General features: G+C 39.9%; 3 protein-coding genes across 6 annotated transcripts in view; all 3 read left to right on the top strand.

Annotated features, from left to right (window-relative positions):
* SPMIP4 (sperm microtubule inner protein 4) overlaps positions 1 to 5,914 on the top strand; it is a 7,403-nt gene extending 1,489 nt beyond the window's left edge. Inside the window, 5 exon segments of the mRNA XM_058019364.1 lie at positions 23 to 207; positions 317 to 324; positions 2,775 to 2,796; positions 2,799 to 2,894; positions 5,514 to 5,914. Of these exon segments, the coding sequence (XP_057875347.1) occupies positions 23 to 207; positions 317 to 324; positions 2,775 to 2,796; positions 2,799 to 2,894; positions 5,514 to 5,914 (712 nt within the window).
* Positions 5,915 to 15,511: 9,597 nt separating this feature from the next.
* On the top strand, positions 15,512 to 17,136 carry LOC131092334 (cytochrome c). Its single transcript, XM_058038993.1, has 3 exons — positions 15,512 to 15,633; positions 16,417 to 16,593; positions 16,743 to 17,136. The coding sequence occupies exons 2-3, from the start codon at positions 16,425 to 16,427 to the stop codon at positions 16,889 to 16,891; spliced, it is 318 nt and encodes a 105-aa protein (XP_057894976.1). The 5' UTR covers positions 15,512 to 15,633; positions 16,417 to 16,424; the 3' UTR covers positions 16,892 to 17,136.
* Positions 17,137 to 57,235: 40,099 nt separating this feature from the next.
* OSBPL3 (oxysterol binding protein like 3) lies at positions 57,236 to 143,781 on the top strand. 4 transcript variants are annotated; one of them, XM_058032144.1, is made up of 24 exons: positions 57,236 to 57,407; positions 76,725 to 76,844; positions 97,542 to 97,784; positions 104,120 to 104,236; positions 104,438 to 104,491; positions 104,700 to 104,813; positions 105,558 to 105,728; positions 109,523 to 109,649; positions 110,445 to 110,548; positions 110,693 to 110,785; positions 111,389 to 111,545; positions 113,942 to 114,072; positions 116,548 to 116,655; positions 119,437 to 119,571; positions 120,319 to 120,412; positions 123,437 to 123,687; positions 125,492 to 125,629; positions 128,387 to 128,450; positions 131,482 to 131,560; positions 133,667 to 133,811; positions 135,119 to 135,263; positions 135,929 to 136,055; positions 136,598 to 136,720; positions 138,278 to 143,781. In XM_058032144.1, the coding sequence occupies exons 3-24, from the start codon at positions 97,692 to 97,694 to the stop codon at positions 138,372 to 138,374; spliced, it is 2,667 nt and encodes an 888-aa protein (XP_057888127.1). In that variant the 5' UTR covers positions 57,236 to 57,407; positions 76,725 to 76,844; positions 97,542 to 97,691; the 3' UTR covers positions 138,375 to 143,781. The 4 variants fall into 4 exon arrangements, with proteins under 4 accessions (XP_057888127.1, XP_057888118.1, XP_057888148.1 ...); XM_058032135.1 differs by having other exon boundaries at positions 104,117 to 104,236; XM_058032165.1 differs by lacking the exon at positions 116,548 to 116,655.
* Positions 143,782 to 144,179: the final 398 nt, after the last annotated feature.

Raw genomic sequence — 144,179 nt, 5'->3', positions numbered from 1 at the left:
TGACAACTTAAACTAACCCAAGATCATTGTGCCTGCCATTTTCCCCCTCTTACCCCTACCCTACACACATTTCTAGGTACACCATGTTCCCAAACTTCAGATCACTTGAGGGTTGAGACACTGGGGTCAATTCAAGCAGTCATCAATCTTTCTATCCCAGTATCTCTAGCAAGACTTTTGACCTGGTTGTTCTGAGGAAGACCAGAGGCAAGAGAGAACTCCACTGGTTTACCCTTTATTCTTGAAACTTACCTAAAACCACTATGGCAGCTGGGACTCATTTCTGCTGAAGTTTAATAGAATCTGACTACACCAGTGGTCAAGGTAAGCAGTTTGGCCTAAAATAAAGCTGTATGTGCTGATAGTTGCAGTCTCAATGGAGGATGTCTCAGCACTGAGAATAAAAGCAATTTGTGGCCCCCTTGTAGCCACAGAAGCCAACAGAGCTATCAGCACAGCTCCCATTCCGCACAAAAGCTGATGGATCTCTTAGTGTGTCTGATATCTTCTGTCAGACAACTAACTCTCCACAGTTCAAAACAGGGAAAGAAAAATGAAAGAAAAAAATCATCAGTGGGACCCAAAAGTAGCATTTTTTGAGCCAAAGTCATGCCTGCCACCTGCATTGGGGTCAACAGAAATACCCATGGAACAAGAGCTAAATGATTTAAAACATTTTATCACTACACAAAGAGTAGAACAAGATCCAGAGAGAAAAAACAATTCTTCCTATCCCTTATGAAGCCTGAGATGAAACCCTGGACATTCACCATTTGCAGAACACTATGAAAGCCATCATGAGGTGCTTGTTTTTAACCCCAGCAGCATCTTACCCTGAGAGTGTTTTACATCAAATATTAGAGGAAAAGGGCATGAAATTATTGTTCTTAACTGACAGGTACTATGTTTCAGAAGACTTCAAAGATCATCTTTGTGAACTGATGAGGAGCACTTGGCAGCTACTGACTGCACAGGGTTAGCGGGAATTTGGGACAGGAAAAAGCCAGCACCTCTGTGTGCCATGGCAGTGCTTGTCAGGAAAGGTTTGACAGCAACGGTTTGAAACACAAGAAGCACATGCTGGCATGGATAAGAAGCTTTTCAGGAAAGTAAAAGCTGATAATGTTAAGTGGGAGGTCAATTCGCATTAATTAGCTGCCATTCCCAGTCAGTACAATGCTGTACTGTTATTTATATAATTAGGTATATGAGTGATTTTTAGTGAAGTATTTGTCCATCCAAAACCAAAATCCTTCCATAGAATATGTAATGCTAGTAGTAGTAATTTTTAGTCAGTTTTCACTGATCACTGGTCAATTTAAGAAACACTAATCATGTGTGGAGGTGGATTTACAAAGCCTATTTTTGCACAACAGGAGGATCATCAGAGACCAAAATCTATTTCCAGCAACGTTTAACAGGTTCAGAATTATCAGCTAAGGGGACAGTTACCATGGGCACTAAGGAAATACTTTAATTTCATTTGCTGTTCCCTCCCTATGTTTTGACTTTCTCAGAGACTGGGACACTCCAGTTCTCATGGCTGAAGGAGAAATCCCTGGTTAAATACAGATAACCCAGACAACAGCCTGGTGACTTTTACGAACAGTTGATTGTGCTTAAAAGCTTTGGGTCTTTTCCACATCTCTCCTTTAAACTCATAATATCTATTATGTAATTAATGCTGGCAGCATCACTGTGAGGTAAATAAGGGAACAAGAGGCAGAAGGACTGGAGAAAGAAAAAACAGTGACAGAAACAGAGTTGGAACTAATTCCACTTCAGTTTCATTTTTAAAAGACGTCTAGAAAAACTTAGTTATTCCTGATGGTGACATTAGGAGTTCAGAATGAGCTTCACAATTCAATAAGTTTTAGAATCTGCTGTTCCTGTTTGTAAAATCATGCACAGAAAATGAAATAAGAACCTTCCCTGCTGGTGGGTGAATCAACCCAGAGATCCTGCAGTTGGCAATGGCAAGGTGGCCTTCTGCAAGGCAGCTTTTTTCTGGTATAAGATCGAGCTCTCAGCTGCCTGAGACAATTGGATTGTCCAGATCTAGTGCTGCAGATGATCATGTAGAGTACTTCCACTAAGACTTCATCACACATCACTGGGTTAACTGATGCTGATAAAATAGCTGATCTGGTCTAATCTTGCTGATTTTGTACCAAAAGAGTGAGTTCTGTTTGCACATCCATCAGCCCATTTTCCAAAGGCAAAAGAGACATCAGCAGCAGCTCACAGAAAGCACCTCTCCCACCATCACAGCTGTCTTTATAGTGAGCATTCATCTACAGCTAAAAATGCAGATCCATCTGTCATTCTGCTCCATGCACACACTGTTTACAGATGTGAAAATGGAAACAATAGCAGGCAGTTCATTTTAAGGCAGTTTATAACTGTGACTACGACAAAAAAAGCTTACAAAGCTTTCCCTGCCTAGCATATGTGGCTACCATGAGAACTTGGATTCCAAGTTATTTGACCCAAGTTCAGCACAAGTACATACCTGTTGAAACTTCCAGTTGAGTACTAATACTGCAGCAAATATATTTTCCTCCCACCAGATTTAAATTTTATTAGCATTTGCTAAACAGATAACTGAGGGAGAGGAGGGTTACCACACGTTATTTCAAGTCTTTAAAATAGTCTTCCCCATACAGCACACATATTTATTTTACACCTTAGCTGTTTCTTCTTATCCTTTGGCTTTGCAAGTTTGAAGAAGAAAATGGTCAAATATATTATCCAAATCTAAACATTATCCAAAGATAGTGGCCCCTAACCCCATTTTAAAGAGCTCAAATATAACTTTTCTCCAATTATAACCAATATGGTACAAAACACTGAAAGGGCTCTGAAGATCACAACATACAGTCAGGTCTTCACAGGTAAGCAATTTTTATTAAATTAATTTAGTTGGGATAGCAATGTGAGACCACAAACTTTTAGGCCCTAAATTACTCAAAGACACTGATTTTTTGTCATTTAGTAACAAAGGACACATAAACTGTAAATTATCTGAGGCTTTTCAGGGGGATTGTGCATTAGTCCTGATTTTCCTAACCCATAAAAATGTGTGACAATAAAACATGTCTCTGTTTAGGAAGAGTTCCAATATATTTCCTTATATAAAAGCAGTTTGCAGATTGGCTGAACAACTAGGTGGAGAACTAATAAATACTAAATTTGCTAAGAATCTCACACTTCCACCACAAGTAATACTGGCAGAGTATTATCAGAATCAGCTGGCAGAACTAAGCCTTCTCTTTGACAATACTTAAGCACATGGCAAAGCTCACTCCAAAGCAGAGGCAAAAGTTCAGAATACTAAATCAGTCCTGACACAGCAGGTTGACAGAATGGATTAATGGCTTCTTTGGGGTTTGCAGAAGGGGAAGTTACTGTGATTATCTGCTTACTTTTTATCTTACTCTTTTAAGTCGGCACCAACACACAACAGAAATTCAAAAGACCTTTAGCCTTGAGCAGTATGTGTAACAGTGTCCATAAAATGAGCTGGCAGCTGTCATGTGAATGGGGACAATCAGGACAGCCTGACTGAACTCACCAATTTACTATCCTTATTGCATTATGTGTTTGATAAGTGACTTATTACCATTGCATACTATTGCTTCCTTACTAACCACACCAGTTCAAGTTTGGCAGAGTTTCTATGATTCCATTTCCATGAGTGATTTGCCTTTCTTCCTCCAGGGTGCATCAATAACACTGGCAAATTCTATTTTAATGCCAAGATTTACTCTTAAGGATGTATAAAACGGTATTGAAAAACTGTGTTTGTTGTCTTCAACACTTTTTATATTCTCTGTGACCTGCATAAAAGTGAAAAGATATTATCTGCATTAAATGCTACTCATGCAAGCAGGGCATAATGTGGTATATAAGCAGAGCAAATCAAGTTGAGAGTTGTGTTTTGCTAACGCCTCATTACTTGTGATGGCTTTATAGACACAGTTCTGATTGATTGCAGCTCTAAGCAATTGTAACTGACTAAGCAATTCTGCAGGTAAAACAGAAGGAGCACATTCCTGCTCTGCTGGCTTTATAGCACCTTGTCCTAGGGTGAACTACACCAGAACACACTTCCAGATTCAAACTGCATGGACTTACATAAAGCAGGGCAACTAAGTAAGATGCTGTCATTTTCTTAGTTATAGTCCCAAATGGCCCTGGATAAGAAGTTCCCAGATTGTCCTGCTTTTCTTCTATTGGATTAAAACAAATCCAAGTAAGGAAATCCCTTCTGATTTACATTTTACATTTTCTGATGCATTTACAAATTTCTGATAATTGAATCTCTGTATCTGAAATGGAAAAGCTGTCTAACTTTTTTTTCAGTGTGATGAAGGAAAAAAAAATGGCTTGCTTTATGACTTCAAAGAACACTTTCAACAGTTTGTCTCTGGAAATGAAAATCCAGACCAGCACCTTACATAATTCAAAACTGAGCAGTTTTATTGCCCTCTGGCTTCCAAAGTGTGATTGGCAGAGGCCTGTCCTGGGCCATGGTGATTTACCTGAACAACACTCATCTACCTAAAGCATACATATGTTGAATATCAAACACTGAGATTGTTCAGCACAGTAACTGCTGAAGTTCATTCTTTGGCCATGGGACTCAAATGTACTTTATGTTTGAACAGTTCCTTTGGCTCTGCACCAGCATCTAAAGCCTCAACAATGTAAAGGATTGATAAAGGTTAACAGTATGTGAGCAGTGGATCAAATTGTGGCTGAGAAAGCTAAAAAGTCACATGCAAGTGAGCATCCTAAAAACCACCTGCAGCTGTTCCTAAAAGAACTTAAAAACACACTAATTCAAGTCACCATTTACACTATCACTCATTTGAGAAGACAGATGCTTATAGAAGAAAGAAAAAAGCACAAGACATTTATACCCATTTATATCTTATGCACCAGGGTGGAAAAGAATATTTAGTTCTCCAAAGCATAAAGAGTGACTCTGAACTCCCTATAAGACAGAGCAGTAGTGAAGGTCTGGGCTGTTTCTCTTTACTGAGTGACCTCTAACTGTGCCTTTTCAGGGCAGTCAGGGTCAATGGTCTGCTAAAATAAGCAGTCCCTGCTAAGAGACATAGATGGCAGTATAAATCCTGCTACGTTCTTCATACAGAAACACTTCTGCTGGTCTGTCACAAGGGACACCTCCTGAGGGGTGAACTGCATGCTTACTTCAAGGTGAACATCCCCATTAATCAATTCTGCAAAAACAACACTCCTTCAGAAGCCTTCACCTGTACTCAGCATTCCCACTGTTGTCACCAGCTACTAAGGCACAACGCTGAGTGAAATAAAAAGAGCAGCCAGCCTAGGTCAGCAGTGCAAAGTGCAGAAAGCACAGACCAGAAATGGGATGTCAGCCAAGAGCAGGACACTCTGTCTCAGAGATGCTACCAGAAAGTTTCTTATCTTGATTCAAGCCCCACAATAAACCACCTTCTGAAAATCACTGATGTTGCAAAAAGAGGCATTGTAGAGGTGGCAGCTTTCAGGAAGGCCCAAATTTGAAGCCCTTCCAAAATCTGCATGTTCACTTTCCTATGAAGACTTTAAGCCCAGATATTTGGATCAACATACAATATTGAAAAACCCAGTTAGCCTAAGTAAGCCAAGCTTGCCTCTGGCTGTAAAACATGAAGAAAGTGGAATTTTGTTGCACAGACTTTGCCATCAAGAAACATGTCTGCCTGCATGGAGACCAGAGGATGGGCCAAGAGAGATAACACTGCCTGAATGGATCCCCAGCTGTGAAGTTCCCCAGCTCCAGACAGGGCTGATGGAGCTGCAGCATTCCCTCTCTATGACAGCAGCACAAAAACATGTACATGATTCTGTAAAAGGAGAGAGAGAAAATCCTCACAGATAACACTACTGAAAAAGACACAAGAACTATGGTTTCAATAATTTTTTTATTTCTTTAATTGACAATTTTTTTTTAAAAATGGAGTAACAAATAAAAAGAACTTCAATACAAATTGTCTGGCCTTTCCCAGGGAACCACAATAAATTCAAACAGTAAAGAGAAGAGCAATTAGAGTAGCCCAGGACATGTGCAGACCATTTTAGAACACTAGAAAAGCTTGAGCTAGAGGCCATGAAAATATGACTACTCTAGAGAAACACATTAGTGGGAAAAACACTGGTTTGGAAAGAGTTGGTTCATTAAAGGCCAAATGGATTAATAAATGAGCATTACAGTCGGACTGGGAATAAACTTAGGGTGGGTATGACAAGATGATTTTTAATGTTCACAGCATGGAGCTTCAGGAATAGCTGAGGATCAGAAGAGGCTGAAAGAGGAGGATCAGAATAGAGGCTGCTTCCATTTTTGAAAGGAGCCAGGACACAGCTGCCAACAACAGCTGGGGACCAGCATCACTGCCCCAGTAAGGCCCTTTGCAGGCCCTCCCAAACAGCAAACTTCCACCTGAAAAGGATCCTCTGCTACTCTGCAGAGGGTCAAATGCCAACAAAGACAGCACTGCTGCACACACACACATGGGGACAAACATGATTCTTATGAGCCATGGTGTCTCTGTGCACAGAACATTCCCAAAGTCTCCAGCTCTAAGGCTGACGGGCCTCTCCAAACACACATTCCTATATCAGACTATTGTGGCCTGTGTTTCACACTCTGCTCTCTCCTTTTTCACTCATTGTCTGAGGCAGGAATGTTTTAGAGAACTGGAAAGGCCACAGAGACTATTAAAACTGAAGGGAAGTCTGGTAGAGGGAGAATGAGAATTAATAGTCTCACCAGGGATTTGAAGAACCTTTAGGATGAAGCAGGAAAGCTACTAAAAACATGCAATCTGTTATTAGGAGTCAGGCCTAAGTGGCTGAAAGTGATAAATATAGTAGCCAGAGATTAACAACGAGCATTAACTTGGGGGTTATAAAAAAATTAATAGAGATAAGAGATAAGGAAAGAATAGTCCTGCTGCCATGTTGTGGTCACAGAGCTGTTTTCAGTTCCTGAGAAGTGTGAACAAAAATCAACTAAACAAAACAGTCCCCAAATACAATATATTTAAATATTTTAAGTAATTTTGTAAAGATTTTTGAAAATAAGGAAGCAGCAAAGGAAATTTTGTGGAACACTATCTCATAATAGAATGCAAAGAATACACTTAAATTGCTATTTTCTGTGTGCTGACAGATTTATGATGCCGCTACACAGATTTCAGGAACATAATATTGGAGCAGCTTTTTCAGGAACAGCTCATATTGGTTCAATGCATATCTTCAGAAGCTGCAGCCAAGTGGGATTAGAGAAACAGAAACAGCATACAGACATTCATTAGGGGCTTTTAAAACTCTTAAATAAATGAGAAATTATTCAGTCATTTCCTAGAGTGAACCTGAAGAGGGAGCAAAATACCATTGTGCTTTTCATTGAGAATTTTTTCATTGCATTCTTTCAAGCTGTCCCATCAAGGAATCAGATATATTTTCCTCTCCCTTCAAGCAAATCACCAGAGTTCAGGAGACTGGCAGGATCATACCCTGAATACAAGGCTCAAACAGAACCTTGCTTCCAGCTAATCCTTATCAACTGAACTTGCCCTTACAAAAAAGAGATACCAGCAAAGAATCATGGCACAAATCACTTATGACTTTATTCATGTGTGAGGTCCTCAGGAGGTTAGCCAGGACACAGTGCCCCAGCAGTGCACTATTTTCTGGGCAAGTAATAAGAGTACAAAGGGCTCCAAGGCTACCAAAAGGATACAACTAAAATGACATTACAGGAGTCAGAGACCTTATTTTCCACTAGGAGAGGATACTCACTTTCTATTCCACCTTCACACATTTCAGAAACAAGGAGACTTTTAGTTGTTAAAACAGAGGTGATTTATGCATTTATTAGGACACAAGGAGAGTACAGGAGAGCATCTAGAGGACTTTGCACAAAAATAACCACGCAGCATAATAACAGCTGAAATTTAAAAGCGAAGTATTAAGAAACTTACTGCAAAGATCTGCTCATGACAACTCAGCCATAAATGGGTTTTTAGATGGTTGCTACCTCATGGAGCAAATATTTTAAAATAAATGCAGACCTCTGCCTTTTGCTCTGCCTAGTACAGAAAATTTTGTTACTTGGACATCTTGCATTTAGTTTTGTTCAGCACACTTCCTAAGTAACAAAAAGCAAAAAAGTTTGGGAATATGATAAAGGCAAAAGGATTGACATAATTTTTTTTAAAAGCCTTAGAGATATGTCCTAACATCCTAAGAAAAACATCATCCACCCTAGCAGTTTGGATTAAGTGTTCTCAGAACTCTGAAGCTCCATGCCTTAGGATCATAAACTCATCCTGAGTAGTTTATTGTGTCTGCAAAACATCCAGCATTCATCACTGTCAGAAACAGCACTAAACCTCTAATCTGGTCTGATAGAAAACCTGACACATACCTGAAGTCTGATGTAAAAAGAAGGAATGAAGCTGGGCTATTAAACTCTGGTTCTAAAACTACCAGCCAGGTGATTGCTTGGTGACCAAACTCATGAAAACTTGACACAACAGGCAGCAAAGATCCTTACAGGGAGGAAACCCACCTGTCCACTGACAGGAACACCCCATGTGTTCCACCACCTGCAGGAGTGACTTCCTCTCTAGGAAGAAGACAATCCATGAATGTGTTGTCTTGGGACTTGGTCAGGCTTCACATTCAACAGAGGCCTCACAGCTCTGCAGAGAGCTGGGTTTACATTACAAGAATTAAGCCTGCCAAAGCACACCAATTCCCTTTCTGTCAGAGAGCGGATAGAAATTCACCAGTTTATGGCCTTATCTCTATTTATGTTATAAAAGGTTTCTCCTTTGAAAATTCTAAGGTGAGCAAAGCTTTTCTTTTTAAGATTCTCATGTGATTCTTGGGACCATACTAGTGCTCATATTTCAGGCAAGGTTTTCCTGTCTGGCCTATACCTTAAGACACAAGAACTGCATAGGCTCTGGTAGATTACATAAATTAGCATCATTACATAAGGAGACCAACCATACAAATCTCCTTACAAAAGGACTCAAAATTAAGCTTTTCTTGGGGCTAAGTTGATGCTTTGGAGACTAATCTCAGAATGTGTGAATTTAGGCTGTTGCAGAGGTACTTCTCACTCGACAGCTTGGATTATTCAGAAGACTATATCCTAGCTGATCATGTAAGTGAGAGGACAATAATCCTTGGCTCCCACAGATAAACAAAGCAAATGTGTTATCAATGTAACTAATTATCATCCCCTCCAAAGAGGATATTCCAGAAACTTTTTCCAACAGTTTGATTCATTACAAAGAAAAAAAATATGGAAAATGGAGTAGTTTTGACCAACTACTTGCCATCCAAAAGCTGATATTGAGGCCAGTAAAAATTACTGTTATCGTAGCATGATTTTTGTCAGATGCAATCAGACAATGTTCAAGGACATTTATTATACCTCTATTATTTTAAGCTTTCCAGTAAACTGTGGCAGGTTCCATAATAGCATGAGACTAACTCTAAAGTTAAAAACATAACGGACTGGATAAAAGAATATCCTTTCATTTGCCCTTCTGTTACTGAAGCCCTAAAGTTGATTTTGAAGCTCTTTTCCAAAAGAAAAAGTTATGTCCTTAAGAAAAGCAGAATCTTTCAAATGTGAATGTCCTTCTTGGTTAACTTAATTAACTCTGTCCTTGAAATAAAGAAGTTGTTTTTTTTTTTAACCTACTTTCACTATGTGAACTGGATTATAATGATTCAAAATTATTTTCCTGATAGTAAACCAGAAGTTGATGCAGTTCCATCCTAGGACAAGTCTTGCATTCAGTCCTTTTTTGCTATTCTGTGCTTCAGAGCAAATTACCCCAACTTAATGCACTTATGTTTCATACTCACTACTCCTCTGTACTCCTTCAAACAAGATGCCTCTGTTGTGTCACTTTAATCAAACCATCATCTTATGACAGAGAAGTTGTATCCCACACATCGTATTTTAAGGCCCAAGGATATTTTTCTGTGAGCCCACAGATAAGAAGGCATCTATCAGTAGATGCAAGCAGCTACTGGGGCAAGTGCTTCAGCAGGGCAACCCCATATCTCCACACAGTGAAGGCAGGTATTGAGTCAATGTGCTCAGTTTGGGGTCTGTGTTTGTTTTAAGTGACAAAGTGTGACTCTGAACCCTGGATCTCCTTATCTGCCACGCCAGATGAATGACAGAGACTTCTACCTACCCCAGTCCTGGGGACACTTTATCATACAATAAATGGCTGCTGGATAAATCTTCATGCCTGAGGCTTAGAACCACAGCATCACAGAATGGTCAAAGTGCTTTGCAATTTTCACACCTGTTAAACTCATCAGTAAATTTATCACTCAGTAAGCCATGGCATTATAATGGTTGTGCAATTGATTCAGCTAGGAAAACTTGGCAATCTCCCAGCTTCCCACTCTGGCTGGATTGGCTGCTGTCTCTCCCTGTGCCTCCTGTAGTTGGTTTTTTTTACAGCTCGCTGTGATGCTGAGCAGCATTGCTTCACCCTCTGCCTAAGTGGAACCTACAACATCCTGGCCAGCCAATTCTCATTACTTGGAACTTAAGAGACTTTCTGACGTCCCTTAGTGCCAAGTAGTTGCTTTCACAGTTTAACAAAACTCACTCTCCAAAAACTTAGGAACAGAAGCAAGAATTCCAAGTTCTGCTTTCCTCTGTCAAGACAATTCTTTCAACTGCCACTCTATGCATTGGCTGTGGAAGATATTTTTATGTCCCACTTCCAAATAATTTGTCTTTATAATATAGGAATGGGAAAATACATCAGCAGTTCTTTTAAATGTGGGAATAGTTTTTTCCTTTTCAATTATGGCAATTAAGCATTGAATGCAATCTAGATACTCAAGTCAATGTTATATTTGTCATTAAAAAAAACCCACAATATTGTCAGAGACGACTGCACAAAGAATAAATACATTGCCACAAGAAATTACTAAAAGCAGTCCTTAAAATAAAACCAAGAATTGTTTGGTAAAATATTACACAAAAGCTTTGTCTTAAGAAGGAATACAATCGCCCTTAGGAACTGCAGCATCTCAGAAACTGCCCCTGCAACTATTTAAAGCAGTAGCAAAACTGGCTTCCCTGTCTTAGACTGTATAAAACACAATAAGCAGTAGAGATTAGAGGCACACCATTCATCAGGCATTTTTATTTCCTTTTGAGTCTCTAATGCTTTTCAACTTTGTTCCCTTTCTGTTTGGGTATACATGTTCCTGTCTTCCCCCAGAATAGCCTGTAAAAGACATAATAAACATAAGGCCAGCTGTATATTCCAAGTGACAGGACTTGTCCCATAAAAGTGTTGGAAAGTAACCCTAAACCCATACATTTGCCACTGTGGAATATTCCTTTCTGAAGGATACTAGCATAAAAAACTTTTCAAGCCCAGCCCAGAATAACTCTCATCTTTTTAAACTGGCCTATGCAAAACCCAGGAAGAGATATACCTTTCTCCCAAACACTTCCAAAAGCAAAAATCAGAAGAAAGAAGAAAAAACAAAACCCTTCAGGTTTTCTGAACTGCTTCAATACAATTTAGAAATCATAATGGTGCAAATCAGTCAGTACTGCTTTGTGATGGGGTAAGATTTATGACTCAGGTCATAACTCCAACTCTTTCTTAAAACCAGCTCACATCACAATGCATCCAGCACAAATCACACACTCCCCAGTGCTGGCACAGTGTGCTGATAACCAGCAACAGCTCAGGGCTGTCCCACTTCCACATGGTAAGGGGATGAAAACGAGGTAGTCAAGCTGCTCAGGGATGAGGTGATGATTTCCATAAGAAATGTGTTCTAAGTTATTCGTCAAAGACCAAACCAGAGGTTTAGCACAGAGTGGAGAAAAAAAAAATCACACTTTCTCCTGAGTTCCAGTGTAGGTCTATAATTCAGGGCAACATTTTTTCTTTCATTTGCAGTGTCCCTCTTAAGGAGATCTGGATGCCTCTTTTGACATACTTTATTTGTTATTGGACTTGACACATTTGGTTTATTTTTCCTTCCTTTGGAACAGAATTACATAGAGTTACACATGGAATTCTGACTGCAAAATAACTGTAGTTCCAGTGTGTAATGGCCTGAGCTAGGAAAGAGTATTCCAGTGTAACAAGAGTGAATAACTGAAAGACTAAACTATGAGCCTTCTAGGCAAACCACACCAAGGCAAACAGTCTAATGAATGTTAATGTGTGTAAAGTATAAAGCACTGAAATTGCACCCCAAGTCATTTTCATTTACTCCAGCAATTCAAACCCACAAAACCAGAAAACTCCTGCCTTTGTCTTCAGTGCTGCCTCTCGAAGTCCCACACCACACTCTGCCCTACACAGAAAGCCAGATGCAGGATTTCACATATATTTCATACATAACTGCAACGGATGTTGCAGATGCCACATTTAGCAGAGAAGGCAAAAATGTCACTATTAGTTTGTCCTATCACAGAACATTTCAAAAAGCAAACACTGGGCACCTTGAACAACATCCTTTCCTGCACCTTCTACGTTACTTGCAGGTCAGTTCTTACCGCAGTGTTGCCCCAGATCCACCCTTGGTAATGCCCAAGTGGCCTCAAACAGATATGAAAAATCCTTTCCAATTGAGATACCTCTTTTTACTGGTGAAAACACAGCCCCTAAGCTACTATCTTGTTATATCAGAACCTCTTCTTCCAGTATTAATACAGTAAGGGAACCCACTAATACTCTGTTTGTATCATTTACACCTTCAGGAAAGAATATTATATCATGAGTGCATCCAGTTGTCTTGAATTAAGCTGCAGTTCTCAAAAAAAGCTTCCTTTTTCTTGGAAAAAAACTGAAAAAAAATATTGCTACAGTGTCCCTCCACATCAGAAAGGTTAACTGTGAAACACAACATGCAATTCTCAGCATGGAGCATACATATTTAAAAGGCAAAATGCAACAGAAATTAAGAGAGCTACAGATGCCTGAAGTTTGTGTTCTGTGAAGAAAGGGAGAACCTCAGAATAGATGTCAGCACAAATCAGTCCACAACAAGTGCTTAAAGAGGCTTAAGAATTTACACTGGGGCAAATGCTTAGAGCAGCTTAAAAGGTGCTTTCATCTCCCTTCTTCTTTACAAATAGAAGAGACATGATTTTATCACGAGTCTTGTGATTTTAAGCTACATCTGGCCCTTGGAATCATCTAAGAAACAGAAGCCTTACTAAATGAAATTCAGCCCCTACAATCATGATAACAAGTCTAAAAACAAGAGTGAAAGGCACGATGAAGGTTCAAAACCAAAAACAAATAAAAGAAAGAGAGGATGCCTTTAGTTTTTAAAATAATATTTTTTCCAGTCAACCTCATTATGGGAGTCTGACATGATTTGAGGTCTGAGTTGGGCAACAAGAATTCAAGATCCTGATTTAAAGTGGTTTCATTGCACATATTTTCTCACTCTTCATGAAGTACGTGAATTTATCTGTATATTGTAAGCAAAACAGTTTTACTGTGGCCAGTGAGCTGTCAATAAGATTACAGCATAAATTGTTAAAAGTTTAAGAATACATATTTTGTATGTACCTTGTGATGAAGTGTTAAAACATGCACAAAACCTGTGTCTTGTCTAAACACCATGAGCTTTGGAAGGCAATGCACTGTCTGAACTAGGAAGTGATGATGAATGGTCTTGTGTATTATATACAAAATTCTGCCACCAGAGGAACCCCTGATGTATTTTTACAGTCCTCACTCCTTTCTGCTTCATGTTGACACTTCACATGAGCCCTGCCCCATAGGCAATTACAGGGGCACACCCATACCAGTTCCAGGACAACATAAAAGCACACACAGAAAATAAATGTTTTTCCAGTGCCAGACAATAGAAAATTCTGACAGTTTTGATGTCCATAGTTAAATCAAACAGTTCAACTCTTTTGAATACTGGACATTATTACATTGGGCTTTTCCAACAGCTCTCCCTCCTCCTGGCCAAGCAGAGTGAGATGGCAGTCATGTCTGGAATTCACCATTCAAATTCTGCTTGGAAGGCCACAATGAATATTGGCATGTCCTCTTTGAGCTTGCACCTGTGGCCCACCAGGCTGAGCCTGGGCCATGGCATTTCCAGCACCAGAGGGACTGAGCTGAGCTGCAACCTGGGGAGCGGACTTTCTGTGTTTGTCATCTCTTTTATGGCAGCAGAGTTTTATTGTTTAATATTGTTTAAGTTTTATTGTTCATTAAACAGGTTTTTTCCCACTTTTCTCCAAAGAAGTATTTTTCTGCCGGATCAGTTGGGGGGAGGTACCAATTGAATCTGCTTTCCTTGAAGAGCCCCTTTGAGGGGTTCTCTCCAAAATTTGCCCTGAAGCAGGACAAATACATCTAGTGGACTGGCGTTTGGGATGTTTCCATCCCTCTCAGTGGCAGTCCCTTCAATCACCCTTTCTTTTTTGTCACAGCAGTGTGGCTTTGGTGTCCCCCGCAGATGGAGGATCCAGCCACATGCCTGCTCCTCTCCAGCCCCTAGTGGGGCCATGGTGGTGGGCATGGGGATTCTCCAGGGGGATTTCCCCTCACTTTGGCTACTACAACACTTCCACATCATTACTCCCTTGGCTCCCCTGGAGAAGCTTTTAAAATTCATGGACAAGCTGGAGCAGGGTCTGGAGCACATGCCCTGTGAGGAAAAGCAAAAGGAGCTGTGGGTCTTTATCCTGGAGAAAAGGAGGCTCAGGGAACACCTTATCCTCTGTGCAAGTGTCTGAAAGGAGGCTGTAGCCACGAGGGTCAGCCTCTTCTCCCGGGCAGCCAGCGACAGGAGAGGATCCAGTCTTAAATTACCCCAGGGAAGGTTCAGGTTGGACATCAGGAAGAATTTCTTCACAGAAAGAGTGATTAGACATTGGAATGGGCTGCGTAGGGAGGGGGTGGAGTCGCTGTCCTTGGCGATATTTAAGACAGGGCACTGCGCTTAGCGCTGTGGTATAAATGACAGGGCGGTGTTCATTCCATAGAACGGACTCGGCGACAGAAGCTTTTCCCGCCGTCACCGCGCCCTTCGCTCCCGCCCTCATGGCCCGGCCCCCACAGGCCGCCCCCGCCACCCGGCCGCCACTCCCGCCGCGTCACTGCCCAGGCCCCGCCCACCGCCTCGTGCTGAGGGCACCGCGCGACCCTTGCTTCCACTTGCGCTGTGCGCATGCGCCCGCAACACGAGCACCTGGCTGCTGCGCGCCCCCTCGGCAGCAGAGGGACGTCTGACGTCGCTCCGCCACGATTGGAGGGAAGAGGGGCAGGAAGGAAGGAAGTCCGGGGGCCCGCCGGTCGCAACCTACCCCGCTAGCTGCCGGCGGCGTGACGTCATTGACTGTAACCAATCAGCACTCCAGAAGCCGGCGCTTGATTGGCTGTCAGGCGGGGAGGCGGGCGGCGGGCGCGCGCAGGGGTTGGTTGCGGCGGTGCCGGGTTACATAGGGCGGAGTACAGCGTGTCCTTGGGCGCAGACGGAGCGCGAGGTGCTGGGTGTGCGGTCACCGTGTCTGAGGGCGCAGCGGGCCAGCCGGTCAGGCAGGTGCGGCCGGGCCCCGCGGGGTGGTGACGGCTGGTAGGGACGTGAGGCGGGCGGGCGGGCGTTGCTCTCGGCCTTTCTGAGGGCCGTTCTCCCCTGCCGGGGCCGCGGCCTGAGGCGGCGGCCGGGCTGCGGCGGAAGGTCACCGTGGGGCCGGGCGGCCGCGCCGCGGGCGGGGGTCTGAGGGGAGGCTCGGGGCCAGGCTGGGCGCGGGTAGAGCCGGAGCCGGGCGGTGCGGGCGCCCTTGGGCCCTCCCGCTTCCTCACGCGTGGCTGCCGGCGGGACCGCTGGGGTCATCCCGGGTCACGGTGACCGCCGGGTGCCCGCCAGCCCTCCCCGGGCAAAAAAAAAAAAAAAAAAAAAAAAAAGTAAATGTGTCTGGTGCGCTTTTTCAGCTCCAAAGGAAAAGCCTGCCAAAAGTCCTGTGCTTTTACACGAGGTCGTTCACGACTAGGAAGCTCCTGTACAGTTGTACAAGTTATGTTCAATTTGTTCTTCAGAAATTGTCGCCGTACCCTTTAAACAATTAGTTTGTCCGAGGGAAGGTTTTTCCTGCCCTTCAAGCATGTTTAATCACCTTGATACCTTTTGGGTAGTCTCGTGGTTTCATAATAACCTTCAAGCCCAGGAGCTGTGGCTTGAGGTTAGACAGTGTGCTGGAGAATTGCCAGGTTCACCTGCTGCGTTTGGTGGTTCAGTAAACCTGCATGACACTTTTTAAGGTTTCAGCTCAGTTGGTGACCTTGAGGTTGCAATACTGACCTCGTGTGTGTGTTCTTGGTCTAGTATTGACAATGGGAGACGTCGAGAAAGGCAAGAAGATCTTTGTCCAGAAATGCTCCCAGTGCCACACGGTTGAAAAGGGAGGCAAGCACAAGACTGGACCCAACTTGAACGGCCTGTTTGGGCGCAAGACTGGGCAAGCCGAAGGTTTCTCTTACACGGATGCTAATAAGAACAAAGGTAAACTTAAAGCTGTCCTTAGGGGACAGAAATACTCAGTTCTTGGGGATAATTTTAAAAATCTGCCAAAAATTGAGCAGAGGACAAGAATATTAGTGTTTATTATTTTGAATTTATTAACTGTTTGGATTTTTTTTACCTTCTTTTAGGTATCACCTGGGGTGAGGATACTCTGATGGAGTATTTGGAAAATCCAAAGAAGTATATTCCTGGAACAAAGATGATTTTTGCCGGTATTAAGAAGAAGAACGAGAGAGCAGACTTAATAGCATACCTCAAAGTTGCCACTGCAAAGTAAAAGTTATCTGCTGCCTTATTTATTTCACAAAGGAGATGGCAATGGAAATGTATGTGATGAGATTGGTTTTTAAACTTTCTATTTTTACATGTACTATGTCTAACCTGAAAATCACCCATCAGATAACTTTGCTCAAGGTGGGTCACTGGAGTACACACTTGTTTGGCAGCCACTAACTTAACAAAGACTATGTAATTGGGTTTAGTCATCCTTGATGATAAATATTAAAAAAAAATACATAAACATTTCCTGCCTCTTCATTGTTTAAAAAAATATGTAAATAAACAAATGAGTAATCATCAGCAGCATAATAGCTTTGACAGCTCAGCTCTTTAACATCAAAAAGCAGGGTCCTTTTGGCATCTTCTGCCATACATCTTCTGTTACATTAACAACAAAACAACAAAGGCTATTAAAAAGAAAAACAGTCCCAGTATAATATTTTTCTAAATTTAATCAGTGCTAGGTGTTGCAATATGTATTAATCTGTCTAAAGCTTGTGATAAAAACGTATTTCATCTGATTTAAGTACAATTTGTGAACTGCCAGTTGTGCCCAGCCACTTGTCTTTAATCTAGGGGAAGCATGTTACCTAATTCATCCAGACTCTGACAGCTGCATGCTCCTATAGAGTACAACTCCCCTTCAGAAACATCTCCGGTTTTGATGTGTTATTGGTGCCCTTTGCTCAGTAAATCTGATAACAGCCATTCTTAGTGTGAGAGAAAGCATCCTGTTCTGGGAATACGAGTGCTAGTGGCCAAGATGAGTTACCTAATCTTCTTAATTCAGCACAAACTCACCTAGAATCCATTGTTACAGGAAGTTTCAGATGAAGGGATGCAGGAGTGAATGTGCTGGTAGACTAAAAGACAAAATCAATCAGTCTTCCTCTGTGCCTGGCTGTAGCCACCACCATTACTTCTGAAGGTTCTGTTTCACACATTGTAAAGCAGTATTTTTGATGTTTTATCTGCGTTTTTTCATACTAAGTTGTTCAGAAGAATGTATTTACTGTGTACCAACAGTAAGGCATAATTTGGAGCAATCAATACTGTAAATTAAAAAAAAAAAATTAAAAGTCTTGCTTGCTGTATGTCTATGAAATTAAGTGAAAAACAGTGGGAATGCAGAGCAAAGTTGTGTGCCCAGATTTACGTCATTAGGAAATGAGACCAAAAAAAGCTCCACATGGAAAAAGGTAAGTTCTAATTGAGTTTGTGGGGGAAGTATAAATGTGGCTAAGTTAGTATTTTGGACCAGAGCCATCAAAGCTCTTTCAGGGATGTGCTGTTCAGTAGCATTTTCTGCTGTGCTTCCAGAGTGAGATGGCAGCAAATTCAAGGTAACTGAGAAGTTGTAGGATGGGCTGCATTTGATTTATATGGAGTAGTGTACCTAATGATGGAATGGCAAAGTGCTTTACTCAGAGTAAATGAGTGAAAGGAACTAAGATTGCTAACAGTAGTCTCGGTGATTGCTGTTACATGTGTTGTGATGATTTTTTTTTTCCAGACCAACCTGCAAACAGCATTTCTTGCAGTTATGGATCCACTATTAATAGCAATTTTTTTACTAAAAAACCATTTTTACTTTGTTCGCAGAAAACATCAAATTGTAGTAGTTTATTGCTGTTCCAATTTCTGTAAGGAATGTTTGTCAGGGCACTTTTATGGCTATGCAGAACTGAGGCTTTTTCCATGCCAAAATCCTGATAGAGCAGTTGTAGATACAGAATGTAACTGTACCCAGCTCTGCAGTCTTCCAGGATGATGATGGTGATGACACTAGTGACACTTTGTTCTGTTAGCACCTTTGTGAAAGAAGACACTGACCTCCAAGCTGCTCTTCTTTACAACGTGTTTCTTCTCTAGATCAATTAGGGAAGAGGATTTTTCAGTAAAGTGTGGTAATTTCTGCACAGATTACAATTTGCAACAAGTAAGTTACCCATCCTCAGAAAAGCTTGAGGAAGCAGTTATCCTTTGCCCAAAGGAAGCAGAGGACACAATTTAGCTTGGCTCTTCTATCTGTGTATGCAAAGATAAATGTTGCTTCTACATAACACTGAAAACTGAGACAATTTAAATGTATACTCTGCATTCATTCTTGATAACGTGTTAGGGAAAAGACTGTTCAAGCCTTTAAAATTTCATCTTTCTATGTATATAGCCCTGGACTGCAATGGCTTAAAAGTTTTGTGGTAGGTAATAAGCAGCCATTTGCCACTGGAGAAATGCAATACTAGGGTCTTTTACTAATGGATAAGCAAAGAATCTTGCAAGGAGGTTAGATTATCACTTGAGTAAGTGTTAATGCAAGGGCTTGCTTGGGTGGGAAGGAGACATCATGATCAGTTACATAATCAAGCTTTAGTTCTTCATTTCTTAGTTTATATTACAGAGTAAAGGGATGGGGTTTTGCCTATGAAGTATCAAGTTTAGTGGTTTTCATTCTGAGGGTTATACCAGTCTAGACACTTGGTATTTCAGTAGTTCCTTTACAGTTGCCAATTAGAGAATCAAAGCACCACTGCCAAACATTGCACCATCCTGGAAAAATTCTGCTTGGCTACTAGTTCACAACTTTGCTTGGGCATGCCTTTGAAACTGATCTTGTGATATTTTCATGTGTAGTTATGCAAATGAAGGAAGATAGTTAATGACTGGAAAAAAGGTGAAATCCAAAAGCACACCTTTTCATAGTGTGACTTCCAAATAAGTAGGATACTTGCAAAGCTACAAAACTTATTAGTTGTACAATTGAAATATAGTGATACAGAAGCTGCCTTGTTTATTTAGAGTCTTAACAATTCAAGTGTAACCACTCTAAAACCAGCTTGAGAAAGTTCCATTTGTTGCTGCCTGTACAATTGTAAATAATTTCTTCAGATAAAGATCTTCATTTTGATAGATTTAGTTTTGTATGGGATTATGTAATGCTTTCCTTTTTTTGTTATAAAATATAGCATCAATTTCTAAAAGGAATGTGGTACACTATCCTCCTGTTTACGAGGGAGAACAAAACCAGCCAATAGGTAATAATTAGATATTCTAGTCTGTCACATATATCAAAGCCCATTGATGTGCACACATTTACCTTTATAGTAAGCCTTGTCATTGGCCTTTATCCAGAACACATCCTGAAATCTCATTTAGGGCTAAAGGCAGCAGAAATCTGTTTTACTACATACAGGATGAGTTGCACCCTTTCAAGCTGACGTCCTGAAAACCAAGTGGTTGTGGGAGGTGAGCAGCCCAGAGCTAGCAGTAGGACATGCTAACCCTGGGAAGGAGTAGGAAATCCTGCCTCTTCCCAGTGCTGCATTTGCTGAGTCGGGACTCCAGGTAGATGTCCCTCTGCTCATGATTTAGAGCTTGCATATGAGTACTTGCATGCTTTTTTCCAGGATTGTTCTTGTGATCTGAAATACAGTAAGTGTGATGGTCACATTTTGAATGATTGCTTTCAGCTTAGAGGTCAATGTCACAGGATGTGAAAGAAGTGGGTGGTGTTTGCTTCTGTAACATCATTGAGATTCACATCCTCAGTTTCCAGAAAGCTGCAATAACCAACAAACTGAACCTGTGTTCTGGGAAGAAGATGCTCTATGCCTCTGTTGAAGCTGTCATTATGAAAAAGGAAAGCCAAAAAAAAATTAGCAAAAGAGGAACTAACTATAGCACAGTGTTCAAAATACATACCTGGGAGCAGGGGAGGTGTGTTCTCTCCAGGTTATTTATGCATTTAATTAATTAATTTTAAACAGCCTTGGATAAAAATAAACCTGTCAGTGGAGATCAGAAGTCATTACTCTGCTGGTTTTACATCTCGTTAAAGCTGTTCAATGCAGCTTGCTTATGCAATGTGAGCCACTGCTTTTTTCCTTTCAGAATCACCCACTCTCCAGATTCCCTTTCCTCTATGTGTTAAAGCATATTTTTGTGTGGAAGGCTGTGCTGTCCCTGTCTTACCCCACCACCAGTCTTCTGGTCATAAGCACTCAAATGAAAAGCTGTTAGCAGAAATACCAAGCTGTATTCTCACCCTTACAAAACTCACAGAAACTGACTTTTGATGACCCCATTCAGTTGTGTGTGTCTGGTGACAATTTCTTTTTAAGATATCTCATGGTTCTTAAGATATGGGACATTGCCTTTTATTGGTGTTTTTTAATTCTAAATTTTTAAGAGCTAAGTAAAGCAGGTGGTTTTATGTGGCTTTTACCTGCACTATGCCTCAGGTGTTTTTTTTAGTATGAGATATAACATGATTATATGAGCATTCCCTGATGTCTAGTCCTTTCAGATAAGAAAGATGCACACACACTGCATTTTAAAAACATCGTGGTTGTCACCCATGTGGCACCAGTGCCCTCAATGATCTGGTGCTCTTACCCGCCCAGGTTTTGTTGCAGGAGTTTTCCTACATTGACTGTAACCAGCCTTTCCTTGGAAGTGTCTCATATTTCTACTTCCACTGTTGATTTTTTGGTTTGGAGAACAGAGAGGAAAGGAAGTCAGACTTCTCCCTACCTTGCCTTGTTTCCTATAACACTGACATCTTATTTCCAGTTATTTAATCAGTTTGTTTGCTATCGATCACAGAATCACTGAATCATTTCAGTTGAAAAAGGCCTCCAAGATCAAGTCCAACCTGTGACTGACCACCGCCTTGCCAGCTGGACCATGGCACTAAGTGCAAACAATGTCCACTTGTTCTCGAACACCTCCAGGAACGGTGACCACCACCTCCCTGAGCAGTCCATTCCAATGCTTAACAACCCTTTCCATGAAGAAATTCATCCTGATGTGCAACCTGAAACTCCCCTGGAACAGCTTGAGGCTGTGTCCTCCTGTTGCAGGTTGTGTGGGAGAAGAGGCTGATCCTCACTTGGCTACAACCTCCTTTCAGGCTGAGTAGAGAGTGGTAAGGTGAGAGTGATAAGGTCTCTAGAGAGACTTGTAGAGAGTGATAAGGTCTCTCCTGAGCCTTCTTTTCTACAGGGTGAACACTCTCAACCCCAGGTCCCTCAGATTTCCTTGCATGACATGTTCTCCAGACCCTTCAATAGCTTTGTTGTCCTTCTCTGGACTCACTCCAGCACCTCAATGTTTTTTCCTGTAGTGAGGGGCCCAGAAGTGGACACAGGACTTGTGGTGCATCTTCACCAGTGCCAAGTAGGGGGACAATAATTTATCTGAGTATTAGATATTAGGTCTGTATTCCTTCCAGTGGTATTTTTACAGGAAAGATATGACATTTTTGATTCCACAGATTTTTTGCCATAGTGAGTAATTTTAGTTCTAATTCTCATGTAGAAATTGTCGCTTGTTAGCTTGCCCTTCTGGTCTTACTTTTCTTCATTTCACATATTACTGTTACAATATATACTTTTCATTTCTGAACTGCATGCAGCATCTTGTAGTTTACTATTCAAATGTAGTCTTTATTTATACATCTCTTAACTCTGCAGTGGACTCTAAAATGTACATTTCTAACTCTAATGTGGACTCTAAAGGTAAAGACTTTACTTGAAGAATCCTTCTACATTGTTTCAATTTTTATTTTTTTTCGCTTTAAATTCACTGAAAGAGGTTCCTTTTCAACTGGATACCTAAGAAAATCCTTGCTTGTGATCCTCAGAAACACAAATAACGATGGAAGTGCTGAGAAATGTCATTAACTGGCTGCACCTGATCAGTTTCTTGCTTGCGCTCAATGAACAGGAGAGGGAGCCAATGTACAAAAAAAGCTGCAGAGGAGTTGTATCATGCTCTTGAAGGTAATTTTAAAAAAACTTCAGTTTGAAAGACAAATTTCATTTGTACCCAAAGCAGTTTGAATGCAAGTGCTCAGCAAAAAATGCTGGAGGTGATTATCCAGCTGAATATAGTGATATGTCTGCAATAAGTTTGTGGAATTCTGAAGTCCTAAACCAATTCATGTTTTATATTTCATCAGGCATGCTCAAGTTTGAAATAATCTGTATTAAATTTCAGCTATTCAAATGGCAAAAGATTCAGCTAGGAAGCAAAATGTTTCTTTCTAACTTCTCAAAGGAATCTTAAATCAAAAGTGGCAATCTCTAATGTGTATTCTGGCTTTGTTCCTACTCTGGAGCTCACTTTGATGTCACCAGTTGAAGTATTAAGTGTGAAATGGATATACAGGTAATATAGTTTCTCCACTAGCTGTTAGGCAGGAACATTGTGACTTTTGTTAGCAAAAAATGCACTTTTAAGTCTGTTTTTAATACTGCTGTATAGGTGGTGTTTGGTGACAGTCTCAAATTGCCCTGAAAACCATGATGCTTTACAATACATGTGTATCTAAATACTTGCATTGATTCTATATAAGATCCTAGGAAAACTAAGATTTCTAACATTTAGTTAGAATTTTACTTAGCAGAGATATTTCTTATGAGGATGTCAATGTTAATTTAACTATCAGTATGGATTTTCTGGCACATAGGCATGTGCTAGATCATGAAGCCTTTGCAACTCTTCAAAAGACCATGCTGCCTTTTGTCCTGTCAGTTCATGGTCAGTGTTTATGTTTCAAGTTAAGCTTGTTTTGCACTGTCTAACTCTACCAAGAGCAGTCTGATCAGACATTAAAAATTTAACTCATATATGTGTTTGCTGTCACTCTGAATTCTCAGAAAGATGACATCTCTCTCTGTACCAGCATCCAGTGACACATCAGAAAAAACTCCTCAAAGAGAGATGCAATCAAAGACAGAGCTTTGCAGATAAAAGATACTTCCACATCAGAAAATCTATCAAAAACATAGGGTAGTCTTCTACAAATGAACTGGATCATAGGATGGAAATCAAGATGACACAAATGAAGCAAAGAAAGGGGAAGCAAAGTGGAAATTAAACAAGGTTAGTTCAGGTTGACATGTTATATGTTCAACAGGGACAAAGAATGCACCTGTGATTTCACCTATTGCAGAACGAAGAGAAAAGCAGTGGAAACCCAGAAGCAACAAAACCCAAACTTGTGTATCTTCAGTTTAAGTTTTAGAGGGAGTGGGTGTGTGTGTTCAGTGAGTATCTCTTTGGTTGGATGCATTTAATTTTGCCTCAGCTAACTGAGGTCATCCAGTTGAGGCCACCTGGCTCCAGCAGTCTGCACTTCACTTCCACTGGTTTTACTGATATATGTCCCACGTTAGCAAATCAGCCAGCTGAGAAATGGTGTGATGTTTACTCAGTGCACACATCAGATGATGTTTTGTGGGGCTGTCAGCTCTGATTCTTCAGGAACACCAAAGCCTAATGTCCCTACTCACACAATATGCTTGAGTTACACTGCAGTTGGTGGCATAGCTTTAAATTTTGCTCCAGCTTCAGATCTTACCTGAAAAATACAGGTCAGTAATCTTTAGTAGATGCAGTGAACATTTTGTAGATGAAAAGGTAACAAGATGGGCTCTAGCAGAGGAGAGAGTTGTACAGTAGAATCAGCATGAAAAAGAGCCTTTGTTCCTTAGCCAGAATATATAAAAGGTATTGATGGGGAGCTTGGCTTAAATTACATTTACATTGCTGATATATTTTATTTTAAATATAAAGATGATAGTTCTCTGAGCTGCTCTGTGCCAATCCAGAATGCAGTTGAAAGTTAAGTCATCATGAAAGTCTCCAGAAGTGAAGATGAAAAGACCAGTGAATCCACATCTACTGCAGTGCCATCTGTCTGGCTCTTTGCCTGTCTGGCTCTTTAAAAGCAGTTTTCAGTTTCTAGGTAGTGCAGGCTGATTCTCTGACTGATCAGGTTGGCCAAATTTATATTTTTCTCTTAGAAAATGGTTTTCAATAATCTTTTTATATCATCTTAAGATTTCAAGTAAACTATTCCTTTGCTAAAGCAGTTGGTTTTATTTTTTTCTCATACAATCAAATCAGTGCTGTGCATACAAGTGGTGCTATTGCCAGGAAAGCAGGAGAGGGAAATGTCCCCATGAAGGCTTCCCCTGCTGCCTGAGTGAGCTGGATAATCCCCTCCCAGGGCTTCACACCATGACCCAAGGACAGCACTGTCCCAAATTCTGCACCTGTGACATTTTGGTGTCTGGCAGCTGGAGGGTTTTTGCCACAGCTCTAGAAAGCCTTTCTGGGTGCCATGCCCTCTGCTACCGTGGTTAAAAGGGTGAGGGATGGAGGGAGAGATGGAAACTGTTGTCAGTCTCTACACTGTGGTTGCAGTTTGGGATGGTGTGCCAAGAAATGCTTTTCCACCCAGATTTATCTTAAATCTTGATTTTCCCACTGCCCGTTTCCAATAATGTCTGCTGCCTCTCACATCCTCTCAGTGCTGCTTCTCTTCCTGCATGGCTGCAGCAGGAACTTGCAGTAACCAGGTCACAGACACTGGTTTGACTCCTTCAAAAAGGGGAGCAGTCTCCAATTGTCTTACTGGTGTGGGAAATTTTCTTTCTACTGTGTTAAAATTTCCAAACATCCTTTCTTTTTCATTTTAGGGTTACAGATTTTGGTTCTTACTTTAAAGAACAGCACAGGATCTCAGGATCACTAAGAACAGAAATCTTTACATTTCTCCATGCCTTTGGAGCATTCCAGTCACTCATCTGCTTTAAATGAAAGTGTTGGGATCCTCACTTTCTGTAAGGTCTTCCAAGATTCGGGGAGTGTTTTTAATTTCTTTTTCCTGGGTGGATTGTTTGTTTCTTTGTTGTTTGCTTGTTCATTTGTTTTGCAAGAGCTACTAATAGGTTTTAATTAAGAGAGTCTTTGAAAGGCCCAGCCAGTCCCTTCCACATGGGAGAAGAATATAATACCATAAACAGGAAGGCTTTTCTTTTATTTTTCTATGTGCTTGAATTTGACCCTGAGGGACTTCAAATACAGGGTAATTATTGGGTGAGTATTTCTTACTACTTCATCTGCATATATTCACTTTTTTGGTGCACATCCTGTGCTCAATTTCTCTTTATTTATGGACCTAATGTAACACAAGAGCTTGTAACTTTACTGAAAGTAATAGTAAATATAAAATGTACATTTTATGACAGCACTCGACATGAAAATGTTTCAGAGACAGATTCCTTAACTTTCAGTAGTACAGGTGCTTAATTCTAAGCAAAAGTTTTCTGGTAGCACAATGAGAATCTTTAACTTGGATTTTCATATAAAAACAAGAAAATATTAATGAAATTCTGAAATGTTTGATCCTCTGGTGACCCATCCTGTTTTCTTTTGCTGTCTACAGCTATTACAGCTACATTTTTCCAGGAAATCAAATATATGTTTGTAGTGATTGCTAAAACCTTCAGCTAGCAAATGCTTGGTGTGAGCTGTTTTTAGGAGACATTCTGCATAAACACAATAATTGTTCATTTTTCTTTTATTTTTATTTAATTGAAGGCCTTGGCTCTCTCTCACACGCATGGAGGGTAGAAGAGGAAAGAGGGGCTCATGAGCTCTGACTGCTGTATAGAGCTTTTTCCCATAGCTGTGGATGCAATCCATATGGGTGAGACTTTCTTTTTGTCCTGTGACTTGTTCATGCCTGCAGTTTCTTTCCAATCACAGAGAAGGAGACCTTCTCCTTCTTCATGAAGCCACCTTTTAAAGCAAAGCATGGTGTTTTGTTACCTAAGCCCATCTTTTCCAGTAAATATAGGTACATGCAGTCTGGAGTTTGCACAGTCTTGTGACTTTCTCTGTTTCTGTTGCAAGTTTTAAGTGGTGCAGGGGGTTTATTTTATAAATGGAAGAGTATTCACTCTTCTCAGGAGTGGTATCCACTTACAATTGTAAAATTATATGCTTTGAACTTTCTAGCTGAGGGAAAATATACATTTGTCTAAATTTTGCAAGTAGGTGGAATTTTTCTGTCTTGCCAAGCTTTGAAGGAATTACATAGCACTATAAGCATTTTCTAAGTATTTAATAGACTTTGGTGAGTTCAGAAATGCTGGGGCATTTTTCTTGTGCTTTAATGCATATATGAGACTGGGAACCTGCCAATAACTAACTAATTCCAGAAAATGCAAGTGCCAGGAAGTCTACACAGCATGTATAAAGCATGCCAGACATATGAACTTGACTTTTATTTCTTGTCAGTCGCAGGGAACCCAAGGTCTTAAAACATTGCAGGTGTTGACTATATATCAGTGTGGATGTGTGTCCCACGTCTGCCTAAAATTTGGCTCCTACACCCAGACTTCATTGGATAGGATTTACTCTCCATATCTGCCTTGGTTTTATTTCCCTGCCACCATAACGAAAATTAAAGCCTCAGATGGGGTAATTTCACATGTAAACACCACTTATTAAGGCATCTCAATAGGGTCTTGCAAGGCTAGTGTTCATGTATATTTATTTGTTTGTTTATAGGTTTGGGCTTCTGTCTTTCAGCATTGATTGCTTCTGTGATTCTGTGTCTTTTCCTGAATTGTTTCTCTGTAGCTTCAAAGTCTGTCTCAGAAAGGCTTAGAGGCCAATAGCTGTATTTTTTGCTTAAATTCCATATTATGGAAGACATAGAGGAGGCAGCCCAATAATTACACAGAAGTGAATATTTTGCTGCTCTTGCATTGAATGTCATATAGCAAGAAAATCTAATTTAATGACTGAAGCAAAAAAAAAAAATGGTTAAAAAGACTTCCTATATGTGGAATCCTGGATTTATGTCCTTTATATCCCTAGAGGGATCAACTCTTCATCCTTCATTTATTCAGCATTAAATAGTCTATTCAGGATGAGCTTGTCTACCATGAATGGATGCTGAACTTTCCACCATCCCCAGCCCAGATCCTTCTGAAAAAGTTGTGGTTTCTCCATTCTCTTTGAATGAAGTCTTGTTTTTGTTTTGCTCTACTGTTTGCTCATTGATTACTATCTCAAATATATATATATATATGAATATATATATATGAGTGTGTGTGTGTATTCTGTAGTCTCTTGCTGCTTCACAGTTAATGGAAGATAAAGATATAGAAGATAATTTTTAGATAATAAGACATTTAATGTCTGCAGCATATAAATTATTTCACTAATGATTACATTAGTGCATCAGATTGGATGCAGTGATGGATTTTTTTTTTAAGTAATGATCCCTAGTAATTCAGAACTCACAAATAGGATGTGGGATAAAGATATGTAGCCCAGGACAATGTTTTCAGCAATTCTGTTTTTGCAGCTCCTTTCCTCCTATTCAGATGCATTTTCTTGATTTTTGTCTGAAGCTCAGGAGAAAAATAATCAGCTTTTGTGGGATTTAGGCATTACAGTGCATCTCTGTTTCTAAGCACTCAAGTAATAAAGGCTTTGTGAATTATCTCCTGCATACAATATTACTATCTTCCAAAATTGTCATTGCAGTTGAGTTTAATGGCTACTCTACAACTTAGAAGTAGCTATAAAAATCAAAAAGGATGGCACAACAGCTACAGACTGAAGTGCAGAAAGCTCTAGTTCTCACTCCAAGAAAAATATCAAATGCATTAGCAGAACATGACTTCATTAGCAGCATTAAAAATTATCATTTACGGGAAGGCAAGCTCTACTTTGGCAAGTATTTCAGTGAATGACAACAGCGTCTTCATTATTTCAAATAAAATGCATTGACAGCTGGTTTAGGGCAGCAGGTCTAAAAGCATTTAAAATTACAGGAGTGTTCCTTAGTATAAAGAATTGTCACTGCACTAATTTTTTTCATTCTAAAAATACATTTTCTCAAGTGTTAGTGTATACTAATATTCATAAGTAAGTAAAGGCACAGATGTGTCTCCTAGCTAATTATTTTGCCCAGTATGTTCTAAAATATAGTTTTTGAGTGGGGAGGGCGGGGGCTGGGGGAGTGTTTTGGTTTGGAGTTTTTTTGTTGGTTTGTGGGGTTTTGGATGGGGGGGGGTGAGTTATTTGTGTCACCATAGAAAAGGAAACATATTCTACATTTTGCTACTTTGTGACTTAAAGTTTTTCTTACAGTTGACTCAATTTGGGGACTGTGGAGAGTTGTATTTTTTCCTTCTGCTTCTTCTCCATCTTCACCTCTATACATGAAACCTAAAAATGCTCATAATTCCTTCCTTCAGCTCTGGCAGGATTTGTTTATGATCTCATGTTTCTGTGTAGCCTGCAGTGAGTCCTGCCCTAGGCTGCTGCCACTGCCACACTGAGGTTTAGCTTTTGTGACATTATCCTTCTGGGAACACTAGGATAGATTTCTTGGATTGCTGCAAGCCACCTATCTGAATAAGAATATACCACTCTGCAGTTCAAAGACTGGTATTGTTTCCTGAGCCAGCAAACCAATACTGATAATATTTCTTAGCTGTTTTGACAGTTATTTTCTTTCTCTTCAATCTCATGATTGTTAAAAAGATAGCTGCTATAATTTTGATTTAGGGCAGCATCATTCAATGTTTCAGAAAATCAAGATCAATTTTAATTAGGCTTTTTAAATTATCTTTTACTTACAAGAAAAGAAAATTAAAGTGGGTAGAAATGCTATTGTGTCTTTGAGGATTTCTTGTTTACACATGTAAGGCTTGATTCTCTTCTGTTTTATAGTGACACAAATGAGGCATAAATGTTAGGCACAATGTAAATGTAGACTGGTGCAAAGCAGGGGGGAGGAGAAATAATTTGGGCTTAAGATGGGCAAAACAGAGAATATTTAGATGCAAGTGGAGTGCATGATCTTCAAAGAAGAGAAGGCAAAGACAGAAAGTCCATGAATCTGAAGTGGACAGGAATCTGAACTCAAATCCTGCAGGGAAGTACAGGGGGTAGCTGGTTTGATGCCCCTTCCCGGTCCTGCAGTAATTATTTGTTTCCAAATAGGGCTCTTCAGACAGCAAGATGTGCAGACAAGACATTTGACACACAGAAGGGGAACATAACCATATCATGCAAGCCTTCCCTGCAGCTCCAGGGGCTGGGACAGGAGAGGAAAGGCAGACACGCTGTTCCCATGTCCCGTTGGGTTCTGCCTGGCTGCAGAGACCAAATGCACTTTGCCATACCCAAGAGTGCCCAGGGGATTTCTGGAAAACAGGAGAGCCCTGAGGTGCTGCAGAGCCACCAGTACCTGCCTTTGCTGGGACCAGGCCTGGGAGCAACTGGCATAAAGGAAATTCCTCTCCCAGGCAGTCAGAGGAGTCATGCAAGCCTCGTTTGCTGTCACCTCATCTCAACAGAGCCACGAGCCTTTTCTGTAGTGGAGCTGGACACTCTTGCTGTCATATGAAAGGGCATAAAAGATGAAGTTTAAAGAAATTTGAGGAGAAAGAAAGAAAGTAAGCAAAGTCAAGGTAAAATCAAGCGTGCTCCTCAGTGCATTACAGAGAGAAGAGTGGGGACAAGAAATCAGCAGGTTCTGGAGGGAATGCAGAGGGCACTATGCCAGTTAACAGTGGAACTGCAAGTGCATGGAATATTCACTTGTTTGCTCACATCTAAATTTCTACTAATATTTTCAGGAAAAATGGCCATTAAGCAGCAACACACACAATACACAAAAGCTGCATTGTGGAAATGGTCACTACAGACCACCCTGTGGCACTAAAGAACTGCCTGAGCAATACAAGGAGCTGCTTCCTCTGGCCCCCTGCTGGCACTGGATGTTGTGTCTGTCCTGGCTGCCACTTACTAACAGGAGCTTTGGCATCCCTGACCCAGCTGCAATGTCACCAAAACAAGAAAAGTTTCCTTGAGTCACTGAAAAATTGACTACATAATTCTCATTTGGCAAGTGTGTGGAGAGGAAAGAACAACTCATGCAAGTGTTTTTGGTGTGCTCCATATCCAGCACCTAGATGGAGAAATGCATGGGCACTTGTATAGGGACATGAAAATGCAGTTGCAGAAGGGGGTAAGGGAAATGTGGAAGGGGCTGAGGAGATGGTGAAGAGGCTTTGTGGTAGGAAGAAATCCCCCAGGGTTCCCATTCTTTGGGAAGAAGGGAACAAAATACTGTAGATAATCAAGGGAAAGGAAAGCTGGTGAAGTGCTCCCACAAAAATTAGGGAGGCAGTCATGATTACCTACATCAGGGAGACAGCACTGAAGGGAGGACAGTCATAGGAAAAGCAGGCAGCTTTTAGAAGGAGCAAAGCAAATACCATTTAAAAGAATGAAAGAATTTCCATGGAAAGAGTGAGACATGAAGAAGACTACAGAAAGCTTATCCAGACATAAAAGGATGGTGGTGGAGAAAAAGAAGGTAAGAATCAGAGCAGGACTAGGATGTTATTGACTCTGTTTTATTGAGTGCTTGGCCCATCAAGCATTCTGCCCTGTAAATGACTAATAGCTTGCTTCCCTCCCTAGATTCTACATTCAATACAGCCTACACCATCCTCTTTTTGCTTCCTTCTGAAAAGCTGCCTGATCTTGCACTCATACAGCTGAAAGTCCATAAAAATTCAGAAAAGTAATCTTACAGCAAAAAGCAATATTACAATAGCGAATCACTGTGCCTCCACAGGCAGCAGCTGCAGGAATGGGATCTAATTTTCACTCTGATCAGCTCTTCAGCTGAGCATTTTCATATGCCTATGGTCTCATTCTGTGCAATAACTGAGAGGTAACAACTGAAAACTGAGGAGAAGCTTCATGTTATTAATTATGTAGTTACTTCATTAGTAAGTAGAATATACATAACAGGAGTACATATACACTGAAACAATTATAAATTATTCAGTTGAAACCATACTTACCAAAATGCCTAGGAAAGCTGTGTTCTATTTCATATGGTTTTAAACTTTGTATCTTATTTGTCCATAAAGATATGAATCCTCTAATTTCTTTAATTTGTTCTTATACAGAAGAAAAAGAACACCCATGATTCCCCTTTCTTTGAAGGAATTTCAGAGCATAGAATAGCACTGGTAGCACTAAATAGCTCATTTAGCTAAGACTTATTTTCAAACTGATAAAATAATAGTAATTTGTGGAAGCATCTTTCATTGCTGAAATTGATAGTCCTGAAGTGTGATCTTCTGGTTAAAGTTGTTTTGGAAATAAAGAGTAGAGAAAAATACTACCCAAGTTCTGTTGGTGCTCCTTTTAATGATATTGGCCTACAGTTCAGTATTAACCAAAATATTGATTATATGTAGATATATAGAAAGTTTCTATCCTCTGATAATAAATAAAAGTCTTGGACCATCTGAAGGTTTAATTTCAACTGAAAATGAAGTTTTAAAATGGTTTTTGTGCCTGACAGACCAGGAACATTATTGGATCTTTGACTAAAGTATTTTCATTTCTGATCAGCTTCCTCTCTTCTTCTTAAATGTGTGCTTAGGAAATGGCCCGGTTAAAAGGATGTTTAGCAGTCAAGTAAAAGCTCCTTTAGGAAGCAACATTTCTGTACTCCCAGGTGGCAGCAGAAATGGGGGCTTCTGCAATTCTCTTCCATTCTAAGCCTGCTCATCTTTTCACTCTCAGAGGTAGGTGCACCTGTGCTGTACAATGCAGCACAGTGTACAGATTTCCAGGCTAATTTTAACAGAGCTATCATTGGCAGCAAAAAGAGAAGAGCTGCATTAGCAGAGCACTGCACCAGAGCCAAGTCCTCCAGCTGAGAAACAACCCTGGCTGCCTCCACTCGTTTAGCACTGAGCATCACAGGCAGGCACTGTGTGCAGGCATGGAAACACAGGCAGTGTTTCTGAGGGGGAGAGCATTGACCGCTTCCCCCAGTGATTCACCAGCTCAGCCTGCTTCTTAACAATCCATGCTTGGAGTCCTGTGGCCTTCCAAAGGACCTGTTCAGTCATGGGTGACACACACAGGCCAAGAGACCTTTGCATCTTTGGCCCCTGACCAACTCCTCCAAGGGAGAAGAGGCAGCGGCTGCCTGGGAGCATCGATCTGGCTATTGGCTGCTTTCTTTCCCTATTGACTGGTTTCTTTCTCTAGCCTGAGCAGAGCAGGATCCCTCCTTTCTAAGGGAACTGGCTGTGCGAGGTCCTGAGGCAGCAGCATGTGTGAAGTGCCCCTGGGAATGCCTGGGGAGGCTCTGAAGTCATTACAGGCAGTGTTTCATCCAGCACCAGGAACAGTGCTATTGATTTTGCTCTGTTCTCTTGTCTTCAAGCTGAGTCAAGGTTCTGTTCTTCTGAAAGCTGCATCAGAAAAGTGTCAGCAGAGGATCTGCTGCACCTCCACATACTGTTCAGGGAGCTCAGGGGTTTAGCTAGGCCTGGTGTGGTGGGACAGTATATCATCTTTTTGATTGATTGCTGGAAATCTGTTGTTATGCCAGGCTCTGTCTGTCCTGAGAAAGAAGGACTATCGTGCCAAGTTTCATACTGAGTGAGTGCAATTCTATAAATCAGCTTTAGTGCTTGGCTTATTAGAACCAGAGGCAAATGAGAGGCTAAATGAGCAATGCTGGTATTTAACTATGCATGAGATATGATTCAAGCAGCACAAGGCCTGCTTGTTGGATGCACTGTCAGTGGACTCAGTAATGAAGCTCTTTACTGGGGAACACTCACTTTCCTTTAGCCAAATGACAAGAAATGCTTTTTGGCATCATATGACTGTGATACTGCAAAACTTGCAGTGCAGAAAAAACCTCGAGAATCTAATTTAACACTGAGCTGATGACTTGCTGATCACAGGCTGTTACATTTATCTTTAGGTAAATTACCTTCCTCCGGACAACAGCAATTGATGTTTAGACATAGTGGTATAACGGGCAGTTCAAAAAGAAGAGTAATGTCTTCATCCCCATGTCTCCTAAACTCATTGTCCAAAATACATGTAGCTCTACTTAACCTTCACCAATGTCCTCTGCAGGACTTACTGCAAGTGTTCCAGGCATTTACTGCTTAAAGAATGATCAAAAATATGAGATAAAAATGGTTGTGATTTATTCTTGAAGCTGTTTGTTGCAAGATTTGGACCCAGATTCAGCCCTCCTTGGGGCAGTTTTGTGCTGAACCCTGGGCAGAGTGCCCTTGAAAAGGGCAGAGCTAGCGTTGTGTTTATGGACTACACTCCAAGGTGTACTAAGCAGCAAAGGTCAAATTCTGCTTGCTCTGTGAACTTTTTTTAAAAAGTCAGAAAAAGCTAAAGGCAAAAAAAGAAAAGTACTTAGTCTGTAACGAATATGCTGTCTAAAACCTGTGTTGAGATCATATTTGGGAAACAGTGCATTAACAAGAAATCAGTGTAATTCCTCCAGTAAATCTGAAATCAGACCTTATTGTTGAAAAAAAAAAAAAAAAAACAAAACAAAAAAAAAAATAAACCAAACAAAAGAGGCAATAAACCATTCAAGCAATGTTTGCACTTCGGTACTGATGCCAGAAGTGCCAAGCTGTCACTCAGAGTCCAGCTTTACAAGCATAACTCTACCTTTTACCTTTTACTGAAGTGCTCTGTTACATAATAGCATTCTCTTCTTTTTTTTTTTTCCTGAGATGAAATTTTGTCATCCTAGTTCTGCTAAGAAAAAGAAGGACTCATAGGAAACACCATTTTGTCCACTGGCTTTATCTCATACCTGAAATTCATTTTTCTTCTGCCAGTCTGTCCTGTCTGCATTCTCCTTCCTCCCATCCCATTCTCATTTGTCTTCTTCACCCTTCTCTGTCTCCTTGAGCAGGTATGACCAGACACCTCCATGACAGCTGGATTAGAAAGCTGTGCTTTAAAGAGGCTGAATGCTAATGCCAGCTCACCAGATTCCACAGGCTGTGGGTTTAACCTAGCTGCAAGGGTGCAAGGAGTGCTGCAGCAGCACAAGCCCCATCTGTATCCCCTGCATTTTCACATTGCTGTGTCTACATTATTTTGTTTATGCAGAAGCACAGCTAATTTCTCAATGACTCTCTCTTGGTCAGTTCTTCTTTTCTAGAGACTCTTTCCAGACATGCTTCAGCCCCTGAGATGATCAGCTAAGGGCATCAGTAAGGATTTCTGTCTCACTGCTGCTAGACCAGACAAATTCACCTTGATACATAGCAAACAAAATTTCCTTTCCTTTCCTTTCCTTTCCTTTCCTTTCCTTTCCTTTCCTTTCCTTTCCTTTCCTTTCCTTTCCTTTCCTTTCCTTTCCTTTCCTTTCCTTTCCTTTCCTTTCCTTTCCTTTCCTTTCCTTTCCTTTCCTTTCCTTTCCTTTCCTTTCCTTTCCTTTCCTTTCCTTTCCTTTCCTTTCCTTTCCTTTCCACACACAGACATTAATACATGTATAGCCTCCTACCTCATGTTTCTCATCCCTTTGGTCTTGATTGTCACACCAGCAGGCTATATAGAATGATGGAATGAAGTCTCCATTCCCATATGATTACATTGGCCCAGTGACATCCCACCCCATGAAAAACAGACAAGAACCAGAGCAGCCCTCATAATCTGGAGTTTGTGGCTGAGGAACACCACTGTGCATTGGGACTGCCAGCAAATATTTTAATCCTCTGTCTGTAAAGAACCTGTACATCACTGTTTTGCCTGAATTGTCTCACTATCCATCTTAAGGACTGAGAGGACTGCAGTTGTTGAACTCAGCACTCCAAACTGTGTGTAACTGTTACTGTCATTCAGAGATATGAATATGCTAGATCTGCTCATTCACCTGGCCTCTTTTACCACGAAAGTTTGCCCAGCACTTTCCACACAAATAGCTTTTACTTAGAAATCATTATATAGTTACATAAGAGCACTGATAGGACACTTTTGCATGTCTAATAGAGGAGGCCAGCACAGCTGATCTGCAGAGCCTGGGGCCTAATTCTTCAACATGAATGAAGCTGAGATGGAAATATCTTCCCACACTTCAGCTCATGCAGAAGTCAGAATGCAGAAAACCTTTGCTGTGACTGATAGCACAAGTAGACCGTAGACAATCCCAAGCTGCAGGAAATGCACGCTACAAGATTAGGTAAGCATGTCAAAAGAGTCAAACACTGAGGCAATCTGTATGGTTTCTATCAGTGTCAGAGTTTCTGTTTTCCTCATTGGAAAATAAATGCTTTTGTGTTTTCTTCAATGGAAGATTTTAAAACAAGAGTGAAGCAGGTGTGCACGTGTCAGGAATAATCCCCATGTTCTCCTTGCTGCCAGTGTCCTTGGAAGCTGAGATTGGATTGAGATTTTCCTCCCTTAATTATGTCAATTTTAACTTGCTGGGTGCTCATAAGAAGCTGCTTGCCTGGAGCAGCTGCTGGGGCTGTGTAAAATTAACCTGAGCCATGTCCAGGGTCTAGCAGATGGGTGCTGCTCTGCACAAGATGACGCATTTGGTGCTGACATCCCATCCTATCTTGAAGCTGAATGCAGAAGGCTGAAAGCTGGATATGCCCTGGAGATCAGCATGTCCTGCCTTCCTCTGGCTTTATCTTCTTAGGCCTTGCAGAGATGGATTTGCAGGGGGAAGTCAGGAGGAATGTAATTCTCCTCATCTCTAAGTACTGCAGTGTGTTTTGTGTCAGATGGGGAAGTGCCCATGGCAGGGACTGCTTTCTCCCTCAAAGTGTCATCATGCCTCTCTTACAACTAACTCTGAGTGGTGCAATACCTTTGGGAAACACTAACTCCCTCCTTTCCACCCTGAAGGACACGACGAAGTTTCTTGAACTAAGGCAAACCTGCCCTGGCTGGCTTCCTGCAGCTACAACACAAGGTGGTTCCTAGGGGGTAAGGGTGGTTTACCCTGGCATCAGTGTCTTGTGTGCTGCTGGCCCAGAGTGGCTACCACTGGGCTTTTGCCTAGAAATTTTTATCTTATGGCAAGTCAGGTTAGTGTTTTGCCCTGGTTTTACCTGTTCTCTGAATTACATTTTTCAGCCTCCAGTGCTCCCAATAGAATCCTTGGCTGCAGTTTTCCCAAAACTAGTTCTGTCCTGTCACTCTAAATGTTCATGTTTCAAATTCAGCTTGTGTTTCATGGGGAAAATCAGCAACATCATGGTGAGTCAAGGAGAAGTATGAAGTCAGTTGACATGACTAGAAAAGGGAGAAACCTGCACATTGAGATTCTATTCTACAAAATGCCTTTGAATCAATTCAGAGCACTCTTTCATCAAGGACTAAATCCCCAAGGACTGAGGACCACTTTAGTCACATTAGGACCACTTTAATCCTAAAGGAGGACAGCCATTTGGGGCTTAGTGCATGCTGATTTTCCACGGACAGATAAATTGGCTTAACTTGTTAAAGTGTGTCTCTTTGCTTACAAACCCAGATCTCCTTTGTTTTGCACTTGTGCCGTGTCCTACAGGAAAGGAGTGCTGCATCACGCCCGCTGCCCCACGTGTGCACAATCCTCTTTCCTTCTCTAAGTCACTGACTCATCCCTTCCGGCAACTCCTGACTCTCTTTGCAGAGTTTTGTATGCTGCAAGCTATATAAAGAAACAAATTTTATTCAACTGTATTAGCAAGTAGCCTGGAGGAGTTTTTATTTTGGGAGGGGTGAGGGGGGCTCTGTACAGAAACCAATTTTCCTAAATCTCCAAACTTTCTGATAGACTTGACTCATATTCCTGAGTTGTCAGGACTACTTTGTGGTTGTGTCTTACTTCTTCATTCACTGTGTTCTTTATTCAGAGCTGATATTTTTTCCAAAATTATTCAAATGATGCTACAATTACCATATTTCACATAAAAATAACAAGTCCATCTATTCTCTCACTGTAATTAGAGATAACATAATGCATTTGAAAATAAATAGCCCAGGCATGAGGTGGTTTTATGGAACAATGCAGAACAAGTGGGTGAACAGGAATGTGGAAATAAAGCCAGGATTTGAGCGGTAAAAATTGGCTCATCTCCCTTAGCTTTCCAGAGCTACAATAGCTTGAACTCTTGCATTTGGCAATGAGTGGTAAAATTATAAAAATATGTAGTATCAGGAGAAACATGTCCTTTTAAGCTTTCTTTCAGTGAATTTCTGCTGGCAGCAGCACAGCTTCAGAACAAATGATCTAAAGTTAGATTTCTGTAGTTGCACTCTTGGCTATAACTCATGGAATTACAGCAGAGATGCTGTATAGAATGGGGGGGTGTCTCTGTTATAGTTGGAATGACTGATAATATAAGGTTACTCCATATTGTAGTGAACTGAATGACTAGGAAATACAACAGCACAGACCAACATTTTATGATTTGTAATTTTATGTCACTGAACAATGGAGAGTAAGGAACATTGAAAAATTTCTTTGATTTTCCCCTCTTCTTGCTAGCATAGCGGCTTCTTTTCCACTGGAGGGCTGTTTTTGAACAAAATACATAAAAGGCTATATACCTTTAATAAAAATCAGGATACAGGTTTCAAATCTAAGGTGCTGCTGGATGTTGTATTCCCACCCTGCCAGTCATCCCTAACTTCATATCACGAGTCTCCTACACCACAGCTTCTTTTATAGTTCCTTACAGGCAGATTTCTGGTTTGTGTAGATTGGTTGGTCTCCCTTGGCATCTTTCAGAAGATCATAGCCAGTGCTCAAAAAAGAATGAAGCACCTAAAATCTGCTTCAGCCATCATTTTGTTAGCATTAGGAGGAGAAAATTAGATCTTTGTGGCCCAGCTTTCTGGTGCAGAATGTATGGATAGAAAAGTGCATTGAAATAAGACCTTATCTACTTGTTTGTTGCTGCTTAAGGAAGTCAGGTTCATTAAATCCAGTTATTCATATCAATCTTTACTTGAGAATTTTGTCTGTTCTATTTTTTCTGTAAGTCAAAATATGACAGCTTAGAAACATCTGATCATAGCTGTGCTATATTTATTAGTTAGGAGTCTTGATAAGATGTGGCCTTATGACTCTCCAAATATATTCTTTCACTTTTTTCAAATAGCACATAAATATCATGAATTTGCAAAATATGGAGCATCAAAGGGAAGACTTACATCATACTCTGTCCTCCTTTATTTCTCAGGCTAATATAAAATGTCATATGCTTGTGTTATTGAACAGGAAACAAGTTGTTGCTTTTCTTAAAATTTAAGTTATGGTAAGAGGCTAAACTCCTACACACTTCCATGGGAAATATCATATATATGAATAAACATCACTGCATTTTCGTCCTCCCTGATGCTAGCTGTAGGGTTTCTGATCTCTCCCAGCAATGAGATTGTGTTTGCTGTCCCATGCCTGGTAGAATGGCTGAGGTTGTGACCTGTATGTGGCTTTCACAGTTGTTGGCTGAGTTTCACACTTACACTGCTCCTATCCTGAAATTAGCAAATGTATTTACGCAGAGCTCTAGTGAGCTGTTACATTGTTTTGTGTGGCTATCTCAAGTTCCCTACAATGACTGATCCAACACTCCTCTGTATTACCACCCATCATGCTGGAGTATTGGAGGACCTAAATTAGCTTAGAATTGTTAATACTGATAACAGTTGAGATATCTGTGACCTTTTAGATGACATCTGCAGCTCTGGGAAGGCTCTGGGTAGGGAGAAGTCAGAATTGAGGACTTGCTCGGTGCCTCCCTTGTCAGACGATAGCTGCCAGGGCCTGCCATCATCACTTATGTGCAGACAGAAGGACATGAGTAATGCTTTGGATGTCACCCACACCTCGCCTGCTGCAGAGCAGTGCTCCTGCTGCTGCTGCAGAGCCACAATCGCCCCCTGGAATCCAGGTGGCAGCAGGAATGCAGTCCCACTCCTATTTTATACCACTGGGCATAAATGACACTTTGGCCTTGGCTAGGAAGAAATACAGAGCTGATTCTGAGTTTTCTTCCCTAGATTTTTGGTAGTTCTTCCCTTACTTGGAGCAGCACACACCTCCTATCCTTCACCAGGTTCTCACTTCTGTAGGTTCCATTGAATAAGGATGCTAAGTGTGCACATCCTTTGTGGGTTGTTTTTCTTAGAGAGAGAAAGAAAGAAAGAGCAAGTTGATTTGTATTTTTCACTGACACATCTTAAGAAAATAAAGTGTATGTCAAAGAGGGATGGCTGAGCAGCCATCTCTGAGATGTGAAGGTCTGACAGATGACTGGATGGGAGCAGGACAGAGGGAGCAGCAGGGGGAACTCAGATGAGATTTCTCTCTGATAGCAGCTGGTTAACCAGTGACTGAGGTCTTCATGTGCTCTTCATACCATGTGTTCATTTGTGTTCATTTGTGCTCAGCAGAAAACCCAAAGGCTGTAAATAAGGGACAAAAGTAGATCTTTGGATGCTGCATGAATGGGACAAGGGACTGTAAGAGGAGTTTGAGGTGAGGAGAATTTACAAGAGACAGAGACTGGGGACATGGTAATGGCAGTACTGCATGAAACATGGTGAGGGATGGATTACTAATACATGTTAGGGCTCAGGACACGCAACACATATTTGTAGCTTGGTAGACTTAGTTTGCTTTCCTGCTAGTGGAATAAGTTATTTCCCTCTTTAGTCCCAATCACCATAGCTTTGTCATTGTATCAGCTCCCCCATCAACAATGACTAGGAAGGCAGACACAAACTTCCACAGCAGCTTGAAAATTTTGTGTGGCAAAAAAGAGTGTTTCCCAGCCAGGGAACATCTCCTGAATAACCACAGTTAGCAGATGGAAGAGCCACAGCTCTGAAGTGTGTGTGTGTGCTTGTGTCAGCACTGGTTCTCTCTTTTGGTGCAGCAATCTCTACAAATTAGAGGCAGAAGTCACTACAGAGCCAGCTCATGAAAGCAGAGCTTACCCAAAGTGTAGTGTTCAGCACCTTTTCCCACTCTTGGATTTCTGATGTGTTTAGTGTGGGTGTTCTGCAAACATGGATAGGACTTATCAAGCTGTGACCTTGAAAGAGCTGCTGCTGTGCAAGAAACCAGATTCTGTGGTACAATGCCTGTGGAAAAGTCACTAGCAGTCTACAATAGAGTAATCTGCCACTTCCTTGGTGACTGGAGTTTTTTCACCTGGCAGCATGCCTAGTTCAGAGTTAGTACCAAATAGAGACTGTGTCTTGATCTGTTACCTACTTCCAAGAATATCACTTGCAGTAGATCTTACCACTGTTCCCTTTGTCAAGGTATGGTATCACCCTTTTGCAGTTCACTATTATGTTCTCATATGACTTGTGTTTTATGGAAGTCCTAAGGCAAAACACAACAGCAATAATATTTTTGTAAGCCTCCAAGGAAGTAGTGGGATACAAAAAAGTGAAAAGACTTAGGGTAATTACTGCCAGATTTCCAGGATCTGTGTTACTCCTCACGTATGTGATTTGATGTAAAGCATTGTGGAATTTTGCAGGACCTGTTAAAAAAAGTGTTGTGCCTTGTGAGGAAACCAATGGCCACTGGAAAGCCTGGTGTCAGAGAGTAAATCAGAGGCTTTGCATGGTATTTTTTTCACCAGGCTGAAAGATGCTGCAACAGTATTCTTTGTAGACAGACAATGGGTCCAGTCTGCCAAAAAAAAGGTCAAAAAGAGATCACAAGTTTGCTCTTCAAAAAATAAGACAGCCAACATTTTTTATTTTCCTAATCTAGGCCTGTGAAGATTTAGCAGTAAAAGTGAAATGGAAATTGCATGCCAAACTGATGACACCATCTTTTTCCTTCCAAGAGTTCTATCACAGACAGAGTTCTCACTACTTTTTCTTGCTGCCCTTATTAGTAAGTTTCAGAAACTCTCTAAGAAGATAATTGTTTGCAGCTTTTATGATTGCATCACTGGAATGCTGTCAGAAGAAAATGCCTGCCCTGAGCAAGGTATTGAGCTGCCAAAGAAGGTGGCTCTTTGTAATCAAGGAACTAGAGATCTCTGACTTTTCTCAGCTCTGCTTACAAGACTTGGTTGAAAACAATGAAATAAACTGCTACATCCACATGGACAGCTTAACATGCCCTTAAAGCAAGTATCTGACCTTCAGAAAGGGTTGTCAAGACTTTGTGTGGAGACAGAGGAGAGAAGAGAAGCAGATTGCTAATACAAGGCTAGTTCTTATTATCTAGATGGGCTTTAAACACAGGGAGACAGAGGATGTCATTGCAAATCTCCAGTGCTTCACTTCACGCCACAAAAAGGACTTGGGCTTAGTCACTCAAGAATATTCACTGTTAGATGTGGGTAATTCCTTTGAAAAATAAATATTGCTATGACTCAGCCATACACCAGTCAATTTTATTGCATTGTAAATCAATCATATTCCTGATAATTTAATTTTTCTTGCACACATTTTAACAGTTTACAGACTTCTTAATATTGATGAGTTTCCATATTAAATTTTTCAAATTGCATCCAGAAAAGGCCTTTCCCATACACATACTTAAAATACCAGCTTTTTTTTTAAATCAGACCAGTGTCTACTTTTCATGCTGCATTACTTTGGTTCAGGTACCTCCTTTCAAGGTTAAAAGTGTCAGTGTTCCTTTCCCACTGAGAGGTGTGCTTTGGAGTGCTTTTGTACCAGCTGAGAAATCTTTGGAGGAAAACAGTAATTATATGACAATGTTCTTTTTTTGTCTTTTGTATTACAATAGCAAAGAAATGCACAAAAGTCACAAGATCTGACATCATCACTAGCCCTGGAAATTCAGACTGCTTTAAATAAGGCAATGTCATGGATGAGACAGAGCAAATGACAACCCACCATTGATCCAGGAACTGAGCATTACTTAAAAACCAACAAGACTATAACTTTTACCCTTTTTAATTATTTCATCTACTCAGTCCTACTGTCGGTGTTATGACCTCTAAGTCTCCACTTCCCAGCAGGATCATCACTATTCAACCAGCAAGGCCATCCCCTGGCAGTCACCTACACACAGCACCCAGGTCTCCAGGATCTTCCTCCACATTCAGGAGCATCCCTCCAGCTCAGACCTCCACCTTTCTTTTTGCAGACCACCTTCTTTTTACTGAGACCACTTCTTATTGAGAACCTGTCATTTTATCACCAGCTCTTCTTTACAGAATTCAAGGACCCCATTTTCTCTGGTCTCAGTAGTCTGAAGCACAATGAATATGATCAACCTTGTGACTGATGGCTCTGTCTTATGCTCTTCATTAATTGTATTAATTGATTCAGGATGTACCACTTCTGTTTACTCCAGGTGTTACAAAAATTTGCTATTAGCCTGGACCAGTTGCAGTTAATAACTGGCTTCTAGGCTGAACTTGATGGTGGAGAAGTTCAGCTTTAGACATTCTCCCCCATACACATACACCTAAATATCTCTCCCCTATAGCTTTCTCAATTTAAGTCTTTTTTATATAGTGCAGACAGGACAGAGACTTTCTACCTTCCTCACCCAGTGTTAGCCTGGACCAGGATTAAATTCTTGGGGCAAATGCTTGAGGACAAACAGACACTGAAGAGTATTCTGGCTGGGGAAACACTGCTGAATCCTGCCTGGGTTCTGCTGGAAGAGACTAGTTGGGAATAACTTGTACATTTCTATCATCTCTGGCAGTCTGTAAAGGTCACCCTCAGGTTGCCAAACCAGATTCAGCAGCACAATCCTGCAAAGTTAGTCAGCATAATCCTGCAAATTTAGTCATGAGGGAGGTGTTAGGATGAGTTAGACTAGACAATCCCAGAGTTAATAAAAACACTGGTAAAAATTGACATCAGCACACACAAAGAGTAGGCAACTCAGTAGGCAACTCTGCATTACAAGGCTTTTCAAACTAGCATAAACTCAGTGCAATAAGTCCTCGAGTGCATCCTCATGAGACCATGGCTGTATTGCCTCCAGATTCAACCCAGCTCACATGGAGCCTCTGGGGACAGACATCTCCACACTGAGCAGAGTTACCATGCCACCTAGTTAGTTCTCTCCCAGCTGACTAGGAGGAGACTGTCATTATTTTGGGTTTTAGAAACTCAAGCCCACTTGGCTGTATTTCATACAAGCTATAAAGGACAAGAATTAATCTGGTGGCCAAAATGATATTATTTTACTGCAAATCTCCTCCACATTTGCAGTACTTTCAAGGCAGATTTTATTAGAGACACTTCTGCCTTTTTCTTCTTCTGCATTTCCAGGAGCTAATTTCCATTTGCAAAGTTATTTCAGCTGGATCAGATAGCTAAGCTTCACTTCCTTTAAAATGGCTGAAAATTATTTAAGTCTGTTCATTGTGAAAAGAGTCCCCAGAGTGTTGGGCATTCACCACAGAAAACTATTTTTAGACTGTTTTCTTAAGGAAGCAGTGCCTGTTCAGCCAAGTTGTTTGTTCACCCATCTATCAATTTAGCTCTAATAACTATGAACATCAGACTGATTTCAGGCAGATTTGGCAAATTTGCAACATTCCTGCAAATGGTATTAAAACCCTGTAGTTAGGTAGGAAAAGCCTATTATTTCCTTCATGATGCAGGAAAAGGAGGCACTCAGGCACTGATCTTTGGGTGAGAGCAGGCTGACCTGTTCATCTTGTTACTGATTGACCAGGTGCTGAGCTTGAATTCAGCTGCAGCACATCTGGCCTCTTCCCTGCCTGGTAATTAGAAGACCTGGAGTGAGGTGAGAGTGAGGTGAAGCTATTGTAGGAGAGCTGCGGGACATGTAGGTGAACTTCGCAAGATGAAGGGAAATCCATGGCTATTGAATTGAGCTTCGTGAGAAGCATGCAAAGAAACAAATCTGTAAGACAGCAAACTTCTTTCATTCTGCTGCCCATTTCATACTGTCTTCTCTTTCCCTCTGAAGTTTCTTACTCTGATTTTTTTTCTTCCATTTACGTTCAGCAATCTCACCTGAGTGATTCAGATCTTTTCAGCTGCCAGTTTGAAGATGTCTGTCATTGCCATTGAGCCTACATTTGCTGAATAAAAAGACAGTCAGTCACCTTTCTGGGCACCTCCTCCCTGAGCTGCTCAGGCTGACAGAAGCTCGAGCAGCACATCCATTCTTTGCCAAACATTTTGTGTCACTTGCCTTCCTTTTATTTTTTGGGCGGTGGATACTGAATATACAACTCACATTGACACTGGGGACCTTTTATGGTGGCAGTTATGATTTGTCATGCTGGTTATGTGTGGATAATTTTCTTTCAGGTGGGAGATTTCAAGAATTGAAAGCATAGAGATTTTTAGCAAAAAGGGCTTTTCAAATTCAGCGTCAAATATAGAAGTGATAGGATGGCCACCTGAGGAAGTGAGAGGGGGAAGAAAGGAAAAATAGCAGAAGAATTGTTTGGGTGTGCACTTAACGCATTTGTGAGTCTGGTGAAGGAGCAAAAGAGAAAAGAGGGTGATGAAATGAGGGAGTGGAAATGCAAAATCTACCCAAAAAAGCAATGTGGGATGTCTTTGAAAAATGCCTTTAAGTTTCAAGGGCTCTGATGCAGCCTGTTGTTAACTGGCAAAGTGAAGACCAAAGGAAGGCTGCATGGTATCATATTGTTTTGTCTATTACTTTTCATTTTCTTCTTAAAAATGTTAATACTTCACTCACTTCTTGACAATTGCTGAGCACTCAGCAGATGTCTTCAATGAACTGACAGCATGCATTTGCATCCTGAGCACCACAAATTGATTTGACAGCTAAACTGGACAATTTAAACAAAAAAATGGTTACAATCAAGACTACAGTTTATCTTCTTGTCAAAAGACACCCTGGAAAACACTGGTTCATTTGATGCAAATATTCCATTCAGCCTCCAAGAAATACTTTGCTCAGAAGAAAAATAGAAGAAAATTTAGTCTAACCCTCCAATTTTATTGTTCCTGCTCCTTCAGTGAGTAAGCTTGTAGTGGGAACCCTAACCTCCTGTCTAAAGCATTTTCTGAGAATCAAGCATTTCCTCACAGGAATCAAGTTTTTTTTTTTTTTTTTGTGAGGGAATACCACTAATTAAACACACTGGATTGGCAGAGGCATTAAAGCACTGCATCTTCTTAGGAATAGCTTAATCACTGCCAAGGTCAGGAATTCATTATTTTCCTTTTTATTCTGCAAGGAAATGAAACAATTCAATCTGCACCCTCTGGCACAGCTTATGCTGTGGTAGCCCTGTGGCATTCCCCCATGACATGGGGACTTCCCTTACAGGAAGGAAGGGGAACTGGCTCTCATGCATCTTTTCCAAGTGTTCCAGTTACTACTTCACTTTTCTGAACCTCGCCCTTGACATTTTTTGGGTCTTTTCTTGCTGAAACTCTTTGGCTAGTCAGTTCATATTTGCAAACAGTCTCGAGATGACAGCAACTGCACACTGGCAGTTCTACTGGTGCTTTTTTAATGGTCTTCTTGCCACTTGTGCTCAGGGCTGTCCTTGGAGGTTGCAGTTCAACCAGAGCCCACTGCACACCAGTATGCTAAAACTTAACATTCCTTCCAACAAGCCTTATCTTGAGCTTGCTTTCTTGGTGTCCTGATTTTGGCTGAGTCAGGGTTAATTTTCTTCCTAGTAGTTGGTGCAAGGCTGTGTTTTGGATTAAGGGTGAGCATGATGTTGACAACACACTGGTGTTTAGTTGTTGCTAAGTAGTGCTTTCTCCAAACCAAGGACTTTGCAGTTTTCCATGCTTTGCCAGTGAGGAGGCACAAACAAGCTGTGAGGGAGCAGCACAGCCAGGGCAGCTGATCCAAAGTGACCAAAGGGATATTCCACACCTCAGAACATCATGTTCAGTACATAAACTGGGGGGAGTTGGCTGGGAGGTGCAATCTCTGGTCAGGGATGGGCTGGGCATCATTCAGTGGATGGTGAGTGACTGTAGTAGTGTGCATCACTGGGATTTTTTCCCTTGAGTTTTATTTCTCCCTCTCTCTTTGTTACCTCTCTTTTCATTACTATTATTAGTAGTAGTATTAGTATTATACTTGACTTTATTTCAATTATGAAACTGTTACTATTTCAAACCACAAGTTTTACCCCTTCTCAATTCTCCTGCCTGTCCCACTGGGGTTGAGGAGAGTGAGAGGCAGTGTGGTACTTAGATTTCTTGCTAGGGTTAAACCATGACAGTTGGTATTTAATTTACAATTATATTGCTTCCAAACGTTTACAGTAGCTTTATTAGATCCATCTGGCATTCTTCATGATCCTCCCAAACTGTGCCAAACCCAAATAATCTGTATCAGGAACAAATTTTACTAGCAGGCCATTCATCCTGTCAGACTCCGAACACTGCACAGAACAGTGGCTCCAGACAGGGTCCTTGGGGCCTCCTGCTATTAACCTTTCTCCACTTTAAGAGGCAGTAATTTACTCTAGCTCTTTATAGTCTCTCAGATAGTTTTTAACTCATGATGTGACTTTACCTTTCCTGTCTGATTCTCAAGTTCCTTTACAGCTTCCTGGAAAAATACCTTATTGACAGTGTTTCAAGGCTCTCAATTAATTTCATCTCTTCATCCTTCACTAGCCAGTATTTTAATACTGAAATAATGTTTACATCTTAGAAAATAAATGCTCTTCCTGACATTTGTAAGTGACCTGATTTTGGCTTATCCAAACCGGTGCATGGGAGGCATATTTACTAGTTTTTCTCCCCCTATTGTTATGACTGTTTGCTTCCAGTCTATAATAGTCCCCCCCAGCTGCCACAGAAATAGACCTTAAATTCTTTACCTCAACACTGATTAAAAGTCTATAACCTGTGTGATTCCTAAAATCAACACGAGTTCCATTTTAGAGAGTGAATATTGTGTTTTTTCATTTTCTCTTTTCTCCTTGCAAAGTAAATGTTTGCCACAACACATTGTCTTAGCTTTTTGAGGTCAGTTTAACAGCCCATTTAATTCAAAGGGCATTTTTCATTTTGTGGGATGGATTTTTTGAATTCAGATGCTTCTTATTTTAGTTCTTTCTAGACATTCTTATGTCACCTGCTCCCAGTTATGTAATATGATTTAATTCACCTTTTCAAAGATGTCTCCAGGAGTCTTTTGCCTATATTGCTTGTAAAAACAAAGAAACCCCTGAATTCCCCGCAGGCAGTTATTTCCTGCCATTTGATTTTACTAATCACTGTGATAATCATAAAGTCTTTAGGCTGGTTAAGGCTTTTAAAATCAGCCATTGACCCAGCACTGCCAGTTTCACCTCTAAACCATGTCCCAAAGTGCCGTATCTACATTTTTTTTTAAATACCTCCAGGAGTGGTGATTTCACCACACCCCTGGTCAGCCTGTTCCAATGCCTCACAACCCTTCTGGTGAAGAAATTTTTTCTAATGTCCTATCTAAACCTCCCCTGGTGCGCCTTGAGGATGTTTCCTCTCATTCTATAGTTAGTTACTTGGGAGAAGGGGCTGACCCCTACCTGGCTACACCCTCCTTTCAGGCAGCTGTAGGGAGTGATAAGGTTCCCTGGAGCCTCCTTTTCTCCAGACTAAACTCCCCCAGCTCCCTCAGACACTCCTCATAGGATTTTGCTCCAGACCCTTCCCCAGCTCAGCTGCCCTTCTCTGGACACTCTCCAGCACCTCAAAGTCTCTCTTGTAGAAAGGAGTCCAAAACTGAGCACAGGGTTTGAGGTGTGATCTCAGCAGTGCTGGGTACAGGGGGGAAATAAAATCACTGCCCTGGTCCTGCTGGCCACACCATTGCTGATCCAGGCCAGGATGCCACTGGTCCTGGCCACATGGGCACACACTGGCTCTTGTTCAGCTGCTGTCAAGGTACACTTGACACTCCCAGGTCTTTTTCCCCTGGGCATTTTCTGGTCACTCTGCCCCCAGCCTGCAGCCCTGTCTGGGGCTGCTGTGACCCAAGTGCAGGACTCAGCACTTCACCCTGTTATGTCACAGCCTTGGCCTTGGCCCATTGATCCAGCTTGCTCTGATCCCACCACAGAGCCTTCCTAGCCTCCTCCAGGTCAAAACTCCTGCCCAGCTTGGTGTTGTCTGCAAACTGACTGAGAGGGCAGCCCGTGTCCTCACCCAGGTCATGGATAAACATATTGAACAGGACTGGCCCCAACACTGAGCCCTGGGGGATGATGAGTGTGCAGAAACAGGTCTGTGTCTCTGCCAAATGTTTTCCTTCTTCAGTTATGAATGGAGCACTTGGTGTTTTTGAAGATTATAGTATACACTTCACCCTCAGCTCCTTCAAATGTGTACAGACCAATCACCTCAACGTAAATATTCAGCAAATATTACTGAAATATTACTTCAGTAATATTTGCTGAACTTTTCAACAGCTGGTGAATCTCTATCTATTTGTATTCAAAAATAAATTTTAGAGGTGGCTGACTTAAAAACCTTATACAGATATCTGTTTCCAACACCTCTTCTGGAGGCAGAAAAGTGGAAAGGCAGCTGCACATCTCTGTCATGACTGAGACTGAACTTGTGCTAAGTGACTGAGCAGCAACTGAGCTGACTGAGATGACTGAAGAACTGGCTATACCTGGGCTGCAGCTGAGTAAACTTCCCTTCATACCTTTTGCTCATGACCTCTCTATTTGTATTTGCCCAAGGTGGACTGTGTGGGAGGTTTGCTTTTCCTCTATTTTACTTTGTCAGCCAGTGTGTCAAAGTGTGGCACTAGTGCCATAAATGCTCTTATTCTTCTCTTTCTCAGCAATCACCTTTGAGTTCAATTCTCATTGCTTTGTCATTGTCAAAACTTTCTTAACCACAGAGACCCATTCTCAGCAGTAAACCCTTAGAAGAACAGAATGGATGAAAGGATGGATGCATTGAGCAACAGCCTGTGTGGCACATCTCAATTATCACAAGGCAATAGTGACGGGGAGTACTTGTCTTCCCTGGATTCTCATCAGTATCTTAAGATGCAAGGGGAAATCACAGCCACTCAACATTTTGATCCATTAGGTGAGGCATCTGACACATTGAATTTACAGGATGATTTTTCCATTGATTTCAACAGCTCTAGATATCGTCTGATGCTGCTGTCTGGAATGGTAATGTTACTTCAAATAAAGCAGAAGATTTGATTTCTTGGATGTTCCTTCTCCCTGGAACCACTGCTGACCTCTGGCAAATAAAAAGATAAAGTCTGCTTGGACTTATTGACTTGTTTTGTGTGGAGCCAGGGTTATGGTGTCTGGGAAGACATATTTTTCTGTCAAATAAGGTCCACTAGCAGCAGTAAAAGTGGGAAGTAAGTTTACTAGTATGCATCTGAGCTGTTTTAAAACTCAGGCCATGGCACCAATGGCTGCAGTACAGAAAGAGCAGAGGCTGCTACTGTACTCCAGCAGAACTCAACCCACCTAGCTTATTTTCCCTCAGCTAACAGTAGCTTGGCAGTCAGACTGAACGGTTTTCCTGATGGAAATCTCTAAATGCAAATAAGCAGTTCATTCACAGCAGAAACAAGCATGCTTTCTACAGTCATCTGGTGAAATTCTGACCCATGTACATGTGTCTAGCAGCTGTGACAGTGGATAGTTTTGCTACATTAAGTGTTGGTGAGGTGCAGGTGTGGGGGGTTGTGCTTGTTTTAGCTGGGGCAGTGCTAATTTTCTTCACAGCAGCTAGACTTGGGCTGTCTTTTGAATTTGTGCTGAGCACAGTGGTGATAGAGGAGATAGTTTTTGTTATTGCTGAGCAGGTCTTGCACACAGCCAAGGCCTTCTCTGCTTTTTATACTGTAATGGAGGTGAGGGGACTGGGGGTGCATGAGAGGTTGGGAGGGAACACAGACAGGTGACTCCAGCTGTCCAAAGGGATATTCCAGACCATGTGACATCATGTATATAAAGTGGGGGGAAGAAGGAAGAAGAGGGGGACGTTTGTAGTTTGTCTTCCCAAGTACGCGTCGGGCAGTGATGGAGCCCTGCTGAAGATGACTGAACACCTGGCTGCCTTGTGAAGCTGTGAATTCCTTGTTCTGCTCTGCTTGTGTGTGCAGCTTTTCCTTGCCTATTAAACTGCCTCTATCTCAACCCATAAGCTTTCTGGCTTTATCCTTCTGATTCTCTCCCTGATCTCACTGGTGGGGCAGTGAGGGAGTGACTGAGGGGTTAAACCAGGATAGGGTGAGAGGTATCAACAGGCACAAAGTGGGTGTAACTGTGCCCAGTCTGAGAGCCAGGAGACTGTCTGATCACTGGAGCAGGAAGGCTCTGGAACAGCTCTTTGGTTGGAGGCCAGAAGCCCAACTCTCAAGTGAGTATGAGGAGAGTTGGTTCTCTGTTCTTCTGCTCTGATGCCAGCCAGGAATAACTGTTTGCTAAGTTTAATGTCTGTCAAGCTGGACTTGCACACATTGTCAAGGTCGTGCTTGTTACTGCCATTATTGACACTTGCTGAGTATCACATGCACTCAAATGAAGTACTAGCAATTTCAGGAGTTCACACAATGGAAAACATTGTTCATACTGGCAGGAAATGTACCTTGTAGATCAAATTTACAAGGTTTGAGCAATATAATTTATTTTCCTTTGAAGCTAAATGCAAAGATATCTGTCCCATGGTTTATCACTGACCGGGGGTATAGGTACAAATCACAGGTGGGATGGGACTGCTGAGGAATGTGCCTTGAGCTGGTTTATTTTTCAGCATCAGTCTCATTACATGGTTATAACAATGGGAAGATGCCATCAGCTCACATCCCAGGCAGCAGACGAAGAACTTAATATTACAACTTACTTTATAAGTTTTTTGACAAATCACACAAAGCAAAAGCATATTGACAGTAGTTCTATCCAACCACTATAAGCACATGTACCCTTGGTTAAAACAATCCTTGCTTATTTCAAGTACAATACTACTTGTATGCCTTAAAACACAATGCATAGAACTCCATTATTGAGCTTGAAACTTCCTAATATCTTGCTAGATAAACTTTTCTGTAGCTTAGGGAGTTTTTCTACAGAAGCATAAATACACAGACCATTGTTCTACTTGTCCTTGCTTTTCTACTTTTTAAATAATTTTTCTGCTGACCTATCTCATGGCTACTGCTTAGCTCTAATCACAGTTTTGCTGTCTCTGAGGCCTGACTTTTGCAACTTTCCCAAAACTCTCTGATTTTGTGGACTCCCGCACCATGGTCTTCCAGATAACAACTCAGTGTCTTATCTTACCTTCTGTGTCTCAAAAGAATTAAATAACTTGGCATCACCAGTTTTTGTGTACTAGTGTATCTGCATTTTTTCCTCGTGTGTATTCAAAGGAAAGGAACAGCAAAGCTAGTACTAACAAGAGAAACTGGGATCCTACTCTCAAAGCAGAAAGCATGACAGTCATCAAAGATTAAAGAATCTGCGTGCAGATCCTCTGAGAAAAGAACAGGGACCTAACCTCTGGGTTTGAAGTGCTCCATGCTGTGTGCAATACTTGAAGGAGAAAGAAGAACACAAGAGGTATGCCTGGGCCTCACCCAGAGCCCAGAAAGTAAGGAGAAACTTTGGTTGCAATAGACAATATATTAAGTCTTCCATCTGCATCTAGGTGAGACTCTAAAAAGCTGAAGGACCCATGGGCATGGAGTATTTTGCTAATCCTTTGTGCCCCACAGGAGGTTTCTGTCTCTCCTAGTCCAGGCAGAACCCCTCAGCAGCAATCTGAATAACCAGGCCTGCATCAGCAGGGAGGGATAACCTGGCCTGCAGTGCACTGAATTCCAGAGTTGCCCAATGGCTGCATTGCCCTCTGCCAGCTGAACAGCGTCTGGCTGCCAGATTCTGCAGAGACCTGTATCACATCTCTGTAAACATGCTTTCTAAATATGGTAAACCTCCATGTACTCTGATGTTTTTTGCCTTAAGTAATACAAAAAAAATACATTAGGACTAATTTTTTTTTCCATCTGACTGCCTTTTAGATAAATACTAAAATCCCAGAACGCTGGGACAAATGAGTAATAGTCACCAATGAGGGGGAGGAGGACAAATGTTATAAAACAGCATCTGGTATGTATGAAACCAGCACAAGACTGAGAAATCCAGAATCTCCAATTGCCAGTTTGTTTAACTTCTCTTCTTAAGTACTACAAAAAAAAAAATCAGAATAACTTTCTCTTGAAAACCTTGGATTTTCCTCTCATTTCTGAGGCAGTATTAAGTCACTACTTGAAAAATGTCCTTGTCTGTGTGAAGAAGAAGTTCAGTGATTCTTTATTCCCTGTTTCTCTAGAGGTCTTGATGTTAATTTTACTCATCCACCACACAGTGACCACTTGACATTCAAAACTGGCTCTCAAATGCAGTAAGCCCGGGAGCCAGACCAAATGCAAGTGAGCCCGCACAGTTTCCCTGGATCTAAGTAAAGCAGACAAATAAAACTCAAATCAACAGCGAGAAATGTACTTTTAATACTCATGATGAACATTACTATTTGGAATTCAGTGACTGCCAAGTCCACAGATCCTACTGTGGCGGGTAATGCACAAAACCACACACACTCACAAAAGACAGGGTTCCTGGGAGTCTGCATTTTGGCTTTTGGGTCTTTTCTGAGCAATATATGTTGCCTGCCTTCTCTATTTCTTTGGTGTGCATTGGTGCCTTCTGGGACAGATCAGCAGTGTTGTGGAAAGAGGCTGTGAAGCCATGTTGTGTTATGTTATCCTGTCATGTTATGTATGTCATGTTGTGTTGTGTATATCTTGTCATGTTGCACAGCTATACACTATGCATGGTCATTCATGGCAGCCACAGTAAATCTGTGCATCTTTTTAGTGTTTGCTGCCTGGCTCATCCTATCCAGCTCTGTACATTTGTACAGGTCAAACTTCTTTTGACCATTTGGCACAGGAACTCTCTTCCTGAGGGCCCAGCTGGTGGATGTGAATTCCTTTTCAGTTTTTCATTTTCCCATTTTGACTTCCTTCTGCCCACCCACCTGCTTTGCCAACATGGAAAGACTACAAGCCTTCCTGCTCTCTCTCTGCCCTCATCTGAATAAGTAAACAAAAATCAATATAAGAAGAAAAAGAGTAAAGGGTGCTGTGACAGCAGGTCTGCTTTCCCCCACAGCTGTAGAGCTCTTATCACCATACAAATGGTAAGGCACAGTCAAGATTGCTAAAAGTATTGCAAAAATTAATGAATTTTGCAACACATATGATATGCTTTTGCCTTGGAGGTATCCAGAAGGACTCCCAAGGGAATCTGACAAGGCTAATTCTAGCTGGGAAGCCAGACAAGTCATGGAAGACCCAGTAACCATGGTCATGTGAAAAGAGGCCTGGGCAGCCCAGGGGCATAAGAATTTAGAAATACCAGCAAGAAAGACACGTGAAAGGTGGTGCCAAGAGCTTCCACACTACCAGCCAGTAAGTGCAACAGGACAACAGCCACGTTTGCCAAAGCACTGTCAGAGGGATAGAGGCTCCTCAGTTGTGACCAAGAATAACATAGAAGGGACTGGCATAAGGACAGAAATTACATCATGGGGAGGGCTGGTGGAAAGAAAAAAGCTCTCAAGGACAGATTTATTTTTGTGCATGAAGAAAGGTGTTTCTGAATTTCAAGATAGATAACTCCTGTCCGGGACTGAAAATATATGTGCATAGTCATCAGAAGAGTTAGACAGATGAATGTAATAACTTTGCAATGTGCACAATTTGTGCTGCTCACATCTCAGCCACACAAATACCGATAAATATATCCATCTGCTGTAAATGTAGAAACTCTTTGCAAAACTTATTTGTCAGTTGTTCAGCTCAAACGGCAGGACAAAACTTGTGTCTCATAATAAGCCTTTCTCTTTGTGGTCCATATACGTGGAATGGAAGCTGGCTCACTCACCAGACTAAGACTGCTTAAACATGAGACATCATTTCTTTGAGTTCAATAGGGATGCAATAATTATTTTTACCTAATAATTAAAGGAAAAAATCAAGCTGGAAATCAAAAGACAATCCCTTTCATTGCACCACTGGAAACATTATTATGAACTGTCTTTACAAAACCACAGGAAAGAGCAAGCCGAAAGAACACACGTTTTGGTAGAGTTTTAATTCAGACTATGTAATTTAATTCTGAATTACAATAGATCAAAGGGAAATTGAATTAAAAAAATACCTGTTGGATTATGCAGAATGGAGTTCCTCTTCTTAATAGCTCTGAAAAGATTACTGTGTCATGAGGCTCCATCAATCAGAAAACCCAAAGAGCAAGGATAAATCGAAGGTTAAGTGCATGTTGCTGAGGAACACCCTAACCACCTTCCTTTTATGATTATAAACCGGATGAGTTTGTGTTGATGGATCTATTAAGAACAAAAAAACAGCAATCTATATTCACACAGAGGCTTTCTGCCCATACATTTCCTCCAATGTGTACGACCACATAGTATCTTGCCATCTCAGATAATGAACTGCCACTATTTCTCTGTATGTTGCTTTTCTAACAGAAAGAACCTTGTTCTCAAAAGGCTGGTTATTACTTTATTTCAAAACTTTTCTTTAGCACAGGAAAACAGAGCACTCTGATATTTTTTCATTGTTTCTGTGTGACAGAAGGAAAGAACAAAAGGAAAGGAAACAAAGCCCTAAATCCATGAGAAGATCAAACTCCTTCCCAATGTAACTCCAGTGAAATAATGTAATACAGCCCGTGGATGCACCCAGGCCATATTTTTTACACAGGAACAATAGAAGTCCTAAATATTTCAGGAATCTCAAACAGGCCAACATCTATACAGAAGGACTCGATATGAAGATTTTGGTCTGGAAGATAATTTTATTTTTGCAGTTGGGGTCTTTTTTATTGCAGGGTCTGGAGTTTGTACATTTTCAGGTAGGCACATGGTTACTTTCTAAATAAAGAGGTGGTCTGAGTTTGATTTCAATGGAAATTGGAAGAGGCCACACATGCATAGGAAACATGCTGTTACCTAGCAATGTGCATCATTGTGCATCCTAACATCATGGGAACAATAGAAAGGTATATGATCAACATATTCCAGGTGTCTAATTTTTCCTTAACTGAATGGATGCTGCAGGCTGTTTGGTGCCTTTAGTTCAAAAATTGTGCTCTTTAAAATGACAGGCACTGGTAATTTAGTCCTAAAACTGGGATTTATAAAATCAAACTTTTATAAAATCTGAAACCCAAGGAATTGCTAAATGTTATTGTTAAACTCTACTTGCTTGCAAACAGATATATACCCTCTGGCAATGCCTGAACTCCCACAGCAGTGACTTGGAGCTACAGTAAACAATACTATGAAAACTAAAACTACTTCTGTTGCTTTTCATTGAGTTTGATGCTAAAAAGTCGTTGCTTGAGCTTTCATTGTGTAGGCAGCATCTCCTTAAGCCACAGTCAGTCTGTACAGCTGCAGCCAGCAGCAGAGGCATCAGGAGCAGAAGCATTTCTCCCTGCTGTAGCATCACACAGGCCAGCTCTGAAAGCAGCTTTCAGGGTGTTTGGGTCACGCCGCTGCTGATGGTTTGGGAAGCCTTCCGTGGATGCTGTCCTTACCAAAAGTGATGTTCTGCAGCATCTCTCATGCCCTCACAAGACTTTGTTCAAGGTGCTATGTACTATGCTGCCTTAAGTTCCAGTCTGTAAACACCATTCCTAACTTTCGGAATGTTACTTAAACTTGCTCTTACAAATGCTTCTGCTCTTTTTTAATGCTGTATGAATGCTATTCATGAAGAAAAAGGTTTCTGTTTCCCTCCAGTCGAGAAATCACCAAATTCTGAATGGAATTGAGAAGCAGCTGATCAGTTTTGGGCATGTGAGTCTGAGTAAAGAAACCGGGGTGGTTCTTCCCGCCCCCCTCCGTTTCCCCTAAGTGTGAATTAAATCGCACTTTGTAAGTAAAGACGGTGTGAATGGTGTGCCAGGTCACATCCCGTCTACCTCCTCGCAAGCAGTAACAATTTCTGAAAGATTTAGTGCACACATTAAGGGTTCATGGAAGCCGTCCAGCGCGCTTCCAACGGCTTGGATGTAATTAGTCATTCAAGATGTTTATTTTTAAATAAGGTACAGAGAAACACGATAATTTTAGGATGCCGGTTCAGGGAAGGAGTAGCGGGGGAAGGCGGGGAGGGGTGGTTCTCCCACGGAGGAGCCCTTCCCGAGGCGGATGGCGAGGTGGGGCGCGGGAAGCGCTCGCCGTGCGCGGGAAGTGATGCCCGCAGGCTGCCGTGGATGCGGCGATGCCCCGGCAAACCCTCTGCCTCGCACTTCGCCCCTGCGGCGCGGGGAGCGCTCCCTCGGGACCCGGCGGCTCCGGGAGCCATCGCTGCCGAGGCTCCCTCGGGTCGCTGCGGGATCAGCTCCGCGCCTGCCCTGCCCCGCCCCAGCCGCTTAGGGCGGGCTCGGGGGCTCAGCTGCGGCTTAGCCCGGGGCTCCTGTCCCCGGGGCTCCTGTCCCCGCGTCCCCTCGGCTCCGCTCCCCACCTGTCCGCGGGCGCTGCCCCTGACGTCATGGAAACACCCCCTGCCCCCGCCCCGCCGCCCGGGAAGGCGGGCACGGCACCGGCGGCGGCCCCGGGCGGCGGCGGGGCGGGGGCAGCGCGGGCTCCTCCCGTTGGCCGGCGCGGCCGTCACTCGAGCGCGGCGGTCCCGCCGCCGGTCCCGCTCGTGGGTGTTCCCTGCCAGCCGAGCGAGCGCTCCGCCGGACCGGCCCTGTGTCTGGCTGTCGCTCCTGCCGGGCTCCTTCCTTCCTCGCTCCTGCCTGCGGGGCGCCGCTGCCCGGGGGCCATGGCGGGGGCGCCCGGCCGGCCGTAGGCGTGGGGCTCAGGTGGGTGTCCGCCGTAGGGATGCGATGGGACGGGACGGGACGGGCTGGCGGGGCGCAGCGGGAGCGCTGCGGGGCGAGCCGGGGCTCCGCGGGACGGGGCGGGCCGGCAGCCGGCGAACTCGGCACACGGGAAAAGTGTCGCTTTGGCGCTCAGCAAGCGCCTTTCACGCCCGGCTGGCAGCGAGGGCGCCCGCGGCTGCCGGCCGGGGCGCGGGCGGGCGGGCGGACAGGCAGCGGCTGCTGCTCCGGTGCCGCGCTCATCCCGCCAGCCTCCTCCCGCTGCCCGCGGATCTCCGGCCGCGCTGTCACAGCCACACCAGGCTGTTCCGAGCGACTGCCAACTTAGACACCTCCCCTGCTCCGGGAGCTGCTGCTGAGGGGTTCATGCTCCTGCCGGGGCGCTCCATGCGGCACCAGCCGGAGCGAATTCCCGGTGAGCCGGGACGCACCGGGCAGCCGCTGCCCCGGGGACGGGCTGGAGCCGCTCTCCCCGCGGCTGCGGCTCCGGGGCATCGCCCGGCAGCCGGTTGGCTGTGAAATCCCTGGAACTTCAGAAATCTTGGGCGTGTTTGCAAAGCCATCGATCTCTGCTCAATCTGTGGCTCTCTGTGCTCATGTAAAATAAAGAAGAAAAAAAAAGCCACCATTATTATTATTATTACTATTTCTTGTCTCTATCTTAAATAGGTTAATTAAATCCAGCTTGTTTTTAGGTTGATTTAATTTCCATTTGAGGACCAGTTAGACAATATGAGCTGTTACATACTCCATTATTTGAAAACTGTTTGGTGTACAGTACTTCACAGCTCAGTGACAGTGAAGTACTCTTCATTGAGCCTGTTTCGTTTTTACTAGGAGGATATCTAGGACAGCTAGAGAAATGGATATTTGATAAATGTAAGGTAATTTTCTGCCGTATGTTTTTGTCCTAGGCCGCTAATGATGGTAACCGTGTTTTTCTTTCTCTGTTTTCTTGAGAAGGCACAAAGGGAACAGTTGCTTCATGCCTTGACTTTCATCGATTAATCATAGAGTTCAGAGTGTTTCACTCATAGAGTTCAGAGTGTTTCACTCTACTTAATTTCAACAGAGCTTGTAAGTCCGGTTTGGGTATTTAAAGCGTGTGTTTTCATGGACATTTTCTGTAAAGCCCTGGGTAGCGACAGTTTTAATTTCCATGAGCTTTGGGTTTTTATTGTTTAAAATGTTTTTTTTTAAGATATCTTTAAATAATGCTCCCCAGTCTGCGCTCCCAATAGATTTAAACTAGTTAATAGATTAATAGATTAACTAGTTTCCCATTGTGGCTCCTGTCCATTTTCAAAGCAACAGCATTTACAAGTCTTAAAATTCTCTTTCTCTTTACTCTTATACTGCCTTCCCCACACATTGTATTAGGCCCACTTATGTCATCTCTTTTATGATTTTGTATAGTATCTGAGTTTGCATGCAGGAAAGGTGGGAGGGGACTTTTAGGTGTTGGAGATGTTCTCTGTGTGTGCACCGAAGAGTTGTGGTTGTGCTGAAATTATTGGTGTGTTCACCAAGGACAGGAAATGATGGTAAGGCTCTGCTGGAGTCTGCCTGTTGCAACACTCTGTGTGTGGCCAGCTCATTCACTGTTGCAAATGTACGTATGCTGTATTTTATACAAAACCTTATTTGGGTTTTTAAGTAGATATGTGTACATTGTTGTAAAGAATTGGGTCTTGTTCAAACCACATCTATTATAAACAGATGCGTGTCAGCTTAATTCTCGCATTTGTTGCATTCTCTAGATCTTGTTACATACTGAGGAGAAAATAGAGTCAAACATGGCATTTCCTGGACCTTATGGTTTCTAACTGTAAAGCTGAGTTTTCAGTTTCTACAAATGATGCTCTTAGCTGCCAAATGACAAAAGCCTTTCTATAGAAAAGTTAATTCATATCTAAAGTACTAATATGTTTTAGATTAAATTGAATTTGCTGCAAAGTGCATTTCAAAACCATGCAGTGATGAACGAGGCAGCAGAATGAGTGTGTTACCATGCATGGGTACTTTTCTATGTCAGAAGCAGTGTACTATCTGTGTCAGCATATTTTGATCTCATTAAATTTAATCTACTTTAGTGCAGGTAAGATTTGACCTACCGAATTAGCAAAGTTTTGCTGATAAAAGGCTGTGGTATAGATACTGTGATGCATTGCTACTAAGGTAGCAAAGGAACTTCTAGGAGAATCTAATTGCTTTTTTTCTGTATCAAGTTTCAGATAATAGGATGCAGATACACTGAGATCTGACAAACAACTCTCTGGACCGGGACTAATATGTTTCCAAATTTACCCTGCTCTGCTCTTTGAGATGCTGGATTTGCATGTCTGTCTTCTGCATTAGTGATTATGTTCAAACATTATACTTTGGGGGGCAGACACTGTTTTTGGGCTCCTGCAGCTGTCACTTGTGCAACGTGCTTTAATACTGTGCCTTGAAATACATATTTGATTCCTTAAGACTGTCATTTATCTGAAGGACAAGGAAGTTTTGGGTATTGTAACATTCTGTCCTGTAGTAGGTGGATACTTGTCTTTATTCTACTAACATAACACGTATCTCTTCCATGTTAATTTCTAATTACCTTAGAGGGAGGTTTTCTGTCTGCCTTCAAGGTTGAGTGATGTGGGTGTTGATGCTAATGACTATGATAGCCTAGGTGAAGCTGTAGGCATGATAGCTAAGAAAAGCACAGCTCTGGGTCTGACCCTGGGAGGCAGGATATCTCTAACTCCTTCCTTAAATCTGTTTTAGCTTGTTACATGGGCAGAGTTCTTGAAGATGCTTGTGGCTTTCACATAGGGTGTATGCTCAGAAATAGATTCTATTATATATGAAGTTATGACATGAATGAACAGTGTTGGGGTTTTGGAACTCTGTCAGCATGGAGCTCATGCACGTTGTTGCAAGTCACTTGAAACATTTAAAAATAAAGTTGAGGACTGCCTCAGCTGGGGAAGAAAATGGCAAACTTGAACAAATTCTTTCTGATTTTCTGTGTTCAGCTGTTGCAACTAAGATAATTTTTAAATGGTCAGAGCTGTTGTGGCTGCTGGGTTTGTTTGTTTGTTCAGGGAGTTTGGTTTTGTTTTGTTTTTTTCTAAAATACAAATTCAATGGCAAGTCTGCTACCTGCCTTGCTGCTAAAAGCAGTGAGGACTCTTGGAATGGTAGCTGAAAGTGGGAAATGCACTTGGCCATTGCCGCTCAGCCTCCGCTGTCCTGCCTGTCTGGTGTGCCTGACTCAGTGCAAGCTCCTTAGGGTACGAGTCACGTGTTGGTGCGAGGCACTGAGCGCAGCAGGGCCTAATCCTATTGCAGTGTCTGGGCACTCCGTGATGTTAACCATGGAAGTCAAGAAACAGAGTTGAGCTGCTTTCAATCTGGCAGGTGCTGAGCAGGTTTTGCAATGTCTGTTTGCTATTTGCTAATGATTCTCAGTCTTTGAATGCAGGCCATTCTAGACATGCCCCTTGAATTGTGGAAAATACGTACTGATAAGCAAGACTTGACAGGAATCCCTGTCATGTGCAACAGGAGGAACAAATAGAGAGAACTGACTTTCACTGACATCTAAGCCCTAAGCTTAGGGAGTACTCTGAGAGCTGCTATGTGCATCTAGCTCTTAGAGATATCTCTAAACTAAATAATTGTACATCTGGCCATGAGACAGACATCCTGACAAAAAGATAGTGGCTGTCTAATAGCATCTGGTAAGTCACAGCAGAAAGGCTGCAGATAGGATGTCTTGTGTGTCTCTGTTGTTTGTCAATATTGTAACTGCTTAGACTGAATGTGAGAACTTGTCCTTTGAAGTTATTAAAAAGCATACTAGACAAGCTCTGCATTCCTTGTGCAGCCATGAGGTGTGTGTATATATCTGTGGTTTTAGATTTGACATTTTAAAGTCCAGTTGTTAAACTACAAGTACCTGAACTGAACATTTGCTTTCTAGTCTTTAAGTTGTGGGGGTTTGATACCTGAATCATATTTAGTTTGGCAAACACAGCTGCTGCCATGTCAACACTTAATTATTTCCTTCTGAACATTTTCTTTGGCAATTATATTAACAAGAGTGTGCAAACAAATCTCCCTTTCCTCTTCTTTCCAATGTAATGCATAGGCTGAGAATTAATGACATTTTTCTTTTGATTCATCTTTATATATTAGCAGCTTTTTAACTGAATCTTCAATTCAGAATCTTCAGATTCTGCCTCTGTGCTAGTTGAACTTAATCCTGAAAAAATCACAGCAAAACCATGGTAGTATGTGGTGCTATAGCTGTCATGCAGCAGTTGCATGTAATTGCTGTACTAGAACAAAGACAGTAACAAGACAAAGCAGTAAAGGTGAGAAACTCATCCTTATTTGTGTTTCTGTGTTTACTGTAGTGGTATCTATTGAATTTCAGTAGTGAATTTTTATTATCGTTAGGGGAAAAAAAGTATTGGGCTTTCTGGCTATTCTGTGTATCCTCTGATGAATATTTTCAGGCTAAAAATTTGAAATATTTCTTTTACTGAATGTAGTCATACTTTTCTCCCATCTTAGCTGCAGCCAATTTTTTTTTATTGCTAATGATGATACTGCAGAGTCTGTTATCACACTGTAATCTCCTATCTCTTGTGCCAGTCACTTAGGTCACTTCTCTCTTATCTGGTGCCCCTTACTCTCGCCATTCTGGAGGCTTTTCCTAGTCATAGTGAACACTTTTTTACTGCTCCAATTTTAGTCTGTTCCACTTTCATGGAGCTGTTGGTGAAAATGAATGAAGCTCCTGGTGTTCATGGTTCTGCTAAGGAGCAGCTGTGTGGATACACTCCATTTGCCTCCCATGTACACTCTGCCCAGAGAGTAGCTGAAACCCCTGGAGAGACAATTTCTGAACAGCGTGGCAATCAGGGAAAGAACCATGTGTGCTGGAGACTTTATCCTTCTCAGTGCACAAGCCCATCTGTGTCACTGTTAATTCTGCTTGTTACAGAAGGTCAAGTCCTGCCCTTCAAGTTTTCATGTGAGCAGGGTAGGATGTAGGTCTCTGGTACTACTTTTTTCCATCTTGCCAATCACACATGTTAAAAACATTTTGTTGCAACCTCTCCCTCTTCTCCAAGATAATTGCTTTGTCAGTGTGCCTAGAAAAACAGCCTTGAGGAGGGATAGAGTTACTTCATGCTCACAGTTGCTGAAGTGAAATATACAATTCTTATTTTTACAGGACTTTTTCCGTCCTGTCTGCAGTGACAACATACGACTTTGAGACCAGTCTTGCTAAGTGTGTCTGTCAAAAAGGTTCTGGTGCTACCTCAGGCTGTGAGGCATAACCCTGGCAGCTGCCCTGAATATGATGTGGAATGCATCCTGCTCATACTGGCAGCTGAGACTACTTTAACTGTAACTGTGCTGCCAGAAAAGAAGTTTGTTTAATAGTCTGATAAAATACCGTATTCTGAAGGAGGGTGAATGATTCTATCATTTTTCAATATTTCTTGCTTGTGACAAATATGAGTGCTGAGATGCCCTACAAAGCTTTGACAGCATAAAATCTGAATTCAGGTGCAATTTGTGATGGGAGGAAGGGAGGAAGTTTCACTATGAACGTGATTCAGTCACTGGCAGTCTCGTATACCTCAAAAAAGGAAACAGCAAGTGTCTGTTAATCTTCTGTGGTATTCTTGACCGATTTAAAAGAACAACGTGTAAATGATCAGCAGCAACAGCAGTCCTGAAGACAGGCAAGTGATTATGCTCTGTGTGTTTGGGGGCAGATGAAGTGAGCCCCAAAGGAAGTGGCTGCTGAGTCTCTGCTGGTTGCAGATGACTGTGGTTGGGAGTTTGAGGTGGCTCTCTCAGGTTCACTCCCTGATGCCTTGCTGCTTGCCAGAGGAAGGCAGGCTGGCACTTGCTGAGAGATGCCTTTCCACAGTTTGGTAGCTGTGTGGGGTTTTCCCCCCTATTTGCATGTGTCTGTGTCTGTGCAGCACAGAGGCACGTGAGCTCTTAGCTCATGGGAGCTGTGCAGCCATTTAGCTAGCAGGTCCATCTTTTTAGCAATGATTCACTGCCTCCAAGGAAGGTAGGCCACCTAGAATGCATCAGGCTCTTTGGAGCTGATATTTTTGCTGAAAGATTGAAGGTATTTGCTTATTAAATAAGCAATATTGGAATAAAAAATAATAAAAAAGAAAAGGTGTTAAGACTATGCCTGAAGAGAAGGCTTCTCCCTAACTTTTTTTTTTTTTTTTGCTAATGAGAGTAATTAACAGGACTCTGTGGTCTACCCTGGGAGCTTGTCAGAACTCCATCTTACATGCTGTTACTGTTAAGTAGGATTAGCTGAATCATTCAGAACAGCCGCGTTCAGTTTCCTTAAAAGATAACATCCTGATAACAGCTTTGTCACTTAAGATATGTGAGAGGACCAGAGACAGTGGGCATTGAAACTGGGGAGGTTCCATATGAACATCAGGAAGTTTTTCCTTCACTGGGAGGGTGAGTGAGCACTGGCACAGCTTACCCAGAGAAGATGGAGTCTCCCTCCTTGGAGATGCTCAAAAGCTTTCTGGATGTGATCCTGGATAACCCATTTCAGGTGATTCTGCTTGAGGCGGGGGTTGGACCAGATGCCCTCCAACTGAGGGGATCTCTTCCACCTTGAACCATTCTGTGATAATTTTACTAGGGTATTTTGAAGCTCAGTGTGGTTCAATTCTGCTTTTCAAAATCTTAGACAAACAAATTAATTTTTAAAAGCCAGCCAGGGTCTTGATCTTTTTTTTCCAGTTTGGCTGTGCCTTAAAGTCAATGAGCAGCCTTGTGGTTGGGGTACAGGTCATCTCTCATACAGCAGGGTGCATCCATTGTTGGAGTAGGCTTCCTGTGGAGGATTGATGATGTCTGTCTGAGACAATCTGAGTTTTAAAAAGAGCTAGAGCTGCTGGGGTTTTCTAATTGGCTTGATACTGAAGTCAAGTAACAGCATTTGTATATGAAGAGAGGAGAATCTCTGCTAGATCTTGCCTTGTTATGGAACTCTAACAACCCTGTTAGGAAAGAAGAGATAATATTTCTTGTTTGCTTTCTGGTTAAGGTCAAACAATGGAAGGAAAAGAGTTTAGGTGTTGGTCTGCAGGATTTTGTCATGTCTTGGCAAGAAAGATGCTGGTTTTTATCATGTGAATTCAGTAGGTGTGCTCTTACTAGTGTCAACAAGTACTATTTAGTGAATAGAATGATGGATGACAAAGATGTATCATGGACCCTCATTTGCTTACAGTTGTGGTATCTGTACCACTTCTAGGCTGAGAAAGCAGCCAGCTGGGTTTAGATTCCAGGAAAATTTCTGTGCCAAAAATATCGAGTCAAAATATTATGATTAATTCTTGTCTTCCTTAACTGAATGGCACTGATATTGTTTTACTGAGTGACCTAAGTAGGAAGTTAACAATTCATAGTTCTTACACTACTGCCACAGCTGCTGAAATTCAGGAAGTATAAAACAGATTCATTCTTTCCTGTTGTTTAAAAAGAAAAAAAAAAAAAAAACCAAGGTATATCAGTGAGTTCACTTGCAGATTTCTTGCTCTCTTTCAAATCCACCAATTTCAACTGTAAGACATTAAACCAGAAGCACTCATAATTATAACTTTGTAAACCTTATAAAACTAAGATTCACTTATCAAATATCTCCCAGTGCTTAGAGAGTGTCAAATTGTTGAGGAAGGAGAACTTGCTGGGGGAGGGAAGTGCTACTGTGGATAAAGTAAGTTCTTGCCTTTTAGCTGATAGCCAGATTGTTTTGTTGAAACAATCTTTTCTAACATCCTATTTCTTAGAACAAGAATACAAATGCTTTGCTGAAATCATGTTTTTTCACTCACTGAATAAATATGGAACTTCAGATTCAGAGATAAGAGATTAGAATTTTCCACAGGATGGCTGAATCATAGTCTTCTCTCCACACATGGACACAATTTTACAGCTTATTTTCCTGTGTGTAATACTATATTGTACTTTACTACTTGGAGTTCAGCAGGATCAATGCTTGCACTTGAAAATCAACAGCAGAGCTATTGCCAGGATAACACTTTCACAGATGACACTTGCTGTTTGTTTGCTTGTTTTTGAAAGAGGAAAAAGGAAGTAATGTCAGGCTTTTACAAAGTGGCATATTTTATAAGTGTGGTTTATAATTTTTTTTTCCTCTATTGCCAGAACGCTTAAGTGCACAATATCACTTTCTTGTGCCATGTCACGTGTGTGCAATTGTTGGTGTACTGAAGATCCCTTACAGATAATATTACATTTTAAAAGATCAGGTTTCAAGTAATGGGACACCTTTGAGTATTTTTAAATGCATGCAAGTAATTGTTTCCACCAGAAAAGTTTAATAATCTGCTTTTAGTCCTAGTTGATTACATTGATAAGCTGAGTGGGGAAAATGCAACTTCCCATTTATTTCTGGTTGTAGTATCAGCCACCTCTGTTTTTAAAGTGGATTTCTTAATCTCATAGTAATTTGGTGCTAGAACAGTGGCTGTATCTCAGTGACACCAAGTGACTGTTCTCACTTTGGGAGATAACAGCTTCCTGTTTGAAGAGGCTTGGGAAATCTTGCTTTTGGGGCACAGCTCAGCATTTGAAAATATTGATGTTTTTCTAAGTGTGGATGCCATTTCAGTCCTGGCATTCCAGACATGACAGGTCACATGGAACTACCTAACACTCCTTGTCAAGTGAGTTTGCATTATTTACTTTAATATGACTAGAATGCATGGTTAGCATAAACACACCCTTCTGTTCAGTGCAGGATGAGAGTTGTTTGTTCAAATTTAAATTGCAGTTCAGTCTCCAGAGCCCTTCTACAAAAGAATCATCTTTGCTTGCTGTTAAGTGAATTTTGTGTTCTAAGCTAAAAAGAGAAAAAGTTGTCTCTTGACCATTAGAAAGATGCAATGCCTTTCTCACCACAGCCTGTCTCCCAGCACTCACATCTTGCAGAACTAGAATTCTTGAGGGATTTTCTTTCTTAATATCATTACTCAACACTCTTCAAGTGCATTGCTTCTTGATCTGCCTTGTGATGGCTTACTTAAGAAGAGAGATGGTACAGGCTGTGCATTTGTTGTACATTAATTTATTGATAAAAACATGTCTTATATTAGTCCAGCATAATGCACTTAAAACTGAGAGGAACAGTGGTACTCAGTAATGGAACTAGGGATGAAGGGCAGGGAAACAGGATTTTCTATTTTTTTCTTAAATATTAATGTCCAAAACTTAAATTCTTCTCTTTTGATTCTGGCTTACCAACTTCTTTTTTATTTCCTTGTGGGTTTTTTTGGCCCTTGAAAATCATGAGGGTGTTTTGAGTAAACACAGCTAAGTCATCTTATGAAGCTGTTTTGCCCAGTCTTTGAATGCCACTGACACATTTGCATGCAAAAATGCTTTGTGAAATGTGGGAGTGCAGAAAAATTGCAAGGCATAGATGGGTTAGATTTGTGCTGGGATTGACTTTGAAGAAGGGAATTGTTCTATAATCTCCCACTTCCTCCTTGCATTGAGATTCTGAAGTGCTTGTTTCTCTGTGTCTGGGGAGTGTGGCTGTCTTTGGCAAGGCAAGGACATGCAAAGCATTGACATCAAATCAAGAAGAAAATATGCATAACTTTCATTGTCAGAATTGATGTAATTGAAGCCAGCTATTACTGGTAGTCTAAACATAGATTATAAAACCTAAACATAGATTCTAAAACATACCATTTCTGTGATCTACCACTTTAAAAAATTGCATTCCTTAAAAAATACCCATAAAGACACACAAAACTTTGCACAAAAGAAATACATGTAAGTGAGTAAAGATGCAGTAATTTCCTTTTATTAATGGAAACCTAAGAGTATTAAAGCAAGGTCAGTTTTCAGCTCAGATTAAATCAGCGATAATAACATTGGCAAGTGATATATAAAGACTTCCTTGCTGAAGCTGGCTGTACTGGCACATAATACAACTGGAAGAGAGTTCCTGGATTCTCATGTTCAGTATTTGTTGCAGTCAATGCATTTGTATATTCCCTTTTGCAAAGTTCCCAAGCATCATCTTAAAGTAGTCAAAGCTTGTCTCATTAACAAATTATTTCAAAGCTTATGTGTTTGGACTAAAATTTTATTCCAGGATTTTGGCTAAAAGTACTCACAACCAGCTTGTATGCCCAGTTGGATAAAACTGGTATTTTCTCTCGGTATTTATAAAAGCATTTCCACCCTTTGTAAAGTGGTTTTCTCTCTGTTTGTGTAGGGGTGACTCTCTTTCTCCCAGTCAGTGAAGGAGACTTGCATTTAGATTTGAAGAGATGCAGGGAATCTTGTGATTTGGCTGATTAGGTATGCTTATGGTACTCATTTCAGAACAATATTATGCTGTCAATCTTCCTTGCATAAACTTACATATATCTCACCTGTGTCTTAGGTGCTATTTTTAAATCTTCTGACCAGATTAGATACTGGCAGTGCCTTTTTTTGATGTTTCCCTACACAGCTCTGAAGGAAATGCCTTAATTTATGTAATGGGTAGCTCTTTTCTCTTTTCATACCTTCATTAATTTGATAATGTTGATCAGACACGTATTCCATGCATGTGAGTGCCTTCCTCTCCTTGGTCACTTCCCAGAGTCTCAGCAGGACTTGTGCTTGGCTTACTCCTTGGACCCTGACTGTGAAAAATGCCAATCACTTGTTTTTAAAATTTTAAAAGTTTAATAGCAATAAAATGGTTATAAAAATAGTAATATGATTAGAGTAATAATAATTTGGACTATTTGAACTGGGACAATATGAGACAACAGAAACAAAGAGTTAGGGACAGTCTGGGTACCTTTTTTTGGGTAGCATAAGCCTGAAAAAGGACACCCGTTAACAGAGGATTAACCCTTAAAAACAACAGCCTGTTGCATATTCATACATCTCACACATGATGCATAAATTCCATTCAAACACAGGATTCTGTCTGGTCAGTGTCAGCTTCTTCCTCTGAATCCTGACGGCGTCGTCCTGACTGTGTGAGGCTGGAAGAAGTTCGTTTCTCCTGATAAGGGAGCAATAAATTCTCGTTCTCTGAAAGATTTAGGTGTCCTGTGGCTGCTATCTCAGTGTGAGTCCTTGCTTTAGGGAAAAAAAAAGTATCCTACATAGCATAGTTTCTATTTTAACATGTTGTTATAACCTAAAACTATATTTACCACACTACTTAAGAGAATTAATACAGGATTACTTTCTAACAAAACACATTTAATATTCATTTTAATATTTGCGAAAAGCCAATCATAAAATACGCATTTTTCACACTGACCTTGCCTCCAGGGCTGATAAACTGCATTCCCTGTCACTGCTTGTGTTCATGTGGCTCCTCTCACCTGGTGTCCTAGTTGTTCAGTGCATCAGATGAGCCTCTGTGCCTTTTGTCAGCAGCAACTTTTGGTAGACACCTCAATTCCCTTATTAAATAAAACTAGCTCCCAGACAATTCTTGGCAACTTCTTCTGGTGATCCAGGTCCAGCCTGATAATTTTTTATTGTCTGTGGCCAGTCAGTCACTTTGCAATTCTTCTACCAAATACGATCCTTACTAACTTTTTTTAATTCAGCTATTATCAAGTCCGGATGTGATCTAAGATTTCTCCTGTTTGTTTTTAACTGTTTGTAAAAAGTTACTCTGTTACTATGGACTGCATGGTACTGATTGTAGTAGGACTGATGTCTTTTTACTTTTCTCCTCTCTGTTTCAACTCTAAAGACAGGTATTCTGTTTATTCTCGTGCCATCATCTCCAACTGTGTTTTTTTGTGTGCTTTAGAAATACAGATTGTAGGTTTTAAATTATTTCATTGGCTCAATGTAAAGTAGACACAAAAGCTTTAGAATACATCAAAGTTTTATTTGCAACTCTATGTGCAATCTGCCCTTTTTTTTTTGCAGAAATCTGCAGTGGTTTCATCTATTTTTCTTCACACATGCTCAAGAAGATGTTACTTTTAATTTCATGCTGGTTTTTGTAGTTTCCGAGTCTGTTTCATAGTTTTCCGGGTCTGTTTCATAGTCAACATCCTATATTTCTTTCTTTACTCAGAAATTTTCACTTCCAGGTAACTACTTCTCATAGTTTCTATGAGGTATTGAAGAATTTAGTTTCTAATATCTTTTAAATCAGGATTTTTTTAAGCTGTAATTTTATTCCTGTACTTTAACATCTGAAGTGCAACTTCTTCAATCAACTTGTTCTCTGTCTTTTGGGAGCTGTGGTGAAGTGCTTATCTAGTTGGGGCTATTTCATCTTCCAAGTTATGTTCTGCATGCTGCATCCCATGAGGCATTTCCAGATTTGTTTATGCACATTTAATGAAGCAGCAACTCAGCATTTTCAGTTTAGAGAGTCTGAACTCCTCAGTCTACATGACTACTTTAAACTTTATGTGAGTCATAAGTTAATCTCTTCTAATGCCCAACTCACTGGGATATTTTTCATTCTAATAAAATAATGTCTGTAGCAATGCTGGTTGCTGGTTTCTTTGAATCTACTGCAGACTCTGAGCAAGGCTGTCCTTTTTAAGTGTGCTTGGTTTTGGTTTGGTGGGGTTTTTTTTGTTGTGTTTTTTTTTTTTTTTTTTTTTTTACTCAATTGTATTCTGTAAGTTCTCTTGCAATGGTGTGTTTGGGGTGTTTTTGTTTTTTTAATCTATCACAATATTAAGTGGTGTATATTTAAACACCCCCTGCCTCTATGGGCTTTTTTTGAATAGCATGTGCATTTCATTATGTCTTAGCCACTAAGATGCTGTTGTCCCTATGATATTTAATCTTGTATTTAATTCAGGTGCATTAGTTTTGTAGAGGAGGCCTCTTTTTTTGTAAGTACACAAATGCTTTAGAATGTTTTATCTCGTCATGCCTGTTTACCCGGGCAGACTGCGTGTCTGCCTGAACCCTGTTCTAATCTGTGCTAGGACTTTCAGCCCTTTATCAAAACATCAGAGATAAGAGTCCTTCTTGGTCACATTCTCATTTTCCTTTACTTGTGCCTTGAGGTTGGATGTGAGGTTGTGTGGGTGCCCAACGACTCTCACTTCTCACTTTCATCTGTGATTCCCTCCCTGGGTGTGTCACCTTCATGGTCAGTGTCCTTGTCTCATAACTGAGAGTCCTTGAGCAGGAGAGTCCTGCTGAGTGACTCTGAAATGCTGTCATGTTTCACCCATCTTTCTCTCTGCTCATTATTTTAATGCCTTTTTATCAAGTCACTTGAGATACAGCTGGATCAATTGTTTGAAGTCCTGCCATATAAATAATCTCTAGAGTCTGTCCCCCGTCCTTAAGTAACTTTGTACATCCAGATAGAATATAGCTTTGAATCAGCAGGGAAATACTCAAAGAGCAAGAGAGGAGGGGAAAGCCAATATATGTCAAACTGTTCACTTAAATGTGGCTTTTTTATATTTTATAAACATGAGAAGTGCCTCATGTTGCATTTAAGTGAGTATAAATAATTAACTGAAAATTATTATATGTAATTTTCTTTCAGTCACAAGTACAGTAGTAGATGTTGCCCAGGTTGCTGTTGCTACAGCTAAGGCAAATTTGCAGGTCATCAGATGCAGAGGAAAACATCTGGTAAATAAATAGATTCTGGAATTTGTCGACATCTGGACTGGTCACATCTGTTTGATTTTTTTTTTTTTTTCCTTTTTTGTTCAGGAAAATGTCTCTGAATAAACTTACTGTGATTAGGTTGAAGCTTCTGCAGGATGGTATTTATTTATGCTGGTGGATGTCATATATTTACTCTGATGGATCTTCTTGTTTTAACATAATTGCTTTTGAATAAATGCTTTCATGACAATTTTGGGAATATTTAGGCCACAACTGTCCTGACCTGAAGCTGATAATGCCTTTTTTTTTTTTTTTGGTGGCTTTTTTTATATACATGTGACTCTTAGGAGGGGAAGGAGTTACACTGTACATGTTCCAATTTTGGAGAGGAGAGCAAAATCTCTTCAGTATTACGGATGATGAGAAAACAAATTACCTTTTTGTGGTATCTTTTCTCTCCTGCTAATCCCCAGATCCAGATTTAGAGGCACCGTGTGTCTGTGCACCGTCGCTGCGTGCTTCCTTTCCGCTCTGATGCTGCAGTTGCCTTGGCTGATCTCCTCTGTTCCTCCCTCCCTTCGCTTGCGTGGGTTTGTCGCTTTTTTTCTTCAGAGGCAGCATGTGGTGTGTCCCTGCTCTCTGCACCTCTCATGGTGGTTTCAGAGGGGGTGGTTCTGGGACCTGTGCACCCTGGCTGTCAGGCTGCCTGCCCTGCCCCTGCCTGGTTGGTGCTGCCTGGGAGCGGAGTGGCTCAGCTCGGATGGGCCCCATGGAGTTCTGGGGCACTGAGCTCTGATCCATGGCAGCTAACACAGAGCTGCTCTAGGGCTATATTTATCCGCAGTACAGGCATGATGTTTTGTACACTTTGGGATTTTTCAACCTTCATTTGTTCCAAATAGTCTGTTGTGATGGGCAGAGTTTTAAAATAAAAACGTGTTCTGTAAGCGTAGCTAGATCTAGTATACAAAGTATCCTCCAGTACTCATGCTTATTTTTGGTGCTATTTATCCAAACTTTGATATGTTACTTCAGGAGGAAGAATCTTAATGGGAATGAGTGCCATGATTCTGTTGGTAAATGAAGTCTGTGCCTGCGCTGACAGTAGGGAGCCTTTCTGTTCTGGGGCAGCTCAGCTAGCAGCAGAGCACAGATTTCCCAGTGCAGAATGGCAACATGTCAGGAGACTCGCTTTAAAACCTCTCCTAAACAGCAAACAGACATAGTTCCTTTAACCTGTTCTATTCAGCCTGGTCTGCACCTCACAAATGGTAGGTCAGAGGGCAGAAAATCAGTGGCATTCTACCTTTGGTCTTGTTCAGTGTTGTAGGTACTTCTTGGCAGCCCTCCAGGCAGTGTCTCTAAAGTGCTTGCACAGCTCTAACACAGCCAGTCCTGGAGTTTTACAGCTTAAGTGAAGGGCCAGGTAATGTGGCATTTGGTGATTCATATGGTCTGGTAAATACTTTATTTTCCATAAGTAGCATTATTCTTCTTTTCCCCACTCAGTAAAGGAGAGAGGGATGGATGAAACCAGAGAGAAAATAGTAAGATGGTCAGATGACAGTTTGGGGGAGAGAGAACAAAGTTTGGAGTTCTGGCCTGAGGGAAAGTGGGAAGACTTGTCATTGCAGCAGTGGTTACTTTTAATTTAACTCCATGGATTGTGGAAGAACTGTGAGCACTTTAATTACATAATGACCTTTAAAATGAAGGTGAACAGAAATGCTGAATTCAGAGAACACATTTCTAAGCTGTCAGCCAAATTTTCTGAGTGAAACCCGTTATCAGCACAGAGAGGAAAATGAAGCTTGCTATATGAAACTTTTCGTTACATTTTTTGAGATCTTTATTGGGTATTACAAGGCAGAGGACAGAATTTGTTTCATGCCTTTATCAGAGTGCTGCAGTCTCAGCTGTTCCAGCAGATTTTGGAGCCTCTCGTGCAAGCTGTGCCCATCCAGTGGCTGCAGGGAAGGGGCAGGCTGTGGGTGAGTGTGTAGCCTTGCTCCTCTTCCTGCCCCATGGTGCCAGCGAGGTGGCACAGGAAGAAGTGTGTGGGCACCACAAAAGCTTGCTGGCAAAGACACATCTTTGACTGGAAGCACAGGGCAAGCAAGATTTACAGTCTGCTAACAAAGCAGCAAAATGGCTTAGTTTAAAAAGGTATGCATGCTTCCATCACCTGCTGTAAGTGGAAGCAGAGTGGTGGAACAGGGAAACATTTGGTCTCTGGAAAAGCAGGAGTTCTGAATGAGTGTTGGAGACTAATGTAATCATCCAAATGGTTTGCTTCCTGCCTCACTGTGCTAGCATGCCACTCTGCATGCCTGGCTGCTTTTTCTAACAAGAAGGTTTTTCCCTCCTTGAAAGACAGAAAAGCTGAGGGGGAGCTATTAAATTCTGAAAGCTATATTTAGCTGGGAGCAATTAAAGCTAGCGCTGTATAATGACACTTGAGATTAGCTTATCCATCAGGCAAACAGTAAGATTTTAATGTTTGGTTTCAGTCAGACTTGGCTTTACTGTTAACTTCTGCTTACATTCATGAAATTACACATTTTAGAAGGTGTGTCTGGTGCAGGTTGTTCTGGAGAAGTTATTTGCTTGCTTACCGTTCCCACTTTGTTCCTACTTCCATTTTCAGTGTAAACCCTGTAGTCCCATGTTTCTTTTGAAAGAGAGAGTTCTGCTCTACCCTCCAGTCAGCAGATGCCTGGTTTGCTCTTTTCATCATCTTTATGCTTGCAGCATGTTGGTGCAGTGAAATGACTCTGCAAACACTATGGCTAAAAATTTGGCTTTTTCCTTCTTCAGTTATTAATGGAATTAATTTTCTACTCTAATTCCTCTCTGTAGTGGTGTTGCTACTGGCTTTAGTAGAACATGCTGAGGGCATAAATGGCTAACTTTGAGAAGGGAGGGAACTGGCTGGTTCCTCCCCAAGAGCCCAGTCCTGCTTGATGCAGGCTTACACCAAATTGCAGTCTATTGCCAGACTGAGTCTTTGTTACACTCCTGGTAGGCTCTTCTGGAAACTGTTAGAAATATTAGTCCTTCCTTAGGACTAATACAGTACAAACCAGCTTAATTAATTGCTGTAGATTTGTTAAAAGGTCACTTATTGCATGTTCATTCTTTTTTTTTCTCTTGGGTACCAAATAATTAATTTTCTCCATTCTGCATTAAATGAACATCCCTCTGTGATTCTCACATGATCTATGGCCATCCACTGCCAGACCTGTTTATTGCTTAGTTTGTTCTTCTATTCCAGTGCATCAGGCTCGAGAGTTTTTCTGGTTTAATGTTCTTGGGTATGTCTGTACAACTATGGGTTACTTTTTTATTACACAGGCACAGAAAAAGTTAAAAATCAATCAACAGTGCTGTTAAGCTAATCTTGATTTACCAGTTGGTTTTAGAATTTGTGTACCTGTGTTGCAAAATATTCAGAAACAAAATCATAGGTGTGCTTCGTTATGCTCACTGATCAGAAGAGATCTCTTGAGTGCAGTGGTTTGGGGACCAAGGGGGGACATGGAGCCTTTTTTGGACCAGCAAACTGTTGGGGAAATTTCATTTTGGAAGGAGGAAAACTCGATGTCTGTGCAAAAATGGGGAAGGACTGTGGAATGGCAAAGGCATCACTTGGCTTTATGGGATGCCTAAGTGGTTGATACCTTGGCTTCCTGAGCTGCTGATGGCCTAAGGTGCCCAGTGAAGGATGCTTAGACTGTGTCTCCTTATATCTGTCACATCCTTTTAGGGTCCCTCTTACTTCAATATGATATGTAATATACTCCTAGTAACTAACGTAGTTCTTTGTAACCTGTATCAGATAATTTTTTTCACTGTTTTTCTTACAGTGTTCATGCAAACAGCACAGAGAATTCAAGGCACAAATTTTTCAGATCTAGCTTGTTGGGTTGTTTTTTTTTGAAGGCTTTTTGTAAGGTTATTCTGTTGCCTTAGCCATGAGAAGTTTTTAATATATGATTACTTGGAAGTTTTGAATGTAGAACAGCTTAATTTTTGAGTTACTGGGAAAAATGCCAGCCATAGATTTGGGAAAGTCTGAGTAATAAAATCATAAAGCTGGTTCATCGCTCAAATATGTTGTTATTTCAGCTGCCTCTGCCCACTGCATATTCCTACAGGCTAAAAATGTCAATAGGCTCTTATATTAATAGCTATTTTAGGACTCTAATCTTAAAAAGCAGTACAATGAAAGAACCTTAGATTAATCAAAAATATCAAAGTTGACACATCAAGTGTTCTTTCTTACTCTAGTTTAAAAAACTTCCACCCTTAATACTTAGATGATTAAAAATACACAAGTTCATGTGTTGAATTATCCTAAAATTAAATCACAGATGTTTAAGCTACAAACCAGATGGGAACAGTGGCATTTTTAGGAATCGATATAGAAGAAGCAAGAAATTGAGTGTAAAATGTGAAATTAGGAGATATTAAATGTAGACAGATGATAGGAGAAGGCAAAAGTATAGCTCAACACTCTGAGTCGAAAATAGGAAAAAGAAATTCCTTTTTCCTTGGAAAATATGCGAAGACTGTAAGAATAATATTAAATAAGGGCAGTAATGTCAATTCAAGAAATGCGGAAGAATTTAATTTCATTACTGAATTAAAGCTGTAGTCTATGACAGCATGTAGAAGTAATAGCTAAGAAAAAGTTAAATGGTAACGGTAACTGAAATTCAAAACTGTTATCACAAGTAATTTGAAGAATTCTCTTTTTCTCAATTTTGGAAAAAGATCAGGGAAGCCTCAGCCTCAGAGAAAACTTAACAGTGTGCTCATTTTTATAAACAGTATGTGGTAGTCAGACACTGGTTTGTCTGGGGCTGATTGATTGCAGACTTTTGGAAAATTTATCATCAAGCTGATATGGGAACTGACTCGGGGCAATAGAAATTCAAATCTAATAATTGGAATGAAGAACCATGCAGACCATGAAAATAAAGGCAAACTAAACCATTGTTCCTTTTTAGCTGAAATGAAGCACGCTAAACTTTGTCATAATGTCTTTTTGGTACTGTTCATGTTGTACAGAAAAGTCTTGCAGGCTGCTAAAACTGTAAAATTGGATGGTCCTCAAAAAAAGTGCATTTGACTAAACATCAAAGCCCTGTGTTAGCTGCTTCAAAGCAATGGCTGAGTAATGTTACAAGTTTGTAAAGAGTAGTACCCCGGCATCTATTTCTATTCAGGATTCTTCTTTCTCATTTTAGTGCTGACAAGGTGTTTGGGTGGGTTCCCCACAGCCTCAGTAGCGTTACACACTTGTGCAGAGTTCTGCATCTTTGGAGAAAGGAGGGTTTTTGTTACAAAATGCATTGCTCTCGTACTGTATTAGTAGACTAAACACAACTTGCTTAATTATATGCAAGAATGTGGGTAACCTGAATTTTTAATGCATATTTTCCAGGGGAAAAAAGTCACCTGTAGATGCTGTAATTTAGAGAAATGTTTTGGGAGGGGAGAATACACAAAAATCAAGGCAGAAAAATTTTCAGCTATTCATATATCCTACTTGTTACTTCCCTTGTGCTTCTCAGGTATGAAAGGACAATGCAGCGGGACGTTTTGTTTCTCATCTGATTTTTTTGGTTTGTTTTTCAGATCCAACACAAGACTCATGTGAGCTTGCCCCATCTTGCCTAATGGAATAGCTCATCCTTTCACTTCTGTGAGAGAAGAGATTTGGATTCTTCTTGGTGGCAGTGATCCTACCCAGTCACTGTAAGTCAGCCATCCTTCTCTCACAGCTGCGTTGCCCTCCTTCTGGGAAGGAAGAGGTTAAATTGCTGTGGAGCCTGTTCTAGCCTAGAGAGAGCATGATCAAAAAGCTGTCTAAGAAGCTTCCTGGTATGAAGAATCACTCAGTCAGTGGAGAATGGGAGGGGTCTGCAGTATAGCTGAGAAGGGGCAGCAGTTCATCCCCTTTTGGGGTAAGACGTCGTGCTTAATTAAATGTCTAGAGAAGAAAGTTACTAGAAGAAAGTAACAAAGAAATAGAATAGGTAAACCTGAAGTTGTGCTAATGTAACCTTTTATTCTGCTTAGACAAGAGTAATTGTTTAAAAATACCTCAAAGCTGTGTTACTTTTGAGGGAAATGGGGAAAAAATACCATTTGTTGGGTTGTACTGTGTTTGGGCTCCCTTCAGTCCAAGGCTTTGGGATTTTCACTGATCACCCACTGAGTCAGGAAGGGGGACTCTCACCCATTGCAGCACTGGACTGTGTGGTTTGTGTCTCATTCTGAAATGCTTTCTTAGACTGCAGCCAAATATAGGACTTGGGCAAGGTTGAGATTATGATATCAGTGACATTGAAAAACTTCCTGTACTGCTGGTGGGATTTTTTGCCTGAGTGTTCACTAATTGTGAGATTTAGCACTGGGAGAAAACTCTGTCCTGAGTCATAATTCCATGGCACTTGTGGCATTTTATCTTCTCTAATAGTATGTAAATGTAGTCACAATGCATTCTGAATACTTAATTTCTCTCTTGGTGTAGGAACGTTGATAATGTATTTGAACTTTCTGGCTAGCTGCTTGGGCTGCATTTCAACTTTTAATGTTTGTATTTGTGCATGTGTTTATAAATATATCTATTCTTGTCCTTTTAAACCTGTAGGGACTAGATTAGTATTTTAGAGCACATAAGCTGGTTAGGATGTTTTAGGCCTTATGTGCATGTAATTTACATATTTTATTGCAGTTTTGGAAGGCCAGGTGTTTTGAACTTTGCAGTTCTTATAGTCCTGTGTATAAATTGATGTTTTTAAAGTCAGTCTTGATAGACTTATGTGGATCTCATACTTGTAGACCAGAATAGAGCACTGCTGTTTGCACTAATTTCTTACTGCATTTGCACCTGTGTTAGTGTAGGCTTAATCACTGTTTAAAGTTGGTGAATTTTTAGGCAGAATTTCTGTTTCTCTTGTAAACATGTAAAAGGTATCACTGACTCTGTGGTGCCCAGGAGGAACTTGGTTTCCTCGGGAAAGCTGGAGAGGAGTCATGAGAACTGAAGTACGGAGCAGGCACAAGGACTGAATCTTTGCTGGATCTGACTGCTGTAAAGCACATTAAAAACCACATATGTTTTCTGCTTCTCTAAATTAGAAGCTGTAAAGGCGTCAGTGGAGGAGAGCAAGGAGTGGAAAATACTTTCACTTGGTTGTTTCTGTTGGTAGGTACTGCCATGCTGCTCCAATGGGAGGTGCCCAGTTGCATAGGATCCTTTTACCTGTGAAGATAGTGGAGTTTATCAACACAATTATAAAACAGCTCACTGATAAAGTTGGGAAGTTTTATGTTTAAGTAGCAAACCAAAGATTTTTTTATTGCCTAATGACTTTCAAAACATTTCTGTACGAGGCAGAAATGAACACAGACCTGCCCCACCCCAGTGTGCAACACATGGCAATTTTATTTACAGAGGGGCTTCCTGTGGAACAGATAGGCTTGTGAATTCACATGGAGTCATGCAGGAAACCTGTGAAAAACTCTGGTCAAGACCTTATCTGCTTGTCCTAATCTTTCCAGTGTTCCCCACTGAAAGGCAACTTGGATAGCAAGGGTGGTAGATTTACAGGGATACAGAACTGACAGCATTTGAACAGTTGCAAAAAGGGAAATTTTCATTGCTCCTCTAACAGTGGCAGCAGAATACTGAAATGAGAATTAGGATTTACTTTAACTGTAATACTTCCATTTCCATACTGATGCAGTGCAATCCTGTTGGTGTATGTTCTTGGAATGCATTAATACTTTGTAACACCCTGGTTTTTGAGATACATTAAATCTCACATTGACACATGGAATAATTTCACTAAATAGCTCTGTGTCTTTTGAAAAAGGAAAGAAACAGTAGCTGGTGCTCAAAGTGAATTCACCTTTAAGTGGCTATTTAAATTCATTTTTACAAGCTTGAAAATTGAATCTATGGCTGTTACAGAAGCAACTTCCATGTCACTGAGCCCTTAGAGGAATTCTTTACTGCTCTCCCAAATATAGGAAAATATAGTGAAAGAATGATCCCCAGTCCACATAAATTTTTTTAAAGAAACTTCATAGAAACCTTGTGTATTCTGGTCTTTGTTAGTATTTTCTGTTAGTTTTGCCAACCTAAAGTTCCAGCCTGAGTTCTTTGGTACAAATATTATGTACCTCGACTATTTGGTTTTATCTCACTTGTGAAAGGTATTTAATTTTACTTTTTAAGCTGAATATCAGCAGCTCAATGCTGTCTGCTGCTCTTTACTAATAGCATTATATGAAAAACTCCTCATACAGAACACAATTTTCTGTTAAAATACATCATTTAATACTTCCTCTGAAGGAAAAAGAGGCCAAATCTTAGCATGCATATGCTTGTAAATGCAAAAATAATATATGTACAATCCTAGTTTTTGTGTACAAGCTCAGAACTATAAATTTAAGCCACTTCTCTCAGATGTGTTTCTTTTGGAATTAGCTATGAATATTTGTACTAACTTGTCCAGTGAATAGTAGCATAGGTAAACCCCCTGCAAAAAAAGTGCAGGGAAGAAAGGCTCTTTGTTAACTTTTTGTTTCCCTAGTGGCTATTGAAACAAATCAGTTTTGTTATTTTTTAAGACTAAAACAAACTGTTACAGCATCTTTGATTAGGGGAAGTGAATAAGCAGGTTACTTACCTCATGAAAGCATAATTTGTATATTTTAGTTTTATTCATAGATACTTTGGTCTAAAACAGAAAACACCTGTTTAGACAGAGGAACTGTTTGAAGCAAGCAGACTGATGATTTTATACAATCTCAGAATAAAGTCATTTTTAAAGACTTGTTTCAGTAGAAAATAAGTGTGAAATTACAAAAAGGTGAATGAAATATACATCACAATTTCATTAAGACAGCAGGATATTATTTATCATTTAAATGCATCTTTTAGGGCAAATTGTTGCTTGTGCCAAACGTGTCAAGCTGATGTTTGGCTTGAGGTGGTGTGACAAGCTTGGTAGTGCCAAGGTGACAGACCATTCTCCCTGGATTAAGGGCAGACTATGCCACACACATGCAAATTCAGGTCTTTTTAATAGTTACTGTTTCCTGCTTTGGCAGAGACCATGAACTTTAAGTGCTTGAAGCAGCTAATTAGCATAGCCAAAAGTAACTTAGGAGATCATGAGTCTTGTCTCCTGTTACGGAAACTTTTGATTCCTTAAGCTTAAATGCAGAGAAAAGTAGCAACTGCTGTGTGTCTGGTTGTTCCAGAGACAATCAGCTGGGTCACCCTTGCCATTTCAGCAGTGGGAACAAGTTGCCTTCTTACTGGCATTACAGTGAGGATTTTATGAAGTGAGATTCTGCATTTTGCTTACAGAAAGTGATACAGATAGTCCCTATTCCTGCACCAGTGAAAATGTTTGCATCACACCCTCACTGAGCAGAAGCATGCACTTTTCGTGAACTCAATCCTCTGATGTACAGAATTTTTTGCTTGGAAAAGCCAAAAGAACTTGCATCTTCTTTTAAGAGTAGCTCTAAGAGATCATCTCTGTCTTTTAGTATATGCTTGAACGTGTACTTCTGCCAGGCTTATCTTTTTTTAAAAAGATTTTTCCTGTCTTTGCTTATGTAGACTCTGGTAATTTATTTGTCCACCAGCTGAAGAATAAAATAAAGAAATAATAGTAAAGAAATAATAGAAATGATGCCACAGATACATCAGAAGACAGAAGATTTGTCATGTTTCAAAGGTGGCCTTGGAAATTAATTATGACCAACAGCTGTATAGCTATATAGCTTCAGGGCTCTTGTGTGCAAGAGAAATGCAGGAGGATGGAAGAGAAGGTTCCAGTGCTTGGTGGGCTCCTCTAGTGTGGTAATGAGGATGTGAGACTGAATCCCCAATGCTGCCATGTGTAACAGTGAATGAGGGATGGCTTTGGCCTCTAGTCACTGCTGTTTATTCACTGATTCCTAGTTTATATGCCTTATACTCACATGTGCTTCAGGGAAAAGGTCATATTCTTGTTTAGTTCATAAGGCAGGTTCTCATAGCACCAGGTACTTGAAGACAAAATGAAAATTAAATTGTTACCTTAGGTAGGAAAAGGCTTCCTGCTAAGCAGAAAAATATGATTATTGAAGTAGTGACTTCTCAAGGAGAAATAAAGATTAAAGGCTGAGTAAAATGTTAACAGTATAATTTTTTTTGAGCTACATGCATAAAGCTGAGTGGCTTTTTTGGTTTCAATCAGTGGGCTTCTCTTACAGTAATGTGTTTAAATTTTATCCCTGTGTGCTTTCCCAAGAATCGTAGATTTTTTTTGTTGCACTTCTTATCAAACCATATAAGAGGGATGAAAAATGGTCAAACCTGGTGAAGTATAAGTATCAATAGTGATGAATAAACGGAGATGTTTTTATGCAATTTAAAATCTGCAGTATTTAATGAGTTTCTTTAACTTACCCAACTTTATGCATCTCACAAAATGTCTGTTGTGGAGACATGTGCATAGCAAGAGCTTTTCAGAATAGAAGTACATTCTCACATCAGCTTATGTTTCAGGAGCATTAACATTCTGAGAGAAATCCAGGAAAGGTGTTACCTGATAGGGAGTAAAACACACTGTCTGGTAACTTGGAGACACAATAGTGAGCATCAGAGTAAGGATGGAAATAAATTGATGATAAAATGATGGTGATAAAATAAAATTACGAAAAAGCTTTAAGAAGCCCTCAGTGCCGCAGCATGTTTTACTGTGACTTTCACTGCTTTTACCTTCAGAAAAGTCCAGGTGACTTCTCCGTCTTCAGATCTGGAGGAGACCTTGGCTCTGCTGCTGTATTTTTGAAGGTTGGCAAGTTATTAAAGAAAGGAAAAGTTTTTGATCTAAGACCAGATTTCATATGATGCTTTACTTTGAAAAGTAGCAAAAATTTTCTTTTTTTTTCCCATTAAGTTCTGCCCATGGTGTGTTTGTACCCTGGAGATTTTTACTTCCAGTGCTTAAATATCTGAACAATTTGATGACTGTCCACAGGTGTGCTTGAACTTACTTCAAGATGTATTTTATTTTAAACAGCAAGAATTATGCTTTCAGAAAAATCAAAGAAACTCAAGTTATTATTCTACTATAGAAGTCTAATAATAAAGGATTAATCAAAATGTTGACACTAATCTTTCTGTAGCACAGCATTTGTTTGGAACTTCTGACAAGCTGTCAAATGCTCCAAAAAGAAATAATTTTAATTATTGGGGGCACTTACATTAGCTAAAAGGCAGAAACTCTCAGCTGCTTGAATGGTCCAGAGGTAGCAATACTCACTGTGGTGACAGAAAAAAAGCTGTGTGTTTCTGGCAGAGGGACACCAATGGAATTTGGTGTTGGTGATGGCAAGGAGGACTGGAGAATGGCCCTGTCCCTTTGTGTGTGTTTTTTTTTTTTTAATGCCAACTTTTACTGGGCATTTTTTTGCTTCTAAAGATTTCAACTGTTAATGTTGTTTCTAACACATTGTAATGAAACCTGCTTGCTTTTTTTTTTTTTGCCAGCACTGGACAAGATCATAGTAACAGGTGGTTAGCAAGGTAAAATGTACTCTAAGAAAAGCTAGTTTATAGTTTTACCCTTAATACCATTCAGCATCTGGCCAGCAGCTTTTGAGGGAAAACGTTTTTTTTCAGGAGAAATAGGAAAAGAATTCATTGTTTAGTTCAAGCTTTGGGACTCTGAAGGAAATTGGATTTTCCACTCTATGGAGTGAGACAGCCTGTAAAATCTAGAACTTAAAAGTTCAAGGGATTTTGATTTGTCATGAGGGTAGTATAAAATAAACATTTTCTATGCCTGTAATTGGCTGTTTGTTTTATCTTACACAAATTATAGTTTATACTTCACCTTTAACATTTTTACATGTGGTTTATGTTTTGAGCTAGAATTGTTGGGTTTTTGTTTGCTGGGTTGCCTTTTTTTCCTCTTTTCGTTGTTTTGTGGGGTTTTTTTGGTTCCATATAGCTATTGAGGAAATCTAAAAGAAGGCACTAATTAAGAGGTGGTGCTGGCTAAGTGACAGCTGTTAAAAGCATGATTCAGCACCTCCTGCTGCAACTAGCTTCCCCTGCAAGTTGTGGAGTCTCAATCTATTCTTTCTTTGCAAAATCCTTGGTGAAGTGCAGGTAACCAGGGTGCAGGGGCTGCCACAGTGGCTGTGTGGTGGGTTGGCAGCACCTAAGCCACCCTGTCACTCCCCTCGGCTGGGTGGGACAGAGAAAATGGAGTGGAAGGCTCATGGGTCAAGGTAAGGACACACAGAGATCACTCAGCAATTGCTGTCATGGGCAAAACTGAGGGAAATGAATGTAACTGAATGCCTGTCAAATATGGGGTCATGAGAAATAAACCCAAATCTTAAAACACCTTCCCTTCATCTCTCCCTTCTTTCTGGGCTCAACCTCCAAATCCTCTCCTAGTGAGCAGGGAGTGGGGAATGAGGGCTGTAGTCACATCAGCACACGTTGTCTCTGCTGCTCTTTTCTCCTCAGGGGAAGGACTCCTGACTCTCTTGCCCTGCTCCAGGATGGGGTCCCTCCCATGGGAGACACTCCTCCAGGAGCTCCTCCTTTCCATGCACTGCCGCTCCAGCGTGCAGAGCCACAGAACTTGTGCTGTACTTCTGAAATGGGATTGTGGCTTTAGGCTGGAGGCCCTTTTAGCGGTGCCTTGTAAGAAATGAGGAACCACTAATGCAATCTTTGCCTCGGTGGCTGGCTCTGTGTGGGATGCTCCAGCTGTGCTCTACAGGCTATTCACTGCAGACTTGGACTCAGTGATCCTTGTGGGTCCCTTCCAACTCAGAGTATTCTGTGATTCAATTGTCACTTGTGGGAAGATAAATTCATGGGTTTTTTTCACTTACATAACCATGCATCACATTTCATTTAACTTATAGCCCAGAAATGTGACTGTAATGCACTCGATATGATGTGTGCATTTAAAACACAAAGGCACTGTCAAAGAGAAAATAAATGTGCATATTAAGACTTGATTAAAAAGGGATCATTAACACTTGAACAAGGTGCTAGTATCACTTCAGATGCCTATATAGAAAACATGAGTGTCAATATGCAATATACCAATATATCACTATGCCTATACTTTGCATAGGTCTTGGAAATGAAACAGTTTTATCATCACCAAGAATTATGGGGTTTGCCATGGCAAGTGCAGCAGAAGTTCTTAGCCTGATGGATGGAACAGAGCTGGTGAAGGTGTATTTGGAAGAGAGGAAGGCTGCAGTCCCCCTGAGTGCCCACTTAGGCAGATGGCAGGCTGACTGACCTGGGTACAGGGGCCAGCTCAGAAGGTCCAGCCATGCAGGTGCTGAGGGAAATGTCCAGATCTGAATCTCTGCAGTGAGTCAGGGCTCAGGGGCTTCTGCCTTTGCTTCCAATTGTGCTGCCATCAGTCTGGTGTAATCTAATAGGCAGTGACCTTTAATTGCCTTTTGGCCTTGTGGCATCAAGCTGCTACTGCCACAAATGACAATTAGGAAAATTCCTCTCATTAGACAGCAGTGAACAAGGGTTAACATGATAGGAAGATGTATTTTCCTTTATAAAGAATATTTTATTGCTATCACAAAAGCATCCATATGACTGCATGTGTTTGAATTTCAGAGTGTTCTGAAATGATTGTGAAAACTGGCATTGTTGCTACTTATTTATTTAAGTTAGCAGTTGCAAAGAAGTGCTGGTTCAGTATGTTAAAAGCAAGATCAAATGGAAGACTGTTCTGTGGTTTTGGATAAATTGTGGCAACTCAGTTTGAATTGTTTGCTTTCACCTGATTTATTTAATTTGCTACCTGTGAAAACCCTGTTACTGTCCATGGGCACATGAAGGCTCATTTTTGTTGTTGGAATAATGTCTCTCTGTTTGCTCAGCTGAAGAAAAATCAGGCCTGCAGCATCCCTGAAAGTGGTTCTGAATCTAAAAAACAGTGGTTGCTTATGTACAAAATGTTAATTGTCACTCTGCTCTCTTCAGACATAACTAATGTGTGACTTAATTTAGATATGTTAACCGAGAATCATTATGTTCACAGGGGAAGTAACGCATTTGTCACATGTATTTACTTTCTCATGCTTAATGCATGACATCCAACTTGACAATTCCTGCACTTGTTGGTGAGTTTAAGCTCCTTAGATTTACTGTGTAAGGTGGTTAAGCTGCTGGTTTTAACTTCCAAATGCCTAATGCTTTTTCCATGTCCTCACCTAGCTCCAGAAAAGTATCCCTGGCATGGGCAATGGGGCAGGGAGGAAGACAGAGAGAAATTGAGCTCTTCAGACTGGTAAAAGGAGATGTGAACTCTGAGCAATTCGTGAAGTCCCCAGGCAAAATTAATATAAAGTCAGATTCCTGTGCACAAGGCAGCAGCATTTATTGGAAGGTTTAATTATTTTAAAGCACTGTATGCTGGATTTGTATGAACAATCTGTAAGAACAAATAACAGACTTGTCAAAATTAGTTGCTGAATGCCATGGGGAGCAGAAGCAAATTTACATTCCAATTTTGGGAATAATACTGAAATTTTGACTAGATTGGCAGTTGGTAATAGGTCAAAATTTGTATTTCTGGGAATGCTATCATTTATGTGAAAGAAAAATGTGAAGTATGAAAGCTTTTCCTGCAGGTTTGGGTCTAAATGAACTTCACCTTAGGGTGGCTGTTTTAGGAAGCATGAAGATGCAATCAGCTTTCACTGGATGCTGTTCAGAGCCGGGCATGTGGCTACCATTTGTCCCATTTTCAAAATCCTTTTACAAAAACCTAATGTGCTGAAAGGAGAAAAACATAAGGAGAGGGATGAGAGCATTCTTCTCAGAATAATTCAGTAACTTTTTTGTACTTGACACAAATATAAATTATTTACATTTTTATGTATGCAGTTCAAAAATGAACTGTTGTGTGGCTCTAGTAGTATTTTAATTCAATTGGCCAAAATGATCACTTGGAATACAGCATTAGATCCCCAGGAAATGCTTTGTGTTGTACTGTATTTTCTTTCACCTCTTAAAAGTGTGATGCCCATTCAGCTTGGTAAGCAATCTATGCCCAAAATCATCTCTTGTGATGCTGGAGGGTGGCAGGAGATCCTGCTGGTTTTGTCCCTGTGTTTTATAGTTTAATAGTGACTTGGAGCAGTCATCACCCTCACTGTGATCTGCCTAACTGGTATTGTAAAATCACTCTGGAGAACAATTTTTTGCTCTCTCACCCTGGGAGCCATATGGGAAGAGTTTCAACAACACCTCTTTTATTATTCCCACTGTTAGTGTGAGTGTCCTCCTCTGGAAGAAGATTACAGTGAGGGATCTCATGGGGCTGGTGAGCAGTCAGGTGAGTCAACAGGTTAGAGAAGAGCCTGAAATAGGAGCTGGGGCACTGCCAGCTCCCGTGGCCACCTTGTTTGTTTGCAGCTAGAACAGACAGTGGGTTGATTTTCTTATTTTTTGAGTACTGAAGAGAGGACTGTCAAACTTCACATGCTGATAATGTAGCTTCTCCAAATGTCATGCTTCCAGCTGCCATTGGCCATTCCCAGATTTATTTTTCATGGGATGTTGCATGTAAATCCTTGTTATTTTGGTGCAACAACACTAAAGATTTTTGGCTTTTTGGACATATTTTATTATGTGATCTCAAAAACAGTATAGCATGTTAGGAGAAATAATATGGTACATTTTTGTATGGAAATCTTAGGGGCTTTTTACTTAAATTACCGTTCACTGTAAATTTTTTCACATTTCTCCTCCAGCTCCTCCTTTTCGACATATATTTAATTTTTTTACCTTTTCACAATTAAACATGTAGAACAAAAGAATGAAAGTCAGTTCAATGGTTCTAGTTTAACTGCCTGTATTGCACAGGTGTATTTTTTTCTACAAGGCAGTGTGAGTTATGACAATGCTTTAATGTCTCCAAATGTCATGTTTTCCAGTCAAGGCTGGATGAAAACTTTCTGAATAGAGTTTCAATGCTGAACAGCCTTTGATAAGACAATTTTATGTCAGAAGTCAAATTCCATGTCCTGAGCTTTGTAAAGGTGTTTTCCTCCTTTATGCATTCTATATTTTATATTATTAGAAATATGTTCTTGAATAAGTATCTCAAAGCTTTAATGCTAAAAGTATTACTTGGTGGCAAAATGGTAAAAAAACATATTCAATGAAAGATGAATATTAGTAAAAGTTAAGAGAAAAAAAATGTAGGTCAGCATGGGTGAAGTAGGCGTGAGTGCCATCTGTTAGGAAAATAGCTTGCAGTATTATGTTTCCTGCAACTTCATATGTTGATGTTTTAGTCATTTTAGACATTTTTATTAAAAACCCCGAACCTTTTAATGTCTTCTTCTAAGAAATTGCTTTGTTCTACTTTCCTTTTCAGAAATTCATCAAGAGAGTTACATGAAATAAGACTTGTTAAGTATGGTCAGTACTCACTTTATGCACTGTCCATAATTAACCACAGCTTTGATTTGTTTTTGTGTTGCAAGTCCTGATGGTCTAGCAGAGCCAGTGCCATATGTCAGCAGCTTAAAAACTAACACAAAACTGATGGAGGATTGGAAGGAGAGTAGAGAGAGAAAATGGAGTGACTGGTGGAACTCTTTTAATATTTAGCTATTTAAGGGGAATCTACATCTCTTGTGAAAACTTATGTTTATTTCTGGTTTTTTAGCCTATAATTAAAATCCAGCTTGCTGGTTGCTGTTCAAGTACAACCAACCTCAAGAATGCTGTGAAGCAACAAAAATGTTGGACTGTACACATTACAAAACTCTTACTGTTGTTGTCTGCCATCTCTATGGCCTGCTTGCAGTGACTGGAGCTGAACTAAAAATTATTTACTAGAATTGTTACTACTTAGAAATAAAAAATCTGGATAGTTTATTTGTACCACTCTTTCACTGAGCTCAAATAAATTTCTGTGTAAATTATTCATTCTCTCATGTTGCTGAGGCATCCTAATTAAAACCTTCCATCTTTAAAACCTCTAAAAATACTTGAGAATCAGAGCATAGCTAAAGCTTTTTTTAATCACGGGGTGTTTAATTTGTATTTAATTAAATTCAAATAGATAGTTGCTAACTTGCGCTAACCAGAATCTAAATGTAAAACTGGGGGCAGAACTGTCTGGATCAATTGAAAATAACACTACTTCCATTTTCCAGCTGGTGATGACCATCCCAAAGCAAAGTGTGTGAACTACTTGCTGTGACAAAAATCTTGCTTTACTGAAGTGGAGCAGGGAGGGCTCCTGTGATTTTTTTAGTTTTGTATTTGTTTATTTTTTTGTCAGGGAAACTACTGGTCTCCAGGAAAGGACCGTAACAAATTGCTTGGGAGCAAGAATTTCTTTAATTACTTTGGCAGATTTGAAAGTTAATATGATTTTGAGCTCTAACCCATCAAAGGAGGCACTCTGAGGTGCTACTGAGACCCACAAAAGTTCTCAGAAGCTTTGTGTTAACTCTGAGCTCTACTGCTGGAAGCAGGCCATATTTTTACATTGGGACGTCATATTGTAGTAGATGTGTATAAACAAACTTGGTGCATTAAAACTCTTTGGGTCTTCCTTGTTCTGGGCTGTCTGTAATAGTTACATTGCTCCTTTTTTTCTGGCTAATCTCTGAACTTGCTTTTAGATTTTGTACCCTTGTAGCTAGTCAGAGGCAGGGCAAGATCTGACATGAAGTCACTCACTCTGAGATGGACCTTCTGATCTTCTCAAATACAGATTTTCAATTTCTGCAACTTCATGTTTAGTTTCTTCCCTTTTTGAGGGCAGAAGTTCTCTTACCAGCTCTATCCAAGTTGAGCCTTTGTCGTAACCCTAGATGGATTTGTCTTCCCCTCCTGTATTTAGAACTTGGGGACATGGTGGTGGGATTGCATCATTTGAGGTGGGGAGAGGATCCCCTGTTTGGTTCTTTGCTGTTCAAGAGCTGCCCTGTTAACCAGTCAGAGACCCTCACTTCTGGCGTGCATCTTTTTTTGTCTGACCCAGCTGTTGTGATTGATACTTTCCCATTTATTATTAATTAGGCAAAGCATTGCATGGAGTCATTCAGATTTATAACCTGCATTCCCACATCTTGCATCTCTCTGCTTCTTGGTCTCTTCCAGTTCATCTTTTCCCTATGCCATGAAGATAATGTTGCAGAAAACTTGATCCATGGAACCACCTTCCTGGTTCCCATTGTCAAGGTGTTCATTACAAGCATAAATATGAATGGATTTAAGAGCAGATGTGATGCAGAATCTTCCAAGAGTGTGGTGCTGGCATCTGTGACTCATGGTTCCTGTCACCTGCATACATGTATGTGGGTCATGTCTTTCCAGGGAAAAGGACAGCTGCAGGCATCCTCCTGTCTGTCCTGCAGGAGCTCCTGCTAAAGCCCTAACAGTTTTAATTTGTATTGAAAATGAACACATTTCTCTGGGAGATGTAGATTAGATATTCAGAAGAATTTCTATTAGGGTGGTGAGGCACGGGCACAGGCTGCCCTGAGAAACTGTGTGTGTTCCAACCCTGCCAGTGCTCAGTGCCAGGTTGGATGAAGCTCTGGGCAACCTGGTCTAGAGGAAGATGTCCCTGCCCATGGCAGGGGAGTTGGAACTGGGTGATCTTTAAGGTCCCTTCACGCCTAAGCCATTTGATTCTGTGGTTCTCTGTATACTTTTTTTCCTTCACCCAGACTTTTGGTTTGTTTCTTTTTTATTAATTGAAAACTTGGAATTAGCAAACTCCTACCTTTTGGCATTAATAATAAAATTACTTAGCACCTGTAGTACTAATTGTTCTCAGGATGCTTTATATGTTATTATTTCCCACAGTGCATTTCTAAAGTGTTGATATTTGTTTGCACATTGTGTGTTTAGAAACACAGCATTAAGAAATTAGTGGCCTCTCACCTAAGGTGGTGTTAGAGTTAACACTGATCTGCTGACAACTACCTGCCCTTGTTCAGGACACCACACACCTCTTTTGTGGTTTCCAGCTCTCTTAATATGAAGGACCTTCTGGAAAAAAAATCTACATAATATTTAAAAGAAAGCTGCAGTGCTACATATATAAATGCTAATGCTGTAAAGTACCTAAAAAGGGCATCCTGGAGTGGACTTAAGAGACAGAAGCCTCTAAAGTTATGTTAAGTTGATCAAGAAGAAATACAAGATTTTTATAGCTCGTCATCATTGCACTTTAGAAAATGTGTAAACAAATTTCCATGCATCCTAGGAAGAACTGAATCTTGTTACCTCAGTTATTAAAGTTAATAAGATTTAAGTTTTGAAATAATAGGCCTGCTTACAAAGGAAAAATATGAAACATTCTCAAAGGAAGTGCTGGTTCCTTTGTACCTTTTTTCTTTTAGCAATTAGTGATATACAGGGCAAATGACAATTCCCATATGTCATAGAAAAACAGGTTTCTTAGTGGGAGATTAAAATTTTTGTTTGGTTCATTTGGTGGTTTTTTGTTTGATGTTTTTCATGGTTTAGTTTGTTTTGGGTTTTTTTTATTATTTAGAAAGTAGATGATGCCAAAGTATGAAAGGTAAAAGAGCTCATCAAAGAGGAAAAAACAGGATCCTGCTTTGTTGGATCCTGCCATTCTTTAATGAACAATGTCTAGCTCTCCTGCATGAGATAAAGGATAGGTAGTGTGTTTGCTGGTCATAGCACCCTCATGATATTTTCCTTCAGACTTTGGTCAGGATCATGCCTGACCAAAACTCTTTAGTATTTTTATTTGCCATTTTACTTGAAACCAGAGGTGACTGGGTTTGTGTTTCTTTCTCTATAGTTAAAACCAATAAATGTCAGCCGGTTTAATAAAATCTATTGTTTAATGTTGGGCTTGATGGATTTATGGATCTCACAGCATTATGCAGTTCATGAGGTCACAAAGAGCCAGTCTGATTCAAAGTTACACTGATGCCTTCAATGATTTGACAGAAAAGTGGTGTCCTTTGCTTAATGTGCAGACAGTTCTGTCTTAAGATCTTGATCTACTACGTGCTGGCAGACTGACAGAGCTGACATTGTGCATATCAAAACTGAATCCGGGACAACAAACAGTGTGTATTTCACTAACACTTTAGCATTAGTGACTGCAGTTTTGAAAAGGAATAAGCCTCAGGGCACAGTGAAATGTCTTTGTTTCAGTGAACAAAGCAAAGTTTTATGTAGTAAGAGCAGAAAAATGAAAGACAACCAAGCTCCTTCCAAATGTTTCCCACTCAGGGATGTTATCACTAAGAGATGGGCCTTTCCAAGGCTTGTAGTACAGGCTGTAAAGTGATACCATGTGCCTGTTCTTTTCCTTACTGAAGATGATAAGAAGCTTGTCCCTCTCTTTTTTATTGCCTGATCATCTTTTGTGAGGTTTCTCTTGCTGAGCAGCAGTTCAGTGCAAACAGCCCAGCTCCTGGTGTGTAGTTTGAGCAGAGTGAGGACTGCACCCTGTTAGCCCTGCAGTGTGCAGCGCACCTGATCCCAGCCCAGGGTTTGATCCCAGCTCAGGAGCTGCTGTTTTATCCTCCACCCTCTCGGCAGAGAGGCTGTGGACACCTCTTTTAGTGGGTCACAAGTTGTTTCTGGTGTCCCCCAGCTTTTGGCTGGTTGGGGAGGTGTTGAGGCCTGCCAAGAGCTGGACGGGGCGCATGCGGCTCCCTCGGTCCTGCTGCTGAGGCCTGAGCTCAGGCAGGCCCTTGGCAGGACTCCTCCTGAAAGGGACGGGGAGAGAAAAAGAATTTTAATCATTTAGGACCTGCCTGTGGGCTAGGTTAGACCTGTTAGTTCTGATTCTCAACCGTGATTGAAAGTTGGGTGGAAAAGGTAGTAAGACAGCTGACTAATTATGTAAAAATACTGCTATTACCGCGTGTATTTTCTGTGTCACTTGTCATCAGGACTTTTAACATGTCTCTCTAGTTTATATACCCAGTAAGTTTGGGTTTTTGGTACAAGTGCAATCTATCACAGATCTCCTGGGGAGATGGAAACAGTGTCAGGAGTATGCATTTAAAATGAATCATGTCATGTGCAATATTATAGACAGTTTCTGTGGCGGATGTGAGAAAAAGGTGGTATTTTTATATGTACTCATATTTCAGGATGCTGAATGACCCGTTTCTAAATTTAAATAAGATTTTTATAATGTAAGGATTGAATTTTCTTGGATATCTATAAAGCAAGGATTGATTTATTAGTGAAACAGCAAATATTTGCTTTGCTGCCAGAAGGTCAAATTAGATTGACATTGAAGCATGTTCTTTGATGTCTTGGGATGTTCTACTGGATTGTTTTTGGGGTTTTGTTTTGTGGTTTGTTTTCTATTTCTGTGGTTTTGGAGTTTTTTTGCTTTCTGTTCACTGAAACATACAGGATTTTCTTTCATCAAGTGATGAACATTATACATGATAAGCAATCTCTCCTTAAATGCAGTATGTTTGTTGTTTGTCCAGCTTTTCCCCTTTCCCTCTCTGTCTGTCTCTCTTGATTAGACAATTAGGAGAGTTTTCTTTGAACTAAATTTTCCCCTTTTAGGTCAGTGACACAGCATGATTAAATTACTACAAAAGCCTTCTTAAGGAGACAGGCTAGATTGAACTGTTTCTTTGCATCACAGACTGCTTCCAAGTAGCATTTTTCCATGGCTGATGAAAACATCTGCGCAAGAGAAGTTGTGATTTGGGTGAACACTTATCTGATGCAAGGCAGTTCTGAAATGCTTCCTGTTATTGTTAGTCTTCCTAAGCTTTCTGAACTTTTGCTTTCAAAGATAGGTTTAATAACCTATCAGTAAGAGTTGTTTTAGACTGCTTTGTGTTTGTCTCTGAAAGTTTTCTTTAGTAAAGAGAATAGCCAGTAACAGAACAGGATTCATGTGCTTTGACCTTCAGTAGTGTGAATCTTACAGTAATTGAGGAACAGCAAATACCTGCCTTGGAAAGACATCTCCCATAGTTGTATGTGGTTCATCTGTAGCCTATAAATAATTCTTTCCTATCTTGAGGTAGATAAGACACTGGGATAGATTAAAGCTGGCAAACTGAACTATAACTGAGAGAGACATGAAAGCAATACTAGGAAAAGACTATTGCTTTGTTTATCCAGGCAGATGTGAGTGAATGTAATTTAATAATAGCTGCAGAGCAAAGGTTTCAGCACAAAGTCTTTGTTAATTCTATGAAAAGTCACTCAGCATTGCTTGCAACTCTGATTTGGATTGCTCAGTTCCATGCTTGCTGTATCCACCTGACTCTCATCAGGCTTTATGTTGTTACTATTCTTCTATCCAAAAAAACCTTAATTGACTACAGAATGAGATGTACACTTCCAGTCTTGCTTCTCAAAGTCTCTAGTGTTCCTTCACTGCTGAATCAGCTTTGAAGCAGCTGTTAAGGCTTTACTTTTCCTCCAGAACCATGGCAAAAATAATTGCATAATGTTGAGGGGTTTTTTACTGCAGTTTTACATATTTTTTTTCTGAATTTCCCTTCTCTTCTTTTGTGAGATGTGAAAAATCTTTGATTTTGCTATAAGCTTATTGTTTTCAGAGTTGTGAGAGATGAAATGATACTGCAAGGCTGCTTTGAACCTGTGCAATTTTAAAGGTTTGAGGACAACCTGGGATGGTACTTTTTAAAAAAAAAGAATTGTATTCCTGTTTTACATATTAACATATGTTTACATTATCTTTAGTTGATATAGAATGATAAGGCTATTAGTAGCAGATGATAAGTAGAAATAAGTGCTGTTTATCATCTTATGGTATAGTAGCTCTAACCAATATTTGATGCTCATGTATTTTTAATTCTTCAAAATGCACCTGGTGAGGTCATTTGCAGAGGCACTCTTGGCGTACTTTTGCAGCTGTTGGCTTTATAGAAAAGAATTAGGGCAATACTTAGCACTTGTGAAAATTACTGTCCTAAATTTATTTGGATTTGCCTCAGCCTCACACCTTTGAGTTGTCTTTGTTGAATAGACAAAAGTGGCCCTGTGTGCTCCAAAGAAATGTGGGAACAAATACAGTTCTGAGGCCACCCTGTGGCATGGAAAGGAGCAAATTTTAATGAATCTGAAGCAATTGTATCGTGATGACCTTAAAAATCAGTTCTAGTTGCAATCTTCTCTTCATTAGCATAACACTGCATTTTATGCTCGCTTTAATGTTGTAATTGCTTTTATACCTGGTGACCTTAATTTCCGCAGGTATTGCAAAATATCATTTGCCCTAGAGAGGCCCAGTCACCACTGCTGTAAGCCAGTCAAGTTGGGATGCAGGATCAGTGTTTTCTCACCTTCCCAGAAGAATAAGTGTGTTATTGTTCAAGGGCAGCCACAGTTTTCTTTTTTCTCTTCTAAACTTGAAGAAAATTTTTAAAAAGGAGCACAAAATTGTTGCTGGAATACATAGCATTTTTTGTAGAGGAGTTGGGGCCGTGATAGTTATTCACATACACTTTTTCATGCTCAAATCTGGAAGTCTCAAGGTAATGAGTTAAATTATTACTTTGAGAAACACCTATAGAATGAAGCACTTTGGAGAGAAGACATATTTTTCACTCCTGAATTCTTCAGGGCTGGTAAGAAAAGCCTTTCATCCAGCCCATGCAGTAACTCATTTGAAGGAATAAAGGAAAATGCAAAACCCCACTTTAGAAGTAGACTGACAAAATACTTCAGGTGCGCTCTGCTGGATTTACCTCACCTGTCACCTGCTCCTTGTTCAAGCACCTCTTGTTGGGTAGTGAGTCATCTTCAGCTCATTTGAATTCTGGAAACCTGCCCATCACACTATTTTTGATTCCAAAAGGACAAATGACATTGCTGTAGGAGATCTTAAGAACTTTCTTAGTGTCTCTGACGTCAATGTTAGCAAGTGGAGCAGTGCAGTGAAGCTGGATCCTTGTAGTCAATCACTTTGGAAGAAGACCTAACATCAGCCCCTGCATAAGACTCCTCAGCACTAGCTCTGGTCTGGTGTTGTGCTTTGAGCACTGGATGCAGTCCTGGAGCACATTTAATCCAAAAGAGATTCAACCTCCATGTTCCAAGACTGCCCTGCAGTGCAGACCTTGTTACTACAGGAGATTTGCAGAGGAAGCCCCCCTCTGCTCTGCCCTAAAACATTGGTGTAGCCAAACCTTGAGTTCATTTAGACTCCACACCAGAAACATGATGATAGAAAGATTCCTCTGATTGTGTGTCTTCTCTCTGTGTTGAAGTCCAAGAGACCGCTAGGGGTGGGTTTTTTTTTGTTATTTGACACTTCTAGGACATCACAACTATTGTGCTGTGTGTTCAGACAAGCAAAGGACATTGTATATTTTAAATTTAGTGTGTCCTGGAGATATACCCAGTGCTTTTTGCTGCAAAAGTTTCCAGTGCTTTTTGCTGCAAATTAGAGCCTGTTTCTTGCCATGAACTCTGCCAATGACTGCCAAAATGCCAGATAGTCACCAGTGAAACCTGGAGAGGCTCATTCTGAACAAGAGCAGTGGAGAGAGCAGGGATTTATCTGAGCAAAGTGTGTTTGCTCAGAAGTAGAACACTTGCTGCCTGGTTTCAAGGGGATATCTGAACAATGTTTGCAGGAAGAGTGTTTCTGTTCTTGTAAATAGAGACATTGCCATTAAACTGTTTTGCTGAATGCATCTTGCAAGTAAGGAAGAAAATTATCCTTTATATTTACACCATAGTAAAAAACCTGAGATGCTTCTACCTGCTTTAAAAAGAAAATGGAAATAAATCTAAACCTGTTAAAAGTATTTGTTCTTCATGAAATGCCACATAAACTTATCTTCCGGATGGAAAATGACCATACCTTCTCCAAAATGCGCTGCTCCTAATCTCAGTCATAACTTCAGTCTCAAGTCCCTGTGTTGGGCCCAAATCACAGAGACCTTGCTTGCCACAGTGCTGTTCTGGGGTTTATTTTGGCCTTCATTGTGCTCACTGTGTGATGGTTCCTGGAATATTTACCAAGCTGACTCATCTTCACTCCTGGAAGAACCCCGGGAGCGTTGATTTCTCACCTCACTTGTGGAGGTTGGCGCTGTAGAACAGATTTGTTCTGGAGGTTACAGAGTATTTCTAACTAGGTAAAGTAAATGCCATGAGGAGAGATTGTGTTTCAGGTGAAAAGAGGGCATGTTGATTGAAATGTTACAGGAAACTATATTGCCAGAAAGCCATGTAGGTTGGAAAAGGTTTCTGTTCAGAAGATGGATGCTTCAGACTACAGTTGCAGGGAGAGAGGTTTTCTGCTGCAGAGTGCTGTCTTCATCTTGAATATAGCACCTGGTTTTAATTTTGTGTTCTGGATGGTTTTCCTTGTCTGTGGCTTTTGAGGTATTTTTGTTTTGTTTTTAAGGAAAATGAATTTTTAAGATGCACAAAATATTTTACTAGGGATCTGACATCACTGCTTCTCTTAGAATAGAATTTAAGGCTTTTCAAGGAAAAAATGAATGGCAAACTTCAATAATCAGTGATCCCAGCTCAGGACTGTTGTGACAGTGCAAGTGAGGGAATTGTGAAGTAGTGCCTCCCTGTTTCAGCAATGAAATCTCTCTGTGGAAACTTCCTTACCTTTATCACTGATTGTTCTTGGACTCTTCCTAATTGTGAATTCTTTGTGTGAAGCAATAAGATTTGAAGTGTTACACAATTTATATTGCCACCTCAAGTTTTGGAAAGCATCACTCTTTTGTAATGTCCTCTGTTTGTTTGTGTTTTGGGTTTTTGGGTTTTTTTAAAAAGTATTCAGTTACCACGACAGCTTTTACCCATGCTGGAGCTCTGTTACTGGGAGCTCCTGGCATGGCTTGTATTTGCATGTGCTGCAGGGAGCACTGTTATTAAACAGACTGCTAATTATTCTTCCAGTCACTTGCTGAGACAACTGATGTGACAGTAGATAGAGCTTTCTGATTCCAGGTAAAAGTGCCCATGCACAGCTCTAGGCAGCTAAGTTTTCATGCTCAGTACTTTTAGGAATTACTCTTTTATGTAGAGGGGGCTTTCCTTATAACATGAATCCATGCTTAGTTGTTTAAATTATCAAGAAACAGAGAAAAAGAGACATTTATTTAATTACACCATCATTTTTTGGTGGCAATTTATTGGATATTTGCCTCTTACTTTGGATCTATTTTGGGCCATTTCATATCAAAATTTATATAATTCCTTTTTGAGACTTTCAAATTTATCTTAAAGTGGTTGTTCAATTTATTTCTTATAAAATACAGTAATGTGCTCAGCGTGTGTTAACCAAAGGCTTTATTATGATTCATGCTAGAATGTGGCAGCAAGAGACCGCATCTGATAATCTGTTGTGTTTTTTGTCTTTTCCCTTTTAGGAGTTTCCATGGGGTACAGATCATGCCACTGGACTGCATTTGGATAAAGGATGAGTTTGGTGTTTCATTGAGGAGTCTTCCAACACATTTTCCAAATTACCTTTTAATGGTGTTCTAAGTGAGCTTATGTGACACAAACTAAATTGGATCATGAGTGAAGAAAAAAACTTTGGTGCATCCCAGAAGATGTTGTCTCCTTCAAGAAGTACCAGCAGCTGCTCCTCCAAGCAGGGAAGTCGACAGGTACTTTTTCACCAAGCTGAAAGCATTGCTAAGATTGGCTGTTACTTTTTTTCTTAGATATCTGCAAATCTCTCAAACCTTGTTTTCCTGTTGCTTGCTTGTTTTATTTCATCACTTCTTTGCTTTCCTCTCTCTCTCTCTTTTCTTTTTTTTTTTTTTTTGTTAGTAGCAGCATCTTGTTTTAAGTCAAATGCATTAAACACACATTACTGAATAGCAGGCATGTGTAAAACTGGGATGCTTACACTGAATTTTGATTTCTGTGTCTTTATAGTGAAATAGAGATGCTGTAGCATCTTGGTCTCAGTAGCTTGATCCTAAAATACTAAATCTTTTCTGTTAGGCACTACTTTTGTGCTAAAAAATTGTGTAACTGCTCTGTTTATTTCAAGTTTCCAAGGAAAAGTGTGCATGGATGTGTGAAAGATAATTCATTTTTCATGAACCTGACACAGGGCTTCTTTGAATGCCCATTTGTGCTGGTTGATGCTGTAGAGCTGCAGATAGCAAAATGAGCATTTGTGTAACACGATGCTTCTGCGTGCCAAATGTGAAGGTTGCTTTGTTTCCTGCTAAGAAGTTGCTTCTGTTTTCTGTAAACCTCTCAGTTTCAAAAGACCTGTCTACAAGTGTTTGCACCTGACAGGTGAGGCTGCTGAAGACAGCTTTGTTTGAGGGCAAGAAACGCTGACCTGCAGCTGCACTGAGAATTAAACTTAAATGTGCTCAATCCATGTTTGCAAAGTCATGAGCAAAGTGCTCAGCATAAACTTTTATCTGTACAAGGGCTGGCTTAGTGGAGCTCTTGGAAGCTGCCTCAGGCAGATATTTTAATTGGAATTGAGCATCCCAATCCCCCAAAAGCTTTGGAGCCCTCAGCTGTGTTTTGAAACAGCAGCTGCTCTTCTAGGACTTCTGGCCCTGCTCATGCAGTTGGCACGGCAGACAAATGTCTGAACAATTTATGACTTTTGAAGTGCTGCACTTGTGAGAAATGCTGTGCATTACTGTACAATAAAATCCTTGCTCTCAGGATGTCTTTTTTGTTTTCCTGCAGTACTATTTTTTATATGCTCCATATGAGATTACCTTTGAAAGTATAATTTAAAAGATTTGGTATTGTCTGTTCAACAGTTCGTGTCTATCAAGTGTTATAATTTATTATGTAAATAATGGGATTTACATGAGTATGACTAAGTTCACTGGTGTGTAGTGCAGCCAATGTAAGGAAACATAATAATGCCATTTATTTGCCCTTTCCATCTGTATATTAGTTTAAATGACAATACTTTAGGTGTTCCATTAAAACAACAACAACCATCTAAAGTTGTATGAAATGGTTAAGAATCCCCTAATCAATAAAGGACCACATGTACAATAACCTTCAGGAGCTTTTGTTCATTTGTTTGGATTTGTTTTGGTGTTTGTTTCAAAATCCTGGTAGAATAGTGGGATGTAATACTGTTACTGATACTTTTTTATTAAAACTGTCCTGAAAGTTTAAATTATGTTGCCAGGTGCTGTGCAGGTTAGGGAGTGACATGCAATGATTTTGATATTCTTTTCTTCATATTCCAGCTCCATGGAGGGCTTCTTATTCCTCCTTCAAACACTGGCATCACTTGTGCTCATGGCTCATGGGTTAGTGACAGATCTTCCTGAGGGGTGTTTTTCTCTGTGCTGCTGCTCTGATGCAGTACTTCTTAGAATCTGATTAAGTAGAAATAAGGTCTGACCATTGGGAGGGGAAGAAGAGTTGGAGCAGGGTGAGATTTGCCCAAAAAATAGCAGGATCTGAATTCTGAGCCTCTCTGGATTTCCTGCATGCAGACTTTATTGCTGGTGTATGCCAGCACCAAATAGGTGACCTGAGGCTGGGATGTGGAAACACAGTAGTGCCAGGCTGCTGTGTCTGCTAAAGTTTAGTTCCAAGTTGGAAGACTGTTTGTGGGATTCCTGTGACGCAGAAAATGAGCCACTGTGCTAGAAAGGAGTTGTCTTAAGCAGGGCTGCAGGACTTTGAGGGATCCACTCCTCCCTTTGCTACATTTGGTGCCCATTTCCAGCCTGATTTGGTACACTGCTGTGTGAACTGAACAGGTGAACACTTAATCCTCTTCCACTAAATTCACCTTCACTTTGAAGCCCCGTGGAAAGTTGGAGGCTACTGCCACTTCCCACCTCTTTGCTTTTCTGTTCCCCTCTCCTTCAGTTATGGAAAGGGATCTCTTCCACAGAGACACAACTCAAATTCAGTTTTGTGAGGAAAGAAAACTGGTGTTGACCTTCCTTAAATTTAAATTGACCTGTGATCAAAAGAAGGTATGTTGTGCTAGTTATTTTTAAATCTAATATGTTAACTAACTTTTAAAATATATCCACCAGGGAAAAGCTTTGTGACAGGAGAACTGTTTTAAAAAACCTCCTGTTCCATAAAAGAAAATTAAATCATTTCTGCCAATTTTATGAACCGTAACAAATGCCTTAGTTGCAGCTGATGCCAACCCTTATCCTCCACAAAGTAGGTTTCTATTTTTGGCAGTTTAAAATATTTGGTACAACTGACTGCATTTTGCACTGAAAGAGAGTGTGGCACTGTCATCTGTTTCCTTCAGGGAGCTGCAACTGCAAGCATCAGTCTGAGAGCCATTCAGTCATTACTTCATACTTTCCCCTGAAATAATTTCCTTAAGGAGCAATATGGTGCAGAATGTTGCAGAAAATGAGAAGGCTTTCATTATATTAAACAAAGAAAATGAATACATTTACCTAATAATGGACTTATCTCTGAAGACCAAAGTCTATGGGTATTTTCCTCAGCCATAGACTGAGTATGCACCAAGGAACGTGTACAGGGGAATTTTTCAGTGCCTATCTGAAATGAGCACCTCTAGACCTGAGAAAAGCAAAGATTTTGTTCCTCCCTTAGCCTCAAGTGAAATTTCTTCCTGGGCAGCAAATACAGTGTTGATAATTTTGTGTAGATTTTGGCCCAAAAATCTTTTGTAGCATCATAATGTTAAAACACAACCAATCTAGACAGGAGACTTATGCTAGAATTGTTAATGCCATTCATCTGGGAGTTTTGGGGGATTTTTAGGGGGGAGTGCAGTTGGTTTTTTTCAAGTTAGGGACATGTTTTGGGCTATCTCTTTCAGTTCCCTATTGTGGGGCAAGAATAAGCAGAAGGGAGTATAATCTGAATGCTTTCAGAAAATCCTTTGTCTCCAGTTTGCTCCTCTGCTATTTCAGAGGGATGAGTAGAGATGATAATCGACCAGCCTGATTCATTTGCCTTCATTTTAGAGAGTAAGCAGTTTTCTTTCACTTCTGCAGCTGCTCCCAGGAATAGCCAGCTGACGCTTTTTCCTCATTCAGTGAGGTGTCAAATCTCTCACAAAGCAAAAAACCTGGTTAAGATCTGTAGGGTCTGGTGGAAAACCAAAACCAGTCACAGCAGCAGTGTTTTTGAAAAATATGAGAGTTTGTTCAGGTGGGAAAGGTTGGATTCATCTGGAAGGATGTATATGGAAGAGGACCAGATTCTGTCAATGCATCATGCCACCTTGCATCTATCCAGCAGGTCCCCAAACTGTTAATTCTGTGAGATTTTAAGAGGATCCATTTCTAATTCAACTCAGCCACCTTAATGTACAGCTGACAATTGAAGTGTGAGATTCCCAGGGTAGAGAGATGAGTAGCAGACTTGCCTTCTACCTGAGATTTGGCAGGGTGTCAAGCCTGCTTGAGGGGAAGCAGTGCTTCCACTTCAGATTTTCTTCCCATTTTCGCACTTTTTATTTGAGAAGGCACACTCTAGGACACATTGCTCACCTGGAGAACTGTGATAATATGACTTTCTTGCAGCAATGTGAGAGACACCTTGTGTCTGGACTGCAGGAGAGGTTCAGGCAAAATTGGAGTTCTAATGTAGGGAACATTGTATTCTGTACTAAAAAGAATTTTAAAAAAATTGTATTCTGATCAAAACTATTAACACTGTGTTTATTCCAGATGAGTGTAGTTGGCTGAGCTATTTCTCAGCTGATTCTTCTCACCTCACACATCCAGTATCATGGGTCTGTCTCATTTCAGGAGTCCCTTTCTTTCTAAGCTTATCCTTACAGAAAGATGAGGCTCCATGATGACTTATTGAAGCCTTTTTGAGTACTTCATGGAGCAAATAAAAAAGACAGAGAAGGGTTTTTTACATAGTGATACAACAGAGGGGATTGGTCTTAACCTGAAAGAAGAGAGATTTAGATTAGCTGTTAGGAGATTTTTTTGCTGTGAAAGTTGAGACCACTGAAGGCTGCTCAGAGAAGTTGTGATGCCCCAGCCCTGGAAGTGTTCAGTGCCAGGTTGGATGGGGCTCTGTGAGCAATCTGGTCTAGAGGAAGGTGTCCCTGCCCATGGCAGGGGGGTTGGAACTAGCTGATCCTGTAAGGTCCCTTCCAAACCAAGATGATCTATGATACTGTAAATCTTCCTGGACTGAGATGAAATTTCTGCTTGTCTCCTTCAATCAATGATGTATTCTGTTCATGCTTAACCAAACTGTGGAAACTTGATCCCAAAACTGGAGAAAGTTTTTGGTTAGGTACAACACTAGAATATTGAAAAAGATCCACTGTTCACTACTACCAGATTAATTCTCAGTGGAAAAATTACGTGCTTGGGTAATGCAGTTTAATATATTTTAGCATGACAAGAGAAATTGCTTGCTTGGTATTTGGACAAAGCAGCTTTAAGTTCTTCTGGATACTTTCAAGAAGAAAGAAACAAAACCATTAACAGAACATTTTTCTTAACCTCACAGCTGTTGCTGTTAGTTCTTAATTGGAATTATATGACAAAATGTGTTCCCTCATAAAAACTTTGGTTAGGACAACTGCACTTCTGGCTTGTGTTGAGGTAGTCCAACATCACTGGATGGTCTGTAGGGTGTTGGTTGGCAGGAGCTGCCCAGCCCCACAGTCCCACTGCTTGTGGCTCATTGTGTGGTGAGTGTTGGCAGGCTAAACTCCAAGCAGGAAAGCAGAGCAGCTTACCAGTTTGTTCTGTTAAATGAGGCACAAGGAAAACAACAGAAATAACAGAGTGCCACCAACAGTGTGGTGGAATTATTAGATGCTTTTTCAAAATTGACTTGCTTGTAATGCCTTATTACATAAGTAATGAGCATATTACCTGATGTCATTTTTTCTGAGTTTATAGAGATTAATTTTAAGGATCCTGAAAATGTGCAAATGAGGAGAGCTAGCACGTTTGCTGATTTTTTTTTTGTAATTTTTTTTTCATTTTTCTTTTTAAGTGTGTTTTTTGTTAAGTCAGCCAAGGTATTTTTGGGAATAATTCACTATGTATTTTACAGGGAGCACCATGAGTACTTACCTATCTAGAATAGTTCTCTTCTCCCTAATGTGCTTCATACTTGTCCTTTTCTGTTATCATACTCTATGTATTAAAGTATTCTTTATCTTTTTCAAATATAAGGGGATGGTACTAGCACACACCATTTCCTGTCAGTTATTTATAATGCTACATCTTCCAAGTCCTGGCAATAAATAATTCATGAGATCTCTCATCAGAAACCTTGAAACTCATGTTACATTGTCATTTGTAGTTGTTCCATAAATAAAAGCTATAAAAATACTGTGAGATTTAGACTCTTCTGGTTTGTTACTGTAGGGTCTTTCATTTAAGAGTTCCCGGTGGCAAAAAGAGCGATTCGCTTTTAATTAGTTTTATCTGATGAAGGGTGACTTCTGTTTTTCTTGTAGTTTCCATTTATGTCATATTCCTCACAGTACTTCCCTGGCTTTTTATATTGTTTTTAGTTTAGTTACCTTATTATTTTTACTTTAGGGAGGCTGCGACTTACACCAAACACAAAACCGTGAGTTACTGAGTAACAAAAGAGTTTCAAATAAAAGATCTTCATTTTTAATGTCTTATTTTTTGCTTCATAACCTACAAAATCTATCCTTTTAACATAGAACATTTTCTGTCTCTGATGACAGAAGGTTTTTTGCTAAATTGTGACTATGCTGTGGTTATGCACTGTGTATGCAGGAAAAGATACATAAAAATTCAATGGAGGATGGTGTAATAAAAATTGTGTTTTGTTTAATGATGTTGTTTCCATCAAAATTAAAAAGATTCTTATCTCTCTAATGATACATAACAAAGTGTCGAGATGGAACCTTGGTTATATTTCAACATCAATTGGGTTTTGTCTTTTTTTCTTATAGCCTTCTTCTTCTTGAATCTCTCTTAAAAATTCAGTTATTTGGAAGAAATAAGATCTACATTTGGATTTTCTGTTTAAGCAGGACAGCTGGGAAATTGTGGAAGGACTCCGGGGAGCAATGAATTGTACCCAGGAGCCACAGAAGCAGGAGGGCTGCTTGCTGAAAAAGAGGAAATGGCCTCTGAAAGGCTGGCACAAGGTAGGAAAGGAATGTGCATCTGAAAGCTTGAGTGGGACTTATTTGGTGTGGTTTTCTGACAAAAAGGTTACATAAAAGCAGAGAAAGTGTTCTTCAGAGTAATGGAAGCAGAGAGGATGTGTTTGTGCTATTTTTCTGATTGTGGCTTTTTCTTTTTGTGTATGTTTTGTTTGGTTTTAATTCTCTGCATTTCTGTTACAGAGATACTTCTTTTTGGACAGAGGGATTTTGAAGTATTCTAAATGCCGAGCTGATGTAAGTGATCTGAAACCCTTTAAGGCCATTACAAAGTAACAAGGATCCAAAATAACAAAAATTCCCTACTGTTGGCAACGACAAACAGAGTTTTCAGTAGTTCTAAACAGTAGGTTGAGAGGGGAAGAAATGCTGATTTCAGAAGGTAATATTTATCCTTTTGCTTTCATCTGGAGTGATTGTGGTTTTACTTTTTACTTTTTTGCAGATAGAGAGAGGAAAACTTCATGGTTGTATCGATGTTGGACTTTCTGTCATGTCTGTAAAGAAATCAACAAAATGTATAGATTTGGATACAGAGGAGCAGATATACCACCTGAAGGTAGGTCTTCAAGATTGTTATAACCTTGCTCCCAAACTACTGCCATTAGCTCTGTAGCTTGGAGCACTTTTTTTTATAGCAAGAGGTTTCTCAATTGCACTAGTAACTTTTTAGTCTCATCAGATTAGTTTGCACTTAATAATGGGAGAGGTCCTATGGCACTGTTTTAGGGCCCAGAATCAGTAACCCTGTTCTGAACAGAAACTTTGAAGATGCCTCATGTTTAGCAGTGCTTTTTTCCTTTCTTGCACAATTTTTTTTATTTTCAGTATCTTCATCCTTGTCTTATCTAGAAGACGTGTTTCCCGTGGTCAAGTATGAGGATTTCTGCTTGCAGAATAAATTGTTTTGAAATACATCAAGAAAATCAAATTTCTGTTTGTAATTAATTAAACACTGACCTAGCTTTGACTATGGCAGTTAAGAAATGATAAACGTGAGGGGCTTTATTCAAATTTTAAGGGTTTTTTTAATCTGTAAGTTGCTCTAATATTGTGTTCTGCATTGGAAGGCATAATTACTAACTGTAGTTTCTTTTTTCCCTGACTTTATCTTGTGATTGATTTTCTGTCATGCCTAAGCTCATAGAGTTTGCATTTTGGTAGGAGCATCCATAGAAAAAACTTTCCTGATACTTTGCCAGTAAAGGTCAGCCAGGCTAGATGTCTGATGAGCACAAAATTCCATCATTTCTTTGTTAGTTATTTCGAATGTGAATGTCATCCGCCCTGAAATTTTGTGCAGGTGAAGTCTCAGGAGCTGTTTGATGAGTGGGTGGCAAAGCTTCGCCACCACAGGATGTACCGCCAGAACGAGATCTCCATGTTTCCTCACGACGCCAACAACATTTTCTTCCCTGGGTCTACTACCACGGACTCTGTCCCAGGTTTCTGTGACTCTGCACCAGGTAGAAAGGTAATAGTTTTTATTTATAAATAATGAGCTTCCATAAGGAAGTAAATTAGTCTAATTTGTGTTCATTAAATAAAGAGCGTCATGGAAGTTGTTGGTGGCACTTAAGTTACGTTGTAAAATGTCAAGAGGAAAATTTATTATTTATTGGTTTACACTCGAGCAGTTTCCTTTATGATGTTGTTAAATTTTTTGTAGTTTTTCACTATTTTAATCCAGTAAATTGTACTTTCACAGTGAATTTCAAAACTGTATATTGAGTTAGAATCCTCATAATTTTTGGGACATATATCAATATTTGTCTGATATGTCCTGGTGATTATTAGTCACAGAAGAGCACTCAGCTAGGTATTTTTTTCCCCTTTAGCATTTTGCTGTGTGTCCTTTAGCTTATAAACCCTCTCCCATTTTACATGAATGAAGCTGACTACTTAACTAAGGAGTATGTAGGAATTATTCAAGAACTCACTATTATACAAGAAATTATATATACAAGGAATATATATTATACATATGTTATACTATTTATATCATATAATATATAATATTTTATATAATCATATACATTAATATTTATATTTATATATTTATATTATGTGAATTTATATAGTATATTATATATTTTAATATATTATATCTAAAAGGAATTATACTGGAAGACCACTATTTATATTTTAACTGAGGCAGAAGCTTTACTCAGACCAATCCAAGGGCTGTGCTGTGGGTGGATATGGGGTCTGGATGGGTCCAGTCTGCAGTGTACTTCTCTTATGGTAAAGTCTGTGAATTAGTTTTACAAATGGCCTGACAAATGCTCAGTCCAACCCATAAATGACCTCTTTGCAGTTTCATGGAAGATGCTGTGTGTTCTGTGCCTGAACACAGCCTCTCTGCCTGGAGCTGTCTGTACATTGGCTGGCTGACCTTCACCCAAAGCAGCTCTTCTGCTCCAGTGTAGAATCACTGGTTGCTTTTGAGAATCAAAAAAAAAAAAAAAACCCAAAACTGTTCTGTGTTACTACAAGTGAGATGTAGTAACTGTTTCTGTCAGCTCCAGAATGACTCCTAAGCAGCAGTGCCCTTCTTGTTCTCCTTCTGCCCAAGGCTTGCTTTTCCCTGGTGGAATTACTTTGTGATCTGAGCAGGCTTGTTCTCCAATACCCACCGTTCCTCACCTTATCCTGTGAGTGAGAATGAGTTGTAGCAAACACGGACGTGTGTCTGAGCAGCTTTTTGCTCGTGGTGGAGCAGGATGGGGGTCAGTGTGAGTGGGCAGCTGAAGGAACAATAACTCACCCTGCGGTAACCAGGCTGCTCTGCAGAGAATTGTCTGCAGCACCTCGTGTGCCAGCAGCAGCTCCAGGGCTCTGACAGCCTGCTCTCCTGAGAGCCAGGGAAGGGCAGGTCTCCCGTGGACATTCAGTTTTTAGTTTTTTTCTCCTGAAAGACAGCAGGGATAGAAGCAGGGGAGAATATCAAGGGCAGAAGTGGAACATAGCAAAGTCTGTGGTATATTTATGCTGGTGCCCTCAAAAAAAAAAAAAAAAAAAAAACAAACACAAAAGCCCACACCAAAGAAACCTATGTGATCAGCATATCTAAAATCTATTGCTTACTGTCAGGAAACTAACCATTTCTTCTTTGGCATGAAAGGCTTTAATTCAGACTATTAATCCAGATTTGCACTGCAAAGAAGCCCTACTTATTTTCATGTGAAAAATAGAAGGGGATAGTTCTTAAGCTGCAGTTAATCACCTTAGCTGTGCTCAAGCTAAATGGAAGTCTGCCAATTTACACCAGCCTTAGCTTGGTGTTAGTTGATATCACTCCAGCACTTAGGTTATTTTGAGAAATATATATCAAGTGAAATTTGAGTTGCATTTTATTTGCTTTTAGCAGCACCTGATTGGTTTCCACATTTCTTTTTATTGTTATTGAGAGACAGGTGTAGTTATCTACACATGTGTATGTGGAATTCCTGGATTCTAAAGCTTAACTGTGCTGATCCAAAGCAAAACTATGAAAACTGGAGCTACACAAGCTCTCTCTTGTCTGCTTCTTGGTAATCCCTACTTCCTTCTTTCCTCATGCTCACCTCACTTATGTATTTGAGTTCTGGAAAAACTGGTTAGGTGAGGCCAATTAATGAAGAGATAAACGTGAAATTGGTTCACAAAATGCCAATATAATTGCCCATCATTAAATTCAGTTTACTTGTGCTTTTAAAGGTGCTGATATTATTATTTGGATATATGTGTGTGTGTGTATGTATATGTCTAAATATATGACTAAAGCTGGGACAGCTTTATGTAGGAATAAGCCAGCTAAGCTGCATTGATTAATTTAAAAACAAGTGTGCTCACTGATGCTTACTGCTATTGCATACTGACAAAATACCAAATGGCATTACATGGATGGTGCATTTTATTTTATTCTGAAACTCAGGTTGGTGGTTATGCTGTAAACTTAAAAAGGCCAACTAAGAAACGTGCAGCTAACTGAGATGTAGATGAAGTTTCTTATTAATAGATTTAAAATTACTACTGTTGGAGTTCTGATATAAGGTGAGCAGCAGGTTGTAACAAAGTTTTTAAATTGCATGCTGCAGAGAAGAGCCAAACAATTTAGTCAGCTTTATTCATGACCATAAGTAATGTGGCTGTGTAAAGGCACTAGGATGAAACAGTTTAAAACTGATTATTAACAAGATGTTGACAAAGCATGTGATTTGTGCATCTTCCTACCTGGGTTTTTTTGAAAATGAAAGGTTTAGTAAGATGTACAAATAATTAGGTATTTGAATGGCTATTATTTGTAGTTAGGTTAGAGAAGAAAACAGCATAGTAATAGTACTAGTACTGGGTAAAAATTTCTTGCCATTGGAAGCTATATAATTATACTCCTCAGTTAGTTCTTATGCAGAATTTCCATCACGTTTTGGAGCATCTGATGATGAGTACTGTTGTAATTGAACTAATGTGGAAATGTTTACTGAGATGTTGTCAAAGGATAGTTTTTACCAAGATAAGGTTTATGGCCATCCCTGTATTAAGGACTGTTGAGCTAAATCCATGCTGAAGCCTTTCAAACTTGTGTAAAATTTTAAATGACATCTAGCGTCAAAATTTTAAATGATATCTTGTTTTTACACTGAAAAATAGCATTAACAAATGTGTTTGTTACATCTTAGCTACTTTTGGGGCTTCTTTGGGAAGCGTGGAGGAGGAACAGAATGTCTGAATTTGGTCCTCTTCAGATATAGTACTTTAATTATTTTACACAATCAATAGGTTGGAAGAGACCTTCGAGATCATTGGGTCCAACCCATGCCCCAACACCTCAACTAAACCATGGCACCAATGCCACATCCAGTCTTTTTTTAAACACATGGTGACTCCCCCCACTCCCTGGGCAGACCATTCCAGTACTTGATCTCTCTTTTAGTCAAAAACTTTTTCCTATAATCAACCTATATTTCCCTTGGCGCAAGTTAAGACTATGTTGAATTTACTTAACTTATGCATAACTTTGCCCTTCCTCAAAATTTAGTTTTCAGCAAATTTTCATGGTTCCTTGAGTTTTTCTGCTGTTTGTGGACAGCAGTTACATTAGTTATCATGCCATTGTGCTCAATGACTGTATACCTAGTCCAGATCATACACTTCTTCCCCCTCCATGTAATTGATGCCTTCAGTCCTTGTCCACGATCATGGTCCTCAACTGCTGGTTGTCAGAATTTGTGCATAAAACATTAAAATATTGTGTGTTAATACTTCACTCGTTCTTCTTTGGAACAGGCAGGCAGCTTGACCAAACAGAATTCAACGTCAACTGGAGGTAATTTGTCATTTTCTTTTTCGAGTAATGAGTCAAGGATTTCATCTTGGCTACAGTCTTCTGAAGACATGGAAAAATGCTCAAGAGGTAATTATATTTTAAGAAAATTGAAAGTAGCCTAATATTTTCCCTAGTTTTCCCTTAACAATGAGAGTATTATACGCTAAGTAGTCGTTGCTGTTAGAATTTTCTCTGAAACTGGAGGGAGGAAAGATGTGGTTGTCAATTAAGTGGTTACTCACTTTTTTTTTCAAAAGAACTGGTAATTTTGGAAGTGGGGGTATCAATTGTGGGCAGCTCTTCAAGAAGCCAAGAGCATTTCAGTACATTGTCTTTTATGTAGGAACATCATGTTCAGTAGTAAGATTTGAACATCCAAAACATAGTAACTTAAAAAGCACTAAGTCTTTGTACTTCAAAGTCACCTTCTGCTTTCATGCTTTACTAAGAGCAGGAAGATCTTTCTCATATTGGCAATGTCTATGTGATATTTGTTTTTTAAATTTCTACCTACCAATGAGCTTTGTCTCTAATGCAGAGGAGCCTCACCTCTAGGTCTGAATGTACAATTCAGTGTTGATGCCTGTGGCATTGTTACCCTCACCATGAGGAGCTCTGACAAATCTCAAACTGCAGAAATTATCACATTATTCTCATTTTTCTGCATCCAGCTAGGAGAAGATATCATAATCATTATACACACCACATAGATGCATTTCAATATTTTGAATTTACAATCATTTTATCCAGCAGTCTAATGCTTTTATTCAATGAATAACTTAAGCTAGCTGCAATCAAAATAGGCTTAACCTCCAAAGAAAGAAAACTGTCAGTGTGTCTGTTACTTTAGGGCAACTGAAAACATTCTCTTGTTCCAAACAGACCTCTCCAACTGTCACACATATTTACTGGAAATGAACCAGCTGTTACAGAGCATGGATGTTCTTCACAGGACATATTCAGCGCCTGCTATAAATGCTATGCAGGTTTGTTGTTTAAAAACAAAACCAAAAACTATTTTCCCTTTCAATTCCAAAAAATAACCCTAAATCCTAAAGAATTGAGGTGTTTCTTAGCATTATTGCATTTATGGCAGTCTCTATTGCTTTTGTCCTGTGTGTTGTTAAAAGGTTGGACCTTTTGAAAGCCCAAAGAAGGAAAAGAGAACACACAGGAGGTGGCGATCCAGAGTTGTTGGGAAAGAGGCTAAAGGAATGTTACAGGTAACTTCAGTCCTTTCAGAGCCCACCTTCCACCAAACTTTAGTTATTGATCACTTCTTGGCATGACCACTTAAGGAAATATGAGTCCTTTTTAATAGAGTCCTGTGTTAGCTCATTTTAAGTGGTAATATCTCAGACAAAACACAAATGTGATGTCATTGATATCTGCAATAAATATATGTCCTGTTACCTTCAGACACTGGTTGTGTTTTTTACCCATTGTCAGTCTTCTCTAATTTGTTGGGGTTTTTTGTTTTTTTTTTAATGAGTACAGATTTTTGCAAATTCCCTAGATAGCTTTGTGCACATTTGCATCCAGAGGCCATGTGATTAGATACTTATAAGGGGGGGAATAACCTAGCACATGTAACAGATCTCAGTGGGCTTGTTTTTTTGAGTTTGGGAATCTCCCATTATGGCACCTTGGGCAAAGTTATAGCTCTGGTTTCATTTGCCAGGTGTCATCCATTCAAAGTTTCAATTGAAAATTGACAGTAATTTTTTTTTGTTTTTGGTGTCTCCAACATGGAATCCAAGTGGGTGCAATAAAACAAGATTTTCTTTTTTTTATAAAACCATCACAAATTACTATCCTACTTGCAGGTGCCTTCAGTATTTTCTGCCCCTATGAGACTGCATGCTTCCAATCCAAACTTATCTACAATAGATTTTGTAGAGGAGAAAAATTACTCTGATGGCTCTGAAACATCATCAGAATTTACTAAAATGCAAGAGGACTTATTTCACGTTGCACATAAAGGTAAATGAAACTATCTTTTATAAATGGTTTTATATCATCCCAGTTTAGATAATGATATGACTTCTGAGAATGCTTCCTGTTTATTGTTTAGAAAAGACCCTTCCTTTAATTTCCTTGAGGAATTGCAAGTGTTGAGATCTTGAGTAGGTTGAAAAAGGTGGCTTAATCCCCACTTTTTACAGTTTTTATTTAATAGAAAACTACTCCTTATTTTATGTGCTAAAAGCCTAAATTGTTTTATTTGTTGCCAAAAGGTAAATTACCTAAAATCAGCTGCTAGAAATACATACAGCAGACTTTACTCTCTTGTGCTTGCATGCATATTTGTGCATATGGGCACATCTATGTTTCTATATTCTGTGTGCTTCACTGTGGTTCAGAGTCAACATTTGTTGGTGATGCAAGGGTTGCTATGGTAGTAACCTATTTTTAGTGAATACAGGAGAGTAAATCATGCAAAGCAGCCAGAGGGGGAGCTTGACTAGAAATATTTCTTCCCTCAAAATCATTTTTCATTTAGCAATGCTTTGTTCCATCACCCTCGCAGCAGAAATATTTTTATTGTTTAAGTGGTCTTGGTGAGGGAGGCACTTAAGCATTTATAGCTGAAAGGCTTTTGGGAGGATTGGCTTTGTCCCCTTTGGCACAGATAATGGTTGATGGTATCAATAAGCATTCTTTGCTTGCTGCTGCCCTTTGGTGCTGATGTATCTTGATTCTGTTACGTAAGGAATGTATGCAAGTAGTAAACTTCATAAAGCCAATTACAGTCAAAACTGACGTATGTTTTCCTGAAGAAGAGAAGAAGTGAGGGTGGGATGCAGTGGGAAAAGCTGCTGTTAAGCAGAGCAAAGAAATCACCTAGTCAAGATCATCTTACTGGAATTGCCCATGACAGAAATTTTGGTTAGATTGATCCACACATTTGAAGGGACAATTAACTTTGTTGTAATGACTGCAGAATCATTTTACTAAGAGGATAAAGGGGATAAAGAATTTTTCTCTTAAGTTACTTCATAGCACCCCTGTTCCAAGAAAAAGTAGTGGAGAAACCTCTTGTGTCACTTTTTTGATACAAATTGCATAAAATGTAACATCAGTCATTTAGTAGGCAGAAATTCTTGAAAAGTATTTAGTATACAAAATATGAAATGCCATTGAAGGTCACTGAAGATTCTGGTCATGTTGTCTATATATAAAAGAAAGCCTAACAGAATAGATCACAGTGGACATATTTCCTTCCCCACCCTATGATACTGTTAAAGATTTATTTGGGTAGTATAAGAATAGCTTTGGTAATGGTTTGCAGTATTGGAATATACCTTAAGAATAATTTTTCAGAAGACCAAATTGCGTTACCTAACTACTCAGTGAAATGATGAAGATTCAGGTTAACTCAGAGTGGATGATCAGGAGACAGAAGTATTAGGAATTTCTTGTTTGCCCTTCTCATGCATCCATGCTCAGATTTTCTATCATCTTCATTTCCCTGTAAATGGATTCATTTTTGCATTGGCAAGTCTCATGGCTGTATTACAGGGCTTGATTAGGTCCTCAGAAGTCCTCTAATGCTCCAGTCAGATCAGTGTTGAAAACCTACACCAAGTACTGCTCAAATAAATTTTTATTCCCTGTGGTTAAAGAGAAGATGCAATGTCGTAGTGGTGAAAAAAATTCTAAAAGTACATTTCCCCTATAAACCCCCCTGTAGTGATGTTAAAATTGCACGATCTGTTGTCTGATTTAAATGTATTGGGCTGGTGATAGTGCCTCAGGAAGGAGCAGAAGTAGCAGCACAGCATGCACATCATTCAGGATCTGACCCTTTGAGTCACTAAATCATCTAACAAGCTGAAATTTCTCTATCACAGAAAGAGATAACAAAACATAATACCACAGTTGACTTGCTTGTGGGGAAACTACTAACCCTATAGTTGTTTTGTTGTTGCACAATATGTGTTAGAACTGCCTTTTTTTTTCCCTATTTGATTTTTTTCCTTTTGTCTCTTCTTCTCCCCCCCCACTGAAATTTATAGAGGAATATGGAATAGACTCATGACCATCTGAAGATTCAAGCTAATTGGGAAACAAAAGCAAGTGAAGAGCAGATGTGGTTAGTTAGCTTTGTTGCCATCTGTCACAAAGAATCAGAGGAATTTTGGCTGTGGCTAATATAGTCAACACAGTAGCCTTCACCATAAACATTTCTCCTACAAAAAATCTGCCCTATAGCCTTGATTAATATTTCTTGGTTTTAGTAACCCACTCTGGATCTCTCGACCTAAATTCTTGCTTCTGTCACCATAAATGATGCTTTATTGGAGTTTTATGTAATTGGTGTGTATACAATTGGCTGCTACTGTTTTTAACTGTCTCTTTTTATGAAATGCTTCCAGTTTACTTCACCTTGAGGTCAGCTTTCAGCACCATATCTACAGAGAGAGAAAAGCTGAAGCAGATGCTGGAGTATGATGCATCCTCATCTCCATCTGCACAAATAGTGGGCTTGAAGAATGCCTTAACATCTGTAAGTGACATGTTGAAGTTCACAAAGCTTCATTGTCATCAGATACTACTTTTAAATTTTAGAGTAGTTAATTTGTTTCTTTAGTGTCAGCTGTGTGCTAAAATTTGCAGAATTTAATCACAGTAAGTTATTCTAGATCACATTTTTCAGAGACTTTGCTAAATGTTAAAGGTATTGTCAAATCATCGGAGTTTGATAGATGGATTGATTTAGGTATGTAGTCTAATTGTATCATTTGAGATGGAGAATCAGAGGGCTGCTCTGTGACTATGAGTATGCTTTCTTTCTGAACATGCTACTACTCACTTCTGATGGGTTGCAGGTTTCCTTTTCCTTTTCTTTACCTAAACAGCACTCAAATATTCTGTATATGACTTGGCATAAAACAAAGGTGTTGGTGGCTGAATGCACTCAGCTGTCCCTTCTAATGCACTAGAGCTTCACCATGCTGCACCGAGACACTGCAAAGCAAATTCAAGTACAACTTGCTATATTGACTTCCAGCCTCAATTACCTCTCACTCCTCTAAAAGCAGCAATGGAGCTATTAGGGCAGAGTTCTAAATGACAAAAGATTGTGCTCTTTAAAAAGGTAGGGGTCTGGTTGGTGTGCTTTATGTAATTGGTAGAGATCAGAACTTTTCAGCTTGGTCATGCTTAAAAATGACAACAAGACTGATCTGATTCCAGGGCAATGAGGGCAATCGTTACCAGGGTCTTAAAATTTCAGAGTTTATTACAAACACCACATCAGGGGCAGGGAAGACTCTCTGGCACTGATCAGTGTGATGTAGATTCTCTCTAGAATTATTTCAGTATGAAAACTTCCCTTTGCTTTACAAAAGCTGCATGTGATCACAGTTTTTAAGAGTATGACATGCCTCTTTGCCTGGACATCACAGAGGCTGTGATGTCTCCACAGTGTTTAGAGGAAGTTGAAGTTGTGTAACAACTCATTCACTTGCACTTCTTTTGTTTTTGGCTTTCAGATTTTCCACTTATGGTATTTGAATAGGTGACTTTTATTTTTTCAGTGTTACTTTTTTACCATTTTGTATCAGAAAACCACTTTTAAGATTGCTGAACTTAGTGAACACTCAGCTTAGCATGAATTATTTTGTTTTCTGGGCAGTGAAATGTGGTTGTCCATCTTCATCCTGTACATGTCTAAAAAGCAATTTTGTTAAGTTTTATCTGATGTTTGATCAGTCTTGTAGCCCACCCAGAAGTCATCTGTGAACCTTGGCTGTTTCAGCAGGGTAATCACCTATGAGGGCTCTTTTTAATCTGCAGATCTGTAAAGTCTGTTTTGCTCCCATCAGCCTGGCAGTGGAAGAAAAATGAGCAGCTTTAAAGTGAATAAACCACCACAAAACTAGCACATCTGCCTCTGCTTCCCCTCATTAAGATAGTAGCCTTGACCTACACACATTCTAAGAAAAGGAAATACAGAATGGGAAAAGATATAATATTTCTGGTTTGGGGTGGAGTAAGAAGCCAGCAGAAAGAAGAAAACATTTTGTAGCAAATAATGAAAATGGAAAGTTGTCATTACAGGTGAGCTATTTTGCACTTGCCTGATGAGGATTTAACACAGTGCTGAGCATTTGACACAGTAGGGATATATAAACCTTTATGGCAAATTCAGACCACATACAGCTAAAGCCAGAAATAAGTTTTCTCCCCTCCATCATCACATTGAGCTTTCCGGCTTTCCTGCACCCAAGATAATTTCCAACACAAATTACTGCCAGGAGCAGAAGCATTTGTGGGATAAAGTGTATGTGTAAACAGCAGGGTTCTCCACATCCTGCTATTGATTCAGATCACTAAAATGGGATGTAAGTCTTCAATCTGTCCCAAAATTAATAATACAGTCTTTTATTTTAGAGACCTTTTCATTGCAGAGTTAGGCTCTCTTCCTACAAGTCTACTCTAATTGACATCTGTCTATCAGATGCACCCAGAATAAGTAAATAACATATAACAAACATGAGTCTGCAGTAGAGGCTTTTTATTCTGACCATTGCCATTATAATGTGATAGGACACGAGTTGTATCTGTTACCTGTGTGAATTTATGTCTTGTTTCTCTGTCATTGAAAGGCAAAGGAAACTGCCAGTATGGGAAAATCAAATAGTTTTGGATGTGGCAAGAACTAACGTTGAGTGAGGCTATGTTGGAGATGGGAGTGAAGGAAAGGAGGTGTAAAAGAAAAATATTCCTGCCATCTTTGACTTTTTTCCTCCACTGATGTCTCTGTTTCCTCACACTAGAAAAAACAGTTTTAATTTGACAGATAAGGAATAAGGTTTGAAGCATTTATAATAAAGGATTTGCTGAACCAGTAAAAAAGGGATGTGGTGGTGTTTTATATTACACTTTATATAGTCTTTGCCCCTTTCTATACAATAAAGCCCCATTTGAGTTAGTTGAGAGAACTTTATATCCCCAATATTTTTGTTAAATGTTCCAGGCAATAGCACAAAACACAGATCTTAAAGACCGGTTACGCAGAATACATGCCGAATCTAAGATCATTGATTCAGCATCTAATGCAAAATCAAGCCCAGATTTGGTGAAGGTGGGTATGGATTTCCTCTTTCAGTGATGTCCTGTTCCTCCAGCCCCTACACCTAGAGAGTGCTGCATAGCTGCCTCTTGTCTGTTCTCGGTGTCTGCCCCGTGGTGTGGTGTGGTGTGTTAGCAGAGCCAGTCTGCTTTCCTGGCTGTGAGTCATCTCTGGTGATGCATTGTGTGGTGTTTGGTTTCAAAGACTTGCCTTGTGAGCAGATTTCCTGAGCACATCTTCCATTGCTTTCTGCTGCTGGTTCCTGGTGTTCTCCCTCGCCTGCTTCTCATTCAGCATGTACAGAGCTGCCACCTGTCACCCTTGGTGCCACTGTTTCTCTTGCCCACTTAATCCTTTGTTAAGTTATGTAGATCTTCTATCACCCATCCAAGTGCTGTTAGCCCAGAATGTTGGCTGCCATTGTGGACCATGTAAGGTTTAGAACGATTTTCAGACATTTCCATTAAAGGATCAAAGTAAATGGGACATAAAAGAGCCCTTTCAGCCATTTAGTTGTCTTTGTGTGAAGCCAGGGACTCTTCTACATCCAGTTAGCTGGTTTGAGATTCCACTGATGTTCAGACAGTTTTTTGGCTCGCTGCAGAATGCATGTGAAAATGGTGTAATTATAGGTCATAAGATGTGGGTGTTAATGGTGTTAGTGAGGGAAGCCAGAACTGTGTTATTTCTGATGGATTTTCCTAAATGTTAACTCATACAGAAACCTCTGCTGTGCTTGTAGTATAAATCTTTCATTAGAACTTGAGGGCATGTAATGCTGGGGCTTTTACATAACTAATTATTTCCTTTTATTTTTAAAGACAGTTTAGTCATTCCAGAACAGATTCCATCTGTTCGCTTCTGGTTCAGTTCTGGTGTAGTGGAGCTGTGTTTTGGTCCTATTTAGCTGTTCAGTTTTGGGTTTTTTCCTTAGGTAGTTGGAACTTTTGCTTTAAAACCCACAAGAATTTGAACAGCCCTTAAACTGCTATCCAGAAAAGCATTAATGCATTGTTACTTCGTTTCAGGAATTATTTTCTTTTTCAGTGGAGGTCCTTGCAATGACAATGGGTTATTTTTGAATCTTGTGCTATGTGCTATACACACACAAAGAGACACACATGACAAAAATAGCTTTCAGAAGGTCCTTTGGAGGTTGCATTCACAAATTCCCTCTGGCATGGCTTGGGCTGGAACTTGAGGATGAAATCACTTATACTGGAGAAGCTTCATTTTAAGACTGTGTGAGGACTGTGATACAGTAGTGCTGCTTTGAGGAAGACAGGGCCACTGCACAAAACTTGTCACTAAATGATACACTGGGTGCTGTGATCCACCTGTGAAAATTGAAGCAGTATAAAGTGGCATCTCAAGCCTTTGCATAAGGGAAAAGTTTTGTTTGTCTATTGGGTAATTTAACTGTAGTTCATCATGCCAATGTGGAACAAGAAAAACTGAAGCTTATGTGTTAGATATATAAACCTGATGCTCTTTTATGAGTCTTTCCTGCTTGCTTTCCTTCTCAGATTCAAAATAGTATTGGAAATAATCCCAGTAGCAATGCTTATGTGTGTAAGGTTGGTTGTTTTTTTTTTTTTTTTTACTTGTAGGCTAGTATTACTGCCTTCCTCCAGGAGGAACAATGTTGAGGTTCTCTTTTATCCCTGCTGTAAAAGGAGGGATTTTTCAAGTATTTTTTATAGCAGTTTGTTTTGTTTCCATGTCACCATTATCAGTGTGTACCAAATAACATTCCATACCACAGCACAGCCTACCAACAGAAAAGCTTTGAAAGAAGTTTTGTCAGCTCGATTCTGGGCTTGTCAGGTTGTTCATTATGTTGTTCTGAAAATAAAATACTACAATTCCTGCAAAATTATGATGAATTATGATGTGGAAGTCATGGTTGTAAGCTAGTAAAGCATCTCATGCAGAAAATCTTGAGAGCAGCTAATACACTCATTTGGGCCAGCATAGCTCATTCCCTTTGCGTTGGTGGAGTTATCAGGGAAAAAAGTAGCACACAAGCTTCTGCGCAGAATGAGAGGTCTCACTGGTCACCCCACCTTTGCCAGGCCACCCACTGGAGCTCTGCTTGCACCAGTGATGTGTAGTGCATCCATGGGAGGGGCTGTCAGGATCTCTGTGGCAGTCAAATGTGCCTCCAGCAGCAAAAGCAATTCTGGTTATGTGGCTTTAATAATATGTTGGTTTTGGGTAACGTGGAGATATCTCAGGTGTGGATATGAAGGAATGACTTCAAAAGCACAGCATAGAAACTTAGGGAATAAAAAGAGCTAGGAAAACATACTATTATAAACAAAGCAACTTTACCCCTCTGAGTTTTATAGACTACTCTATGGCAGGCTTTGCATTAAGCAAAGCTTGAGCAGGAAAAGATTTATTAATTTGCTAAGATCAGGATGGCATGTAAATCCAGGGTGTAATATAAAGAGATGGGAGTTTTGTTCTTTTGTGGGCTTTTTGATGATACACTTGGATATATCTGGTTAAATCATTCAAATAGCAAAGCATTTTTATATACAGCACCTTAGGTGATTTACTCAATATGCATTGCTTTCTTTTCCTTCTTTTTCCTTCTCTTTGGTCTGTTTTACTTTGGTTTTAAATCCCACTTTGAAACACATGCTATCTTTCACATAAATTGAAGAGGAGCATGTGCAATCTTCTCCCAGTGTTTTACAGCCCTTCAAGTTAAGGAGACTGTGGAATTGCATGCCTGAATGTTGTTTGTGCTTCTTCCCTGCTCAAAACTTTTTTTCTTTTAAACAGGAAAATTCAAGAGAGGAAGGCAGAGGTCTGGTTCACCAGGTGTCCAATGAAAGCAGACTGTCTATTGCTGACTCTCTCACAGAATTCTTTGATGCACAGGAAGTCCTGCTGTCTGCTAGTTCTTCAGAAAATGAGGTCTGAGCAAGGAGATTGATGTCATTCAGATGTATTTTCTTATCTGCTTATTGACTGGCAATCTTTCTGAGCCTTAACTGCACATCAGAAGATTGCCAGCAAATCTAAATTTTCAAAACTTTTAGAAATTAATATGTCGTTTATATTTATTTGTTGTCATTGTCTCTTCTCTGTAAAGGGTAGCAAGTATTATGAAGTCTTACATACACAGTGAGGGAGATGGCAATTAAGGAGCTTGTATGCAGATACTGCAGACATGTAGTCTGCCTTGAGTCCATTATACAGGTGCCCAGGGAACTTGTATTTTTGCACCACAAAAAAAGTATTTTGCACCACAAAAATACTTGTTCATACCTGTCCTTGTGGTACCTGGAGGTGCCTTGAGGCCGATGTCAGGCATATTGAAATTTATTAGATCTTTGTTTCCTCTCTTGAGTTCCATAAAAACCTTGAATTTTGATATGAGGAAAGCCTTCTTGGTAGTGAAGCCAAGGAGAGGAAGCATGTCTCACTCAAGTGAAAATTTCAATTATAGCAATCTCTCCCAAACTCAAACAGAGTGGAGCAAGGGCTCCACTCTGAGAACATCTTAGCACTTCGTAGTACTTTTCTATAGCATTGAAATACAGCTTGGACAGTTCCATTATATTAAAACAGTAATTGCAGCTGAAAGTAATAATGTCCACATGCACTTGGGATTACTTTAATGAGTGATATATCTTGCTTTTTTCCCCACCCCACACTCAGGTATCAGATGATGACTCATATGTAAGTGATATCAGTGATAATGCCTCAGAAGATAACCTAAGCAATGACATGGAGAATGAAAGACAAACTTTAGGTAAGTTCAGTGAGGTTTTTATGCCATGTTTTGAGAATTTTGTTTCTGCTTGTTTTGAATATTTCTTTCTTCTCTTACTAGATAATTTGATATTATGGGTTTTGAGATGTAAAAAGTCTGTGTTTTTTTCTCATATAGACTGAGATTGGTTTGGAAGAGCAGATTCCAGCTAATCTGCTTATCTGGGCACTGTTGATTAAGCAGGATGATGGATCTGTATCAGCAGGGAAACACCTCTTTCCTTGGCTTCTTTGAGTGACTCCCACTCTCTCTCAGTTTCTCATGGCCACAGGATTTTTCAAAGTAGTAAGGACCAGCTGCTTTCATTTTTTCAAAAAAGTTATTTTTCCTTGTCACACTGTTTTTTTCAGTCTGCAATTTAGCAACTGCATTCAGAAGTCTTGTTGTTTCAGAAGAACTCAGTGTTTAAAGGAACACTGGCAGCTCTGGTGCATGACCATAAGAATTTCTCTCTTGCTTGTATTACTCATGATAGTCTTGAGTAATACAAGCAAAAAAGGTACAAGCATAAGTACTTGATAATACCTATGCTAATATTTCCTCCTAATGGAAAGAGACTCAAAAAAAGGAGAAGAATTGGTCATTACAACCTACTTGGCTTTATGCCTTCAACTCATTTCAGCTAACCACAATGTTCTTCCCAGTCTAACAATATTTTTATTTTCAAAAAATGCTGAACAGTGATTTCTCACTAGCAGCTGTTTCCTGATCATCTCCAAGAACCAGCAGATTCCTATTAACTTGGGTAGTTTGATATGTATTCTGTAACTGGTCAAAATGAAGAAATTTCAAATTTTTCCTTTAAAAATAGGAAAGAATACAAATGGATTTATTTCATGATCTGGACCATAGAAAGCTGTATTAATGTGGCAGTTAATCTTTTTTTAACAAAGGCTGTCACTGAAGCTCTTCAGTATAAGAAGCACCTCTGCATGCTTCTGGTACCTGCTATTTCTGTGCTTTGGGCAGCCTGCCACTGCCAATAATAGAAACCTGGATGTCATTTTCCTACAGGGCTTTAGCTGCACCATAAATTGTGGGATTATGACAAAATCCTCTGGCCACTGTAATGTAGAAGGTCAGATCAGATGTTGATAATGGTGCAGTTTGGCCTCAGAAGTCATTGACTCCCACTGGAGGTCAGATGTCTAAACCTCCTTTGGCATTCATCCTGTCTGTCACAGCTCCTACAAACCAGAACTGCCTGGGCCATTCTGTGATGGAGACTAGGCAAACTTCACTGCTTAGAAAATTTGGTATCTGAGTACTGAAGTTCTTGCTCCACTCTGTTTTTTCAGCAGCTTACCTCAATTAATGGACTGGTCCAGAATAAGTAAATGAGCCAATTTGCATTCTGTTTTTAATCAGAAGCTGTCAAAAGACGTAGCCAAATCCCATTTCTGGGAGCTCTTTTAAACAAGGATAAATTTTTAGCATTTACCTCATTCCTGAGGTATCTAAGGGAACATCCTTCCTTTTGGCCTCTTCTGATATGAAATAAATTCTTCCAATAGGGAAGTATAGAAGTGAACTCCATAACTCTCAACAGTATAATTGTTTCAGGTAGGTTTATGAACCCATAGTGCCCATGCCATTTTTTAAGCAAAAAGAAAGATAGAGGCAAGGAGCTGAAAATGGTTCATCTGACCTTGTTAGAGTAACTCAGTCATATGAGGTATTAGGAACTGGAGTTTGCCAGTGGTAAGAAAGATGGAAACTCCTTCCTCAAAACTCTGATGCTACTGATTACCCTTTAAATGTTCCACGTGAGGCAGGGGCTGGGAGGCATGGCAGGCATGGAGAAGTTTGTCCTTGTGGTCAGCTGTCCCTGCTGTAAGCACTGCTGATACCCTGCTTATGTCAGTGGCAGAGAAGAGGAAGTACTGGTTAAGTGCATTTAAGGGCAGGGATTCTCCAGGCATGCGTAGCTCAGAAGGAGATGTGCAGCCCAGTGTGGGTTTAATTCCTTCAAGACAGAGCTGTGTGAGGAAAGCCAGAAAAGGACAGGGCTTGACAGACTGAGGCTATGCCTGGGTGTCTCCAAATAGTAACTGATCCTAAGGCAGGAGCTTCCTAGGTGCTCCTGAGGATGTGGAAAGATAAAATATGTTCTTGTAGTGGCAAACACACTCTGAAACAAAAAGTGATGTACAGCTAAGCAATATAATCACTTCAGACTAGTGCCTGTTGTGGAAGCTTGTAGCTCTATTTGGATTTTGCTACAAATCCTATAATGGCACACTTAGAGCTATTTATCCTGTTCTGACTGCTTTGATACAGGAACACGGAGTTCAGATATTCATGTCAAGGACTCTTGACTTGAGTCCTTTTTTTTTTTAAATCTTGAGCAAACCCATAGCTCTACAGTTGCTTCAGCTTTTGCATCCTTACAACATATCAGTTCTCCATCAATATATGGGGGGTATATCTCAAAGTAACGTCACTAAGTTTAAATGCTATGGGGAGCAATGTGGAAAAGCCTGAATGTAAATTCATGGTACAGTAAATTTCCCTGGTAGGAGTATGCAAAGAAGTAGGAAGAGATCAGTAGGAGTAGTTATTATCCTTGCATCTGTAAGTTACATCTTGCCTTCTGAGAAGTGTCAACTTAATTGAAGTTCTGTCAAGGAAGGAGGTTTTATATCCCCTAAACAGATAGGAATCCATCTCTGTTACAAATAAAATGGTTATAATATTTACTCTTTCAAATTCAGTGGAAAGTCTAAGCCTTTTCTTTCAGACTTTAAGGGAAAAGAAGGTCATTTTTATGCATCTCTTGTACTTGGCATTTTACTTCCGCTAATGCACATAAAATGTGATTCTTAATTTTGTCATTTTTATAACAGGCTATCTTCAAACCACAAGTGAAATACTTAAATGATTCGTGGGTGGAAGGAAGTTTTGACAGAAGGAAAGATGGTTGCATTTTAATGTATGTTTGCAGAGGGGGATGAAACTAAGAAAATGTGAATTTAATTGTTCTGCCACTTCCTTCCTTTTCAGATTGTATTTCTGAAAGCGGAATCGGATGCAATTCTAAACGGAGAACGTGTTTACCAGCTCCATGCCCTAACACCAGTAACATCAGCCTGTGGAATATCCTGAGGAATAACATAGGGAAGGATCTCTCCAAGGTGGCCATGCCTGTAGAGTTGAACGAGCCCCTGAACACGCTGCAGCGCCTCTGCGAGGAGCTGGAGTACAGCGAGCTCCTGGATACAGCGGCGCACACGCCAAACCCCTTCGAGCGCATGGTAAGGTCCTGATTCCAAACTCTCAGAACACTCAACAGAGTGAGAATTAACATAAAAGCAGTGCTGAACAAGTGAATATGTTCTAGTCCGTTGTTTTGTTTCTCTCAGCTGAGAGGCAAACTCTCCAAATGTCTGTACATACTCACACAGCCACAATTTTTGACTATTCTGTTCCATTTCTGTTGCTTTTCCAGAAAGTCTCTCTCTCCTCAAGTACCTTGCTGTACTGCAAGTTTAAACAAGAAAGGAGCTTAGTTCTGTTTTGCAGCTCTTGCTCTCTAATATTAAAAATTACAACAAAAAGAGAGGGTGGGATTGAACTTAGTTCCCTCTCAAAGATGAGAGCTAAAATAGATCTTTTTCAAGGGTGTCTGATGTGGTAACACATTTCTTCATAGAGATGCTGGATCTTCCAGCCTACATGACTGTGACATCTTTATATTAACTAAATGAGCTCCATTGTTTTTGTTAACTGGTTTTCTGAAGCTTTTGTGTTTATCCAAAATGTTCAAGATCTCAAAACCAGGCTGTATGCTGTATGTTGGGTACAATAATGATGTCATCCTCTTCCAGTGCAGAACCCTGAATTCTACATTTGGCAAAAGAACAAGAGAGAAATGCATTTGTTGCTCTGCTTCCAGGTGTACAAGAGCTACTTAATATGCAAGCCCATAAATAAAGGATTAGAAGCTCCCTAAATTCTCTTAAATGAGAGATAGAGATTTTCCCATAAATTGAATTAAGCCTTTCCAACTGAATGTATCTTATCTCAAAATGAGGTTATTAATGAGAGTAGGTAATCATGTTGAAATACTACTTGAAAAGTCTCTTTCCTCATTCTGATACTTTCAAGGGTTACAATTTAAGGGCTGTTCCCAGGGTGTGGTCATTCAATGGGGGTTTCAGTCCATAGCATTTTGTGTTCTCTTGAGAACATATGCTAAAAGGAAAAGGAAATGAGCAGTAGTTGTTCAAAAGGGAGGGAAAAGAAGCCTTTTCCCTTCTCCCCACACCCAAGCGTCTGGAAATTATCTCAGACTGGTGTATTCTTTGCCTTTGAGAAACTCCTCAAGCAAAATTTAATGCTAGCTGTTGCATAGTAATTGCAATAGTTCATAAAAGAGCCTATCCTCAGTGGATTTGTTTTCTGAAACTGTGAAAAGAGAGTATCTACACTTTCACAAGATGAGGAAAAGGGAATGAAAAGAGGAAAAAAAGTGTTACAAAAAAGAATCAAACAACCCTGAATTCTAATTTCTCATGTTGTGCTTGAGTTGACAGCAAAAATTTGGAAGGGCTACCTGTGTGTCAGTCACGATCAACAGTTTCATGATTAGATAATAGCACCCAGTAGATAAAAAGCAATTTAAGTCAAACAGCATTAGAAATAGCAAAGCTGGTGAAAAATCATCCAATACTTCCTGTGCCATGTTTATGAAAAGGATAGTTGGTACTTTTATTAGACACAGATATAACTATAAAAACCAGTTATTATACTAAATTTAACAGTGACTTTAAGGTTACTTCTTTAAACTGTGTTGCAGAATGCTAAACTGTTTCAAACACTTTTCAGTTGATGAAATTTGCAGTATCTGACCCTAGAAATTCTATCCCTGACCTATTGAATTACTCTGAAAATTGAATAATCCTCTAGTGTGTGAACTAGGGCTTAGCTTGCTGGAGGCATGCATGTCCATAGCCTGCAAATGAAAGGGAAAATACAGAATCAGGATAAAGCTTGCTTTTATTTGTTTTGTGTCTGTTGTAAATTAATTAACCTAAGTCCCAAAAATGTACTTCCCAGGTGTACATAGCTGCCTTTGCAGTCTCTGCCTATGCATCCAGTTACTACCGAGCTGGAAGTAAGCCATTTAATCCTGTGCTTGGAGAAACCTATGAATGTATCCGTGAAGATAAGGGTTTCCAGTTCTTTGCAGAACAGGTATTGTATGCTGCAACCCTTAGAATTGCTACTTGATACACTGCTGAATTCTAAATGTGTGCCTGGAATTCTCCAGAATTACTGGCAAAATACAAGATGACTCTACATTACCTGAGCCCAGCAAAACCCAAGGGACTTTGCTGAATTATAAAGAAAGGGAAATGTTTTTTGAGGAAAGTCTGCTAAATTTGGTGTGGAACATCACAACCAGCAGCTGACACTGGAGGAGCACAGGCTGGCAGGCTGCCTGCTCCAGTAACAAGATATCTTGGTTAAGTAGAGTGCAATTCCCCATGCTGAAATATGATCACAACCACAACAAAAATTTACATTCTTGTCATTTTCTTTTGTGTGTGATCATTAAAAATACTGTATCTTCAGCTGTTTAATGCCTTCTTTTATAACAAATGTATCCCTTGTATAAGTCAATCAACCACAAGTATTTCCAATGGCATCATGACTCTTTGTGCTTCCTGTCCAAATACTTAGTAGGCTAAGCCTTGAGAATTTGCTACCACAGCTGAGTAGGTGAAGGATTTATACAGCACATCATGGTCTGAGTGTTTATGAAGATAATTCCCCAGTAGTAGAATAATTATTAAGTATGAGTGAAAAATACTAAATTCTAAATTTAAACCAGCCAAGCTACCAAAATTGCTTAACTTGAAACATATGTTAAAAAGATAAAACTGGTGCCTGGTAGCAAAGTAAGAATGACTGAAAGCTGTCTCATTCTGTCTAGACATAAAAAAAAAAATACAAAAAGTGCAAGTGGGCAAAGGTGTGCAACCTAGAAATTTGATCAGAGAAAGACTTCTCAGAAGCTTCCTTTAGGAAATGAAAAGTGCTTTTTACTGCCTGTGAAGCACTTTGCACATTATGTTTTAGAATTGACAGAAAAGAGTGTTATGTGATCTTTCCTTAGTCTCAGGAAATGTCACAGGCAAAAGTAAAAATGAGGGGGAAAAAAACCCAACAGGAAGTAATACAGTCAAAGCAAGAATCAAATTTAAAGTTCATGTATCTGGTTCATCACTGTGCTACTTCAGTACTAAAATGATGTGTATGGAGCATTGCAAGTATCAGCACAGCATCAAATTGGAGTAGCAAAGTGGTGAATAAAAGTTAGCACTGAGTTTAATGTTACACTGAATTAAAGGAAGATATTTTCACTTGAATATTGGGTAAACCAGTACAAAGGCTAGTTTTTATTAAGAAGAATTTTACTACTTGAGCAGGCTTGTGCTATGTACAGCTGTTGCTCTAATACGAGAAATAAGCAAGGTGAATTTAGAGTGGTAAATTTATTGTAAGAATTTGGGGTAGAGGAATATTAGGAAGAGAGCACAGTATGGGAAGAAAAAAATTAATGCAGCTTGCAAGCATTAAATATTTCTCTTTACATAAGGAACAGTGGCTTATTGCTTGCACTAGCATTTTGGTGCTTGCTCCAGATACCTTGTTAGTGCAGGCAGAATGTAATTAATGGCATAGACTGACAGAAGATACAAAAGTAATAAAGATTCTGTTTTATCACTAGAGGGAGTTTAGAATAACTCCTGTAAGCACCATGACCTTACTCTGGAATTATAACAGTTTAACTGAGAGCTAAGTTTAACCCATGTATTACAGTGACATCTGGGGTTAATCTGGGTACAGTATGTAAGAGAGAGAGAGAGAGAGAGAGTGTTGCTCTTGCTGAATTAGGCCATAGCTGAAAGTAATTAGTACTTCTTTTTTTTTTTTTTTTTTTTTTTTTTTTTTTTTTTTTTTTTTTTTAAACCAAATAGAGGATGTTCAATAAATAACTGGATGCCTGTGGGGAAAAATGCTTAGTAAGAGATTTGTGAAATGAGTAACAAAAAAAAGTAAAAGTTGACTTAACTTTTTTGAGGTGATTTTTCATAGTGAAAAATAGCAGTCTGACTTGAAAATAAAGTTGCCCAAGGAACAGCAGGCATTGCACATCTTAAGAGCTGGTCCTGGTCAGTTGTTAATTGTGTTCACCCAGAGGGGAGAATTCAGGTTGAGGAGGAGTGGCTGCTCCTCCTTTCACTTTGTGCTTTTTTATTTACTGTTGCATTTTAATAGTCTGAATTGTTTATTTGCTCACAGTCCCTGCTTTGCTGCTTTGGTGGTTGCCCTAATTTCGGCACGTGCTGTTGCCCAAAGCTGATGAAATGCAGTGCATGTGGTTAGAGTTTCACCTAGAAACACCTGGGGTGTCACTGCGGCACTGGTGGGGATTGCTGGATGGAATTTCCTGGCTTCATTTCTTCACCCCTGACCCCTTGGAGATGCTGATCACCATCTGCTCCCTCATACTCAGGGTTTTGTGGTTATTCACTGTACAGAAGCTTTTGGCCCTTTCTTGTATTTTTGGTTTTTTGAAAATTTTTGTCTGTGCACTCGAAGTGTGGTTTTTGTTAATCTGTAAGAGGTCCTAAGGGTAAATTTAATTGTTACCTTACAGACAATGTACAAAGTATATTGCTAGATTTTCACTGGAACAAAATCTCAGGCCTTCTAAAATAATTGTTTGCCATTTCTTTCAAGTTTTCTTGGGTCTGAGAGCCTTTATTAATCTCACTGCCTCCCCCTTCAGGACACAACTGCAAAGTGAAAACTGATGTTTAAATTGTAGATGCCGTATGGGAATGAAGGAGAAAACGAACAAAAGAAGCCAAACCAAAAGGACTCTTCAAGTGTTCATATGTTAATCTGTTTTCCCCCTCTCTTTTCATGTCTTGCTATTAGGTCAGTCACCACCCACCTATTTCTGCATGCCATGCTGAATCTGTGAATTTTGCTTTTTGGCAAGGTAACTCTTCAGTCTGTCATTTACTTTTACAATGTTCATAATGTTTTAATTGTATGTCTAACACAAAGTATCCAGAAATTAGGAAAAATTGAAATTCCTTCCTTAAATTTGTATTAGAGTGGTTTTATGAAACTTAGCCTATCCTTACTTGCATGTTTCTTACTTGGATCTTCTGCTATTATAAAAATTCTGAAGAGATTTTGCTTTGTTTGGATTTTTTTCATGTAACATTAATTGATTATTACTTTCATGTACAAATATCTGTTCTTCTTTAAAATCAGGTTTGTTTGGGGTGTTGGGGAGGGATGTTGTTTTTTAATACAAACGAATTGTATGTCAAGCTATTTATAAAACAAACAAGCCTGAAGACAGCATGAAAACACTACAGGTTAAATCCTGAACCTTGGCAATTCTTGTAAACCTGTTCTGAAAGCAATTTTCAGAAATGAGCATAACAGCAAGGGTAAATACATTTACCTTCTCTTTCTCTGCTGGCATTATTACAGTATGTAAGATTTTGTGCTATTTGACTACTGTGTTTTTTCCAAAGATGTGTGTTGGAGCTTTGTTTGCTGTATACTGTAGTGAAGGTGTCAGCCAGTAACAGCACCTGTGTGATTAGATAATTTTGGAGTGCACACAAAACATAACCATGCCTTTTAACTCACTTAAAATCCTTCACCCAGGGGTTTGTCAAATCACAATGTGGCCATATTGTCATCTTTTTTTTTTTCCTGATTGGCTCTGCTGACTTGATTATAGTTATTACAGATGGAGCCATACTGAACAGATATTGGAACCCATTAGTCTGGGCTTTATTATTCTGTGTAATTCTTTGCTTTGTAAACAAATACAGGGACACAAGAATCCTTTTGTTTGTAACCCAAAAGCTAAGATGACCAAAAATTTATTCTGTAACTTGAACACTGTTTAAATAAGATCAGATAGCACCCTGTCTTAATAAAGATAGATGAGACTGATTTGTTTAACAGATTTTGACAACTCTTATCATTCAAATATTTTAACACTTCCATTTAGAGAATGAAGTTCTTCTAATGAGAGCTGAGAATCTGATTAATGTTAGAGTCTGAGATTTGGTCTTGATGGGCACAGGACATTCAATCAGGGTGCAGCAGGATTGGGGATTTTTGTTTGTTTTGTTTTTAAATATGGCTGGCTGAGCTTATGGGAGGGCTAGACAGTGATTTTTTTCCATTGTAAAGGCAATTTTAAAATGCTTTGACCTCTTGTAATGAGGCTACATTAACTTACATGGAAAGATTAACACCAATTTAATCATAAAGGCAGCTTGTCAGTGAGTTCAGTTCTTTCTGTGTGCAAAGACCTTTTCACTTACTGTGTCACCTTTTCAGCTCAAAAGGAGACAGCAACATTGCCAGGGTAGTGCTGTCATCCCACCAGGCACTGACCTTAGTTCATGTGTTCCATCACTAAGGAATCTCCTGATCACATCTTGTGAACTGAAGACTGGGCTCTCACAGGCACCAATAGTTTGGAAATAGCTTTCCATGACTTAGGAAGCTGGCTCTGCTTTTGCAGAGGAGTGTCAACACATGAGCAGTGGGAATGAAGGAAGTTTCAGCTATTCCAGCATCTGTGCATGAATTAGTGTGAGCACAGCTTTGAAATAACACTTCGCTTTTTCTCTTCTGTCCTAAAATTCTTGTGTGATCAAGTTGTACCTTGGCTCCCAAGATGTTTCCCACATGCTGATCTCTGTGGGACAGCTTTGCCATTTATGACAGCACATAATTTGGCACAATCTGGTGATGCATTTTAACTGTTTAACTTCGTAGGGTGTACCCTTGCCCTTTCTCTTCCATCCCACTGCAGAAGAGAGACAGCCAGGAAAGAATTTGCCTCAACATTACCATACTGGAAGTAGCTTTGGAGAACTTGTGCAGTGTAGGAATCACAAGAGAATCACTGTCACTGAAGATGCTGACCCAGCACCAGACTTCAAAACCAAAAAACCCAAAAGGTCCTTTTCTCACATGATAAGAAAAGTAATTTCTTTGTGTGCAGAATTCTGCCCTATATCCCATTCTAGTCTTGGCAATGATAGGCAGCCCAGTGTGGCTCATTCCTCACTTGCACATACATACTCAGGGGATACCTGAGTAATTTCTTAGCTGCGGTTTCAGCATCCATCTCACAACCAGTGTAAGAGTTTCCCCCAGAATTATACAGGAAATGGTGTTTTGTTTTCCTTCTGTTATAACTAGTATCTTTTTGAGACTAGAGTTGAAGTTCCCCCTCTTTTTTAGGTTGGGCAGGGAACGGAGTTCCTAGAATCTAAAATAGGAAGGGTACTATTCCCTTGAGCTCTGAAGTTACTGTGAAAGTTACTGCCTGATTATCTAGCCCAATTTAACTGTACACACATTTTGCCATGCTTCTCTCTGTTTCTTTCTCTTCCAGGTGCTTTTGCTCAATAAATTTGGCTAAACTTGCATTGAGTTTTCTTATCTTTTTTATATTTTTGAAGAAAAGGCATGAGACTTGGACACCTCTTTCTTTGATTCAAACAAGATTTCAAAAGACCAGTTAAAATTACAGAGGGAGTTGGACTAAAACCTTCTGCCATTTTATGCCATTTGAAACCTTCTTTAGCCTCTTGACTGTGAATTTTCTTGTTATATTTTTGTATTAGAAATTCTGCTTTTGTCTTTGAAAATGTCTGCATTCATTGAATAGCAACTGAATTGCAGACAAGTAAATGCTGCCTATGGTTTATTCAAATTCCTTTATTTTGAAAAAATTTTTGAGAGGACTGTTAAACATCTGTTACTTTACTATTTAAATAACCAATATTATGATGAAAATCAAACAAAGCAAACAGCAACAACACCAAACCCACCAGCATGTATTTGAAGGTCCCACAACATTCTTTGAACGCTTCTGTTGCACTTTGTTATTTTGAATTTCTTGAAAATAAAGTAGAGCCCAGAAACAGCATGATTCACCCACCTGTGACTAAACCTGTCTTTTTTTTTACTTCTTGTTCCAGATGTCAGATGGAAAAACAAATTCTGGGGGAAGTCCATGGAGATTGTTCCAGTTGGCACAACACACGTGACTCTTCCAGCGTAAGTGCTGCCACTGGGCTCTGCTGTTCCTGCACAGGCACTGGTGCTTGCACACACTGCAGCCACGCTCATTCAGAGGAGAGCCAGCTCTGCTCTACCCTTTGGAAGGACTGGGGGCTTTGAATTCATTTAAAGAGAAAAGGGGAGGAAGAAAGACCCCACCAAACCAAAACCAGAAGCATAAATCAGAAGCACTGAGTCTTTCAAAAGTTATGAAAAACAAACAATGAAAAAAAACACCTTTACTTCTGTGTACCTTGAAAAAAGAGAAGTATTTTTTCTTTTTGAAAGTATGAAAAGGTATTTTCATACTTCAGTTGAATTTCAACTTTAATGCATTTTGAACTCACAGGGAAAAACTGTAGGGTAAAGGAAGCTATGAATTCTTTTGCTCGAGTATGGGCTTGGGGGAAGAGGTGGTGGTGTTCCTGTCTTTTTTAACTATATTTGTAGGGACCCTGACACCATGGGGTATTCTGGGCTGTAGGCAAGGCAAACAACCATCATCACTGCAGAAATAATGACTGTAAGTGATAAGTAGAACCACTTACATATCTGGTGTTTGTTATCCAAGGAGGCAGCCACTGTAGTGAAGTGTTGAGTATAATTGGTTTGTTTCCTTTTGTTTTTTTAAATAAAAATCTGTAGTGTTTCAATGCTGGCTTGTCAGAGTGCCCATTATTGATGAGCAATTAAAATCCCTTAAAATTTGGCCTATATCCATCATGTTTGCAGAACCAGAGGTCTAAAGGTTGAGTATTGTTCCAATTAAATCTGTTTTCCAGTGAGAAAGTACAAAATTAATTAATCTGCCATCCTGCCATCTGAAAAAAAAAAAAAAACCAAAGACAACAAAGAATTCAAGTACCTAGCACTCATCAAATCAAGCATGTCTTTTTTTTTTCAAGTGGATAAAGTTGTAGTCTAGTAAGATAGTATCCAAAAGGTGATGTATAAACCATGTTATGTTCATAGCACCTGCCCTAAGCTTTGAAATGAAAGGATGTGAATGAGTGCTCAGAGCCAAAATAATTAATATATTAGGGCCTATGATGGGCTGATGAACTGAGAAGCAATCTGATTCATGTGTGATCTCCATGTGTTGATTTGTATCCCTGTTTATTTGATACAGAATTGGGTACAAAAAATGTGCCCAGGCTATGGGGAAAATTAAGCATTAGTATTAAGGTTCATTTTTAAACTAATAGATGCTTTTAGCATTTATGATAAGATGTGACATGCATAGGTAAGGGCAGAAAAACAAGTTACTGTGGGATAAATTGGCTGCATATCTGCAAGTCTGTACAAACTGTCCTTGTGTGTGCCCTTAGAAAGCAGCAAGTGAAAGCAAGTGATTAAGGGGAGTAAGGGAAAGATTCCAGTAACTTCACAAGGAAGTGTGTGAGGCACTTGCTGTGGGGAAAGTGGTGCTTTGTAAGTTTATATTTTACCTTACCTGTGGTGAGTTGGCCATCCATACCCAGAAGAAATTGTAGAATGTATGTCTTCATGAGACTTTCCTTTCCTTGATGCTTTATAAGGCTGTTTTATAAGAGCATCTACTTCCTTCATAGAAGGTGAAATGTTGCATTCACTATTGGTACTTGTTTATCTCTCCCTGTCTGCTGTTTCCCAGTGTGCAACTGCATCTTGAAGTGCCTGGTGAGAACTTTGGCTCTTGCCTAAAGCACACATCATAGGCTCAGCCTTGAGGGCTTGAGCCAAGCTTATTTTTGAGCCAAGTACATGTTCTGGTGGCCCATGTCCTTGTCACTGTGTTACAAACTTGGATGGGCATCTCAGACTGTAGAAGATAGCAGAATGATTACTTCTGGAAACTTAAAACTGGTTAGAAGGACAAGTAGATGGAGAGAAAACTGAATTCAAGACCAAAGTATCTAGCAGAAGTGAAAAGGATTTTCTGGGAGGTGGAATTGTTGCCATAGGGTTTGTTTTTGAGAAGGTTTGGAACAAGATGAAGCAGTCTAGTAAAAAAAAAAAGTTTATTTGGTTTCTCTAATCAAGTTGCCTCCAAATGTTTTTCCTCAAGCTTGAGCTCACTTGAACATGGCATGACAATTTTCTTGTGTGTATTTTTCCTTACAGTTTTAAAGACCATTTTGCATGGAACAAGGTGACATCCTGCATCCATAACATCTTGAGTGGGCAAAGATGGATTGAACACTATGGAGAGATCATCATAAAAAATCTAAATGATGACACGTGCCACTGCAAGCTGACTTTCATAAAGGTAACCACAGCAGTGCTGGCTCTGCCTTTTCTAACAGGCACAGCAGTGGGAGGATGCTCCCTGCTGAAGCTCAGTACTTCTGCTTACAAGCTGTAATTACCTGTGATTCCTTGAAAACTGTGACTTTGAAGGAACTGCCACTCACTAGACACAAAAGAGAAGCAACAGCTTTCTTGAGTGATTCCACTGGAAATGGGGGAATTATGGGGAAAGGAATATCATGGAATACGTACTCTGGGTTTGATGAGAGACAAAGGCACAAGGTGGCTACTGACATTGGTTACCACATGCCTCCTACTGGCCCACTGGCACATGCTGTGCTTGCAGCCATTCAGCAGCTGTAGGACCAGTGCTTATGCAGGGTGTTTCTCCTGATGCTCTTTTCTAGCCTTTTGCAGGTACTCAGAGGAGTTTAAGTAAGAGGCTGGGGTGTTACTCAAAGCTTTTGCTACAGTACAAGTACAGTATATGACTTCTTCAGGAATCGTCCTTATAACTGAAATGAAATTCAGTTTTTGGCAATAGATTACTTTGTAGTAAATGAAAATCAATGAAAATGTCAAGAAATGCCAAAATTTCTAACCTGAGAAATACTTTTATAAATCATCCTAAGAGACTTACCTTAACCTGCATTTTGTGTATCTGATTGATGGAGAAAGACTCTGCTGGACATAAAACAGACCATACAAATACAAGGGATACAGTACTTCAGTGTACCTATGCAGCATGGCATGCTCCCCAGCAACTTTGGGGTTTTTAAATTTGTTTTCCTGAATACTTTGTGCTTTCTAAGAAGCATTAGGATGATTATTTTTTTTCCAAATACTTACTTGAAAGTACTTTCATGTATTTTCAGAGCTACTCTGGATGCTCAAAGTTCAAATATTTAAGACTGAGAGCCTGCAAATCTCACACCTTTGCTATTGCAAAGTGTTTAAAGTGGAGATTAACATATGAATTCCTTCTCTTCCTCTTCTGCAAATTTGGGAGAGATGTAGATAACCAAGTCAGGACTCGGGTCAACTGTCCTTGGGCAAAATTCAGGGTCAGCTGCACTTCACCTCATACTGCTCCTAAAAAAGGCAAACAAAATAAATACAATTCTCAACATCAGTATTTTAAAAAGCTAACACACTAATAGGTTTGTATTTTAATGGTACTAACAGCTGTTGTTTGCACTTGACATTGTAATGCACACCTAAATGAACAGTTCTCATTGCTCTACAGCCTGGTGCTGCTGGCATGGCAAAATGGGCTGCACCTGAGCTCTTATGCACCTTCTTTCTCCTTGTTCCTTTTCATTCTAGGCAAAGTATTGGAGTCCAAATGCACATGAGATTGAAGGCAGTGTCATGGATAAATCTGGGAAAGTTGTGCATCGACTCTTTGGGAAGTGGCATGAAAGTTTATACTGTGGGACAACTTCATCTTCAAACTGCATATGGAGAGCAAGTTAGTGATCAGAATTGCTCATGTACACAAACTGGGATCTTCAGTATAAGCTTACTGTTTTCATATCTTTATTATGCCCCAATTTCTTGTTATTTTTCTGTAGAATATTAGATTTTTGTCAAGCATTTAAAAGTTACATCAGAAGAATATATAATTTAAATAATATGAGAACTTAATCCCATGGCTGAATTTTCTCCATTCTCCCTCATTTTCATATTTGGGCATGAAGTGAGTATTGAGGACTCTAGCAGGAAGGGGAAAAAAAGGAACAAACTCCTACTGCTTGTGCAGAGAAGTGTTGTTTATTTCATGTGTTAAACACTGGAGGATAGCCCACAAAGCTCAATTCTGTAATGACAGTGATAGCTGAATTTCTCCCAAGCTTGTGGGGTTTTGTCTACTGTGTTTTGAAAAAACATTATGATAATAGCATGGCCTTCATCACAGTTGTGCTGTGATTCAGCTTAGAGAACAGAAATCTGTCTTGTTGTAGTGCAATTATCAAGGGGGATGTTCTCTTTTGTCACATTATTAAAAACCTCTTGTTCCCCCAGAATTGACACTGTGGATCAGGCATAAACAAATGACTGGAGGGAGCTTGAAATTTTCTTTCTCAGTGTAATAGCATTTAATTGGAATTCTGAATGTACTCTTTTCTTCTGTAGATCCAATGCCTAAAGATTATGAACAGTGGTATGGATTTACACAATTTGCACTGGAGTTAAATGAACTGGACCCACAAACTAGGTCATTACTCCCATCCACTGACACACGTTTTAGGCCAGACCAAAGGTAAGAAGCTTTAACTCTGAAATATTTTCCTTAAATAGTTCTTAATCTTCTGTACACTCACTTTACCCTGAACTCAGACTATTTTCTGTGGATAACTGCAGTGTGTTTCTATTTTTACATTAATGTGCATCTGAAACAGACATTGTAATCACTTATTGAGAAATGGTCTAGTTATTATGGAAGTGTATCCTAAAATTGCCTCTTGGATGCTTCTAGATAACTGTCTTTCCAAGGATGTTAAAACCTCAGTACTTTAGGTACTGGATGTTGAGCATACAGTATTTGAGTAACCTAAAACTGAGACACTTGAAACTCCTTTCTGCAGTGAAATTTTAGCTTTTGCAAATTTCCAAGTAGAAGAATCTAATTTAACTGTGACTCTGAGCTTCTTACAAGAGTCAATTTTCCTTAAGTGCTTTTTTTCATAGTGCAGTTGTCTGCAGAGGTAGCTGTTTACCTTTCAAACACTGTGAAATACCTGCTGGAAAGATTAGATTCTTCTGGGGGCAGGAGACCAATTGTTTATATCACTGCTGCTGCAGGTTTCTGGAAGAAGGGAATATTGAAGGAGCTGAAATGCAAAAGCAGAGGATCGAGCAGCTACAGCGAGAACGACGGAAGGTGCTAGAAGAAAACAATCTAGAGCATCAGCCTAGATTTTTCAGGTACTAGATAGCATAATAATTAGCATATACTATCATTTATTGAAATGCTTATTATAGATCTGATTCTGAATTTCCATGTGAGAGGCTCCAGTGTTTTCCAGGGCTCCCCCATATACTTTGGGTTTGTACTTTGGTAATGTAGAATACTCCTGACTTGGTTAAAACTCACAGTTATGTATTAGTTTTTTATTAGTGCATCCCTGAATATTTTATTTTTTTTTTTTGCCTTGATGGCAATTGGTCTACATTTGAATTTGCCTGAGTGAATGTAGCACCTTTGATTCTTTGAAGCAAACTGGAGTAGCTCGATTTAGCTCAATTACCTCTGCTGAATTCAGTGGGATTGCCTGGTGTGGAAGTGTGCAGAGTTTCGCTTCCAGGGCTATTTTTGAACATGCTTCCCCTATCTTATGGGGAGAGAATTATTGTTCTGAGGGCACTTTATCTCTTCCTATTGTAAATCAGTTAAACAGGAGACTTGAGGCATGAAAAGACAAAAAGGAATGCTGGTGAGGATGTGGTCTTTTGCCCCCTAGTTTCTCTGTCCCCCTGCAGTGAAAGAGTTGGAGGCAAGATAAATGTTGTATGGGCCTATTAGCAGATTTAGGATCCTATTTTTTCTGGATATATCTATACTGTACTTCTGAGGAACACTGGAATTGTTTAAATAGGTGCAAAAGGGAATGGCTTACACTACTACATCTGACAAGCTGGTGAGATAACTCATCACATGCCAATCCCATCTGCTAACGGGAAGCAGGATAAAGGCAAAGTCTAATATTTGATGGTGTTCACAGGGGTCTCAGGTTGAGGGAAGAGACAAGGATTTGACTCCATGTTTCAGAAGACTTTATTCATTTATTTTATGATATATATCACATTAAAACTATACTAAAAGAATAGAAGAAAGGATTTCTTCAGAAGGCTAGCTAAGAATAGAATAAGAAGGAATGATAACAAAGGTTTGTGGCTTGGGCTCTCTGTCTGAGCCAGCTGGGCTGTGATTGGCTATTAATTATAAACAAACAACATGGGCCAGTCACAGATCCACCTGTTGCATTCCACAGCAGCAGATAATCAATGTTTACATTTTGTTCCTGAGGCCTCTCAGCTTCTCAGAAGGAAAAATCCTAAAGAAAGGATTTTTCATAAAAGATGTCTGCGACACGAATACTTTGTGATTGTATATTCACAATGAGAATTGTGAATAAGAATGAGGATTTGAATCCTTACAATAAGGATTTGAAAGCTGAGATTTATCCTGTAGATTTAAATGGTGGAATAAAGAATTTAATTATTATACAGCAAAAGTATTAGAGCAGATAGGAGTTAATGCATTTGTCTCTTTAATAGTGATGTTCTCTGGTGAACATGAGATTGAGATGCCTCTCCTTGGCCCACTGCAGACACACCAAGCTGTACTGCCTTGTTTGCAGGCTGCAATGAGCTGCACTGCTCCTGGTTTGTGGGCTGGATTTGGTATCTGTGCATGGTGCTACACTGCATTACACAGCATATAGATGGAAAATATTTAAAAATTTGTTTAATCTTTCATAGGAAATCCAGCGATGACTCCTGGGTGAGCAATGGAACCTACATGGACCTTAGGAAAGAACCTGGTTTTTCCAAACTGGACAATCCTGTCCTCTGGTGAAAGAGGAGCTAAGTGAAGACATTCTGTGCTGTATTCTTGAATCTGATTTAAAAGACATATATATAAAATATAACTATATATCTATATATACACACACATACAGAATGTGTGTGGTGTGTGCATATGTGCAAATCTCCAGAATCATGCTTAATTTAGAATCTGATAATTCATTTGTTTCCTTTACTCAACTATTACAGTGATTGTTTGAATGTATAAATATCCTAACTTCCTTTTATAAAATATTTAATAAATAGTACTGAATGTTAACAGATGCAAAAGAGAGGAGCTTTTACACTACTTTTTCAATGTGTAATAATGTCAGTTCTGAGTTAAATTATGCCTTACTGAATTGCATTGGAGACAGTAGCATCAGCATCTCCTAGCTGTGCTGAGGAAGAGTGCAAGCCTTAGTAACTCAAATTGTAGGTAGGCTTCCACAGTGCAATGAGTAGTTCAGCTGTCTCTGGGCTGGTATAAATTGCTGAAACAGATTATCAGCTGGTGCTGGAATCTGACTGTGATCTTTTGCTGTCTGCAGGAAAGATTTAAGTAAGCTTTTGTTTCTATTAACTTTCTTCTGAGCTTTATGGAAGAGGTAGTTCTGAGCTTACATCGGTGGTTCTACTGCCTTATACATAAACTGTACCCGGTTAAATGTAGTGCTAGAAAGTCAGGAATCGCCAAAATTTTCCACTGGGAAAAATTTTCACTTCAAATTTATAGCCCCCAACAGGGCAAAAAGAGGAGATCATTTGTATATACTGCTTGAGCACTGACTAGATGAAGAAGCTCTCTCTTTTTCCAGTAAGTGAAATCTTATACAGAGCACGAAATCCTGTGCTTCCATAGCTTCATTTGTTTTTATTCACTTAAAAATTGCAACAGTAAGACTTTTTAAAAAGTAAGCAAACTGATTATTTTAAGCTAGAAATTTTTTCCTAGTATTTTGATATTTTCTACCTCTTAAGAAATAACGTATTTAAAATCTTATATTTAAAAAATTACCATCTGCCTTATGGAGAAGTGTATGGAGTCTTTGATCTTCCTCTGTTTGTTTGTTAAGTTCAGATAGATATTTAAACGTCTTGCACTAAATCAATTGCATCCCTTTCCTGTAATTTTATACATATGGTTCAATTTGTGAAGCTACTAAACCATAGGTCAGAAATTTAACAGGAAGCAAATGTAGCAGAAGCCTCACTTTTGAATGAAGATTATAGAGATGGGTAGTATTGTTGGTTTTTTTTCATCAAATCACAATGCCACAGTCATTAACAGACTAATTTAAAAGATAGATCATAAGATAAAAGATCAGTCACACATATCTGCAACCCAAGCCTGATCCATGGTTCTTCAAATCTGCTCCGTGTGTCTGCAACTCTCTGGCAGCAATGCAGTTTTCTATGTGATAGACCTGCATTCTGTCATCACACCCTTTTCTTTTCTTTACATGCCACTGTAAAGACACAAAACAAACCCAAATGCTGGGTTTGTTAAATTGGCTTATGGCTGGAACAACTGGATATGGTATGGATAAAGTAGACTCCTAGGAGGACAGACTAATAGCTTAGAAAAGCTTGCACTTTACTGCAATTGTGCTGCATTGTTCTAGAGAAAATCTATTAAAAATGGATCTTTGTATTATATGTACCATGAAGGAAATACTATGAAGGCTTTAAATTTTAAACAAAATCTGTGGTTTCAGATTAGATGTGTATTTGTACTTTGGTTTCTATTACCTTGAAGCCTCATTGTCTCAGAGGCAGATGAATGCTTTTTCACCATTTTTCATTTTGCCCAGGATCTGCCTCACCATCATTTCCATAATTTATTACCAAAGAAGTTAGCATGATTATATCTAATTAATATGTCTTCGAAAAACTTGACTACCATGCCAGCAGCTTTAAACAAGGCAAGGTTCACACTTATATGAAGACAAAATCTGGGCTTTGATTCCAAAGGAAGTCTCAAACTTTGGGGGCTGTTCGGCTTTTCAAGAAAAATGAGGTTCTCTTCATGCCTTGTTCCCTTCCTGTCTTTTATCCTTGTATTAACTGTCAAAACCTGGCACAGAAATGAGTTGATAATTGCAATTATCCTTGCTGTTGGTAATTACAATTTATACTAAAATTAAGGTTCATTTAAAAACAAAAGAGGGTAGAGGAAATAAAAGCTTTTAAGAAAAGGAGCAAAATTTGTGGAGGCTGCATTAAGCTTGCTCATTGTCATATTTGGCAGCTACTGTGATACTGCCTGATCTGATTGCTGAGTTTGTGTGTTCTGTGTGTGCAGGGGATTCCCCCACGCAGGTATGAAACAAAACAAGTCGCATATGGGGTATTTTGAGTCAGGATTTTTGAGAAATCAGACTGGCAGTGCCAAGTCTGATTTCTCTAACACTCCAAACTCTCTGAAATACAGACATGGGATGAATGACAAGAAGCATTGGGCTGAGCAGTGCCTTATATAAAAATTTCTTCATCAAAATTTCTGTACCAAGAAAGTAAACTCCAGAGTTTTAGCACTGTCTCTGTAAAAATGCCTGAGAATAATCCAGGGTGTTTCTTAAATGCATGAAGCAAAATCGTTGAACAAGTAATTGCTCCTTTTGTAAATCTCTAGTACACACCTCCAAATACAATGTAACCAGTTGTGAATGATCCTCTGACCCCACATTTCCAACTGCAGTATAGTTTTCCCTGCTTACTTTTGTATGAAACAATTGGGTTTAGTTGTTAAACTTCTGTTATCTGTATATTAAGAAGTGGAAGAAATTTGTCTTGATGTTAGTTCTGTGTATTTCTGCATGTAAATATATTCAACATTCACAAAGTTAATATATTCTATAAAGTTATTCTTGGTAAAATCTGAAATTTTGGTAATTTTCTTCCCCAAAACTTCAGCTGTGTTAATGGGTACAAAATTTATATTAGCTTTCTGCAGTATAACGAAGACAACTGTTATTCTTAATAACTGACACTGAGGGACTTTTTACCCACTATTTATACCCTGAATGGTAAAAAAAAAAAAAAGAATGCATTAGGCAACTTAACTGCTTCCTTTCATACACAGCTGTGATCCCCAAGGTGTGTGGCTCTATGGACCCGTCTTAATATTTCCTGATGACCCTTGCCTGCTGTTGTAGCTGTCTTATTTCATGACTTTATAAACACTGCTTAATATGAATTTGGAGGCCAGTTTGAGAAGCACTCATGCAGCTCTGTCTTTCTGTGTGTGTCTCTTCATAAAGTAAAACCCTCACTATAAACTTCCATCAAGGTGATGGAGCAGCTCAGGCCTTTGGGTGTTGAGCCCCTGTGTCATTATTCAAGTTGTAAAGCATAGAAAGAAAAAAAAATCCAGGGAAATATTTTACATAGGAACAGAAACCCACAGCTCTGCTTTCAGATTTGCAGTCTTGATGCTTAGTTTCTGATTTTGTGTAAATTTGGGATTACAAAACAGCATCACTTGTTCAGGAGGCAACTGTGGGTAGTGTAAAGTGCCCTTTAGACCAAGTGGAGCTAGAATGCACCATTAATGACTGCATTCCTTTCTGGATCTCTGTTCTCTGAGATATCCTTGATGTGGTAGATTGCCAGCACTGAACTACTTCTTTTAGACACTTTTTGAAATACAGATCCAGCAGTCTGTACTTAGATCCTTTATGCAGAGCTTGGAAAGTTAGATGCCTGGAAGGAATGCAAAAACCAGCCCAAATTTTGATACGGAAACATCGTGGAGATCTGTTCTTACACCAACCAGTTTTCTTTGAAGGACTGGAAACAGGATTGCTGCTTTCTTTTAAAATCTGGCCTCTGAAGGACATAATAGTTGCAAACACATTCACCTGTACTGCCTGGCAGCTTAGTGTTGAGTCCAGATCATGGTACAGAAAGAACACCAACTCACGGGACCGGAAATTAGGGCCCAACCAGGGGCAGGTGGTTTCACATTGCACAATGGTCCAGTGCTGGTCTCAAAACAAACAACCCCCCCAAAAAACCCAACCTAACAAAGACTTCACACCTTTCCATGCCCCCCACTTTCCCTCAGCTGTTTACAGTCCTGCTCGGGTTTTCTTTGTGGTCCCTTATTCAGTGTCCTATTTTTCTCTTTATTAAAATAACCTGATGAATAGGAAAACAGTCCATAGCAACAAATGATAGGTCATACCTAGAGGCTGTAGTTAATTTTTTTCCCCATAAATTCCTTCTGTATCTTTTCTTTGACTGTGAATAAGACTTTCTTACCGGTCAAACCTGGTAAGGGTAGTGTGCTATGGAAATACGCATCTATACCTGCTCAACAGATCCTAATTACAAATGTCCTTGCATCTGCTTTTGTATAATCTCTTGTGTTGTCTCTCCAAATGACCAGCTTGACAGAGCAGGAAACTTTCAGCAGATCCTGCTTTGTTCAGTATGGCTTCTTTTTTGTGTACAACTCATGCAGAGGGGGCAAGCTGAAGAGGAGTGCAAAACTTGGCCCATGGTGCATTTTAATAGCGAGAAGGATGACATCCAACTCGTCCACATATCTGAATACATCTTGCAAGGGCTAGAAGAATGAGATGGTGCTATTGAAATGAGTGACATTAAAATTACAGGGTTTTTTTGGTTGAGTGTGTTTTCATTCCTGAATTATTCCTACAATAAATAAAATTCACAGTGTTCAATAACTCATCCTTTCTATTTTCTAGCTACTGGTGGGTGCAACTTACTCCAGCAGCTGTGGGCTTATAAGAAACTGCAGATTATCTGGCTTACCTTTTGAAACTTAGTACATGCTGGAACCTACCACCAAATGTATTACTGTACTGCTCAGTTCTTAGCTACTGCTCTTGCTGCAGCTTTTTGAAAGCAATAAGAGAAATTTTCCGCGTAAGTAGTTGCCATATGTTCAAGAATAATTTTAAATGGTTCATTTTTTTAAAATATAAATTGTGGATTTGGTGTTTTAATGTGTAAAACAAAACTGAATTAAAGCTTATGAAAATGTTTGGGATGCTGATCCACAAGAGGTGATGATGTCCATCAGCTCCACACATTGGAGATGACTGGCATCCCTGAGAATCTGATCTTTGTGTTAACAGTATTTTCCTAGTTCCAGTATTGGAAAACCATCTCACATGTATGAGGTATTACATAAACAAAGCTGCTAAATGCTGAATTTGTTGTTTGTCTTGATAGGGCATTAGTGATTTCAGAATGAGGAAAGGTATCTTATGTATTAGAATTATTGCTGACTTTCAGATATTTAAGAAGTCTCTCTGTAGTCAGGACCATCCCTGTTTTCTGCTTCACTCCAAATATTTGTAATAACATTGGAGTACCTTGATGCACAACTTGATTTATTATTTTTGTCTCTGTAAGCAATTTAGTTGGATGTTAATAAATCATATTTGCAAAAGGTCATAGAGCACCCTGACTTTTTCCCAGGGGTTGTAAGCATCTTTCTTCAAAGTTTGTTAGTGGCAGCTGAAACAAATCTCACTGCTGTAGTGATCTGTGCTTTTTACACTTTGCAAAATGGCAAGTAGGAAAGAGCTTCCATCTGCTAGAACCCTTATTTATCACTCTAACAATATGTCTAGAAGTTGTGCAGTGTTCCAGTTGTACTGCTCTGCACAGCTCTGCTGCACAGCCAATGTGCCAGACACTGGGACAGGAAAGGGGGTAAGCTGATGGAATCCATTTACAGCTGGAAGTTTATTCTTAAAAGCAGTTTTTAGCATACAGATGTCCAGCAAAATATTATGCTTTATTATGAGTGCAGAAACCACAAACTAAATGTTTTCCATAA

The sequence above is a fragment of the Melospiza georgiana genome, chromosome 1 (genome assembly GCF_028018845.1).
Source record: "Melospiza georgiana isolate bMelGeo1 chromosome 1, bMelGeo1.pri, whole genome shotgun sequence".
In the NCBI taxonomy this organism is placed as follows: Eukaryota; Metazoa; Chordata; class Aves; order Passeriformes; family Passerellidae; genus Melospiza; species Melospiza georgiana.
This window is presented reverse-complemented; position numbering and strand designations above follow the sequence as displayed.

Excerpts from the sequence above, each read along its gene's own strand:
- LOC131092334 (XM_058038993.1), top strand. The coding sequence starts at position 16,425 with ATGGGAGACGTCGAGAAAGGCAAGAAGATCTTTGTCCAGAAATGCTCC. Across the intron at positions 16,594-16,742 it reads GGATGCTAATAAGAACAAAG|GTATCACCTGGGGTGAGGAT; the intron begins GTAAACTTAAAG and ends ACCTTCTTTTAG.
- OSBPL3 (XM_058032135.1), top strand. The coding sequence starts at position 97,692 with ATGAGTGAAGAAAAAAACTTTGGTGCATCCCAGAAGATGTTGTCTCCT. Across the intron at positions 105,729-109,522 it reads ACTCTGCACCAGGTAGAAAG|GCAGGCAGCTTGACCAAACA; the intron begins GTAATAGTTTTT and ends TCTTTGGAACAG. Across the intron at positions 119,572-120,318 it reads CTAGTTCTTCAGAAAATGAG|GTATCAGATGATGACTCATA; the intron begins GTCTGAGCAAGG and ends CCCCACACTCAG.